This window comes from Hyperolius riggenbachi, chromosome 6 (assembly GCF_040937935.1).
Source record: "Hyperolius riggenbachi isolate aHypRig1 chromosome 6, aHypRig1.pri, whole genome shotgun sequence".
In the NCBI taxonomy this organism is placed as follows: Eukaryota; Metazoa; Chordata; class Amphibia; order Anura; family Hyperoliidae; genus Hyperolius; species Hyperolius riggenbachi.
In genome coordinates, this window is record NC_090651.1 from 160,408,716 (window position 1) to 160,552,894 (window position 144,179).

General features: G+C 44.6%; 1 protein-coding gene across 2 annotated transcripts; it reads right to left on the reverse strand.

The window, feature by feature from the left end:
- Positions 1-24,790: 24,790 nt before the first annotated feature.
- On the reverse strand, positions 24,791-100,900 carry RNF2 (ring finger protein 2). Of its 2 annotated transcripts, XM_068242662.1 has the most exons (8): positions 100,471-100,900; positions 89,074-89,135; positions 87,389-87,480; positions 86,902-87,062; positions 77,304-77,519; positions 45,540-45,812; positions 28,508-28,679; positions 24,791-26,240 (listed from the first exon to the last, which is right to left on the reverse strand). In XM_068242662.1, exons 3-8 carry the CDS (start codon positions 87,473-87,475, stop codon positions 26,139-26,141), a joined length of 1,011 nt encoding a protein of 336 aa, XP_068098763.1. In that variant the 5' UTR covers positions 87,476-87,480; positions 89,074-89,135; positions 100,471-100,900; the 3' UTR covers positions 24,791-26,138. The 2 variants fall into 2 exon arrangements, with proteins under 2 accessions (XP_068098763.1, XP_068098764.1); XM_068242663.1 differs by lacking the exon at positions 89,074-89,135.
- Positions 100,901-144,179: the final 43,279 nt, after the last annotated feature.

Below are 144,179 nucleotides of genomic sequence, written 5' to 3' on the forward strand. Positions count from 1 at the left end.
CACAGGGAGACCAGCGGCAGCAGCACCTTCCAGCCGAAGGGGCAACTTCACCTCCCCAAAATGGAATTTTTTCACCCTTCCATATTTGGAGTGCAAGTATGCCACCTGCAACCAGTGCCGCAAGCAGCTCAGCAGAGGGAAGGAGCCCTCTGCGTTTGGCACCACCTCTCTGGTCAACCACCTTGCAGGGAAACACTTTCACGAGCATGAGGAGTTCGTGAAGTTGAAGGAAGCTGGCAGAGGCAGTGGCAGACCCGCCACCACTGCGAAGCCGTCGGCAGCAGGAGTGCATCAGCAACGCACTGCTCCTCCTCCCTCTGCAACTCCTGTCGCCGACACTGAGGCCTGTTCTGGCAGCCAGTCCTCAGTGGCCTCCTCTGCTCCCTCCACTGCTTTCTGTGCCAGCAAAAGACCTCGCCAGACCCTGCTCAGCGACACCTTCCAGGGGGTGGTCAGGGTTCTGCCTCCCAGCAGCCGTTGCGTGCGCCAGCTGAACGGCTTGCTGGCACGGACCATGTGCTCCCAACTCCTGCCTTATTCCCTTGTGCAGGAGGGGAGCGACATGCGTGCGCTCCTGATGTGTGCAGCCCCCGATTGGCCAATCCCCAGCCGACATTATTTCGCACGCACAGCCATCCTTGCACTTCACCGCTCTGTGATGGCCAATGTCGGGAGATGGCTGGAGCACGCGGTGGGTCAACGGGTCCACGTCACCATGGACTCGTGGAGCAGCCGGTTTGGGACAGGCCGCTATCTGTCCTTCACCGTGCATTGGGTCAGCTTGGTGGAAGGGGGTGAGGAGGGGGGAGAAGCATCGGGCACTGTGAGAGCAGCAGTAGCACCAACAACGCAGTGGGTGGTGCCACCATGCAGGGTCAGCGGAACAGCAGCAGGTTCCTCTGATCCGCCTCCATCCTCCGCCACACCAGCCCAAACCCCTCGCCTCAGCAGCAGCGTGAATCCCCGCCACTGCCAAGCGCTGCTGGAATTGGTCAGCCTGGGGAAGACCAAACTGACGGCGAACCACGTCCTGGCCAAACTCCTGAGAGCAGGAGAGGAATTGGCTGACCCCCAGAGGCCTCAGAGTCGGAGAGGTGGTGTCCGACAATGGGGCAAACCTGGCTGCTGCCATCAGCAGGGGAGACCTGACCCACATCCCCTGCCTGGCGCACGTCCTGAACCTGGTAGTCCAAAAGTTCCTGCGGACCTACCAGGGGATGGACCGGCTCCTTGAGGCGGCAAGGAAGGTTGTGCGTCACTTCCGGCACTCGCCTGCAGCCGTGGCGAGCCTGGAAGAGGTGCAGAAGGAGCTGCACCTGCCACAGCACCGGCTCATGCTCGATGTTCCAACTCGCTGGAACTCCACCCTGGCGATGTTGGAGCGTCTGGTTGAACAGAGGCAGGCTGTCAGCCAGTACGTTGCACGAGCAACAGTTGCCTCCCTCACTGCAACTGGGCGTGCCGCCACCAACCTCCCGTCCATCATCTCCACGGAGGACTGGGGGCACATGCAGCGGGTGTGCTCAGTCCTGGCACCCTTCCTGCAGGCCACCAACATGGTGAGCAGGGACCATGCAATGGTGTGCGAGTGGGTCCCCTTGGTGTGTGTGCTGGACAGGGCCCTGTATGCACTGGTGGAAGAGGGAGCGGCAGCCTTGGACCAGCAGGAGCTGCAGGCAGCTTCACAGGCCACCTCTGAGGAGGAGGGCTCGGAGTTGGTGGAGGTCCCTGACCTTGCTGCTGATGAGGGGGAGCAGCAGAGCGCAGCTGGACTGGTGCGGGGGTGGAGAGAGGATGAGGTGGAGGAGGCAGAGGAGGACAGCAATGTCGGCTCTGGGGCTGCCGATGATGTGCCAACAGACGTGGCCAGACTGTTCCCAATGGCAGCGCACATGCTGAGGTGCCTGCGCAAGGACCCAAGGGTGATCCAGATGAAGCAGAGGGAGGACATCTGGATCTGCATGATGCTGGACCCACGTCTGAAGGGGAAGCTCAGCCAGTTCCTGCCTGCAGGAGGAGACCGTGCGCAACAAATGAGGGATTTCCAGCTGTCCCTTGTTGAGCGCTTGCAGGAAGCCTTCCCTGAGCCATCCACCCCCACTGTCCAGCCAGCACAGAGGCAGCAGCAGGTGCCTGCATCCACCAGCAGCAAGCGCTCGCGCACCACAGACCTGCTGTCTCTGACCCAAGAGCTCTACATGAGTGTAGAGCTGCCAAGGACTAGAGAGGAGGTGCCTGCAGCAGCATCCTTCTCCAGTCACAGGCAGCGCTTGACCCGCATGGTGGCTGACTACATGGGGTCCTTCAGCGGGCTTGACAGCGTGGCCCCTGTTGATCCCATGGAGTATTGGGTCAAGCACCTGCCGATCTGGAGCGAGCTTGCGCAGTACGCCCTGGAAGTGCTCTCCTGCCCCCCTTCCAGCATACTGTCAGAGCATTGCTTCAGTGCAGCCGGTGGAGTCGTCACTGAGAAGCGACCTCGTCTGTCTCACAAGTCTGTGGACAGACTGACGTTTCTCAAAATGGACCAGGCTTGGGTGGAAGGCGCATTCATGGCCCCTGTTGTCGGCGAGAGGGGTACATGAAGTGACGACTGGCACACACACATACACCTGCTGCTGCTGTTATATTTCATCCTGCTGTCTGTGTCTCCACTGCCAGGGAACACATTACAAGGTGCTGCTGCCCAAGCGCCACCAGCTATTACGCTCAACAATAGCTGCAATAATTTAAAAAAAAATAAAATTGTAATTATTTTAGAGGTGTCCGGGTTGAAAACTGTGCTGTCCCAATTGTGTATTGGACACAATGTGGGCTTCACGACCGCTGTCTGGAACCTCATGCTGTGTACTTCCGGCCCTGGAATCACCGCTAGGACCCAGGGCCTACTATGTCTCGCTGCCTGCCCTCCTGCCTGCTGCCAAATGCCAGTCTGCCACACACACTTATCCTCCTCAAGCTGCCTGCTGTTATATTACCTCCTGCTGTCTGTGTCTCCTCTCCACTGCCAGGGAACACATTGCAAGGTGCTGCTGCCCAAGCACCACCAGCTCTTACGCTGAACAATAGCTGCAATAATTAAAAAAAAAATAATTTGTAATTATTTTAGAGGTGTCCGGGTTGAAAACTGTGCTGTCCCAATTGTGTATTGGACACAATGTGGGCTTCACGACCGCTGTCTGGAACCTCATGCTGTGTATTTCCAGCCCTGGAACCACCGCTAGGACCCAGGGCCTGCTATGTCTCGCTGCCTGCCCTCCTGCCTGCTGCCAAATGCCAGTCTGCCACACACACTTATCCTCCTCAAGCTGCCTGCTGTTATATTTCCTCCTGCTGTCTGTGTCTACTCTCCACTGCCAGGGAACACATTACAAGGTGCTGCTGCCCAAGCGCCACCAGCTATTACGCTCAACAATAGCTGCAATAATTTAAAAACAAAACAAAACAAAAAAAATTGTAATTATTTTAGAGGTGTTCGGGTTGAAAACTGCGCTGTCCCAATTGTGTATTGGACACAATGTGGGCTTCACGACCGCTGTCTGGAACCTCATACTGTGTATTTACGGCCCTGGAACCACCGCTAGGACCCAGGGCCTACTATGTCTCGCTGCCTGCCCTCCTGCCTGCTGCCAAATGCCAGTCTGCCACACACACTTATCCTCCTCAAGCTGCCTGCTGTTATATTTCCTCCTGCTGTCTGTGTCTCCTCTCCACTGCCAGGGAACACATTACAAGGTGCTGCTGCCCAAGCGCCACCAGCTATTACGCTCAACAATAGCTGCAATAATTTAAAAAAAAAAAAAAAATTGTAATTATTTTAGAGGTGTCCGGGTTGAAAACTGTGCTGTCCCAATTGTGTATTGTGCACACAACCGAGAAAATATACCAGGGAAAAATAATCAAACACAGGGTCACTAATGACCAGCCCTTTGAGTATCAATATAGGAGTATTTGGCTCCACATTATTGGACCTAATGGTCAGTAAAAGAAACACAACTTTAATCGTGCCTAACAAGATTCACAAATTAATGTATAAAACCTCTAGTGTGGAGGTCTTGGCTTATCCCCCACAATAAGACATCTAATGTGGTGTAGCTATTCCACATAAAGGTTTAGAACCCTGCTGGTATAGGAGATGGTTGTAGCCACTAGCATTCAATCAGCTGTCATGTAGACTGCTAGCAGATGCTGCCTGTAGTCAGTACAGACCATCACCTACATATACATATCAGGAGGACATATAGAGGAGTGATAGTGCTATTTACACAGTGATTGTACAATGATCTTTAACATGTTTCACCCTACGGCTTTTTCAAAAAGTGCTATACATATATACAATGAGCATAGTGCACCCCCCACCAGCAAAATGTCCCCCAGCAAATAGCCCAAGTCAGAGCTGAGGCACTGTTTGCAGTGCAGGTTTAAATAGACTGAGACAGAGGACAAGCACACCCACAGGGCGTGGCTACATGCATTAACCATTTCTATTCAGGTACACATCAGGGTTCTGATGTGTGTGAAGTGATGCGTATCTATGCGCCCTGCAGCCGGCGAGCTTATAAGCTATGAATGTCGACTGCACCTGCGACACATCACAAAGTCAGCTGTAGAGACATACCAAAAGGAGGGGGGGGGGGTTACAACAACCCATGTTATTAGGCCTAGCGCTGTTAGTCCGTATAAGACTGTGCTTCAATCCATATGCAAAGTGACAAATAAACGCATGATATGTATCAAACGTATATTCGATTGCTCATCTGAGCACTGCAATGCTGGCATTGCATCCATGCATTACATGCACTTTGGAAATTCAGCATCAGAGCCTCCACATAGATAAGTAGCAGTAACAATTATACACTTGCACCTTGTATCTTAGGGTAGAAGTCACATTGTGACTGACATGACATAACACATCATCTCGAATGATGTCTATCGATTTCCAGGTGAGTATATAGAGTGTATCTAAAAGTCTCAACCACTGTGCATTATGTCATTCTGATAGGTGCATAAGGGGATTAGTATCTCAGCATATGCATACGATTGTATCTATCAATCTGCCTACCTTGTTCCCATAGACTGCCAATCTCCATCATTCGATCGGTTACATCCATGCACTATATATACTCTGGAAACTTGACATCAAAGCCTCAACATGAATAGATGGTATTTACATTTGTGCAATTGCACCATACACATTGGGATAGAGCTCCCATTGTGACTAACATGAAGAGGAAACACATCACCTCAAGTGGCGTATATCGATTGCCAGATGGGTATATGAGTAGTATCAAGGGTCTCAGCCTCTGTGCATTATGTCAGATAGGTGCATAAAAGGGATTAGCATCTCAGCAAGTGCACACAATTGTATCAATCAGTCTACCTCCCTTACTCCCATAGACAGCCAATCTCCATCTCTCGTTGATTACTCTATATATGGAGATCTCAGTTGCTCATGGATTGAATTTATACTTGCTCAATTGCCCGATTTATTACTGTTAGTAGATAAGTGTGAACCAGTCAGAGGAAACAAGCCAGATTGAAATCCTCATTCAGTCCGTTTGGAGCAATCGAGTCAAGACGAAAAATCCACCTCGACTCGATTTGGGTTAATTTTTTGTCGAGGTTACCCCCCCTAATGCTTCTTTTCCATTCCTGAATCCCCCAGAACATGATGTCGAACCTGGATTTTGGGTGTACCTGATTCATGTGTCGTGCAATCGGTGTGTCGTTCCTGTGTTTTATGTCGCCAATGTGTTCTAATACTCGCTCCTTGAGTGCTCTCGTGGTTTTACCCACATACAAAAGTTCACATTTGCACTTAGCCGCATATACGACCCCCTTTGTATTGCATGTGATAAATGAGCGAATGTCAAAAACCCTACCGTTTACTGGGGAGACAAATTGTTTGATTGTGGGCATATATTTGCATGCTTTGCACTTCCCACAATGGAACGATCCTTGTGGTTTAGTAGGTAACCAGGTGCTTTTGTGTTGTTCTGGATTCTTGGAAAACGCGCTGTGGACAAGAATGTCCCTCAGGTTGGATGCCCTTCTATATGTTATTGAGGGTCTTGAGGGTAAAATACTAGCTAGATCTTTATCTTTTTTTAATATTGGCCAGTAATGCTCGACAATTTGAAAGACTGAATGGGACTGTTCAGTGAACGTGCCCACCAATCGTGGTGGCATACGTTTAGATGTCTGTGTGTCATGATTGTTAGCCATATCTGTGACTTCAATCGGAGTATTAGCCAGTGTTTGTTGACGCGGGGTATGTTTAGCCCGCAGATATGCCTTTTGTATAACTTCATCTGGGAAGCCTCTGTATCTAAATCTGTCATTCAAAAGTTTACATTCTTTTTCGAACGATTCCTCACTCGAGCAATTTCTCCGCGCTCTGAGGAATTGTCCTATCGGTATGCTCCTGCGCAGCGATCTTGGGTGTGAGCTATCCCATTTTAGTAATGAGTTTGTTGCAGTAGGTTTGCGAAATATTTCTGTCTCTATTTCGCCCTGTTTCCCAATCTTGATTGTGAGATCAAGGAAATTGATGTGTGTATTGCTCACTTCATATGTGAATTTCATTCCAATCTCATTCATATTCAATATAGTTACAAAATCAACAAACAGTTCTTGTGTGCCCTCCCAAAGGATTACAATATCATCAATAAATCTCCCCCAATATGCGATGTGTGCTGTATAAAATTCCAGATCGTTGGAGAAGACGATAGTGTCCTCCCACCAGCCCAGGAACAGATTAGCGTATGAGGGGGCACAAGCCGTCCCCATAGCACTGCCCCTGAGCTGGTGGTACGTCCTCCCTCCAAACCAAAATATATTATGTGTCAAAATAAATCGTAATAGATGGAGGAGAGTGACATTGTGTTGTTCAAGGTGATTACCCCTTGTTGACAAAAAATATTGTACCGCTTTGAGTCCCAAATCATGTTGTATGTTGCTATACAGCGATTCCACGTCAATACTGGCCAGCAAGGTGTTTGGTGTTACTGTTATACCTTGTAGTCGCGTCAGAACATCCTTTGTATCTTTAAGATACGATGGGAGAGATTCAACAAAGGGGCGAAGAAATTTGTCCACATATTGGCTCACCTGATCGGTCAGGCTCTCACGTCCTGATACGATTGGTCGTCCTGGTGGCGGAAATTTCTCTTTGTGTATTTTAGGAAGGGCGTAAAATACCGCCATTACCGGGTGTTCCGTGGATTTTTTCAGGATCTCAAAATCCTCTGCATCTAGCCCCCCACTATCCAATCTGGACTTTAATAAGGTCTGCAGCTCTGTCTGATGTTCATATAAAGGGTTGCGAGGTAGTTTGCTATATTGTTGTTCATCCCCCAGCAGGCACATGCACATTTGTTCATACATGGTTCTGTCCATCAAAACTATATTTCCCCCCTTATCAGCGGGTTTAATCACAAGTTGTTCATTTTTTCTGAGGAGATCTAGGGCTTTTCTTTCCTTGCTACTAAGATTATCATGTAGCGGTCCTGCAAAGGTCTCTGACTCAAGTCTCCTCAGTGCCCTTGTCACCATCTCCACAAATGCACTGATCTGAGGATACTGAGTAAGAGAGGGACAGAACACACTTTTTTTCTTTTGTCCACTAGGTGGTGCTAAGTCTGTAGTGCCTTCAACATTCTCTCTCAGGAGGTCATGTAATGCCTCCAAGACTTCCCTTTCATTTTTTGAGCTTTTTTTCTCTTTTGCTTCCTTTGATTCATACATTTTCACCAATGCCAGTTTTCTCGCAAATAAATTGATGTCCTTCACCCATTCAAAGGCATCGTATCTAGCTGTAGGTACATACGATAGTCCCTTGGAGAGAAGTGATATTTGGACAGGGGATAGGGGAAATGCAGACAGATTAACAACACGCATAGCATTTGTAGTATCATTTGCGGGTAATGTGTCAGTTACCATTGGTGGTATGTCCTGCCTCTTTTTTGGCCCGTGTAACCCCATCTCTTTCGATCTCTTAGGCCTTGTTTCGTCTGTGGTTCTGAATTTGTTATGTCTACACATTGTGGATCTGGTGTCCTCAGAGATATGTCTAAAAAACCCCCCTGTGGATTTCCCCTATGGGGGTTTTTTTTAGGATGTTTGGGGGTATACCTTTTGTTTTTACTTTTCGGTCGAATTGGTCCTGCTACTATGCTGGACTCGCTTTCAGATTGTGTCCCGATATCTGAAGCACTCACATCCTGACTCGCCTGTCCACCTTCACCTTGTGCTTTTTCTGCCCAGGTGTATATCTTATTATTCTTAAAATCAAGGCTATCACGTAAAAACTTTTTTTGCATGCGGGTTTTAATCTCATCAGTATATGCGTGTACTTTTCTCTCCAATTTAGATTCAAATTTTTCGAATTCTGGATGACCAGACAGTTCGAGTAACGCTTTCTGTTCACTTTGCAGTTTCGCACGTAATTTCTCAGAATATTTTAATTCATAATCATGGAGATACTTCATTTGTTCAAGAGTTTGTCTAGTTTTTAATTCAACCCACCCTTTCATAAACTCAGTGTCCTGAGTGTGTGAGTGGGGTTTGGTGAGAATTCGTAGGCCTCGTACTGTGATTTGCTCTTTAAGGTACACGCTGAAACTAGCCACTTCCCATGTGGACCTGGTAAAGTCTTTGTAAGTTTTAAAAATATCTCTGAAGACAGGTTCTACATCAGTATTTGCACTGTAGGTGTCAGTGTCACATTCACTCTCAGTTTTATTAGTAAGGAAAGTATCCCTTGCTGCATGCGTGAGGGATTAAATGGTTGGGAGGTCCTCCGAGAGGTAGGCCATACCCCAAAAATGGTGCTCGGCACACCTGAGAAAAATATATATGATTATGCACACAACCGAGAAAATATACCAGGGAAAAATAATCAAACACAGGGTCACTAATGACCAGCCCTTTGAGTATCAATATAGGAGTATTTGGCTCCACATTATTGGACCTAATGGTCAGTAAAAGAAACACAACTTTAATCGTGCCTAACAAGATTCACAAATTAATGTATAAAACCTCTAGTGTGGAGGTCTTGGCTTATCCCCCACAATAAGACATCTAATGTGGTGTAGCTATTCCACATAAAGGTTTAGAACCCTGCTGGTATAGGAGATGGTTGTAGCCACTAGCATTCAATCAGCTGTCATGTAGACTGCTAGCAGATGCTGCCTGTAGTCAGTACAGACCATCACCTACATATACATATCAGGAGGACATATAGAGGAGTGATAGTGCTATTTACACAGTGATTGTACAATGATCTTTAACATGTTTCACCCTACGGCTTTTTCAAAAAGTGCTATACATATATACAATGAGCATAGTGCACCCCCCACCAGCAAAATGTCCCCCAGCAAATAGCCCAAGTCAGAGCTGAGGCACTGTTTGCAGTGCAGGTTTAAATAGACTGAGACAGAGGACAAGCACACCCACAGGGCGTGGCTACATGCATTAACCATTTCTATTCAGGTACACATCAGGGTTCTGATGTGTGTGAAGTGATGCGTATCTATGCGCCCTGCAGCCGGCGAGCTTATAAGCTATGAATGTCGACTGCACCTGCGACACATCACAAAGTCAGCTGTAGAGACATACCAAAAGGAGGAAGGGGGGGGGTTATAACAACCGATGTTATTAGGCCTAGCGCTGTTAGTCCGTATAAGACTGTGCTTCAATCCATATGCAAAGTGACAAATAAACGCATGATATGTATCAAACGTATATTCGATTGCTCATCTGAGCACTGCAATGCTGGCATTGCATCCATGCATTACATGCACTTTGGAAATTCAGCATCAGAGCCTCCACATAGATAAGTAGCAGTAACAATTATACACTTGCACCTTGTATCTTAGGGTAGAAGTCACATTGTGACTGACATGACATAACACATCATCTCGAATGATGTCTATCGATTTCCAGGTGAGTATATAGAGTGTATCTAAAAGTCTCAACCACTGTGCATTATGTCATTCTGATAGGTGCATAAGGGGATTAGTATCTCAGCATATGCATACGATTGTATCTATCAATCTGCCTACCTTGTTCCCATAGACTGCCAATCTCCATCATTCGATCGGTTACATCCATGCACTATATATACTCTGGAAACTTGACATCAAAGCCTCAACATGAATAGATGGTATTTACATTTGTGCAATTGCACCATACACATTGGGATAGAGCTCCCATTGTGACTAACATGAAGAGGAAACACATCACCTCAAGTGGCGTATATCGATTGCCAGATGGGTATATGAGTAGTATCAAGGGTCTCAGCCTCTGTGCATTATGTCAGATAGGTGCATAAAAGGGATTAGCATCTCAGCAAGTGCACACAATTGTATCAATCAGTCTACCTCCCTTACTCCCATAGACAGCCAATCTCCATCTCTCGTTGATTACTCTATATATGGAGATCTCAGTTGCTCATGGATTGAATTTATACTTGCTCAATTGCCCGATTTATTACTGTTAGTAGATAAGTGTGAACCAGTCAGAGGAAACAAGCCAGATTGAAATCCTCATTCAGTCCGTTTGGAGCACAATGTGGGCTTCACGACCGCTGTCTGGAACCTCATGCTGTGTATTTACGGCCCTAGAACCACCGCTAGGAACCAGGGCCTACTATGTCTCGCTGCCTGCCCTCCTGCTTGCTGCCAAATGCCAGTCTGCCACACACACTTATCCTGCCAGGGAAAACATTACAAGGTGCTGCTGCCCAAGCGCCACCAGCTATTACGCTCAACAATAGCTGCAATAATTTAAAAACAAAAAAGAAAATTGTAATTATTTTAGAGGTGTCCGGGTTGAAAACTGTGCTGTCCCAATTGTGTATTGGACACAATGTGGGCTTCACGACCGCTGTCTGGAACCTCATACTGTGTATTTACGGCCCTGGAACCACCGCTAGGACCCAGGGCCTACTATGTCTCGCTGCCTGCCCTCCTCCTGCTGCCAAATGCCAGTCTGCCACACACACTTATCCTTCTCAAGCTGCCTGCTGTTATATTTCCTCCTGCTGTCTGTGTCTCCTCTCCACTGCCAGGGAACACATTACAAGGTGCTGCTGCCCAAGCGCCACCAGCTATTACACTCAACAATAGCTGCAATAATTTAAAAAAAAAATTGTAATTATTTTAGAGGTGTCCGGGTTGAAAACTGTGCTGTCCCAATTGTGTATTGGACACAATGTGGGCTTCACGACCGCTGTCTGGAACCTCATGCTGTGTATTTATGGCCCTGGAACCACCGCTAGGACCCAGGGCCTGCTATGTCTCGCTGCCTGCCCTCCTGCCTGCTGCCAAATGCCAGTCTGCCACACACACTTATCCTCCTCAAGCTGCCTGCTGTTATATTACCTCCTGCTGTCTGTGTCTCCTCTCCACTGCCAGGGAACACATTACAAGGTGCTGCTGCCCAAGCGCCACCAGCTCTTACGCTGAACAATAGCTGCAATAATTTAAAAACAAAAATTGTAATTATTTTAGAGGTGTCCGGGTTGAAAACTGTGCTGTCCCAATTGTGTATTGGACACAATGTGGGCTTCACGACCGCTGTCTGGAACCTCATGCTGTGTATTTACGGCCCTAGAACCACTGCTAGGAACCAGGGCCTACTATGTCTCGCTGCCTGCCCTCCTGCCTGCTGCCAAATGCCAGTCTGCCACACACACTTATCCTCCTCAAGCTGCCTGCTGTTATATTTCCTCCTGCTGTCTGTGTCTACTTTCCACTGCCAGGGAACACATTACAAGGTGCTGCTGCCCAAGCGCCACCAGCTATTACGCTCATCAATAGCTGCAATAATTTAAAAACAAAAAAAAAATTGTAATTATTTTAGAGGTGTCCGGGTTGAAAACTGTGCTGTCCCAATTGTGTATTGGACACAATGTGGGCTTCACGACCGCTGTCTGGAACTTCATACTGTATATTTACGTCCCTAGAACCAACGCTAGGACCCAGGGCCTACTATGTCTCGCTGCCTGCCCTCCTCCTGCTGCCAAATGCCAGTCTGCCACACACACTTATCCTCCTCAAGCTGCCTGCTGTTATATTTCCTCCTGCTGTCTGTGTCTCCTCTCCACTGCCAGGGAACACATTACAAGGTGCTGCTGCCCAAGCGCCACCAGCTATTACACTTAACAATAGCTGCAATAATTTAAAAAAAAAATTGTAATTATTTTAGAGGTGTCCGGGTTGAAAACTGTGCTGTCCCAATTGTGTATTGGACACAATGTGGGCTTCACGACCGCTGTCTGGAACCTCATGCTGTGTATTTACGGCCCTGGAACCACCGCTAGGAACCAGGGCCTATTATGTCAGTCACATCACACTGCCTGACACACATTACTCCTCCTCCTGTAGCTGCATTGAGCTTCTGCTGTCTGTGTGCTGCTACCACTGCCAGGGAGAACAGAAGAAGAACTATTTTCTGCTGCCACCCACTCTCCTACCAGCTATTACCACCACACTACAATAGCTGCAACTACTTCCTCCTCCTGCTGATGTCTGTGTTTTACCAAGTTTAAAATAACACCGCCAGGGTACACAGAAAAAGGCGCTGTGGCTTGCAATGTGCCACTACCTACCTATTATGCCATCAACACAAATATAACTATGGTGTTATTAAAATATTTCCACAAATGAATTAAAAAAAATATTGCAAAAGAAAGGAAAACCAAGACACATAATATAATGATAGAGAAGCAGAGGAAGAAGAAGAAGAAGATGAAGAAGATATAGAAGAAGAAGATTTAGAAGAAGATGCAGAAGATGCAGAAGATGAAGAAGATATAGAAGAAGAAGATATAGAAGAAGAAGAAGAAGATATAGAAGAAGAAGAAGATATAGAAGAAGAAGAAGATATAGAAGAAGAAGAAGAAGAAGAAGAAGAAGATATAGAAGAAGAAAATATAGAAAAAGAAGATATAGAAGAAGAAGATATAGAAGAAGAAGATATAGAAGAAGAAGAAGAAGATATAGAAGAAGAAGAAGATATAGAAGAAGAAGAAGAAGAAGAAGAAGAAGAAGAAGATATAGAAGAAGAAGATATAGAAGAAGAAGAAAAAGAAGAAGATATAGAAGAAGAAGAAAAAGAAGAAGATATAGAAGAAGAAGAAGAAGAAGATATAGAAGAAGAAGAAGAAGAAGATATAGAAGAAGAAGATGAAGACGACGTAAATGAAGACTTCCAACACCCATTTTGGACACACCTTCTCATGCAAACACTTTTCATGAAGTTAATTTACTTTTTTTGAGACCTTTTTTATAACTACTATATCACCACATAATCACTTGATGTTTTTCTTCATAAAAAAGGTGGTTTCATGCATCATTGACCTCCAATACAAGTTTTACAAGCTATTTAAGGCCAGCTCGAATATTTTACTCGAATACAGACTCGGATAGTGACGTCGGATATTCGATTACATCGGATATTGAACTTCAAATGAATTCGGATAGTTTACTATCCAAATTCGACCAAACTCGAATAGGATAATGAAGTATCCGAGCAACAATGATCAAAACTACCATCAATTTCTAAAATGAAATCAGGTTTGCCATACCAACAGCAACTTACATTGTCAACCTAACTTTCTCGTTTCACAGTTTTGATACCCTGTTGGAGAAGTTAAGGGATGGACTTAAAAGAAAAGATACAAATTATCGAAGAGCTATTTCGCCAACTGAAAGACTCCTCATAACATTGAGGTAAAAAGTTTGAAATAACATTTTAACATAAAACATTCTTTATCCCATTCAGGTTCCGTCGTTTTCACGTGAGAAATGTTCACCTCCCATTCATTAGCCTATAACTTTATCACTACTTATCACAATGCACTGATCTATATCTTGTTTTTTCCGCCACCAATTAGGCTTTCTTTGGGGGGTACATTTTGCTAAGAGCCACTTTACTGTAAATGCATTTAAACAGGAAGAATAAGAAAAAAATGGAAAAATTCATTATTTCTCAGTTTTCAGCCATTATAGTTTTAAAATAATACATGCCTCCATAATTAAAACTCATGTATTGTATTTGCCCATATGTCCCGGTTATTACACCGTTAAAATTATGTCCCTATCACAATGTATGGCGACAATATTTTATTTGGAAATAAAGGTGCATTTTTTTAATTTAGCATCTATCACTATTTACAAGTTTAAAATAAAAAAAATATAGAAATATTTCATCTTTACATTGATATTTAAAACGTTTAGACCCTTAGGTAAATATTTAAATGTTTTTTTTTTATTGTAATGGATTTTTTTTTTATAGTAAACATTTTATTTGGGTACTTTTGGGAGGGTGGGAGGTAAACAATAGATTTATAATGTAAATGTGTGTTCATTCTTTTTTTTTTTTTTTTTTTCAGGTGTAGTATTACTTTTTGGCCACAAGATGGCGGCCATGAGTTTGTTTACATGACGTCACTCTCTAAGCACGCGCTTAGAGTGACACATCGGGAAGGGAACGGCCAGAAAAGGCGCAGCTTCCGAGAGAAGCTGTCGCTTTTTCAGCGGGGGAGAGGAATCAGTGATCGGGCTCCATAGCCCGATACATTGATTCCTTGGCTACCGAATCCGTGGCCGGGAGTGTGCGTGCACGCGCACGATCAGCCGCGGGAGCGCGCGGTAGCGCGCATGTTTCCTGGACGTAGAAACTACGTCCAGGAACCAAAATAGGTTAATCTCTAGCTGAATTTACTATTAATCCTGTTGGAACAGGAATTCGGTCATTGTATTATCAGCATTGAAAGATGGTGGCGTACTGTCAGAGCTGCTTTGTGAGGTGTTTTGATAGTTCAAGTCAGTGTACACAGGATTGTCATGAGACAATGATGAAGTATGATATGTATGAGGTGGCTCATTACGTGCAGGTGATGGCATAGGGAAATGACCATGGCGACCGTGTTGGATGTTTGGCATATGCATAGGTGGGTAAGTAGGTGGCTCATACATATGATGAGGATGGTAACATTGGTGTTGGTATTGAGGATAGTGATGTTGAGGGCCAGGGCCAGACATGTGTGGTTGAGGAAAGTAATTGTGACTACCTTCTGATGGCAGTCTGTCAGTTTGTAAAAAAAAACTGTCCAGTATATTTGAAATTGCAAGCCTGGCTGCCCATTGGTTGTCTTCTTGGACTCTTTGCAGAAAAGGCACTAAACTTAAAATATATTGTGTGCATGGATCTTTTAATTTGGCTACTTCATCCTCTCTTTTCTCCATGTGATCCACAGCCTTTTCTGTTGAAGTAATTAGCTTCTCATCATATTCAGCCCTGCTTATACCTCTCCCCATTCTCCTGCCTTGTGTAGATGCCCTGAACCCTCTCTGTGTCACATTGGTGCGTGGCCTGGTAGATGGGGACCTGTTTTGTGTGTGTTGTGGTGGAGTACATTCACTGTCATCCTGTGTTGGTGTCTCTTGGTCCTGGGAACAGACATCCTGTGTATCAACCTCACTGTCTGTTTGTGGTAACACTTCTGCTTCTTCCTCTGCTGGGTCTGGTGGTAGGTTATCTTCAGTTCTTCAATAAAACATTTAAAAATATATAATAAGCATATGTTTACTGATGGTATAGCAATAGGTTAACATTTGCGCTATACTTACGCCGGATAATCATTATGTGGTCTTAGGAATTCTAAGATTGATGTGAATTTGTATGTCACCCATTGTGAGCTGCCAGAACCACTTTTAGATTCCTGAAACTGTTATTCTAACTCTTTTCGATATCACGTACCGACTTACATCTTCTCCGAAGAACAGCAACTGAAAAAAAAAGTAACTTTTTTTTATTCACAGATTCTTGGCAACAGGACACTCCTATGCTGCACTGCATTATCAATATAGGATGGGAAGAAGTACTACTTGTTATCTGGTTTTGGACACCTGCACTTTACTTTGGAATGTGCTTCAGCCTGAGTTTATGCCCACACCTGATTCTGCTATGTGGGAGTCAAACTTTCAGATGTTTTGGGACAAACACCGTTTTCCTAACTGCCTAGGAGCAGTGGATGGCAAACATGTCAGAGTATATGTAAAAGAAAGAACCGAGAGCCCAGTATAGTGTAGTTAGTATATTCAGGCAATTGATATGATTGGAACAAGTAAAATAATACTCACCAACCAGGGTTACCTCCAGGCAACCACTGTATAGGCAGGTGAGGATATTATCCTGTCCTCACTCAGGAATGTCGCTCTCTGTAGACTCAAAGGAAAAAAAAGGTGTATCCCCCTCCACCAAGGGTGGATATTAGACGTATTGTAAGAAGGAACAGAGGCGCCAAAAGGATAAAAACAGTAATTAAAATGTTAAAAAGTTAAAAAGTGCTTGGGAGGGAGTGGTGGGCTTACCTCCTATAAGCAGACACAACAAACTGTGTATTCAAAACGAAGAAATATTTATTGGTACACCCCGAAGGGTATTGCAACGCGTTTCACGCCAGGTGTAATCCGGACGTACTGCTGTTGTGTACTCCTGTCATATTTTGCCTGATGAAGCGGGTATGAACCCGTGAAACGCGTTGCAATACCCTTCGGAGTGTACCAATAAATATTTCTTCGTTTTGAATACACAGTTTGTTGTGTCTGCTTATAGGAGGTAAGCCCACCACTGCCTCCCAAGCACTTTTTAACATTTTAATTACTGTTTTTATCCTTTTGGCGCCTCTGTTCCTTCTTACAAAACATCTCAGAGTGGTCATGCCTGCCGGCAGTGGCAGTCTTTATTACAATTACAAAAAATACTTCTCACTTGTGTTAATGGCTGTGGCGGATCCTGAATACAAGTTTATGGATGTGGGTGGTTATGGTAGTTCTCATGACTCAGCTATATTTCGCCATAGTCGGTTTGGAATTAAACTGCAAGCTGGCACTTTGAATATGCCTGCAGCACGACCCTGGCCTGGCACACAAGAACCAAATTACCCATGTGTGTTTGTGGCTGATGAGGCTTTTGCCCTTTCTGAGCATGTCATGCGCCCCTATGCTCAAAGAAATTTGTCTTATAAAAAAGTTGTATTCAACAACCACCTAACACAAGCAAGGCAGGTTGTTGAATGTTCCTTTGGGATTCTGACTAGTAAGTGGCACATTTTACACACAGCCATGAAAATATAGCCTAAATATGCTATCACTGTTGTTAAAGCCACCTGCATACCGCATAATTACGTCAGAACCTTAGATGGGGCACAGGTGGAAGAAGAAATCACACCAACTGTACTACCACCTGCTGCTGCTGCTACATTACATGGAACTTTTACAGCACTGAAAATGAGAGACAGCCTAGCCGATTACTTTGTGACCTAACTTTATGATTTTCCAAAAAAAAAAAAAAAAACCTGTACACTATGTGAATAAAAATCCACTTATCTAACACAAAATATGCCTGTAAAAACGGTGTTTATAATCAATAACATATATTACATGAATCCTGCATCATGTACATTTATGCACACACATCCACCTGCCCATTATAAGTGAACAAACATATAATCACAGATATAATGATGATATATTTGTTAATATTCATGTTGTGGAGGGGGCAGGGGTACATTACGTACAGTAATGCAAGTATTAAAAATGCCATTTAGATAAAATGCAATTTTATAAAAACACTAGCTGATTGCCCGGCGTTGCCCGGGTATGTATTTGGCTGGTGTTGGCTCCGCCCACTTTTCTAACCCTAACACACAATGACCCAATGACCTAGTATGTGAGCTCTGCATTGTTTGGCATCAATAATTTGCATTGAAATGAAACAAATCTGATTGGCTGTGGCTCCACCCTCTTTTCTGAATTTGAACCCCAGTCACCCAAAGACCAACTGTAGCAGGTTTTAAGCTTGTGTCATTAACAGTGCAAGAGTGGCAGCAAATTAATATTCCCCTTGAAAAGCAATAAATGAATTTGGATTGACTTTTGTAGGCTCCACCCTCTTTTATGAATATTAATCCCAGTCACCCAGTGACCAACTGTGCAAAGTTTGAGAACCCTGCCATTAACAGTGTAAGAATGGCTGCAGTTTACATTTTCCCAGTGAAATTTGTATTTGTCTCCGCCCACTGATGACCCAGCATTGCCTTGGTATGTATTTGGCTGGTGTTGGCTATGCCCACTTTTTGTAACAGTAACAGACAATTACTTCATTACTCAATGACCAAATTTGTGAGCTTTGCAGTCTTTGGCATCAATAATTTGCATTGAAATGAAACAAATCTGGTGGGCTATTTGTGTCTCCACCCCTTTTCTGAATTTGAACCCCAGTTACCCAATAAATAACTGTACCCAGTTTGGGGCTTGTGCCATTAACAGTACAAGAATGGCAGTAATGAAATATTTCCCTTGAAAATCAATAGATGAATTTTGATTGGCTTTTGGAGGCTCCATCCACTTTTATGAATAATAGCTGATGAATCGGCGTTGCCTGGGTATGTATTTGGCTGGTGTTAGCTCCGGCCACTTTTTCTAACCCTAACACACAAATATTCAATGACCAAGTTTGTGAGCTTTGGGGTCCTTGGCATCAATAATTTGTATATTCCCATAGAAATTAAACGAATCAGATTGGCTGTTTGTGGCTCTGCCCCTCTCCGGCATTTGAACCCCAGTGACCCAATGACCAATTGTAGCAGGTTTGAGGCATCTGTTATTAAAAGAGCAAAAATGGAAGCAAATTAAATATTCCCCTTGAAAATCAACAGGTGAATTTTGATTGGCTATTATAGGCTCCACCCACTTCCCATAATCTTAATCTCAGTCACCCAGTGACGATCTGTGCAAAGTTTGAGAACCCTTGCCATTAACAGTGTAAGAATGGCTGCAGTTTATCTTTTCCTAGTGAAATTTGATTTTGGCTCCACCCACTTTTTGTAACCTTGACACACAGTCACTCAATGACCAGCTTGTGAGCTCTGAGGTCCTTGGCATCAATAATTTGTAATTTACCAGTGAGATGAAACTAATCTGATTGGCTGTTTGTAGCTCCACCCCTTTTCTGAATTTGAACCTCATTGTCCCAATGACCAACTGTACCAGGTTTGAGGCTTTAACAGTGCAAGAATGGCAGAAATTTAAATATTCCCCTTGAAAATCAACAGGTGAATTTTGATTTTCTTTTTAGGCTCCACCCACTTTTCTGAATATTAATCCCAGTCACCCAGTGACCAAGTTTTAAGCTTTTGGGTTTCTACCATCAAAATTGTGTGAATGGAAGCAGTTTATCCAGTAAAGTAATTTGAACCCCAGCCACTTCATGACCGACTGTAGCTGGTTTGATGCTTCTGCCATTATTAGTGTAAGAGTGGCAGCAGTTTCAATATTTCCCTTAAAAATCAATAGGTGAATTTTGATTGGCTATTGTAGGTTCCACCCACTTTCCTGAATATTATTCCCAGCCATTCATTGACCAACTGTGTCACGCTTGAGAACCCTGCCCATATCAGAATGGCTGAAATCAATGTAACAAATTTGATTAGCTGTTTGTGGCTCTGCCCCCTTTAGTGAATTTGGACCCTAGTCACCTATCAGGTAAGAGGCCTCTGCCATTAACAGTGTAGGAATGGTAGCAATGTAAATATTCTTCTTGAAAATCAAAAGGTGAAATTTGATTGGCTGTTGTTGGCTCCACCCACATTTCTGAATATCAATCCCAGTCACCCAGTGGCCCACTGTGTCAAGTTTGGAAACCCTGCCATTTACAGTGTAAGAATGGCTGCAGTTTATATTTTCCCCTTGAATAAAATGTAGTTGTTGGCTCCGCCCACTTTTTCTAACCTTAACATACAGTCACTCAATGACCATGGTTATGAGCTTTGGGCTTTTGGTATCAATAATTTGTATATTCCCATTGAAATTAAACAAATCTGATTGGCTGTTTGTGGCTCCGCCTCCTTTCAGAATTTGAACCTCAGTCTCCCAGTGACTGACTACCAGGTTTGAAAGCATCTGTGTAATGAACTGCTCTGCTGTCTGCACAGGCAGGCAGCTTTTTGACCATTTTTCAGGTCTGTATGCTGCAGGTCCCTGGAAAGGAGACCTGTTTTCACTCTGCAAGTTTCAGACTTGCTGTTCTGGTGAGGGATTTGCATTCACTTATCTGGTTATTGATAGCTCTGCCTCTCTTGAAGGCTGGCAGTATAAATGCCATTTCCTCCCAGAATTCCCTGCTGGTCATAAAGGTTTGGTTCTGCTTACCTTGAGTTACAGCCCCTCTGCTATTGTTTGCTAAGTAGTGTCTTAGAGTAGTTATCCTTGGGAGTGCACTTAGCATTCCTTCTAGTGCAGTCAGGTTGTTTATTATCTGTATTGCTTAGTTCTGTCTTGTCTTATCTGTTGCGATTGCACTTTCTCCAACGGCAGCTGATAGTGAATCGCTCTGTGTGTTTAGATCGCATTCGCCCTAGCGGTAGAGGCGGTGGATCCTTCTGTACCCTGTCTTGGAGTGTAAGCCAGAGCAGCGGTTGCTACTGGTTGCTCCATCTGTCTGTCTGTCTGGATCGCATTCGCCCTAGCGGTAGAGGAGGTGGATCTTTCTGTGTTCAATAGGTAGTTAGGGTTGGTACGCTTTGTCGCTGTTGCGCTTAACGCGTGGTGACCGTGCATTGAACGCGCTTTGTCGCTATTGCGCTTAACGTGTGGTGACCGCGTTTAGCTAGTCCTGTCAGTTCCTTCGTGTTGGATTGCATTTGCTAATTGGTTCTGTCGTTATTCATTCTATGATCTGTCTTTACTCTGTCTTGTATCTCAGTTAGCAATCGCCATTCTTGCGATTGCTTTCTTACTTTGGTCTTCGCTTGTTGTATGTCAACCGTCGCCGGGTGGCGACTAGATTGGTGGACATACATACATTCTGTCTCTGTGCTCACTTTCTTTCGAGTGGCTATCTTGCCCTGTATTGCTTCACTTCGTGCAATCTCCATCTGGCATCTGTGGTTGTACAGAGACCGTGTTCCTTTGTACTCCACAGCTCCATCTGCTGGTTGGAATTCCTCTCTACAGGTGCATTTGCACCAAAGCTGGGTTCCCTTATCCAAGCACTTGTGGAGGGTTTCTGCAGGGTCAGCGTACATGTTGTGTGCTGACCACGGAGATAATTCCACAACCGTTACAATCTGCTATTAACAGTGTGAGAATGGCAGCAATGTAAATATTCCCTTTGAAAATCAACAGGTGAATTTTAATTGGCTGTTGTAGGCTCCACCCACTCTCTTGAATATTCATCCCATTCACCCAGTGACCAACTGTGCAAAGTTTGAGAACCCTGCCAGTAACAGTGTAAGAATGGCTGCAGTTTATATTTTCCTAGTGAACTTTATTTTTTGGCTCCGCCCACTTTTTGTAACCTTGACCACAGTCACTTAATGACCAAGTTTGTGAGCTTTCAGGTTCCTGGCATCAAAAATGTGTGAATGGAAGCAGTTTATCCACCAAGAAAGTCTGATTGGCTGTTTCTGGCCCCGCCCCTTTAGTGAATTTGGACCCCAGTCACCCAATGACCGACTGTAGCATGTTTGAAGCCTCTGCCATTAACAGTGTAAGAATGGCAGCAGTTTTAATATTCCCCTTGAAAATCAATAGGTGACTTTTGATTGGCTGTTGTAGGCTCCACCCACTTTCCTGAATATTAATCTCATTCACCCAGTGACCAAGTTTGCCAAGTTTGAAAACTCTGTGATTAACAGTGTAAGAATGGCTGCAGTTTACATTTTTCCATTTAAAACAAATGTCTGAAATTTAATTGGCTGTTTTATGCTCCTCCCACTTTTCCTGTATTTGTAACCTCGGTCACCAAGTGACCAACTGTACCAAGTGTGGGGACTCTGGCTCAATTACTGTGAGAATGGCAGCCTTTTCCATTTTTTCCATTCACTTGTATGGGTGGAATCTGATTGGCTGTTTGTAGCTCCGCCCAGGTGTGCAGGGGGGGATGCGAGACCCCCAGAACATATCATCCCAGGTAGTAAGGGATCTGTATACCAAGTTTCATTCAAATCGGTCAAGGCGTTTTCGCGTGATCGCGGCTAATACACAAATACACATACACATACACACACACATGCATCCGATTGTATATACCGTATATAGATACTGAAAACACATTGTTATATATGTACATAACATCAAAAACATTTAACTGCCAATAGACATCTGAGTGTAGCCAAAAATGTTTTCAGGATGCTGCCTCAAATCACGGTAGAGGGTCCAAAATTGCCCCTTCCTATGCCGCACTTGCAGCATAGGATGCACCCAGAATCTCCTGGCCCTTGGTCTGCCCCTCATATATGCTGCTACAGCAAATAGCAAAATCAGATCATCATACATTCTCTTCAAAACAAGCAATCGATTCTCCAAAAACCTCTCTCTATACTCCTCAACAAACCCACAAGCCTGTGAAGGACAACGCCCTTTTTATATTGTTCAATTGACCTTAATTACCAATGATTACTTAACTCAAAACACATACATCATCAATACAACACTTTTTAACCCTTCGTTTGAGCTATTTCAACCGCTTTAAATTCAAAAACGCAAACGCTAGCAAAAACGACACACTTATTTTGCTAGCGTTTTTACTAAAAAAGCAAGGAAAACCGCACCAAAAAACGCTAGCGTTTTGTGGATCTGCTAGCGGTTTTGGTGTGCACTGGGCCTTAGTCATCAGTCACCTCTTCAAAGAAAGACACATCAAGATCATTTGACATCTTCACCTCTGATCCACAAACACATAAGTCAATCAAATTTGCTAAAGATTAACCTTCATAGAGTCTGTAAAGAGCATTCCTGGACTGCTAAAACAGTGTTACATTGCAAAGTGGGGTTTACCAGAGAATGGTCATGTGAGTCTGAAAAGAGGAATTGTAGTGAATATAATGAATGGAATGAACAAAATTGCTAATTTGTTTTCCAATATTCATTTATAAACTATTTACTCAGTGTTTGCCTGTTGTAAAATCTTTACCTGATTTACATTTTTAAATTTATCACAGGTAGCAACATCTTTAGTACTGCCTGGTGATCTCTGCGGAATGTTTGTTTACTGAGAGTTCTATGCACAGATGGACACTTGGAGGGAGGCGGCACCTCAAAAAAAAAAAAGGCATATAAAAGAAATATAAAAAAATGGCTTACCTCTATAAAGAAGGGGATAGCCGCAAACGGTAAGGGCCCGTTTCCACTAGGAGCGGTGCGATGCGGCTACATAGCCGCATCGCACCACGTGTATGCTGAAACACATGCACACCAATGGAAGAGTTTCCACTGTGTGCATGTTGTGTGGAGCGGTGCGGAGCGATCCGAGAATCTGCAGCATGCTGCAGATTCCCGCATGGCCGCATCCGCCCGCAGCCGCGTCCCATCTCCTCCATTGATGCGGCCGATGCGGCGGGTGGCGGAAGTGATGCGATGCGGCTAGGTCGCCACATTCGCATCACTTTGTAATGGAAACCGGCTCTAACAACATTTATTAAATAGAAAACCAGACACGCAGTAGACAAGGCATTTCGTGGATCACAGTTCGGTTCATCAGATCAGTAAGTAAAGTGTCTTAACCACATAATGACCAGCTAACGCCGATAGGCTGGTCGTTTGTGGATTTCCATGGAAACGGCCGCTCGTCCGAGTGTCAGTTCACAGTGGGGGGCTCCGTGAACAGCCTGCGAGGCTCCGATCATGGCTCGCAGGCGAAATGTAAACACATGGCAGCAGCGCCGTAAAGGAGATCGGCGATCCCCGGCCTCTGATTGGCCGGGGATCGCCGCCGTCTGATAGGCTGAAGCCATACAAAGGAGGAGAGCAGGGAAAGGAGAGGGAGGGGGGAATAGCGCTGTGGAGGGGGGCTTTGAGGATCCCCCCGGCTACCCACAAACAGGCGGCGGCGATCAGACCCCCCCAGCAGGACATCCCCCTAGTGGGGAAAAAAGGGGGGAAGTCTAATTGCCCTGCCTGCCACACGATCTGTGCTGTGGGCTGAAGAGCCCACCCAGCACAGATCTGAGAAAAACCATGCCGTCCTTAAGGTCCTGTTTCCACTACACGCAGATTCTGGGTGCAGATAAAACTGACTCCAATGAATGCCTATGGGCCCGTTTCCACTAAACGCCATTTTTCTGATGCAGATTTCCCATAGGCATTCATTCATTCATTCATTCAGTCAGTTTTCTGTATCCAGAATCCGCATGTAGTGGAAATAGGCCCTAAGTGGTTAATATGAGCGTTTATCCTGCTAAGAGCGCATCTATGAGAGGGAGATTCTGTTTGCTTGGCAGTTGGAAACGGCTGTTATTTCCCACAATGCAATAAGGTTAAAATTAGGAAAACAGTCAGGGCCCTGATGTCACACTGTGGGAGGGGTTTCACAACATTCTCAGTCATGCATATGTCCCTGATGATCCATACAAGAAAAGGTAAAGATTTTGCTGTGGAAAGGGGGTACAAGCTTCTATAGCTCATATACTGTGTGCACCTAAAGCTTAATTTTGTAAAGGAACATAAAGCCATTAATATGGAGAGAAAGTGTATAGCTCCTTTTTGATACATAATACTCTACTCCCGCTTTACTTTAAGATTCTGCAGGACTGCACCATTAGCATCTGATTTCTGCTGATACCTCATCATTTATATATGTTTTATATTTGTATACATCCATTTCTCCTCATCTTTTGCTTTAATGCTACATTTATTTGCAAACATGTTCATACTCAGCAATTAAGACAACATGTTGAATAAATAACAAAAGCAATACTATGCAAAATTGCAATCCTCCTTAAACTTCTTCACAGATCCCCTCCATACAAGAAACTGTGAAGTGTGTATTTACAACCATAATGAACATTTTTTTGTTAATAAATTTACAGATATTATTTTACAAAGATGACACACAGAACTGAGGAAATAAAAAAATTGCTGAAAAAGCAGTTCACTCAGGTCACAGGTCTTAGACACACTCCTGTCTCTTTTTTATTCTTTATATTTATAATAAAAATGAACCTCTGCAGGCTCCAGTTCGGCACAAGTGGAATACGGAACAGCAATACCATAAGCAAAAGGGTGCAACACCTGTCATACTGATAGCGGTCAAAAAGTTCTGTGCTCAGCTGTCAAAATTCAGGGATCAAACAGGGTTTCTGAATAAAAAAAACACATTCTATGCAAGTCACGAAATGTGGGAGACCCCCTTTAACCTTTTTTCCCTGAAACTAGTAAATGTAAAGTACTTTTAGTACATTTAGGCGAAGTTTTTGTTGTTGTTGTTTTGTTTTTTACTACCGTTTGCATCATGCTTCGCCCTTTCCTTTGGTACTGGTGCTGCAGCAGAGCCAGATTTCCATAACCTCTATGTATGGTCAGTGAGATGCTAGTACTTCCAGGCTGACAACAATTTTATGCTAATGTGTAAATTTATGCAATTTGAAAATGGACCAATCAAATGCGTCAGCTGCTGCCTTTGATTGAACCATTACTGAGTGGCATACATTTGCATAACATTAGCATAAAAGTTGCAACAAATAGAAATTATCAGCATCTTATTGACATTTTCAGCCATGAAGCACCTGCCCAATGCTTGCATATCCTACAATGCTGTAGAATAAGCTAGCTTAAATCAGCATGACAGAGGTTGCAAACTCATTGATTATTTGCTATGTGTCTGGTACCATCCTCCAGGACTGTGTTCCTGGTACCATGGGGCAGTACTGAGTTCCTAATACTGTGGGTTGGTATTGAGTTCCTGGTATCATGAGCCAGTATTCAGTTCCTGGTACCATAGACAAGCACTGAGTTCCAGGTACCATGGAACAGCACATAGGTCCTGGTTCCATGGTCTGGTACTGAGTTCATGATATGATGGGCTGGTACTGAGTTCCTGGTACTATGGGTTGATATAGTTTATTGTGGTATATTCCGTTTTTCATTTATATCCAAGGCATAGGAAAATGATGTTGGCTGGTATATTATCTGAAGAGTTCAGGAAATATCTACATCCATATTGGGCCAGTCTATTTGTATCCCAAATCCAAAGGAAGTGTTCATCCATTTCTGATTACAGAAGTTACTTGATGATTAAGTGCAAAGTTCACAAGAGATTTCATTTTGAAGGGAGAAAAAAATTCAACATTATTTGTGCTCCTTGGTGGGTGCATAGTAAAGTTCCATTGGTTTGTTTACTTTCCAGTACTTTTCACTGACCAGCTCTAGAGAAAATGACCCATTTAAAACCTAGAAATAAAAAAACATACGATGTAAACACATTTCCTTTTATGATGCATAAAGCCCTCATTTTAAAATATGCATTTTTTGAATGATGAATTAAAAATTTTAATGAATTAAAAAAATAGCATTGCAGTGAGGGTGTTGGAAGGAGCAATGGCAGCCTAATACTGCTTTCTCAGAGATGGGGTGCACAAAGGCTGCCTAATACTGTTGCTCGGGGGGATAGGAGGCCCAAAGGCTGCATAATACTGCTGCCTTAAGGGATACTCTATCTGGGAGTGGGGAGCAAAAAGGCTTCCAAATACTGGTGTGTGTGTGTGTGTGTGTGTGTGTGTGTGTGTGTGTGTGTGTGTGTGTGTGTGTGTGCGTGCGTGCGTGCGTGCGTGCGTGTGCTAGAGAACGGGGTGACAAGACAAGGCTACCTAATACTGCTGTTATGGGAGTGTGAGCCACAGAAATTACCTAATACCAATATCTGATAGGCACAAAGGCCACCTAATGCTGGGAATACACAATGACATTTTTAGTAGATTTACTATCCAATCAATTTTACAATTGTTTTTCTTATCAATTTCCATTCACTTCCATGAGAAATCTATCAGAAAAAAGTTTAAGTTTGAAAATAAGATCGGACCTGTTGGTAATTATCTATCGAACCATCTATTTGCCAAAATATCTCATGGTGTATTTGCAGCATAATACTGACATTTACAGACACAAACGCTACCTATTTCAGGCGTCATCATTGGGAAGGGAGTGGGGTGTGCAGGGCCGGATTTGTACTTTCCAGCGCCCTAGGTCGGCTGTCACCAATTGCCCCCCCCCCTTCATTCTGTCCAACTCTGACTACTTTGAACAGGCTCCCGTCTGTTTTGCTGCTTTTCCCCCTGTTCAAGAAAGAAGCAGTACATGCTCTGTCCACTCCATGTAATTTTGCACTCCTGCCTGGATGTATAGCAGCCGGTAGCGTTTTGGGCATGCATACTTCAGAAGTGGTGCTCATGTATGAGCAGCACTTGGCAAGTACGCATACCCATAACACTCCCTAGACTCCTGTGCACATCCGTACAGGTGTGCAAAATTACAGGGAGCCCCAGTGGACAGTGCTGCTTCTTTGACCTCTGTGCGACTTACTGCCGTCAGAGCCACAAATAGGGGACAGTGTAGCGCAATGGAGAGATGCCCATCCAACACAGAGAACAGGTAAGTAGAAGGATTTCAAACTACACATACTGGCATAAATGTACTGTAATGCTAGGTACACATGATGCAATTTTCTGACAGATTTACTGTCCGATCGATTATTTCCATCATGTCTGATCTGATTTCCGATCAATTTTTCGATCAATTTGCTGTTCACTTCTATGAAAAATCATTCAGAAAATTGATTGGAAAGCAGATCGGACATGTTGGAAATAGTCAATCGGACAATAAATCTGTCAGAAAATTGCATAGTGTGTACCTATTTATTTATTGTATTTATAAAGTGCCAACATATTACGCAGTGCTACCTAGCATAAGCTCAGGTGTACTTCACACAGTGACAATTTAGCACTTAAGACAGATCTTAAAATCAGTTCTTATTGGCTAACCAAAACAAAAAGTGAGCCTTTGGCTAATGAGTCATATTCAGAGTTTATTCCTGTATACAAGATGTTAGGGCAAACTGCTATATATACAGTCAGCAGGAGATGCATTGCATCAGGGAGAGGGTAGAGCTGCTAATTCCTGCCTGTGAATGCGTGCTGCATGAAAAAACTAATCCGAACTCAAGAGTTCTGCTACTTGAGCCCATATGTCTTTCTTCTCACAGCAGATTGTTTGTCCCCTCTCATCATACACCTCAGGTGAGGTGACAGCAGATGCTGACTGTCATAACACACACTTTGCACAAGTGAGAGAGATGCTAAGAACTCTGGAATTCAGGCAGACCAGAGCAAAGCAGGAGAGATGATTTACTTTGACATGTTACCTCTTATCTCTCCAAGTCCTGCGCCCTGCTGATTTTTATCGACCTAGGCCATGGCCTTTGTGTCCTTCCCAGAAATCCGGCCCTGGGGGTGTGGAGAAGGGCACATAGACTACCGTAATTTATACTGATATGTGGGGGGAGGTGGCTTTCAGCGCAGATTGATTGGACAGCTGGGGTGTGCTGCCCTATACCCACGCTGAGTACCGAAATGCAAGTCTTCTGCGGCTGAAACTTGGCTATGGCACATGCTGAACTTACTTCAGAATATAATTGTTCAACATGCAGAGATATATTTACTCACTGTAAATTGTCCATTGGCTGTAGCAATGTATATTGTATACTGTTTTTCACTGGCTGCGTTAAGATTCATTTGGTTGGTATCTCCTTTACTTCGAAATTCTTCAAGTGCCAACCTGACAGCAAGGTACTTAGATAAGTGATCAACTGTAGCATTTCCAGATGTCTTTATGAACCTTCAAGATAAAAATGTTCAAATTAGTAAAATATGTATGTATATTAAATGGGAATGGATAATACATTTTACTCAGAATTTGTCATTAATAATTTTCTCAGCATGAAACAATGAAAGACACATGAGAACACAAATACATAGTATACAAAGGAACAGAGGCACTACCATAGGATAAAATGCATTAAAATCAGTTAAAAAGGAGCGGTGGACATACCTCCAAGAAGAAAGACTCTATAAGTCAAGATTAAAAAACAACTTTCATTTCACATTCTTAAAAAACTCCAATTACAATGTGTTTCACAAGGCAAAACCCGCTTCCTCAGGCAAATTAGTGAAGTATCTGGGAGGTAACAAATAGCATACTCTGAGCTAGTGCTGTTTATACAGCTTGATATGTTAAAGACATCATTACAATACATCTGATTACAACCATAAATATGATTCTATGAAATAACCCATACAGGGTTATGCTGTAAATGGTGCACAGTATCAATATTGTTGAACACATGTATCCTCTATTAGCTGGTGTGAGTATAATATGGGTTTGTGATGAAATTACAAGCTTCTCTCTGTTCTGAGAGGCCTGGCAGATGAATTTCAGGTTTGGAAAACCAGGTACCGGTAAGAAAAGGAGACAAAAAGAGCACCAGGAGCGCCAATAGTGTAGTATTCCTGGGAAATAGGAAATGTAAAGAAATAACAACTATTCACAAATCGGGGTTGCTATAGACAACCACAATTTCAGGCATGCGGAGAAAGACTGTCTCCACCTGGTTATGATGACTCAGTTGTGTGAACGTGAGTTGCGCTCCAGAAAAAACAAAGGACCACTGGATGTAGTCACAGAGGTGACCGCTGGGACAGGGGTGGGACAATGAAAGATGGGGGAAGGCGCCACAATTGTCATACAATATGTAGTTAGTAGAGGTAAGCAATAGGAACAGTCATACTGCGTACTCAGGTCAATGCGAGACAGTGTCTGAGCTATGTATCTCCGCTTCTTTGGCGTTCTGAAATGGAAATATATGGCTCAGACAGTCTCGTATTGACCTGAAGAAAGCGGGCAGGTCCCATGAAACATGTTTCTTTTATTGTTGTCTAACAATAAAAATCATAACCTCTTATCACGAGGTAAGTCTGTTCCTAATACTTATCTCCACTCACTACATATTGTATAACAACTGGGGTGCCTCCTCCCATCTTACATAAGCTTCTCTCTACTTCACTCAGTATTACCCTTAAGGAATAAATAAACCAGTGGAAACAAAGAACTAAAGTTGTAAAGAACGAAATGACATTTTACACTCAATCTAGTGGGTATTTCTATAGGGAAATATGAACAATATAGCAATACCCATTAGATTGAGTGTAAAATTTAATTTCCATTATTTACAACTTTATTTGTTTCCAAGTATTAACACACACAACTGGGATCCATAATTCCCAATTGCAGGTAGTGACTATCCCACACACACACTCTTTTACTTACCGACACACCACAACAACCCAGGTCAGCACATATCACTTAATACCTGATGACTTAGCGTCTGCCCTCCTCTGGCTGCATCACAACGTGCCCAGCTAATCTTTCCCACAAGCACACTCTTCTGCCCCGGATTGACTCAAATCCTCCCATGCTTCTCCCACATAACACGGCACACCACAATTGGCCACCCAGACCTGGAAATACTTTAAAACACAGCCACCTCAGCTTGGTTGCCACAGAGGTGCCAAGCTTGCTATTTTGGAACAACAGGTAACGTAGATCGTCTTATTTCTCACATGCTCACTATTTTTAATCCTACAAGTCTCTCATATATACTGTACAGACTTACTCTGGCACTTCTTATAGCCAATGCTACACAGTCATACAATGCTACCTATACATACACCCTCTCACTATGGGCTATTACTAACTTTGGTTACCTATTTGTTCATGGATGGTGTGACGGTTCCGAGACCACAGAGCCCAGAGACACAGTGTATAGCGGCAGATTAAACAAAACCCGACTGGCAGGGCCTTTATTGGTCACACAGTTCACACAAAAAGTTCACAATATTACTATATAATCCACAAGGGAGTGTCACAGATTCCCCCTACCAAGCAGTCACAATTCCCAGCTTCGCAGGCAAAGCAACATAAGTCCCAAAGTTCCAGTAACTCCACCAATAGAAGGTGTCCAAGAGGTGCACAACAGATCCCAACAGTCCCAATAGATGCAGTTCTCATCAGTCCCAATATCCAGTAGACATCCGACAAGTCTACATGACCAGATGCAGGTGAGATACACCAGTCCCCAGTTCAGGGCCTCAGGACACTAAGTTCAGCAAACCCTCTCTGGGTCCTAGCCGCATGGGGAATTCTCCTGGCTCACAACAGATCCAGTGAGCTGCTCTCCCTTTCCCAGACACAATCCAACTCCTTTCCATGAGGTACAAACATGAAACCAGCTCTGCTCTCAGGTGCCTAGCTGTCTGCCTCCTGTGGAGACTGGAGAGCCAACCACTCAGCAGCCTAAATAGTGAATGGCCTTAGGCTGATAAGGTGTATCTCTGATGTCTCCAGAGCTTGGGGGGAAGGTGAGTTTTCTATGGGACAACAAATACAGTACTGTACATTAGAGTCTGCAGTCCTAATCCAATCATCCATTGTCACAACTTCTCCCCCTCCCCTCTTAGGCATGTACCAGGGAAGACCTTCACAGGTCGCAGTGCTGGTACATGCCCCTGTGTGGGCTCTGACTTCTTGTAACTGTACCAACAAAGTAGCAACGGAGATCACCAACATCGTTTCCCAGAAGTACATCTGCAGGCAGGCCACTCATCACACCTACAATACAATTCTGGGGCCCAAAGCCATAGTCCAAAGTGACCCGAGCCCTTGGTATAGATTGTTGTGCGCCTCCAGCCAGTTGAATCACCAAGTTCTTCCCAGCCTGGATGGCCTCAGGCTGCACTAGTTTAGGATCCACAATTGTAAGAAATGCCCCAGAATCTCGAAAGCCAACAGCTCTATTACCATCCACAAAGACTTCCTGAAGGTACTTTTGGTGGACTTTAATGGAAGGAGAGACCAGGGGTTGCACCCCATAGAGGCCAGGGGTTGAATCCTGGAGCCATTCAGCTTGCAGAGGTGGCAGTCCCTCTGAGTTCTGAGGTACTTCCACATAATCACTAGTCCTTGGGGCCCCAGGTGATGCATTCCTCCTTCCCAGGTGACAGTAAGCCTGGTCATGCCCCAGTTGTCCACAGCCAAAGCAGGTTCGCCGTGGAGGGTGTCGGGGCAACTGAAGTCGTGGAGTACAGGGCAAAAGGGGTGTGGTAACTGCAGGATGGGTGGATGGACTTGGCCCTTGAGAAGACTGTGTTCTGTGATCTAAAGCTGCACCCTCATCTAGTATGACTGGATACCTATCTCGTTCCTCTGAGTTCTGTGGTACTTCCATATAATGAATAGCCCTTGGGACCCCAGGTTGTGCATTTTTCCTTCTCAGGGGACAGTTAGCCTGAAAGTGCCCCAGCTGTCCACAACCAAAGCAGTGACGCTGCCGAGGGTTTGGGGCAGATCGAGATTGTGGCATATAGGGCAAAGAAGGTGAGGTAACCACAGGATGGGTAGAGGGGGTTAGGGCTGAAGTCTGTGTTCGGCGATGTGGGGGGCAGTACAGTTGGGCTCCCTGGGGAGGTGTGTTACCTGTTCTGGGCGCCTCTGCTGACATCTTTCTCCAGTGTGGCTTGATAGTCAGTGCCTCATCTGCTAAGGCTGCAGCCTCATCCAGGGTACCTGGTTTCCTCTCTCGCACCCACTCACGGACTTCAGCTGGGCACTTGGAGAAGAATTGCTCCATTAGAAACACTTGGATTATCTGCTCTGCAGTAAAGGCTTGCTCTCCTTCCAGCCAATGGCGGCATGCTTGGGAGATCTTATGAGCAAAAACTTTAAAAGAGTTCTCCATGTTGCAGGGGGTGTGCCTAAATTGGCTCCTGTGAGCATCAGGTGTTATAGCATAATAGTCCAATACTGCCTGTTTGATAGCCCCATAATTGCGCTTGTCTCCTTGATCCAACATGCGGTATGCCTCTGCAGCACCCCCCTCCAGCAACCCCACAACATGACGGGGCCAGTCCATAACGGGGACATTCAGTAGCTCACATTGCAATTCAAAGTCCTGAAAAAACCCATCAACATCTCCTGATACCTCAACAAATGGCTTAAAGTCTTTGCGAGAGATTTTTGGGGTATCTCGGAGAGCTGGGGTGGACACAGTGGCTCGCTCATGGTTCCGAGTAGCCTCGAGCTCCTGTCTCTGTTGGGCCTTACGGATAGCAGCAGTTTTCATTTCTAGCGTTGCATCATCTCCTAGAATTGCCATCTCCTCCTCATACCATATGACCCACTGACTTTTTCCAGTCTGTGGAGGTGCCTCTGACCTGCTGATCGCTGGTGCTGCTAGGGATGTCTCTGTGGCCTCACATCTCTGCTGTTCAGCTTTCTCCAGACTGGCCATCAGCTGGCCCTTAGGGAGTCCTCTATAGCTCAGTCCCAGCTCTCTGGCTCGCTCTTGTAGACTGGCGACTGTCCAGTTTTGGTATTCAGATAAGCAATTATATTCCATGATTGTCAAGTCTTCTTCTGCCAACTACTGTGCTCTGACCCCACCACTGCCAACCAGTTGTGACGGTTCCGAGACCACAGAGCCCAGAGACACAGTGTATAGCGGCAGATTAAACAAAACCCGACTGGCAGGGCCTTTATTGGTCACACAGTTCACACAAAAAGTTCACAATATTACTATATAATCCACAAGGGAGTGTCACAGATTCCCCCTACCAAGCAGTCACAATTCCCAGCTTCGCAGGCAAAGCAACATAAGTCCCAAAGTTCCAGTAACTCCACCAATAGAAGGTGTCCAAGAGGTGCACAACAGATCCCAACAGTCCCAATAGATGCAGTTCTCATCAGTCCCAATATCCAGTAGACATCCGACAAGTCTACATGACCAGATGCAGGTGAGATACACCAGTCCCCAGTTCAGGGCCTCAGGACACTAAGTTCAGCAAACCCTCTCTGGGTCCTAGCCGCATGGGGAATTCTCCTGGCTCACAACAGATCCAGTGAGCTGCTCTCCCTTCCCCAGACACAATCCAACTCCTTTCCATGAGGTACAAACATGAAACCAGCTCTGCTCTCAGGTGCCTAGCTGTCTGCCTCCTGTGGAGACTGGAGAGCCAACCACTCAGCAGCCTAAATAGTGAATGGCCTTAGGCTGATAAGGTGTATCTCTGATGTCTCCAGAGCTTGGGAGGAAGGTGAGTTTTCTATGGGACAACAAATACAGTACTGTACATTAGAGTCTGCAGTCCTAATCCAATCATCCATTGTCACAGATGGATTATTGTATTAGGGTGATACCCCATAGCCACTGGTTTATTTATGCTCTAACGGTGATACTGAGCAAGGTAGAGAGAAGCTTGTAATTTCAGAAAAAGCCCATGTTATACTCACACCTTCTAACAGAGGATACATATGTTCAACAATACTGACGCTGTGCACAATTTATAGCATATGGAAGAATAGGAGGCACCCTTGTAGTTGATTGTATAATAGAGTTACATAAAAAAGTTACATTAAAAAATTCTTGCCTACCTTATATAGGAGACTTACACTTTTGTAAGGGATATAGATATTTTATTGTTAATAAGCACTTCAGACAATGCGTTTCATGGCTCAAACCGATTCCTCAGGTCAATTAGGGTGCTATAGTCTCATATGAAGAGCCTGGGTGCCAAGCTCTTCATATGAGACTATAGCACCCTAATTGACCTGAGGAAGCGGTTTGAGCCGCGAAATGCGTTGTCTGAAGTACTTATTAACAACAAAATATCTATATCCCTTACAAAAGTGGAAGTCTCCTTATATAAGGTAGGCAAGAATTTTGTTATGTAACTTTTTTATGTAACTATTATACAATCAACTACAAGGGCGCCTCCTATTCTTTCATATCCTGTCACACCACCCTATGAGGTGGGGTCTTCACAACACTTTTGGAGTGAAGTTTTTTTTCTGGCCTTGCCAGAAATCTGGCCCTGATTGGAGTTATTTACGAATGTGAAATAAAAGTTGTTTTTGAATCTTAACTTATCAAGTCTACCTTCTTGGAGGTAGGTCCACACATACAAACCTCATTTTAACCAAATTGTTTATTCATTTTATGCTATGTTGGCATCTCTTTTCCTTTGTATACTATGTATAGTGATATCTGCCCTCGATGGAGGGGTGATTCCCCTATTTTCAACACTACAGAGCAACTTCTAAAATTGTATGTGGTCGGATCAAAATTCCCCACCTGCTCATACAGGGGTTGCCTTGGTGATAACTCTTGTTTGTGAGTATTGTTTTTTCAAGTTTGTTCAGCGTCTACCATTTTTAACACCTATTACGCTATATTGGGCCCTTAGTTTCTTTTAACGTTTTGAGAGTTCACAAGTGATCAGGGACTGGATTTTAAGTAATGTCAGAACATAGTAAGGGTGCTGAAAGGTTAGTAGTGTAATTGTAGTAATTGCAGTTATAACTGCATTGTAACTGCAGTCATTGAAATGCACCCAAGGCATGGAAAAATCAATATCTGTGCTTGAGGATCAAGATAACAGGTCTAAAGCTGCCAAAGCAAAGTCCACAGATGAGACCTTTCAACGTAATCTTGCAAAAAGACTGCGGCGCTAATCTTCCACTACTTGGAAGGAGTGAGTTAGGAGTGAGAACTTATTGCTTATGCTGTGGGACCCATGTATACGCGTAGACCTTATAATCTGGGTCTTCCTTTTATTTGGTAAACGTGCACTGTGATAAGTGTTCATGGTAGTCAGATGAAATGATCTGCACTGGTTTTAAGGAGGGTGGGCAGGCCTTTCTGATTATCTTATCGCTAGTCAGTGTAAAATAGATTTCTACAATGAGCTCCTATGGACGAACACAGTAAATCCAGCGCTGGACACTTGGGCGCAGCAGCGCAGGAGACTTGGGCGCAGCCAGCGCCACCATAGGCCGTAATAGGAACTACGGCTATCGCAGGCACAGGGAGTAACTTCAGCGCCGTCAGAAGACGGATCTGAAGTTGCTTTTAAAACAACAATTCGGCTTCCAGCAATTGCTGGAAGCCAAATTATTTCATTCCCCCACTATCCATGTCGACCTGGAGGGGGAATAGTAATTAACACGGCCCGGACTTGTGCGGCAGCAGGATCAGCCATATACTGGCTGTGTCCTGCGCCCAAGTCTCCGGCGCCGTTCTCTCTCGTACGCCCTATGGAACCCTAATGGCTGGTTTACGCTGAATGATGAAAACCTGATATGTTTTAACTAATAGTTTTTTTTGCATCAGTGCATTGTGAAAAAGCTTTCAGTTTAAATGTTTAGATGTGAACTGACCCATGAGAAAAGAAGGACATGTCTTTACCTGAGTTGCACATCAGTTGTCCATTCAGTTAGAATTATTATTATTAAATCAGTTGCATTACAACATTAAGCACTTTTCTCCTGTCGGACTCAAGGAGCTTGAGAGCCGCAGCCACTAAGGGCGCTCTCAGTAGACCACCCTGCAGCGTTAGAAAGTCTTGCCCAAAGACTCCTTACTAAATAATTACTGGCTTACTGAATGGGAAGCGCTGAGATTACTACCCTGGTCTTCTATGTTAGAGGCAGTGGTACTCTTAACCAGTACACTGTCCAGCCACTGGATAAGATAAACCAGCCCTTACCAGTTCACCAAGTCATCCCCTAATTCTCCTAAAATTGTAAATTTACAGACTAGCATTTTAGTGGAAATTCCTTCTCTGCCATAATAGACATGATCTACACTTTAAATTCTCAACATAAAGTATGTGTACCCCAGAAAGGATTTCTGTTGGTGTTCGTTCGTAGGGACCATGAAATCTGTATAGTAGGGATTGTCATTGAGATGCAAATAATTCTGGATTGACGTGAGTTTGTATTTGAATGCAAATTTATGCAGTTTGAAAAGGACCAATCAACTGCAGCAGCAGCCGCATTTGATTGGTCTGTTTTAAAACAGGATATATTTGCATTAAATTAATATAAAAATCAGCAAAAACTTGAAATTCTTCACCTCTCACTGACCGTCTCTGTAGTATAGTACATTTTGAAATTTAAAAAATGCTAAGTCAAACTTTAATAATTATTTTAAATTAATTAAAAGCATTAAGAGATGTTTTGAAAGAATTTACATAAAATTAAAAAGTTCTCCCATTATATACTGGTATACAATATACATTTCAACATGTGAGAATGTTACCCACAACGGAAAGTATTTAACAAATATACCAATTCATAAAGGTGAACATACTGGAATAATGTTTCAAATAGCTGATATACAGTGTGTCATGCTCACATGTGCAAATAACAGTTCACTTAGTAACCTTGATTAAAGTTTACATCGGGGTCAAAGCTGCAAACACTGTCAAACTGTTAGGGGCAAATTAACGCTTTACAAATTCCAGGTAAAAAAAGTAGAATTATGTTATTTTTTTATAATAAAGAACTAATGCACATCCGAATGCTGATGATTTGCAAACTTGCATTAAACTAAATTGAAGTTTGTGTAGCAATAAGTAATCAGCCTTAATGACTGCAATAAAATAACAACTGCTAATACAACAAATATGTAGGTATCATCATAGACTGCCTCTAACATAAAAGATACATACAGTTATAGAGTATATAATAGAAATTGCTCATATTAATTCCGTAAAAATCAGTAAACACAGAGTATAGATACAGCCCCTAGAAATATATAGTCATTAGTAGTAAGCAGTTACACAAAATACAATAGCTGTGGTAGTATGGTATAAAGAGAGCAAGCCCTGGCAAGAGCAGCACTGGCCACTTAAACCACCAACATTTCAGAGTCTCACTGACCCTCTTATCAAGGCATACAAGAAATTAGTTTACCTTAAAGGCCCATACACACGTCCGATTTTTGCGAACGACGGGTCGTTTGAACGTCCCGTCGATCAGTCGTTCTCCCGCCAAATCGGGCGTGTGTACAGACTGTCGTTCATGTGATAAGACTGAGTTTGAGCGATCCGCGCGGCGGATCGCTCAAACTCAGTCTTATCACGCGAACGACAGTCTGTACACACGCCCGATTTGGCGGGCGAATGACTGAACGACGGGACGTTCAAACGACCCGTCGTTCGCAAAAATCAGACGTGTGTATGGGCCTTAAGGCTCATACACACGCTCAACAAACGTCTTTTAAATGCACGATTATCAAACAACTTGAAGAAGTTGGACAACTTTTGTCAAGTAAAATATCACTGATAAGAGGCAACCATGACTGATAAGACGCAGCTCAAGTCAATCCAACTGTTGGGTTGACTTGAGCTGCGTCCTATCAGTCGTTGGTCGCCTCTTATCAGTGATATTTTACTTGACAAAAGTTGTCCAACTTCTTCAAGTTGTTTGATAATCGTGCATTTAAAAGACTTTTGTTGAGCGTGTGTATGAGGCTTTAATGCTTGCTCTATATTTATTGAAAACGTTTGCTCAGTCATTGGTTTCAATAATACATCATCCCATAATGCCTTATGAGAGAGGGCAAGTCTTGTACTTACTCAAGAGTAGTCCATACTAGGAAATTCAGAAAACCAATTAGAAGTGGAGGTGGGCAGTCATATGAATGCTATTTAAATTCTAAACTTAAGATATTATTGATCTTTGTCATATTGAACAACTGGGAACTGCAAGAATGGAGGACAAAGGCTGGGCTGTAGAGAAATCTATGTTGCATATAATATTGCTTTAATTCGCTAGTTTCCCATTTTTTAATCACTTGATCACTACAGCTTGTGTTCCCCTTATGGACCAGAGCAATATTCCCATTTCAGTGCTCCTCCCATTCATTCAACTAAATGGTCTATATCTTGTTTTTTTCGCCGCAAATTAGGAATTTTATAGACAATATTATTTTTTAGTAATTACTTTATTTTCTATGCATTTTTAAGGGAAAACAAATAAGGAAAAAATGGAAAGAATACAATATTTCTTAATTTTCAACCCCTGTAGTTTTAAAATAAACAATGCTGGTGTGATAAAACCCACACATTTTATTTGCCTATTTGTCCTGGTTATCACAACATTGAAATTATGTTCCTACCCTCTTTCCCTGAAAATAAGACCTACCCTGAAAATAAGCCCTAGTTGGAATTTTGAGCATGCTTGAAATATAAGCCCTACCCTGAAAATAAGCCCTAGTGGAAGTTAGAGGAGGAAGAGGCAACCGGTAAGTGGGGACACAGTGGTGCAGTGCCATTCGAGGCACTGATCCTGTCATCCCAGCACACAGCAAGGTTATCAGCTGTGTGCAGGGAAAACAGGGCAGGTGCCTGATCAGTACAGTAGCATACTTTCAAATCCATGAACATCACAGTACAAAGGAACAGGAAATGTTCTGCTGAGAGACACTTCCTGATAGAAATACAGTATAAGACATCCCCTGAAAATAAGCCCTAGCACATCTTTTAGAGCAAAAATTAATATAAGACACTATCTTATTTTCGGGGAAAGACGGTAGCACAATTTATGATATTTTTTTGGTTCTCTTATTGTATTCTATAAATAACTACAATCCATAATTTGCTAAAATAACAATAATATACTCTCATAAGCTAAGTCCCTAATGTAATAATTTATGTTTTGCCTTTTATATTTCGTCACGTTGGCTCTTTTTTTTATTAGAGTAATTAAGGGGGCGGGGAAGACACAGAAGGGATTAATGGGCTTTTTCTTTATAGGTATAGTATTTTTTTTGTTATGCACTATAAATTTATCCTGTAAATGTCTCCTACCTAAGCTAAAAGTAAAGTGAACGTTTGTATGTTTTTACAGACTTTCAATGGCCACTGCTGTTGGTTACAGCAGTTACTGTATAATTTATGAATCAGGCACTTTGATTGGCTTTGGGAACACATTTCCATTCACCAAACAGTGCTCTAACTGCCGTGGACAGGGGTGTGTGTAGGAAGCAGAAGACGAATATCTATGCCCCAGGACTTTAGATGAAGATTCAGGGAGCATATGTATACTGCAGCTCAGCTGGTAAGTGGTTAAAGATATTTTCAATGGATTTTAAGCCTAAGTATGTAAAATTATGTTCATAGTACCCTGGCAGATTTTGTAAAATGTGTTCCATTCTTCAAGGAAAACATATGTAATGAGGCAAAACACATCTCATGTATCTTTAATTGGATTCAATTTAAACTGTGAAACATCTCAAAATAACACAGTAATTAAAGAAAATATTACGATTAAAGGGACTCCGAGCAGTGCAGAAACTATGGAAAGATGCATACCATTTTGAAGCTCTTTTTCTCCTCTTTCCAACGATATATAAACCGCTGCCCTATGCCTTTTAGTTTGCGCTATTTTCGCGATCGAAATCGTGACCACCGCTAAAACTAAAAGGCGTAGGGCGGCAGTTTATGTGTCGTTGGAAAGAGGAGAAAAAGAGCTTCAAAATGGTATTCATCTTTCCATAGTTGCTTGTATTACACAGGACGACTTTTCCCCAAAGTCGGCAGCTGAATGGAAATCTTGCTATGGAAAGATGCATACCATTTTGAAGCTCTCTTTCTCCTCTTTCTAACGACACATAAACTGCCGCCCTACGCCTTTTAGTTTTCTATATTTTTGAGATCAAAATCGCAGTGGTCGCGATTCTGATCACGAAAATAGCGTAAACTAAAAGGCATAGGGCGGCGGTTTATATATTGTTGGAAAGAGGAGAAAGAGAGCTTCAAAATGGTATGCATCTTTACATAGGTTCTGCACTGCTCGGAGTCCCTTTAAGAAAACATTGACATGGTCCCTGTTCAAAAGTTCATATACCCTTAGTTCTTAATACTGCGTATTTCCTCCTTTAGTATAAATGATTGCTTTGTAGTCTTTTGTGACAGTTGTGGATGAGGGACTTAATTTTCTCAGATAACAAAGCTGCTCAGTCTTCTTGGCAAAAAGCCTCCAGTTTCTGTAAATTTTTGGGATGTCTTGCATGAACTGCATGTTTGAGATCTCCCCAAAATGGGGTTTAGTGATATTGAAGTCAGGAAACTGTGACGACCTGTAAGGAACTTACCTGCTGTTTAATCCTGTGGCAAGTCTGTGTCCTCCTGGAGCTGGCCTGAGCAGCCAGCTTCTGGGTCAGGCCAGCACAACGTTCCCAGGAGCCGTGCATCTATGTCTGTGTGCAAGGCTCAAACTGGCTATAGACGATGGCATGCTTCTCTTCTCTCTTCTTTTTATCTCAGACAGCACTATTAGTAGCTAAAAATGGGCATTGCAGGCATATTGAATGCAATAGCATTCAGCAGCTAATTACATGCGTGGAGTTGTGGTTCCATGATGCTCTCTGCCTATTTAAGCCTGCTATGTTCATTGAGTGATTGCCCATGTTAGTGATAGCTATCTTGTGCTACTCTGCTGGGAGCGATATTTGTGAATTATTAATGTACAACCTTATTTTGCCTCTTGATCCTGTTATTTGGATTGCTGCCTTAGGTCATATGCAATTCACTTTTTCACCTGAGTTTTCTCCTAGGAGATACAGTGGCTTGCAAAAGTATTTGGCTCCCTTGAAGTTTTCCACATTTTGTCACATTACTGCCACAAACATGAATCAATTTTATTGGAATTCCAATACAAAGTGGTGTACACGTGAGAAGTGGAACGAAAATCATACATGATTCCAAACATTTTTTATAAACAATAAACTGCAAAGTGGGGTGTGCGTAATTATTCATCTTTTAGGGTATGTCTCTACCAGCTTTGCACATCTAGAGACTGAAATCCTTGCCCATTCTCCTTTGCAAAACAGCTCCAGCTCAGTCAGATTAGATGGACAGCATTTGTGAACAGCAGTTTTCAGATCTTGCCACAGATTCTCGATTGGATTTAGATCTGGACTTTGGCTGGGCCATTCTAACACATGAATATGTTTTGTTTTAAACCATTCCATTGTTGCCCTGGCTTTATGTTTAGGGTTGTTGTCCTGCTGGAAGGTGAACCTCTGCACCAGTCTCAAGTCTTTTGCAGACTCCAAGAGGTTTTCTTCCAAGATTGCCCTGTATTTGGCTCCATCCATCTTCCCATCAACTCTGACCAGCTTCCTTGTCCCTGCTGAAGTGAAGCACCCCCAGAGCATGATGCTGCCACCACCATATTTGACAGTGGGGATGGTGTGTTCAGTGTGATGTGCAGTGTTAGTTTTCCGCCACACATAGCGATTTGCATTTTGGCCAAAAAGTTCCATTTTGGTCTCATCTGACCAGAGAGCCTTCTTCCACATGTTTGCTGTGTCCCCCACATGGCTTGTGGCAAACTGCAAACGGGACTTCTTATGCTTTTCTGTTAACAATGGCTTTCTTCTTGTCACTCTTCCATAAAGGCCAACTTTGTTCAGTGCACGACTAATAGTTGTCCTATGGACAGATTCCCCCACCAGAGCTTTAGATCTCTGCAGTTCGTCCAGAGTCACCATGGGCCTCTTAACTGCATTTATGATCAGCGCTCTTCTTGTTCGGCTTGTGAGTTTAGGTGGACGGCCTTGTCTTGGTAGGTTTACAGTGCCATACTCCTTCCATTTCTGAATGATCGATTTAACAGTGCTCCGTGGGATGTTCAAGGCTTTGGAAATCGTTTTGTAGCTTAAGTCCGCTTTAAATTTCTCAATAACTTTATCCCTGACTTGTCTGGTGTCTTCTTTGGACTTCATGGTGTTGTAGCTCCCAATATTCTCTTAGACAACCTCTGAGGCCCTCACAGTATTTGTACTGACATTAGATTACACACAGGTGCACTCTATTTAGTCATTAGCACTCATCAGGCAATGTCTATGGGCAACTGAATGCACTCAGACCAAAGGAGGCTGAATAATTATGCACACCCCACTTTGCAGTTATTTATTTGTAAAAAATGTTTGGAATCATGTATGATTTTCGTTCCAGTTCTCACATGTACACCACTTTGTATTGGTCTTTCATGTGAAATTCCAATAAAATTGATTCATGTTTGTGGCAGTAATGTGACAAAATGTGAAAAACTTCAAGGGGGCCGAATACTTTTGCAAGCCACTGTATTTTCACAATTTGTAAATAAAATGCTTTTTAAACTGCCAGCAAGCAAGCAAATACTAAAAATAATTTTTACAGTATTGTTTCAACAACAACAAATAACATTTGTAAAGCGCTTTTCTCCCATGGGACTCAAAGCGCATAAGCATGGCTCCGACCATCGTGGTACCTACTTTTTGATACTTTTTCATTTGCAAAGTGCTAAAAAGTTATTTTAAATTGAAGATGAAAAATTATCTCCTAGGAGAAAACTCAGGAGCAAAAGTGAATAGCATATGGCTCCTGGACTGAGGTATTAGAACTGAACTTGATCTGATATTGCCTCATCCTTGGTGCTGTACGATTCTGATCTATTATGTATGACCCCTAGATTGTTACTGGATTTGCTAACGATTTATGATTTTGTACTGTGCGATTTGGATCACCTTGCTGACCTGGACTGTTTGATATTCCTGCCCGTATCTGTCTAGTGTGGTTCTGGTGGTACTATTGCCTTACAGCCTTCAGTCTCTATACCTTGCTCATTAAGGCCTGGGTGTAACCGAAGTCAGGCTGATACTACTTGTCTCCTGTTCAAGTGGAGATGCACCACACAAGGTGAAGATTGTGGAGGTTGATTGAGACATAGGCACTTATATAAGGTGGTGGATCTGCTGGGCCATTCTAGAACCTTTACTTTTTTTTTCTGCTGTGACCAATGATGGGTCTATTTGGCTTTGTATTTGGGATCATTGTCATGAAAGCCCAAGTGCGTCCCATGCACAGCTTCCAGGCTTATGAGTGCAAATTCCAAGATTCTCTTGATAAAATGTTGCTTTCATCTCACCATCAATAGAGATTAATCTCTATGTTTTACAGTAGAGATGGTGTACTTTTCATCACAGGCTTTATTGGCTCCTATCCAAACATAACATCTATGGTTGCGGCTAAGAAGTTCGGATTTAGTCTCATCACTCCACATTATTTTTTTCTCCCAGAAGTGTTGATGTTTGTCTAGACGCTGTTTTGCATATTTCAAGTGGACATTTTTGTGACATTGGCACAGTAATGCCTTTCTTGTGGCAACTTGACCATACTGCCCATTTCTCTTCAAGTGTCTACTTAATGTGCATCTTCAAAGATCCATACCACTTTTCTATAGAGAAGCCTGAATGTCAGCTAAAATTATTTGTGGATTTTTCTCTGCATCCTAAACAATTTTCCTGTCAGTTCTGGTTGAAATTTTTGTTGGCCTACCTAACCATGGCTTAGTGTCAACAGAACCACTTAGCTTAGTTTCCATCTCTTTATGAAAATTTGAACACTGCTGGTATTCTCAAATATGTGGATATATTTCTATATCCTTTTCCTGTTTCATATAGTTGAACAACCTTCTTTCTTATGTCCTTGAACAGCTCTTTTGCATTTCCCATGGCTGAAATGTGCAGGTAACTGTCAATAGTCCATCATCTTCCTGACTGTTTGTATACATTCTACTGTAACTATAAAGAAAACAAGTAATAGGTGTGGAGCCTTAATATCTGATTAACCTGTGAGTGTCAATTTCAATGATATGTAAATATTTCATCAAGGCCATTTGGGTACTTCCACATGTCATGAGATTAAGAAAAAAAAAAAATCTATGAATGAAAGAGAACATTTTGGGTACAGTTAATCATATTTTCTTTAAAAAAAAAAAGGCCAATATTTCACAAATTATGCTAACATATGTAAATGTATGAGCACAACTGTGGGAGTTTTACTTATTTCTTGGAAATTATTATAGTCTATTCTATTATTCTATAATCTGATGGCTTTTTTTAATCTTAGTTAATTGAAAAGTGCCAACCATCTGACTTCAATTGAATCCAGAGAGACTGTGATTTATAACCATGGACTATGAATCCTTCTATTGGAAAAAGGGTACCCAGGAAAGTTCTAAATAGGACTAGTCATAAGAATAGATAACACACACATAACACACACTTACTCTCTCTTTTGTTTATCTGATCAAGCTACATGTCACTTTATAAGATATTTCTGTAGAGAATATAACAATGATTTTACGCCCCAGGCGTTCAAATTTTGGCTACATTTTTGTACCAAGAGTGGTACAATTTTGTAAGGATTCCTTTATACTGTAAGCATTTTTGCACACCACATGCAAGTTGCGATCTTGCCTAGCTGTCTGCAAGAATGCATATAATACCAAAAAATAAGTGTATACAGTATATATATATATATATATATATATATATATGTATATATATATATATATATATATATATAGTACTTTAATGTTTGCTACTGTGGGCAGTAGTGCTGTGTCATCACATGTGATCACCGAGGGAGAGAAAGGGGCGATCTCGATTGAATGGGGATCACCCAAAAGACGCTTAGAGCTTGTTACTAAAAATAACAAAGAGCAGATTTGATGTTCAACATGATTAGAGATCTGATCAGTTCTGTGAACACAGTATATGAATATTCTGGCACTACTCACATGACCATTTTTTCTGCCATGTATGTGAGATATTTGTACCTAAGTAATTAAACAGTAGGCATTAGTGCAATAATAATCCATGCTGCTGTAAATATTCTTTCTGTAATTGTGACCCTAGGTTATGGTAGACCAGCTCTTTCGCACAATTTAGTTGACATGATTGATATGCTTGTAGTGGTAATAAAAATAAACTGCTATTATTAGTGTCACATAGAGGTAATCTCATTTTACCGTGTTTGTGCATTGTCATCCTTCTCCATTAGCGTTGGGTGGGGCCTAAAGACCAACTCTATCTCACTGGATCCATCCAGCACATGGTCCATTGTTACAGTCTCATTGTTTGTGTCCAGCTCCAAACCAGAGTCATCAGACGTTTTAGTCCTCTTGTTGCTGGGCCCAGCTTCTTGGTTGCTGTGTACAGAAGCATTACTGCAGTGGGAACTGTCCGCGTTATCTTCAGCTCCACTCCCATTTTCCACTTGCTGCTTCTTCCCTCTTTGTAACCTGCAAAACAATATTCACACTGTTACAAATATGATGAGCTCGGTCATTCATCAGTGTGCAACAAATAAAGTACAACGCTAAAGGCAGTTTGCATGTCAATAGCAGTGATGGAGATGACCTGTCATCATCAGACATTTTTTTTTCTATTCACAAATTCACAAATATATATTATATATATATATATATATATATATATATATATATATATATATATATATATATATATCTTTTCTGTTATGTTTACATTAAAAGCGAAAGGAAAAGGTTAAATTTTCCCTGATCCTGACAATTTGTTTAGACAACCTTGAATTTAAAAATCAAACCCTTAAATTAATTGTTAAGGCATATCTATTTTCAAATCTCATGCTCCTACTCATTCTCATATTCAGACCTATACAATTACTCATACTCAGATCCATACTACTATTTAGTTCCTGCTTAAACTAATGCTGCTAATCTCAGCCATCCTCAGACCTATACTCTTACTGATACAGAACTTCAGTTATCCAGCAACCTTGCTAAATCAGACAAATAGTCAAATTGCTACCTTTCTAGCAGAAAACTGAAGTGGTTGATCATGTGATCAGTACTGAGGTAACATCATATGGTTTCTGCTTAAAGTGTACGTTCAGCTTCCTACGGAATAGAGTGAAGAAGGGTTGGAGCCTCCATTATGTTTTATTGCTGTCTGTGCCTCCATTGGAGAGATTTCGCCTCATTTCCTGTCCTTGGTGACCCTTCGACAGGGATAATATGTGAAATATCAACAACTTATCTATACTGCTAAAAGCTGTTTGCATTCTGCTTCCACAGTGGAGATATTTTACTTTATTAGATGTAAAAAAATCTCAAAGTGCCAAAGTGCTGGTCATATGACCAAACTGTGACAAAAGTCAATAGAGCTTAAATAGATGGCACTGCAGTGTATTAGTTCCAATGTGCTTTCAATCCAGAAAGTCTGGCACGATGTCCAAGCCAGTCGTACTGGAGACATACCGTGAGACGTGGTCAGGTGGATGCCCAGTGAAAAACGGAGCAGCTAACAGCTATTTTACGTCAGCAGGATGCTTGAGCACAACCACACCAACCAGCTGTACCTGGTTTGTCTCCAGGGCAATTGACTTGAACATCACGCCACCCTTTCTGGATTCAAAGCACGCTAGACCCAATATGCAGTGCAGCCTGTTTCTTTTCCTCCATTTGTCTTCACATAGCTGTCGGCAGGACACAGAGTTGAAGGACCCAGTTTGTGCAGGTGGTATGATCCACTGGTCTCTTTACTCTGTGTAAGTGTGCCCACTTTCTCGCTCTACATATTGGAACTTTATTTACTGTGGTCTAATTAAGGCAAACAGAATAACTGACTGTTAACATTGCGTATAGGACTATCTGAACAATTACTGAACTTAAAAAAACTAAATATTTAGCAATATAAAGTGATGTCTTATACCTGAATATTTTTTTTTTTGTTATGTTTTTTTTTTAGGAGTACCCTGCAGACCAGAAACTCTCATACACAAATCCTGACCTCCTCTCTGTGCTGAGGATCCTCCCGGACCAACAGTGTGCCTTCACGTATGGGAAATAGCAAGTTTTTCTGAGAAATGCTGGTATTTGTATATGTTACGGCCAGAACCCGAAGTGTGGCCACTTCGCGTTCTGGCCGGTCAATGTGCGAAGTGGCCGCTGCGCTGCGGCCAATGTTAGAATGGAATGTTTAATGTTAAGATTAATGTATTTTCTGGCCATCTCTGGCCAAATGTAGCAAATGTTAGTTAATGTAATGAAATGAAGCCGGCGGCAATATAACGGATGAAGCCGCCGGCTTCAGCTCTCTCTCTCCTCCCCCTGCCTCTCTCTCTCTCTCTCCTATGGGCAGCCGGGGGACACGCGTGTCCCTGAGAGTCGTTCGTGGCTGCAGGAAAGCAGAGCGGGGAGGCTGCAGACATTGCTTCTGCCAGCACCCGCTCTGCAGGAACGAACAGCATGATTGCCTTCCTCGATGAACGACTCTGGGGGGACACGCATGTCCCCCCCCCCGGCTGCCAGAATTGGGGACGAGAAGAGGCAGGGGGAGGAGAGAGAACGGAAGCCGGCGGCTTCATCTGTTACATTGCTGCCGGCTTCATTTCATTAAATTAACATTTGCTACATTTGGCCAGAGACGACCAGAAAATACATTAATCTTAACAGGAACCATTCCATTTCTAACATTGGCCGCAGCGCAGCGGCCACTTTGCACATTGACCGGCCAGAACCCGAAGTGACCGTCCAGAACGCGAAGTGGCCACACTTCGGGTTCTGGCCGTAACATATATAACAGATCTGAGCCCAGGGGTGCTTCTAGCCATTTTGTCACTCCAGGCAAGAAAACCTGTGGCGCCCCCCCCCCCAAAAAAAAGAATCGTAATGCGGCAGAGTCACCAGAAAATACACGTATTGCGGAAGCGTTTCACTAGAAAATAATCGTATTGCAGCAGCGTTTCACCCAAAAATAATCATATTGCAGCAGCGGTTCACCCGAAAATAATCATAATGCGGCAATGTTTCACCAGAAAATAATCATAATGCGGCAGTGTTTCACCAGAAATTATACAATGCGGGCAGTGTTTCACCAGAAAATACACATAGGCAGGGCTCCACTTTCATGAGGCACAAAGGGGGACAGAAAGAGGCACAGGGGGACTGAATATGGCACACAGGGCGACATAGGGAGGCACAGGGGAGAAGGAGGAGATATGAGGGTCAGAAGAAGTCACAAAGGAGGACATAAGGAGGCACATGGGCAACAAAAGGAGGCACAAAGGAGGACAGAATGAGACACAAAGGAGGACAGGAGGAGGCACAGGAGGACAGAAAGAGGTACACAGGGGGACAGAAGAAGGTATGAGGGCCAGAAGGAGGCACAGGGGGAGTGAAGGAGGCACACGGGGACAGAAGGAGGCACAAAGGGGGACAGATTAAGGCACAAAGGGAGAAAAAAGGAGGCACAGGAGGAAATAAGGAGGCACAAAAAGCAGCAGAATGAGGCATGGTGAGGGACAGAAAAAAAACACAAAGGGGGCAAAGGGAGGCACAGGGAGACAGTAGGAGGCACAAAGGGGAACAGAAGGAAGCACAAAGGGGAACAGAAGGAGGCACAAAGGGGGACAGAAGGAGGCACAAAAGGGTGACAGAAAAAGGCAGAGGGGGGTGTATGGGGGCACAGGGAGGCAAAAGAAGGCAGAGGGGGACAGACAAAGCCACAGGGAGACAGAAGAAGGCACACAGGGGCACAGAAGGACAGAGGAAGGCGCAGGGGGCAGAGGTAGCACATGGGGACTGAAGAGGCACATGGAGACAGAATTAGGCACAAAGGGAGACAGGAGGAGGCACATGAGGACAGAAGGAGGCAGAGTGGGACTGAAGGAGGAACAGGGGGGCAGAGGTAGCACAGGGGGACAAAAAAAGGCACAAGGGGACATAAAGAGGCACAGGGGGACAGAAAAAGGCAGAGGTGGCACAGGGGGACTGAATGAGGCACATAAAGACAGAAGGAGGAACAAAGGGAGACAGGAGGCATAAAAGGAGACAGAAGGACAAACAGGGGGTCAGGCATGGCACAAGGGACTGAAGGAGGCACAAGGAGACAGAAGAAGGAGACACAAAGGACAGAAGGAGGCACAAAGGGGGGGGGCACAAAGTGGGAGGGGGGAGGATGTACAAGGCACAGAAGGACAGTGGCAGCTGCCTGCAACATGCGCTAAGCAGAACACCCATGGGGTGGGGCTTAGTTGGGGCGGGGCTTCTGTCGGGGGGGGGGTGGCTTAATCCTGCAACATGGCGTCCTCAGGCCCAATGGCACTCCAGGCAATGGTCTGTACTGCCTATGCCTAGAGGTCTGAGCCTCTTGGGTCACCCTGGAATAAAGTGAAACATATGCAGGCACCTGTAGATGTCTGTACTACAACTATTAAATCATGTCACACTTCTGAAAGACTGACACAATTTCCTTTTGCAATGCAATTATAAAGAAGCAATGTGTTCAATTGTTACATAATGGTCGAATTGCTTGTTAACATATCAGTGTTGGTCTGTATCCTTACATGAATGATAAGTGCCCAGACAAGTCTTTAAATCAATGAAGATTACATTTTAAATGACTACTTTGTTTTCAAAAAAAGAGAAAATTCTAAATTGTCTTACCATTATGTTCTTCTCCTGCGCTTTTGTTTATTTTCCAGAAGAAGAAACTGGTAAGCAGATTAGAATGTTCTCCTTTCCCTGTACACAGCACAAAACAGAAGATACCTACAATAATTACCTATTCATTGACTCTTAACTAGAATATATACAATTCAATTTGTCCAAAAATGTAATTTATTTATTTATGATGTTTAAAAATCAACAGACAATATAATTGATATGGCGCATTGTACAAACTGAAAAAAACGTACTGGCAAATTCTGAACTCTTGCACACAAACCAGGCTGTGGTGAACAAGCTTACCGTAAAACAGGACCAATCAGAACGGATTTTGCACTAAAAGTTTAACCAATTTTTACATAAAGTGCAAAGTGGTTGCATGGATGAAATCGCTCCGACTGTGTTGCCTATTTCGCCATTAGGAGGAATCCCCTTATTTCCTATCTCTGGCAACTCCACAGAAAGTAAGGGATATGTTTAATGGAGACGCAGACAGCAATTAAATTTGTTGAGCTTCAAATCCTCCACACTGTTTTTATTTTGGAAAAGCTTTTTGAATGCTGTTTAATTGTGACCATTTCCTTTTATGTGGTATTTATGCTTAGCCATTACTGTTTCATTAAACTTGCTGACTTTACTCTGGGGGTGTAGAGATGAGCGTAATGGAGTAATTACGATTTCGCGAAATTTTGCGTAATTAGTGTAATTACGTTTATGGCCGTAAGTACATAATCGTAATGAAGAAGGATTTCGCGAAATTTCGCGTAAGCGTAATTTTCGCATTGCAACGGCTATTACGAAATTAATGCGTATGGTCATGCTCCCGAAGCGGAAAAGTTGACGCATGTATCAATGTTAGGTAGCCGCCGACTTTAAGGGTTAATAGCAAAGCCCCCTTAAATGTACACAGAAACATTGCACTCATGCCCCCTGTGTGTGCCAGAGCAAGTAGATACAAAACAAAAAGGGGATGAATTCAGCTCATAAACAAGGCACCACACATGATTGATGAAAAATGTATAAATCACACTTTAATAGAATATATTTCTTCCAACTTCATCATAAAAACATTAAAAAAAGGCGCACACCACCAAACAATCCATCTATGAAAGAAATCAATTATCATAATAGTTGCATAATCATGAGCAATTAAATAATCTAAATTCAGATGTGGGTGCTCAATACAAAGCACCCCAACATCTATAAGAACCCGGGTTCAGTACCTCCTATACAAATAACAAAGTGCAAAGTGCTGACAATCTAAACATTATACATATTAACATGACACAGTGATATTAATAATAAGGACACCTGTATGAGAAGTGTCAAGGATAGACTAACAAAGTGAGGGATAGGAGTGTTTGAGAGAGACAGTCCATAAAGGCAAGCATGTGTTGTGGACAAGGAGGAGGAATACTTAGCCGGGTGCCGCAGATCCAAGGGTGGATGGTGGTGGCAAAGGAGACCCTCGGTGGACACTTCCACCGGTTCCGCGGCCGTCACGCCGCTTCTTCAAGAAGTACGAGGGGATCTCTGGCTTGTAACAGCGAAGACCGCTGTTTAAATGTCGGAGGAACGCCTGTCACGCACGTACGCCGGCTACAGCTGTCCCCGCAGCTCCCGCTGCCCTCCCCGCCTCTCCCACGTCACCCACATGTCACTCACATGTGGGTGACATGTGGGTGACAGATGTGGGCGGGGTGGACAGCGGGAGCTGCGGGGACTTAGCGTCCTGCACGGACCCGACAGAGCTCTGAGCTATATAGCTCAGAGCTCTGAGAAGCATCTTTGTATTTGGGCTCCAAGGAGCCCCATTGGTCCTCAGCAGACCAATGGGGTTCCTTTTGATTTGAAGGAACCCCATTGGTCTGCTAAGGACCAATGGGGCTCCTTGGAGCCAAAATACAAAGATGCTTCTCAGAGCTCTGAGCTATATAGCTCAGAGCTCTGTCGGGAATGTGTGCAGCGCAGACGCGTATGCGGCGGCGGCGAGTGACGTCGGGTGCGGCGTAGTTACAATGTAACAAAGTTGTTACATTGTAATAACTTTGTTACATTGTAACTGATAGAACATTTCCGAGGCTATTTCGAGGGATCATTTATTTAAAGGGACAGGTAAGTATTAATGGTTAATTAAGAATATTAAAGGACTTTTTTCGTGGTTATGTTTTTTGTTCAGTTAAAATAGTTTTTCTAAGTGTTTATGTGTTTATTTACTTTTAACTCTTAAAGGAAATGGGTAAGGGGTACAAGTACCTCTATACTCATTTCTCCTGGGAGGGGGGGGGGTGGGCATCTGGGGGACCCCTTTTTAAAGGGGACTCCCAGATTCCACCATGAACCTCCCCCCCAGGAAATCGCGGCCTCCACCTCCACCGCCCATCGGAGGTGGAGAAGAGCCCCTTGTCCTTGGATTGGACAAGGGCTCGGAGGGGGAGGGGAAAGCTTGGCTGCCCCTCCCCTTCCGAGACCCCCCAATCCATGGACCATGCGGGCTGGTATAGTCAGGGTGCGGAGCCCCACGCGGCCGGTGCTCCGCATTCTGGCTATCCCAGCCTGCATGGGGGACAAGGGGTTAAAGAGGTCTGTGAGGGGGGACCCCACGTCGTTTTTTTTTTATATTTCCCACACTCAGAACGAAGTAAGTAAAACTCTTCCCACTTGGGGGAATCTATGAAAATAATACACTATTGTTACCTGTGCAAAAAAACCTGACATTTTCTGCATTTAAAAGACATTTTCGCCCTTGAAACTTAAAAATCGATTTTCTCAAAAACTATAAGGTCTTTTTGAAAAAAAATTTTTTCCTCTTATTCCCACTGTTCCCCTTAATATACCCTGGGAATTTGGTGTTTCTAAACTTTAAGCAGGCTTTGCTATTAACCGTTAAAGTCGGCGGGTTTTTAAATGTTTACATTTTTCCTTTGAAACTTTAACATCGATTTTCTCAAAAACTATAAGGTCTTTTTGAAAAAAAAATTTTTCCTCTTATTCCTCCTGATCTCCTTAATATATTCTCCAAATTTGAGGCTCTTAGCATTTAAGGGGGCTTTGCTATTAACCCTTAAAGTCATCAGCTTTTTTATATTATACGGAGCGTTACGGTTTAACGCGAAATTACGGTAGCGTTTAATGCGAAATTACGGCATGAACGAAACGCGAAATTACGCGTTGAAAATTACGCTTACGGTATTTTCAATTACGATTTTAATGGCAATTACGCTACTGTAATTTCGCATCGTAATCGCAAATTTCGCATGCGTAATTTTAGTAATGCGAAATTACGAAAATTTCAGCTCAACTCTATGGGGGTGTGTATATGGGAGATTCTCAATAATCATATTTTTTGCCATTTATGTGCAGTATAGAAAGCACAATTTGGTTTTCCACTGATTACTGTGGTTATTTAGAAGTAAAATCACACTCATTTCCACATAATGGGCAATTCACTTTTTCTCTTAAGTTTTCTCCTAGTGGACAATTTTTTTCTTCTCTTTATATAACTTTTCAGCATTCTGCAATTGAAAAGTACCAAAAAGTAGGTGAAAACAATTGTCAACATTTTCTTGCTTGCTGGTGGTTTAAAATGCATTTTCTTGAGCCTATGGCAAATACTATAATTGCCCCCCCCCCCCCCCCTTCCCGTCCCCTAAAAACAGCATCCTGATTCACATACATGTGTTATGGTTGCCTGTGCTTTACGGCTCAGGGTATTATTGAAGTTCCTTTTTTTGGAAATATCTTTTCTTATTCCTTTTTTTTGTCCTCTTTTCTAACACAAGGCCAAGTGCGTCCCACGTACTTATGTTTAGTAGCCATGTTCCCCAGACAACAGAATGAATCTAATGTGAGTGATGGGGAAGCACGGGGCAGGCATTGTGGCACATCACAGGGGTAGGTATTTGGGCGCACTACAGGGGCAGGCATGGCGGAGCAGCGCAGGAGCAGGCATGGCACCCATGGTGCTATGGCACCCATGGCACGCGCCATAGCTGCACCCCTCTAGATACGACTCTGGTTGTGAACATATCACCAAGGAGAAAACTCAGGAGAAAAGGTTAATTGCATATGGGCCAGGGAGTGCATCTCTCTATGCTCACCTTTGTTCCTTTGCAACTTATATAATGGTTAGCATTAACTAAACAGAAAACAGTAAATAAGGTACGATAATAAAGAGCAGCAAAATAAATGTATCATTTGTGGACAGCTGACCTGAACAGAGTAAACTCAACAGATCAATAAAGCTTCCAGCAGGGCCGCGCCTGGGCGGGTGCATTGCACCCAGGCGCCTGTCACCGACAGGCGCCACCCGGCCGCCGCTCCCCCCCTCTGGCCACCGCTCCCTCCCTCCCTCTCTCTCTCTCTCCCTCCCTCTAGCCGACGCCGCCTCCTCAGACCTCGATCAGATGGCGACCAATAGTGCGGGCGCTAGGACCTGCACACTGCACTGATATGCGGAAGTGACATCACTTCCGCATATAGAGCGCGGCGCCCGCTCTTACTGGTCGTGGTTGGGTCGCCGCTGATCCTGAGGTCTGACGCTGGGCTTCTGGCTGCAAGGTGAGGGGGGAGCGGTGGCTAGAGGGGAGTCCCTGTCACTCACTACTTGAAGGGCTCCCTGTCACTCACTGCCTAAACGGGGTTCCCTGTCACTCACTAGCTATATGGGGGTCCCTGTCACTCACTGCCTAAACGGGGTTCCCTGTCACTCACTAGCTATACGGGGTTCCCTGTAACTCACTAGCTATACGGGGGTCCCTGTCACTCACTACCTGAAGGGTTCCCTGTCACTCACTGCCTAAACGGGAGTCCCTGTCACTCACTAGCTATACGGGGGTCCGTCACTCACTGCCTAAACGGGGGTCCCTGTCACTCACTAGCTATACAGGGGTTTCTGTCACTCAATGCCTAAAGGGCTCCCTGTCACTCACTAGCTATACGGGAGTCTCTGTCACTCACTAGCTATACGGGGGTCCCTGTCACTCACTAGCTATACGGGGGTCCCTGTCACTCACTAGCTATACGGGGGTCCCTGTCACTCACTAGCTATACGGGGGTCCCTGTCACTTACTAGCTATACGGGAGTCCCTGTCATTTACTGCCTAAACAGGAGTCCCTGTCACTCACTAGCTATACAGGGGTCCTTGTCACTCACTAGCTATACGGGGGTCCCTGTCACTCACTACATGAAGGGCTCCCTGTCGCTCACTGCCTAAATGGGGTTCCCTTTCACTCACTAGATATACGGGGGTCCCTGTCACTCACTGCCTAAACGGGTGTCCCTGTCACTCACTAGCTATACGGGGGTCCCTGTCACTCACTAGCTATACGGGGGTCCCTGTCACTTACTGCCTAAACGGGGGTCCCTGTCACTCACTAGCTATATGGGGGTCCCTGTCACTCACTAGCTATACGGGGGTCCCTGTCACTCACTAGCTATACGGGAGTCCCTGTCATTCACTGCCTAAACAGGGGTCCCTGTCACTCACTAGCTATACAGGGGTCCTTGTCACTCACTAGCTATACGGGGGTCCCTGTCACTCACTACATGAAGGGCTCCCTGTCACTCACTGCCTAAATGGGGTTCCCTTTCACTCACTAGCTATACGGGGGTCCCTGTCACTCACTGCCTAAACGGGTGTCCCTGTCACTCACTAGCTATACGGGGGTCCCTGTCACTCACTAGCTATATGGGGGTCCCTGTCACTTACTGCCTAAACGGGGGTCCCTGTCACTCACTAGCTATAGGGGGGGTCCCTGTCACTCACTAGCTATACGGGGTCCCTGTCACTCACTAGCTATACGGGGGTCCCTTTCACTCACTAGCTATACGGGGGTCCCTGTCACTCACTAGCTATACGGGGGTCCCTGTCACTCACTGCCTAAAGGGCTCCCCGTCACTCACTGCCTAAACGGGGGTCCCTGTCACTCACTAGCTATACGGGGGTCTCTGTCACTCACTGCCTAAAGGGCTCCCTGTCACTCACTGCCTAAACAGGGGTCCCTGTCACTCACTAGCTATACGGGGGTCCTTGTCACTCACTGCCTAAAGGGCTCCCTGTCACTCACTGCCTAAGGGACTCCCTGTCACTCACTGCCTAAAGGGGTCCCTGTCACTCATTGCCTAAAGGGCTCCCTGTCACTCACTGCCTAAAGGGCTCCCTGTCACTCACTGCCTAAAGGGCTCGCTGTTACTCACTGCCTAAAGGGCTCCCTGTCGCTCACTACCTAAAGGGGGTCCAGGCTGGCTACACATACTGGGGACACTGGCTGTTTGTCATTATGTGCATTTACTGGTGAAAAGCTGTCTTTTATTATGTGCATTTACTGGTGAAACTAGTTATACGGGGGTCCCTGTCACTCACTAGCTATACGGGGGTCCCTGTCACTCACTAGCTGGACGGGGTCCCTGTCACTCACTGCCTAAATGGGGTTCCCTGCCACTCACTAGCTATACGGGGGTCCCTGTCACTCACTAGCTATATGGGGGTCCCTGCCACTCACTGCCTCAAGGGCTCCCTGTCACTCACTGCCTAAACGGGGTTTCATGTCACTCAGTAGCTATACGGGGTTCCCTGTCACTCACTAGCTATACGGGGGTCCCTGTCACTCACTGCCTAAACGGGGGTCCCTGTCACTCACTAGCTATACGGGGTTCCTGTCACTCACTGCCTAAACGGGGGTCCCTGTCACTCACTAGCTATACGGGGGTCCCTGTCACTCACTAGCTATACAGGGGTTCCTGTCACTCACTAGCTATACGGGGGTCCCTGTCATTCACTGCCTAAACGGGGGTCCCTGTCACTCACTAGCTATCCAGGTGTCCCTGTCACTCACTAGCTATACAGGGGTCCCTGATATTCACTGCCTAAACGGGGGTCCCTGTCACTCACTAGCTATCCGGGGGTCCCTGTCACTCACTAGCTATACGGGGGTCCCTGTCACTCACTAGCTATACAGGGGGTTCCTGTCACTCACTGCCTAAAGGGCTCCCTGTCACTCACTGCCTAAACGGGGGTCCCTGTCACTCACTAGCTATACGGGGGTCTCTGTCAATTACTGCCTAAAGGGCTCCCTGTCACTAACTGCCTAAACGGGGGTCCCTGTCACTCACTAGCTATACGGGGTCCCTGTCACTCACTGCCTAAAGGGCTCCCTGTCACTCACTGCCTAAAGGGCTCCATGTCACTCACTGCCTAAAGGGCTCCCTGTCACTCACTGCCTAAAGGGCTCCCTGTCACTCACTGTCTAAAGGGCTCCCTGTCACTCACTGCCTAAAGGGCTCCCTGTCACTCACTGCCTAAAGGGCTCCCTGTCATTCATTCACTGCCTAAAGGGCTCTCTGTCGCTCACTACCTAAAGGGGGTCCAGGCTGGCTACATATACTGGGGACACTGGCTGTTTGTCATTATGTGCATTTACTGGTGAAAAGCTGTCTCTTATTATGTGCATTTACTGGTGAAAAGCTGTCTCTTATTATGTGCATTTGCTGGTGAAATGCTGTCTCTTATTATGTGCATTTACTGGTGAAAAGCGGTTTCTTATTATGTGCATTTACTGGTGAAAAGCAGTTTCTTGTTATGTGCATTTAGGCCTGGTGCACACCAAAACCGCTAGCAGATCCGCAAAATGCTAGCAGATTTTGAAACGCTTTTTCTTATTTTTCTGTAGCGTTTCACCTAGCATTTTGCGGTTTTGTGAAGCATTTTTGGTGTAGTAGATTTCAGATATTGTTACAGTAAAGCTGTTACTGAACGCCTGCAAAACCACTCTGAACTGCCATTTTTCAGAGCAGTTTGCGGTTTTCCTATACTTTACATTGGAGGCAGAAACGCCACCGCAATCCAAAAAATGCCTCACCCCGGGAGTATGCGTTTCAGCAAATGCCTCCCGCTCTGGTGTGAACCACCCCATTGAGATACATTAACCAAGCGTATCCTCAGCCGCAAGCGGCTGCAAAAACGCTGAAAAACCTGCTCGGTGTGCACCAGCCCTGACTGGTGAAAAGCTGTTTCTTATTATGTGCATTTACTGGTGAAAAGCTGTCTCTTATTATGTGCATTTGCTGGTGAAAAGCTGTCTCTTATGTGCATTTACTGGTGAAAAGCGGTTTCTTATTATGTGCATTTACTGGTGAAAAGCGGTCTCTTATTATGTGCATTTACTGGTGAAAAACGGTCTCTTATTATGTGCATTTACTGGGGAAAAGCTGTCTTATTATGTGCATTTGCTGGTGAAAAGCTGTCTCTTATGTGCATTTACTGGTGAAAAGCGGTTTCTTATTATGTGCATTTACTGGTGAAAAGCGGTCGCTTAATATGTGCATTTACTGGTGAAAAGCGGTCTCTTATTATGTGCATTTACTGGGGAAAAGCGGTCTCTTATTATGTGCATTTACTGGGGAAAAGCTGTCTCTTATTATGTGCATTTACTGGGGAAAAGCTGTCGCTTATTATGTGCATTTACTGGGGAAAAGCTGTCTCTCATTATGTGCATTTACTGGGGAAAAGCTGTCTGTTATTACGTGCATTTACTGGTGAAACGCTGTCCCTTATGTGCATTTAGTGGGGAAATTTTGTCAGTAAAAATCTTTTGTCAGTAAATTTTTAGGTATTTGTCAGTAAAAAATAACGTGAAAGTTTGGCAACACTGGCAGGCTGAGCTGTGCAACGGGAAAGATACAGGTAGCCCACCTCATGCTTGGGCTTGGCGGGGGGAGGAGCCGACGACAGCGAGCTAAATAAGCAGTGTGTGATTGCGTCGCACTCGCAGAGCCTCTCAGCCTGAGTCAGTCCAGAGACTAGCAGACTCACAGGCAGCCAAAGCCAGCCAAGAGCAAGCCAATGGAAGAGGGGTAGGAATGGGGTATCACATGCATGCGTAAAGAGGTGGAAGGTGTGCGTGTGATTAGGCAGGACATGGGTGTGGTTATGTGGTTGGGCGCGGTTAATTTAACCACTCCCATAGGCGCCAGAGAAAGTCTTGCACCCAGGTGCCAGGCACCCCCGGTACTGTGATATTTCTGCTTACCCGTGTATGACCCTGGACTGTTGCTGGACTTTGTTATTCTGTATCCTTGTTTGACCTGGAAGTTTATTTGCTCATCCTGCATTCAGCTCCAATACTTTGCACACTAAAGGCCTGGGTGTAACCGAAGTCGGGCAGGTGTTGTCTCTCCACCTACCGTTCAAGCGGGGATGCGCCACATAGGGTGAAGCGTGTGGAGTTAGATTCGGGCACTGGAGGTGATTCATGAGTAGATATCCCTACAGGCCTGACCAGGCCCGCCATCAGGGGGGGACATCCGTGACTCCCGTTACGGGCCCCGGCCCTGCAGGGGGGCCCCATCCCTGGCGGGTGCCGCTCGGCCGCCGCTCAACCCCCCCTGACCGCTGCTCCCTCCCTCCCTCCATCCCTCTAGCCGCCGCCGCCGCCTCCGCCTAGTCAGACCCCGATCAGGCGGCGACAATAGTGCGGGCGCTAGGACCCAGCGCCCGCACTGATATGCGGAAGTGACGTCACTTCCGCATATAGAGCGGGTGCGTCCAGCGCCCGCTCTGGTCGGGTCGCCGCTGATCTTGAGGTCTGACGCTGGGCAGCACTCACTGGCAAGGTAGGGGAGGCAGCGGCGGCGGCGGCGACGACGACGGCGGCGGCGGCTGGGGGGGGCGGCTCCCTGTCACTTGCTCACTAGCTAAAGGGCCTCCCTGTCACTCACTCACTACCTAAAGGGCCTCCCTGTCACTCACTCACTATTAAAAGGGCCTCACTGTCACTCACTCCCTAAAGGGCCTCCCTGTCACTCACTCACTAGCTAAAGGGCCTCCCTGTCACTCACTCACTACTTAAAGGGCCTCCCTGTCACTCACTCACTACCTAAAGGGCCTCCCTGTCACTCACTCACTACTTAAAGGGCCTCCCTGTCACTCACTCCCTAAAGGGCCTCCGTGTCACTCACTCACTAGCTAAAGGGCCTCCCTGTCACTCACTCACTACTTAAAGGGCCTCCCTGTCACTCACTCACTACTTAAAGGGCCTCCCTGTCACTCACTCACTACCTAAAGGGCCTCCCTGTCACTCACTCCCTAAAGGGCCTCCCTGTCACTCACTCACTACTTAAAGGGCCTCCCTGTCACTCACTCACTATTAAAAGGGCCTCCCTGTCACTCACTCCCTAAAGGGCCTCCCTGTCACTCACTCACTAGCTAAAGGGCCTCCCCTGTCACTCACTCACTAGCTAAAGGGCCTCCCTGTCACTCACTCACTACTTAAAGGGCCTCCCTGTCACTCACTCACTACTTAAAGGGCCTCCCTGTCACTCACTCACTACTTAAAGGGCCTCCCTGTCACTCACTCACTACTTAAAGGGCCTCCCTGTCACTCACTCCCTAAAGGGCCTCCCTGTCACTCACTCACTAGCTAAAGGGCCTTCATGTCACTCACTCACTACTTAAAGGGCCTCCCTGTCACTCACTCACTACTTAAAGGGCCTCCCTGTCACTCACTCACTACCTAAAGGGCCTCCCTGTCACTCACTCCCTAAAGGACCTCCCTGTCACTCACTCACTACCTAAAGGGCCTCCTTGTCACTCACTCACTAGCTAAAGGGCCTCCCTGTCACTCACTCACTAGCTAAAGGGCCTCCCTGTCACTCACTCACTAGTTAAAGGGCCTCCCTGTCACTCACTCACTAGCTAAAGGGGCTCCCTGTCACTCACTCACTACCTAAAGGGGCTCCCTGTCACTCACTCACTACCTAAAAGGGCTCCCTGTCACTCACTGCCTAAAGTGCTCCATGTCACTCACTACCTAACCTGGGGGTCCCTGTCAGAATCCAGGTGAGAGGTGTCTACCATAATAAGGGGGCATTCTGCCTATTTATGTGAAATGCTGTCTATTTATGTGCCTCATGACTGCTGAATTTGTCTTGTTTGGGGCCTAATGATTGCATTTTTACTTGTTGGGGGCCTCATGATTTGTTGGGAGCCTCAAGATTGCTGAATTTGTCTTGTTGGGGGCCTCATGATTTGTTGGGGGTCTCACGATTGCTGAATTTGTCTTGTTGGGGGCCTCATGATTGCTGAATTTGTCTTGTTGGGGGCTTCATGATTGCTGAATTTGTCTTGTTGGGGGCCTCATGATTGCTGAATTTGTCTTGTTGGGGGCCTCATGGTTTGTTGGGGGCCTCATGATTGCTAACTGCGAGACTATGGGAAAAGCTGAATCATTACCATATGAGACAATAGCATTAAACCTACTTTTTTAGCTTTTTTAAACAGAAAATAAAACTGGGAGGTTCTAAAAAAATGATGGAGCACTTCCTCCTTCCGGCTTGAAGGAGGAAGTGCTCGATATCGAGGCTTGCAACGCGTCCATTCGGACACTTGCACCTCGTTGAAACGCTGGGTGGAGAACGGTGTTCTGGGTAATTAACCCCGCCGCATCTAGCCGCTCAGCTGTGGCAATTAGAGCTAACTTGAATCACGAGTATCCACCGTGGTTATTCGTGATTAATTTGTGGACAGCAAGCCTCCAACTAGCTCTGCCAACATGTAATGGCTACGCACATTTCTCAGTTTGTGGGGGGGGGGGGGGGGGGGGCCCGGACTGATGATTTGTGAGGGGCCCCAAAATTTCTGATGGCGGCCCTGGGCCTGACAGATTAATATCTAGGTCATTTGTCTGTGTTAAGTGGTGAGCAAAGTGAGAAGGAGAGTTGATGCAATAGCATCAATGGAAGTGCAAAATGTTGACCTTGCACCTCCACTTGGTTCCCTCAGCCTCTACTGAAAACACACTATTTCCTTATGCACTGAATAACAGCTTCTTAAAGAGAACCCGAGGTGTGTTTAAAGAATGTTATCTGCATACAGAGGCTGGATCTGCCTATACAGCCCAGCCTCTGTTGCTATCCCAAACCCCACTAAGGTCCCCCTGCACTCTGCAATCCCTCATAAATCACAGCCATGCTGTGAGGCTGTGTTTACATCTGTAGTGTCAGTCTCAGCTGCTCCCCCGCCTCCTGCATAGCTCCGGTCCCTGCCCCCCTCCCTTCCCTCCAATCAGCAGGGAGGGAAGGGATGCAGGCGGGGACTGGAGTTCTGCAGGAGGCGGGGAGAGCAGCAGACTGACACTATAGAGATAAACACAGCCAGCTCTGACAAGCTGTTTGTCAGCAGCGTGGCTGTGATTTATGAGGGATTGCAGAGTGCAGGGGGACCTTAGGGGGTTTGGGATAGCAACATAGGCTGGGCTGTATAGGCAGATCCAGCCTCTGTATGCAGATAATATTCTTCAAACCCACCTCGGGTTCTCTTTAAAAGAGAAAATACAAATAACTGGATCATTGTTGGAAAATGTGTATGCTGCTATGGCAAAGGAAAGAGTGAGAGTTCTTAGAAGACACACGCTTACTCCCAACTGTCCCTCTTTGGGAGCCCTGTCCCTCTGTCCCTCTTTCCACCTCATTTGTCCAGGACTTTGTCCCTCTTCCTATGTGAATATATATTTCTGTACTAAAAAATGTGTGTTTGATTGACTCTAAACTTTATTCCCATCCTTTAAATTGATTTATTACTAATTTTAAAATGTTAATATGAAGGAAAATGAACCAAGATAGAAAGGACCAGTGTGGATTGAATTATAAAACAACATATTTTTCTTATGAAATCTTTATAGTATCCATGTCTAGGGGTGTGATGGGGCGTGATCAGGGGTGTGGCAGGGGCATGGCTTAAGTGTCCCTCTTTCTCATCTCAAAAAGTTGGGAGGTATGTTACTGTGAACTAGTAATCTGTTTCAAATGGTGAGCTGCCACATGACAGCTGAATCAGCGGCTGCAGCCGCTGATTCAGCTGTCATGTGGCAGCTGAGCTTCCTCCTATGGGTAAGGACCCAGTTTCATTTCACAGTGATCATGAACTGCATAATGAAAACAAGGCTATGGTCCTTAAAGTGAACTCAAGTTAAGCGTGATCTGGAGGTTGCCAAATGTATTTCCTTTTATACAATACCAGTTGCCTGGCAGCCCTGCTGATCTACATGGCTGCAGCAGTGTCTGAATAACACCAGAAACAAGCATGCAGCTAATCTTGTCAGTTCTCAAAATATTGTCAGAAATTCCTGATCTGCATATGCTTGTTCAGGGTCTATGGCTGAAAGTATTAGAGGCAGAGGATCAGCAGGATAGCCAGGCAGTTGGTACTGCCTAAAAGTAAATAAATATGGCAGAATCCATATCCCTCTCACCTCAGGTTCACTTTAAAGGGAAACTTAAGTGAGAGGGATATGGATGTTTCTTTTAAACAATACCACTTGCTTGTCAGCATGGCCGGATTTGTGGAAAGGCCCCCAAGGCCGGTTCCTAGGGTGCCTGATTGCCACAGGGCGGCTGTAGGTTAAGAGCCATACACACCATTCCGCCCTGATAGTGATCTATAGGTGGGCTTGATCCATCTGCAGCCGCCCGCTTCGCCGTGCACACTGTAGCCTGTGCGTACGTGCAGGCAGTGCAGCGGGCAGCTAAACAGGAGCTGGCCAATAGCGGAACAGAGAGGGAGCTGTTAGGACCAGCAGGCAGCGGACGCACGCTCAATTCAGTCAGTCTAGTAGCCTGCTGTAACAGCTTGTTTACAGCTCCGAGCTCCTGTGCACACGTCTGTCTCCCGATCAGAAAGTTTCTGAAGCCACCTGAGCGGCTAGCACAAGCAGTAAAGTATGGAATCCCTATGAGTGCTGGTCTGCTGCTGATCGTCAGCCTTCCCCTCTCCACAAGGTACACAGTGACAGCCTGTAAAAATCTGCAGCCTCCGTAAGTTGTGCTGCAGATCTCTCCCGTCTCTAGTGTGCTTTTTAGCAAACACAGCAGCCTGTTTAAAGATAAAGATCAGCCAATATTGTGATGGGGTCAGAGGTCTGGTGGCTGCTGAGACAATCTGATGGGGCTGACACTGATCGAGGCAGCATGGGGGAAGGAGAGACCTCAGCTGTTGGCAAGATAAAGAGACTCTTACACACCAAATCCAAATCCAAATCCAAAAAAGCTTTATTGGCAGGACCAAATACATTTAGCATTGCCAAAGCAAAGTAGAACATTAATGTGGGGGGGGGGGGGGATTGTGGGAATAAGGGAAGGACATGGGTATACAGTCCATAGGAGGATGTACGGGATGGTATGGGGGGGATGGGGTATATAGTCCATAGGGGAGGGGGGTATAGGCATACAGTCCATAGGGGAGGGGAGTATGGGGTTATACAGTCCATGTGTTATCATGTTCCTCTCAGTTGGTGGCAGGCCGTGACATATCGGGCAGCTATTTGCACAGTTTCTTCCTCTTCCCCCAGTATGATGTAGAGTTTCCTCTCCTCATCTGTGGAGGTGAAATCTGCAATGTGGGCGGAGAGTCTTTGGAAATGGGCGGTCCTCAACGGTGTATATTTGCTGCAGTGTAGCAGGAAGTGGGCCTCATCCTCCAGGACCCCCTGGTCACATTGCCTGCACAGTCTCTCCTCCCGGGGCTTCCATGTCTGTCTGTGTCGTCCTGTCTCTATCTCCAGGTTGTGGGCACTCAGACGGTACAGGCTCAAGGCCTGTCTATCTTTGTGGTGGTGTAGCCTCTCCAGATATGGGGCCATTGTGTACTCCCTCTGTAGTGATTGGTAGATAGTGAGTTTCTGGGAGTTCTTTATGTCACTTCTCCATTCCTCTATGTATCGGTCCTTGCAGCTTTCTATCATTCCTTTTATTTGGGCTTTTGTCAGCCTGTGTTGGTGGTCTTGGCTGGGCTGGCTCTTGACGTTTTGTTTCAGAGAGCGTGGTATGGCCTCCCCACCCTGGCTCAGTGAGGCTTTATGGTGGTAAGTGCTGGGGTTGCTGCTCTGTATATGCGCCCAATATGAGAGCGCCCTCTGCTGGATAGTCAGCCATAGTGGGAATCTGCCTAGCTCTGCCCGGCAAGCTGAGTTCGAAGTGCTGCGATGGACTTGGAGAAGATACTTGCAGAACTCTAGATGGAAGATTTCTGTTGGGCTGGAGTCCCATTTTGATTGGTCAGGGTAGGCGACCGGGCCCCATACCTCACTGCTATAGAGCAGGATTGGGGTGATGATGCTGTTGAATATCTTTACCCAGACTCTCACCGGTGGTTTTAGGTGGTAAAGTTGCCTTCTGATGGCATAAAACGTTCTGCAGGCTTTTTCCTTCAGGGCCTCTACTGCTGGTTTAAAGCTCCCAGTTTGGTTAATTTCCAGCCCCAGGTAGGTGTAACTGTTTGTGGTCTCCAGTGGGCAGCCATTTAATATAAATGAGGAGGTGGGCATTTTTAGATTTTTTCTCTGGAACACCATCACTTTTGTCTTCTTTGGGTTGATGGGCAGTGCCCATGTGGTGCAGAAACTCTCCAGTACTGCCAGGCTGTCCTGTAGGCCCCTTTCTGTTGGGGAGAGCAGCAGGAGATCATCTGCATACAGCAGGAACTTCACCTCGTGGTCATGCAAGAGGAGGCCTGGTGCTGGGGAGGATTCCAGGGCTACAGCCAGTTGGTTAATAAATATGTTAAAGAGCGTTGGGCTCAAACTGCAGCCCTGCCTGACTCCTCGACCCTGCTTGAAGAACGCGCTTCTCTTCCCGTCCACTTTCACACTGCATTGGTTCCCAGTATATGAACTCTTGATGACATCATAGATTCTACCTCCTATTCCGCTCTCTAGGAGTTTTAGGAAAAGGCCTGGGTGCCACACCGAGTCAAACGCCTTCTTAAAATCCACAAAGCAAGCGTGTATTTTGCCACGTGAGCTGTGGACATGAGTCTTGATAAGGCTGTGCAGTGTGTAGATGTGGTCGGTTGTGCGGTGGTTTGGCATGAACCCAGCTTGGCTTTTGCTGAGTACGTCCTGCTGTGTGAGGAAGGAGAGGATCCTTTTATTGATGATGCTGTTAAACAGTTTCCCCAGTGTACTGCTGACACAGATTCCTCTGTAGTTTGCTGGATCATATCTGTCCCCATTCTTGTAGATGGGTGTTATGAGGCCTTCACTCCAGGCCTGAGGAAAGGAGCCCGCACTCAGGATAAGGTTGAAAAGTCTTGCGAGTGCCTCATGTATGTCCGGGGGGCTGTATTTGATCATCTCTGGCAGGATGCCATCGGTACCGCTAGCCTTCTTACATTTTATCAGCTTTGTTCTTTCTCTTATTTCCTCCATCGTGATTGGTGTATCCAGGGGGTTTTGAAAGTCCTTGATTGTCTCCTCCATGTCCTTCAGCTTTGCGGCTATTTGTTTCTGTTCCGGGGTTTGGGCATTTTCTGGGATGTCTTTGTAGAGGTCCCTGAAGTAGTGGAGCCAGATGTGGCCATTTTGGATGTGGAGAGGGCTTTTCTTGGGCTTTGTCCCAATGTGGTTCCAGGTCTCCCAGAATGAGTTGTCTTGGAGGGAGTCCTCCAGCTGTTGGAGTTTGTGGGAGATGTGGCTCTGTTTTTTCCGCCTGAGGGTGTCTTTGTATTGTCTCTGTAGGTGGTCATGGGCTTCCCTTAGGTCCTGGTTGTTGGGGTCTCTGTGCTTTTGGTTAGAGGCTGCCCTTAGAGAATTACGTAGAGCCTTGCACTCACTGTCAAACCATTTTTGGGACTGTTTATTTGTGGATCTCTTAAAGTTGGTCTGCTTGAGGCCGGCGAGTACTGCCATGTTATATAAGATGTTGCTGAAGTCCTTCACTGCATGGTTGACACCTTGTTTGTTCAGTTCATATAGGTTGGTATGAAAGTTTGTCAGCAGTTCTTGGATTTTGGCAGTGTTGGTCATGTTGGTGAATTTGATGGCAGACTCTTTGGGCCATTTGAAGGATGGTGGCAGCTTGTAGAGACCGTTCTGGTGAGGTTGCTGTGTGGTTGGTTTATCGGTGGATTTCAGGTACAGCAGGATTTGGTTGTGGTCTGACAGGTGTGTTTCAGGGGTGACTATGAGGGCATTGATGTTTATGGGGTCTGTGTCTGTGACAGCATAATCTACCACACTGCTGCCTACATGTGAGTTCATAGTAAATCTCCCAAGAGAGTCACCCCTGGTTCGCCCATTCATTATGTATAGGCCGAGGCTCCGGCACAGGTTCAACAGGGATTTCCCACTTTTGTTTACTGTCTTGTCATAGCTGTTTCTTGCTGTCTGCATTGGTTCCTGGTAGTAGCTCTCTCCTCCAAGTATGTATGTGTTTCCCTCAGAGGTCAGATAGTCCTTCTCTGTGCCTGTTCTAGCGTTGAGGTCTCCATAGATGAGCACTCTGCCCTGAGACTGGAAGTGGCTGGCTTCTCTTTGTAGGACCTCATAGATGTCAGGTTTGTAGTAAGGGGACTCTGTTGGGGGGATGTATGCTGCACACAGGTACATGTCAGACTGAGAGGTGAGGATGGAGCTGTTTATTTTGATCCAGATGTGGCTGTCTCCTCGTTTGATTGCTTTGATGTGCTCTGTGAGCTCCTCCTTATACCAGATTAGTATGCCTCCTGAACGGCGGCCCTGTTTAATGTTCCTGTTTTTCTGGGCAGATATGGAGAATTCCCGGTACCCCATGGGTACGAAAGATTCATCCTCTGCCCGGGTCCATGTCTCCAGGAGGATTTGGATATCAATGTTTTCAAGTCTCTTTTTAAAGTCTGGATCATTTGTTTTGGATCCAAAAGCTGAGGCGTTCAGCCCTTGGATGTTCCAGCTACTGATGATAAGGGATGTCATTTTGAGTCGGTTTACCTTGTAATGAGCAGAAATTTTCATAGGACTCAGTATTTTCAGGGGGAGGGTGGACACTGTTGTGGGTGTCACCTCAATCTGCTTTGTATATTGATAAGCAAAGTTCTGATTTCCGCCATGATGCTACCCTCTGTCGCTTTGTGTTGCCATTGTGGGGCAGGCGGTTTCCTACATGTTTTCCATGCTTGTGGGCTCTCTCTCTGGTGTTGGGACATTGTGGTTTGCTGTCTGATTGTTGAGTTGGGGCTTTCTTGGAGTCTCTGGGGTCTACTTAGCACCATGTCCTTTAGTTCCTTTGCTAGGCGGCTGACTCCTTGTTTGTCAAGGTGCTTGTTGTTGTACAGATGGTCGGTTGTGATTGTGGTGTGCTGTGCCAGTTGTATGTCTGGTGAGGATCTGAGACTGGAGGCCAGCTCTGCATTGATCTGTGTAATTGTCTGGTGAGGAATGTCTCTTCTTGGGAGCAGGGAAGAGAGGATAATCTTTGTGCTGGGGAATTTCTGCTGTGCCCTTTTAACCAGTTGTGACAGTTTGTATGTGATGGTTTCTTGGTCTGTGGTGTTTTCTTGTATAATGTCATTGGTGCCGGTGTGCAGGATGAGATGTTTTGGGTCGGTGAAATAAGGCTCATTAATGACCTGTGTTACTTGTTCAATAGTTGAAGTGATGATTTTGATGGCATGCATCCCTGGAAAGAGTCTTCTTATGTCCAGGTATTTTCCATTAGAGTCTATAACCAGCACAATGTCAGGACTGCGATGTTTATAGGAGCGATTTGCTTGGTGTTTAGGCTTGGGCTGTGGGTTGTTGGATGAGGCTGTGTTGGCAGTATTTGGAGAGGGGGCTGGATGGCTGTGATTGTCACTAGTCTCTTGGGTGATTATTGTATCCTGTGTGATGTGCGGAGCACTGTCTTTGGTCGGCATAGGTTTTGTGGGGGCCTTTGTGCTTTTTGTTGTCTCCTCTAACTTTTGTGGCTGTTTTAATATTTTTAATTTCCTGATCTCCTCTTTAAGTTGTGAGTTTTCCTCCTGTAGTTTTTGTAGGGAAATGTTGATATCATGCAAGGCTGCAGTGTGCTCAGCTTTCATCCTGGCTATTTCTTCTCTCAGTTGATCATTTGCATTTTTCACACCTTGGCTGCTTTTCCTTTCTTCCCTGAAAAGGGTGAAGTCCCTTTCTAATTGGGACAGACTTTCTCTGAGAGTCTCCAGGGAGGGGTGTGAGAAGCCTGGTGTCTGGTCTCTGGAGAGGGGCTGTTGTTTTGGAGATTGGTCTTCAGCCTTCTCTCTAGGAGCAGTCCTTGCAGATGATTTACGACCATTGTTTGTGTTGACAGAGTTTGTCTGGTTTTCTTTAAAGTTAATTGCAAGTCTTTCAATATCAGGATAACTCTTTTCGAAAATATTTAAGTAACGTTCTGCCCCCTGGATCAAGACACTGCCATTGTGGTATACAGTTACTGTAAGTGTAGTAACCTCTGGGTCCTCCTTGTCTTTTATTCTGATTTGTCTCTCTCTCTCTTACACTCACACACTCTCCCTTACATACACACACACACTCTCTCTTACACACACACACTCTCCCTTACATACACACACTCTCTCTCTTACACACACTCACACAAATCCAAATCCAAATCCAAAAAAGCTTTATTGGCAGGACCAAATACATTTAGCATTGCCAAAGCAAAATAGAACATGCCCTCTCTCTCTCTTACACACACACTCACACTCACACACTCTACCTTACATACACACACTCACACTCTCTCTTACACACACTCACACTCTCTCTTACACACACACACACACACACTCCCTTACACCCACTCACTCACACTCTCCCTTACACACACTCACACTCTCTCTCTTACAAACTCACACTCTCTTACAGACACACTCACACTCTCTCTCTCTTACACTCACACACACACACACACACACACACACACACACACACACACACACACACACACACACACACACTCACTCTCTTACACACACACTCACACGCTCTCTCTTACACACTCTCTCTCTCTTTCACACACACACACTCACACACACACACACACACACACACACACACACACACACACACACACACACACACTCTCACTCTCACACACTCACACTCTCTCACACTCTCTCTTACAGACACACTCACACTCTCTTACACTCACTCTCTCACACACACTCACTCTCTCTCTTACACACACACTCACTCTCTTACACACACACTCACACGCTCTCTCTTACACTCTCTCTCTCTTTCTCACACACTCTCTCTCTCTCTAACACACACACACACACTCTCTCTCTCTCTCTCTAACACACACACACACACTCTCTCTCTCTCTAACACACACACACACACACTCACTCACTCACTCTCTCACTCACTCACTCACTCACTCACTCACTCTCACTCACTCACTCACTCACTCACTCACTCACTCACTCACACTCTCTCTCTCTCTCTCACTCACTCACTCACTCTTTCTCTCTCTCACACACACTCACTCTTTCTTACACACACTCACACTCTCTCTTACACACACACTCACACTCTCTCTCTCTTACACACACTCTCACACACACACACTCTCCCTTACATACACACACTCACACTCTCTCTCTCTCACACACACACACACACACACACACACACACACACACACACACACACACACACACACACACACACACACACACACACACACACACTCTCTCTCCCTTACACACAAACACTCACACTCTCTCTTACACACACACACTCATTCTCTCTCACACACACACTCTCTCATACACACACTCACACTCTCTCACACACTCACACTCTCCCTTACACACACTTACACTCTCTCTTACAAACTCACACTCTCTCTTACAAACTCACACTCTCTCTTACACTCACTCTCTCACACACACTCGCGCACTCTCTCTTACACACACACACACACACACACACACACACACACACACACACACACACACACACACACACACACACACACACACACACACACACACACACACACACACACACTCTCTCTCTCTCTCTCTCTCTCTCTCTCTCTCTCTCTCTCTCTCTCTCTCTCTCTCTCTAACACACACACACACTCTCTCTCTCACACACACTCACTCTCCCTTACACACACTCACACTCTCTCACACACTCACTCACACGCTCTCTCTTACACACACACTCACTCACACACTCTCTCTCTCTCTAACACACACACTCTCATACATTCTCTCTTTCTCTCTCACACACACTCACTCTCTCTCACACACACACTCTCTCTCTGACTGTCTCACAGACTCACTCACACCTCTCCCCCCACCCTCCCAAAGCAATCATGGAGCAAATAAAAATACATTATTTATAGATACCTCATTAGTGGGATACTACTGGATAGTACTGAGATTTTCCACATCTTTTTACACCCCACCATTACAGCACACAGTCCCTCTCTGGACGAATTAGCTTCGTTGGTAAGTAAGTGCGACCCTGCCCAAGCATTTTCCATAGTGAACATGCGCGATTATGGACCATGCATGCTTGGTAAACGTGCTTTCATCCTACTGGGCATGCAGGGACCTTACTTGTGCATGCCCAATATGGACACCCTTGTCCATGGCAGCACTTATTTGTTAATCATAACATTTTAATTCCTAATTCACTTTTTGGAGAATATGTTCTCCCACAGTAAAACAGAATGCCCCTGAGAAACTGTGGAAGTAACATTCTAATGTGGGCAGTATGGTGACTGAGTGGTTACCACTCTCACCTTGCAGCACCAGGTTCATAGCTCAAATACAAGCCAGGGCACTATTTGCATGGGGTTTGTACAATCTCCCCTTGTCTGGGTGGGTTTCCTCTGGGCATTCTGGTTTCCCCCCACATTCTAAAAGCATACAGATAACTTGTTTTCCCCTTAAAAAATGGAAGTCATTGGAATGAACCAACTTTACTTGTGCAGCCTCCCTGGGGGCATTACATTTAATTCAGAAAATGACTGGTTTTATTGTGGGAGAATGTTTGCGTTTGGAGTGAGTAGTTGATAAAGATTTTGTTATTTTTATGGGGGGGGGGGGGGGGGGGAAGGTTGGTGACATTGGGCCTTGGGTGGAGAATACTACAAATCCGGCCCTGCTTGTCAGTCCTGCTGATCTCTTTGGCTGCAGTAGTGGCTGAATCACACACCTGAAACAAGCATGCAGCTAAACCAGTCTGACTTAAGTCAGAGCACCTGATCTGCATGCTTGTTGGGGCGGCTGTGGCTTAAAGTATTAAAAATACAGGATCAGCAGGAGAGTCAGGCAACTGGTATTATTTTAAAAGAAAAAAAAATATCCTTCTCAGTTTAGGTTCCCTTTAATGAGCCAGAGCCATACCATCCAATATGGGTTAAAAAAGGTACTAAAGCCCAGGCTAACCCCTGTAAGAAAGCATGGAAACCTGTAGTCTTATTATTAAAACATTCAGGCTAATATTGCCCTCTAGTGGATAGAGAAGATGAAAGCTTTACAGTGCCAATTTAGGAATATGAAGTAGATTTCATTGCAAACAGTGGGCAATTTATGATAACCAACCCACAGAGTTAGATTCCTCCACCATCTCTATAACTGGTAACCATAGGCCTATGTTGAGGTCTTGAAGACTTATCCTTCATACATTTCTTTATGAATTGTTAGTTGATGCCAGATCAGCAACATAGGGTGATTTGAGAAAACTGTGATTTGTAAAGTTCACCTGACCTGAGAGGGATATGGTGGCTGCCATATTTATTTCTTTATAAACAATACCTGTTGCCTGGCAGTCCTTCTGATCTCTTTAGCTGCCGTAGTGTTTGAATTACACATCTGAAAACAAGCACGTGGCTAATCTAGTCAGACTTCAAAATCCAGTCAGAAACACCTGACTGGCATGATTGTTCAGGGACTATGACTAAGATTATTAGAGACAGAGGGAGGCCTCCATATCCCTCTCAATTCAGGTTTGCATTAATGATTAAAGAACTTACCTAGAACAACTGCTCAAAAAAATGAACTAGAAATTTGTTAGTGTTAGGCGTTGGCTAGGTGACTTAGATGAAAACATTTGATAGATGTGATAGATGTCGCCCATTGGGGATTGGTAGCCGATCCCTTTGGGCGAAATCACTTGGCCGGGCTGTACTGAGGCAAACTCAGCTGTGTAGCTGACAACATGTTCTGGTGCTATGAGGGGGAAGGGGGGACAGAAGGACAATGAAGCAGCATGTGCGTGATGTAATGCGGCTGGAAGGGGTGCGGCGTGATGTGAAAGTAATCAGCCGTTGTTCAGGTGACTTGATCCACCAAGCAGATGGCTTGCAGGAGCGGCAGTCAGGGGCTGCCATACACATGCTTGATTTTCAGTTGAGGCGGTACGGCCCGCCTCAGCCGACTTTAGTCAAGCGTGTGTATGAGCCTTTAGACATTTTAACAGGTAAAGTGCTAAGTAGTGTACTTAAGAAAAGAAGGGTTTCTGCTCAGTAGGATTCCCAGGTTTAAGTCTGGGAATCCTCTGGGGGTTTTGTTAATAAGGTAGGTTGGGATGCTAGGGTGAGGAGCAGGTGAACCTACAGTAGTCATACAAATGGCATAGTTGAAACCACAGGACTATTCTGACAGATTGAAATTAAATTATATTGTTTCAGACGATATTGCAGTACCAAAATCGAATAGCACCCAAATTAACTGCCTGCTGATCGCATCACGCTGATGGGCGTGGCCGCGGCGGCCGCGGCGGCCGCCCCAGGACCGCCTAACGCCGATCGTTATAAAGTACTGGGGCTTCAGTTTGCAGGAGATCGCGCACGGGCTGCATGCGCATCTCCTGCTTGGTAGGCGGAGCAGCGATCCCCACTCGGAGACTGTTAGACGCGAAACCGCCATCTAAATACCATGTACAGCGCTGCGATGTGTGACACCACCGTCCCCTCCTGAGTCTCGGCAGTGATCAGCTGTCCTAGGCTAAAGCCTAGGACAGCTGATCACGGGGATTGCCTGGCGAGGGGAGGGAGGGGGGAGGACATAAAATATAAAAAAAGACACATTTTTATTAAAAAATAAAGAAATAAATATTTAAAAAAAAAAAACATTGGGGGAGCGATCAGACCCCACCAGCAGAGAGCTCTGTTGGTGGGGTGAAAAGGGGGGGAGAATCGCGTGTGTGCTGTGTTGTGCGGCCCTGCAGCTTGGCCTCAAGCCTGGCACCCAAGACCCATCAGCATCCATAAATGCGTGTCTAGTGGATTTACAAAATTGGATGAACACCAGCTGGCTGAGGCTGAACTCTGACAAAACAGAGGTGTTGGTGGTAGGTGGTCCACACATGATGGATAAAGTTCAAAACGCTCACCATCTCAAACTAGCAATTGGGGGAGATACTGGACAGTATAAAGACTCTGTGCGAAACCTTGGGGTGATCCTGGATGGAAATCTAAAACTCAAACAGCAGATATCAGCTGTCGTCAAGTCTTCCTTCTTCCATCTAAGAAATATAGCGAAAATCAAACACCTTATCCCAGCTGAAGACCTACCTGCCCTGGTTCATGCATTTGTATCCTCCCGCCTAGACTACTGCAACGCCCTGTTCATCGGATCTACAGAAAAGGTTCTGCGCCCCTTACAGCTAGTACAGAATGCTGCAGCCAGACTCCTAGCCAATGCCCCCCGCAGCTCACACATCACCCCAGTACTGCAAACTCTTCACTGGTTGCCAGTAAAATGGAGAATCAATTTTAAGATCTGCCTGCTGACATTCAAGGCTCTACACCACATGGGACCCAAATACATAGCGGATCTATTGGAACTTTATGCCCCTCCACGCACCCTCCGCTCTGCCAACAAGATGAAGCTGATTATTCCCAGGATACACTTAACATTTGGTGCTCGGGCCTTTTCCTACACAGCCCCTACTCTATGGAACTCACTTCCACAATCAGTACGAGAGGCTCCCTCTCTGGACAGCTTTAAAAAAAGGCTAAAAACTCAGTTGCACAACTCACGTGTTATAATGACTGTGAACTGCAATGGAGACTGGCCATAGACTTTAATACAAAGCCTGCATGCAACAAGTTAGAATAACGCGATCTGTTACTGTGAACAGGGCCATAGAAGTGTATGGGCAGTGAGTTGACATGCAGAAATATTCTGCAATGTAACTGATCACTGTGAACAGGGTTCAAACAGTAAATATGAGTATAGTATGGTAACTGTGTTAACAAGTTAATAACTAACGATTAAAATGTGTCAAAAAAGTAAAACACAATATTGCTACTGCAAGTTTATAAGAAAAGTGGTAAATGTCATATGGATTGCGGATAGCAAATCAAACTGCACAAAACGCAGTTACTGAATAAAATCTGCTATTACATACATAGGCTTCAATTCACTAAGCATGTGGTAAAGCAGAAAACAGCTGATTTTACCAAACGTTTTGTGAAATGTCAATTCACTAGGGCCTGGTTCACATTAGCGTTCGCTGTCCGGATTCGCCTGATCCGGACCGTATACTGTACAACCGGAACGTACGTTCCGCATAGCAATGCAAAGTCTATGCGCATGTTCACATGCGTCTGTTCCGTACAGAACGGAGCCGGATCGGATCCGGACTTCGGACACTTTTCTAATATGCGCTATTTTTCGGGTCCGGATCATCCGGCCCACGCACCCGGACCGGAGCCTGACTGCACCATCCGGAAATATAAACCAATGGGAAACGGAAAGCACAGAACACACTGGCTACAAACACCACTTCCTATGCGTATTCTAGCGGCCATTTTGGATGGGGACACATGGGCCAAGCATTTCTGGAGTGGAGCAGCAGTGACTAACGTGCTGGAGCTGTTTGGCAGTATGTCAGAGGTGGAGATGAGGCCTAAACAGCGGAGGACCTGATTCTACAGGTACACCTTCTGCTGACCTCCCAGACCCCAACAATTATATAGTTTTATTTACAACTTTTAAGAAACGGATCCGGATCGCAGCTGTATACATACCTGATGCAACCGGACCGAATCCAGATCGGATCCGGTCCGGTCATCCGGTCCGTTTGGCACAGAAACGCAAGTGTGAACGGGGCCTAAGGCTGTTAGAAAATTATCGACTAGTAAGGTAAGTAGGGTATGTGGTAAACCATTTGAAATGTTCAGTATTTTAGCTCCAGCCCGGAGCTGTCAGTAATTAACAGCCATTCGGTTATAGAAGAGATAAAAAAGAGTAGAGAAAAGGTGAAAACTAATTAAACTATTCAAAAAATAAGAAAGTTAAGAATAAAAACATTTTCCCCTAATTTCACAATATTATTATTATGTAGTAATTAAAAATAGTTAATAAGATACTAATGGTTTGAGCTGATACAAAATTGTAAAAAATCGTAGTTGCTTGTCATGCAATTTTTTGGGTAAATTACCAAATGTGTGAAAATTACCACATGTGTGAAAATCTTAGCGAATTTGGAAAAGAAAAGTCTAAAACACTGAATGCAGTATTTTACAGAACTTTTTTTTTTTTTACCAAGCGTGTCTTAGGGCCCCGACACACTGAAAAACGTCTTGAGGGTCATTTTCATTTAAAAAATAAAAACGCTTCCATTAACTTCAATTAAAATGATGGTAACATAGCAGCAACATAGCTGCAATTGCAATTTAAAAAAAAAATCCTGATCCTGGCTATTTTGCTGCAATTTGTATGCGATTTTAATGTAGGTCAATGGAAGCAGTTTTTAAAAAACGAAAATGACTTGCAAAACGGTTTTCGTTGTGTGTCAGGACCCTTAGTGATTTGAAGCCATTTAGTGGAAATAGCTGCTCGAGGAAGAAGCTCTATGTTCCTTATGTACAGAAATCAGCTGCGCTGAGACCTCTGCAACCAAACACATTGCCATGTATCTCGTGTCGTAAACTCCAGGACTAGTTCTTTAGTATTTATCCATGAGTCCATTCATTATCAGTGTGGCTCACCCTGCTCCTGCACAAACACCAGGTCCGTACTGATTACTATTCCCCATACAAATTGTAGCAACTCAGGGGGGACAAGTAATTCGGGCACCTGCTATTGCCAGCTCTGTTTTGTTTACCAGTACTTATTTGTGCAGTGCCTGGCTGAAACTCTGGGTGCCCAAATCTGGAACGCAGCAATGGCACCCGAAAAGATCGCCAAAATCAGCTGGCTCACTTACCCACTGCTTGTTCCCCTATTGCAGAAACCAATGTCTTTTTCTGGCTAGGTGAACCGCTTTTTACTATGACTTTACACATGGCAGTAATTCTGTGGTCTGGTTTACTTTAATTTATTTTACAACATTCCTACAAATCTTGGCTATATACCAGCTCAAATAAATTTGATGATTGAATTCTGAGATAAATATTATTTACCTTTAGCTAGTTATGATAAAGAATACCTTCCAAAAATTCCTACCATCCAGAGCACGACAGCCTCCGATGTCTTCTCTGTTTTGCCTCCTCTGTGAGATTCTTCTGAATGTGGGTTAAACAGTCATTGGTTTATCCTTCTTATATTAGTAACAATTTACCTGTTCATTGCCTGTATCTTTAGTCCCTCCTCAATACTGTGGCTCAGGGCTTGCTGATTGTTGTGTTTGCTGATCCTAGCCAACACTCTTTCTTGGTGAGCCTCATATTCATCTCGGCTTGGGTAGATTTTACTTATAAGGGCATCAAAGTTTGGGTCTGGGCGTAGTGATCTCTTGGAGACCAATTTTTTACGACATGTGGGACATTCTTTATTCCTGTAGAAAAATGGATATAAAATATAACTCATAAGCCAAGCTTTATTTCGTTATGACTGTTGTGATACTTTCTCTATAGGTTCACTGACCTGTTAGGAATGTCTGTAGATTTCACCATCATCATAGGTTTACTAAGCATAAAATTCAGAGATCCCACATCCCAGGGCATCAAAAATCAATTGTATAAAACAAAAGTTAACTCCTCATAATGTTTAATTGTATAAACCTTATTCTGAAATCACAACAAGAACACTTGCAACTTTACTGCACCTACCATGTAAAACACAAAGGGCAATTGGTGAACAAACTTTTGGAATTCAGGGTTATGCTGAAGGAAAAAAAAAACATATTGGGGGAAAAGGTGGAGGGGTACCAATGCAGAATCTATGTAAAACAAATAAAGCAAAGTATTGGGCAACTGATAACTAATCTGATCACTTAAATAGGGCCAACTAAATCCAGTATTGAATAACATATATTCTTTGAAAAAAAATTTTTTTTATTGAATTTTGCACATGAATAAACAGGTTTTCAATAGCTAAACACGGATATTTGTATAGAAGGCTTATACGGTATTATAACAATTTTCTTAACAGCTTTTATAACAAGGATTTGAACATATTGAAAATAGAATATTGAATGTACTGCTGTCCTAAACAGTAGGACATACTGAGACAAGGAACAATGTATAGTATACCGATGATGTAAGGAACACCTCTCATGGGAGAGGTAAGGGTTTCCCTATACAATGATCAGAGACAAGGAGGATAAGGAAGCTCGTAGTGGGTATAAATGAAGTGTAAGGGTTCTAGATATCCAACCTAAAGAACTGATCATGAGTATCAAAAATGTAGGATCTTTATTTGAGTAGGAGGGTATTTATTAGAGATTTTGTATTTAGGTTACAGAGGACCTAGACTGCACTAGTTATTAGTGACCAGGACTTGTAACTCCTAGGGTGGTCAGGCAGAATGGTGGAATGGGAGGGGGGGGGGGGGAGATTGGAGGAGGAGGGGAGAATTAGATATATTCTAATAGCAATGAAGATTCAATTGAAATTTACAATATATACTCGCAGATATTTCCATCTGTGAATAAGCTAGTCATCCAATGTTTGCCTTGGTAAGCCAGGCAAAAAGGTATAAACCATTAATAAGCACATCACCATGCAAATTACGTGTGTATGTGCAGCAGACTATGCATAAGGAGCATGCCCGCAAATATAGTTACCACCCTGGCAGCAGACCTCTGTTACATCTCCTCTTTGAACTCTTTATGTCCTCTGGTGCTTCACTGCAGTCATGTGATAGTGAACCCTGGATCTCTCACAGAGTTCAAAGCTGCAGGGGAGATATGAGGACTGCTGCCAGAGACAGAAGAGGTAGCTATAGTTAAGGGCATGCTTCCAATGAGTATTCTGCAGCAGGGGAAAACATCCCCCCCCCCCCGGCCCCCAAGCAGTGGCGTAGCTAGAGATGATGGGGCCCCATAGCAAAACTTTCATGGGGCCCTCTTGAGCAATGCCACCCGCCCCTTCCCTATGGATATCAGTTAATTGGACAATTTACATTCTCATGCTATCTTCACTGCATATAGTCCATAGGCACTGAGACAAAGTGACAGTGAAGAGGAACAAAAGAAAGTTAATAGTGAGTAGATCAAGTACCACCTGAGCTCCCTCTGCTCCAGGGCCCCATAGCAGCTGCTTTGGCTGCTATGGCTACTGCTACGCCCCTGCACCCAAGCAAAATTATCTTGGAGCCCCCTGAACATGCTGTGGCCAGTCAAACAACAAACTCCCATCACCACTCAGCAGGGAGGAGAACAGGGAGAGGTGAAATATTTATCAGTTCCCACTGCATCGGGTCTCCTCTGTCATGTGATCAGGAGCCAGTAGATGGCAGCATAGAGTGCTACATAGAGTGGCACACCAAAACACACTTCAAGGGTACAGATCGGAACAGTTATTTAGATTTTAATAGTCCACACCATCGCCCCTGGCTTAGAAATGTGCCCTTGGGGTAATTTAAGTGTATTAGACAAAAACTACATTAAAGATAAATATTTTAATGACCAGGCTCAACAGACTGAGAAAATTGAGGCAAAAAGAATGCCTCTTAAAAAAAACCCTGAAAAAGAGAGTGACAATAATAGAAGCAAATGTTCTTTTATTACCTCCTTTTCCAGGCATCACCATGAATATAAAAATATTTTAGGTAAATATTGGATTTACCGCAAGATCTGGTATTGAAACCAATACTATCCTGCCAACCATCCATTATATACAGACGGGCAAAATCACTAAGAAACAAAATAGCTCCAAGCAGACTAAAAGCAGCAGAATATCCAATTCAATTATATGCTATCAATGGAAAGAGACTGAAAGGCTAAGATCATCATTACTAATGAGAGATGTTTATGTTGTACAAATATGTTGGATGGTTGCACTCAATTTAAATCTCATGTTAATGGGAAAACATGTCCAATCGAGAAATTTTTAAATTGTGGGAGCACCTATGTCATCTGCCCGAGCGACCTCCAATATGTTAGCTGCACCACACAACAATTTAGGAAAGTCCTTAACCACTTAAGGACCAGGGTATTTTCTTCTGATCGGTGCTGCGTGGACTCTCCAGCCCGCAGCACCGATCAGGAAATAGCCAGGGCGATCAGACTTCCCCCCTTTTTTCCCCACTGGGGGACGTCCTGCTGGGGGGGTCTGATCGCCGCGGGCTACCCGCACTTTCCGGGGTGGGCTCTTCAAATCCCCCCTCCGGAGCGCTTTCCGCCCTCCCCGGCTTTCCCTCCCTCTCCCTTACCCTGTGAGCGGCGCAGGATGGAGTTCCGTCCTGCGCCTGATAGGATAGGCTTCTGCCTATCAGATGCCGGCGATCCCCGGCCAATCAGAGGCCGGGGATCGCCGTTCTACGTCACGGCGCTGCTGCGCAGCAGCGCCGTGTGATGTAAACAGCGGGGATTTCTTCCCCGGATGTTTACATTATGCGTGCGAGCCGCGATCGGCGGCTCGCACACTGTTCACGGAGACAGTCTCCGTGAACTGGCATGGAAAGGCCGCTCGATCGAGCGGCCGTTTCCATGCTATACCACTAACGACCCGCCGACGCCTATCGGCGTTAGGCGGTCGTTAAGTGGCCTCCACAGGTTCAATGTAAAAAAGGGCGAACACCACCATAGGGTTTTCAAGCATTTTGCTGATAACCACAACAGAGAATTCTGCTTTATAAAAATCACATTGAGGCCTGGAACCCACTTCAAGTCACAAATCGATATCTCAGTTTTTAATTAGCGTTTTGTAAGCTATTTCATGAGCGTTTCCGGCGATTTTGGTAGCGATTTTAAAAAGTGTAAGCTTTATGCCAGCGATTGTAATTGTGATTTGCGAGCAGGCATGGGCTCACAAATTCGTGATTTAAATGAGACATAATTTTCTCCGGTGTGCGGCTGGGAGAGAGGGGGTTGCTTACCCATAAGTCCGCTGTCTTCTATGCGTTTCAAACATCTTGCACGCGTCCTATTGGATGCGTTGCAAGGCTCACTACCGCACACTTCCTCCTTCCGGCTTGAAGGAGGACGTGCGGTAGTGGGTCTTGCAACGCGTCCAATAGGACGCGTGCAAGACATTTGAAACGAATAGAATACAACAGACTTATGGGTAAGCAACCCCCTCTCTCCCAGCCGCACACCTGACACAATAAATTTTCATTTAAATCAGGAATTTGAGTCCTTACGGACTTGTGAGCCCACCACAGTTTGCGACTAGAAATTTTAATTTGGATTGGTTGTTTCAAATTATTATTTTTTTTTACAGTTTGCAGTCATTTAAAATCACACACAAATCGCTATCTGTATCGATTCATGAGCGATTTGCCAGCGCTTCACTTCTTTACATTGAAGCGCAAATGCTCTCAAAATGCTGCATGTCCTGCACTTGCGATTTTGTTAATTGCAATGACTACTGTGGAATTTGTTACATTTATTTACATTGGCAGAGTGTTTAGGGAAATCGCTAGAGAATTAATGCGATCCCCAAAAGCTAAAAAAAAAGTGCTCTAGTGGGTTCCAGCCCTAATTGTGATTTATTAGAACATCTATGAAAGATTTTGATTTTTGTGTCACAGAGAAACCTTCTGGATTCTCCAGCTGGGCACACTGTTTCCCGATGGTTTGAATGCCAGCCTGGTAGATATGAGAAATTAATGTAAATATTTCTTATTTCATATTTGTGTATTTATATTTTTATATTTGTTTATTCAAATAATGGCAATATTTGCTGCAGGTTTGTACAGATAGTTTTCCACCCTGCACTTTTATGTATCTCATTGGTCTCTTCCATGGATCATTACATTTACCACCATTTTTTGTTTATAATATCAGATTAGGGTGATTTTCCTACACACCAAAATTTCCTAATTAGGACAACTCCTTTAATCACAGATTTTTAATATATGTTTTTGCTGATTGACTCTTACTCATGTACCGATTATTAATTCACAAGAGATTGCTGGGTACTGCTTATTTGCATAGACCAAACCCCACTGCTAACTTGCATAGACAAAACTTCTGTACCTCCCCATTTCTTCCTCTTCCCCCTGCCCCCAGGAAGTTAATTAATGTTAATTAATTAATTATCTCTATATAAATGTACTCCTTGTATGTTTTATTCTATCACCTGAAGAAGTGTGGGATAGTTCTCTCATGAAACTGGTTGTGAAATAAACTTTTATTACTTTTTTAACCAACATTCGCACTCTCAATACTTGTAACCTAGCTGGGCCACCCAACATCCCAGCCCAACATTGCATACAGTAGGTACAGTGAAACATACAGACAATGAAAAGTATTCTTCCCTGTATCTGTTAACCTGTATGTTTAGAGGTAATGCACTGCAGTTGTGCATTACCATAACCCAACATTTACAACGCAATGCTAACGTCGTCCTTAGAACGTCGCATAGCTTTAACATTGCAGTGGAGGTAAACAGCATTATATTGCCTTATAATGCAGGACCATAACATTCCACTTTGAACCTAGCCTAAGTTAAAATAAAATGATGAGATCAACAATTGTATCTATCCTCCTACTCTTAAAAATAACTTTTAGATATCCAACAGTTGTATGTTACGGCATATTTACAAACTAAAAAAAATTCAGATTTATTGTTTTGTCTCAGCTTAATGACAAAATCTGTCCCGTGTTTCAGACAGCTAAAATGTATGAAATAATAACCTTTTTATCTATCTCTCAGAAGCCCAGTTCCCTGCCAAGAACGTGTTTTATGGCTGTAATTCCTTATCAGCGAGAGACACTATAGTCCAACTGGGTCCTGACTGGAGAGAAACTGTCAGATACATAGCTGAATATTAACTCTTTCAGGCAGAGAAAGAGGAAAAGGAGCACAGCATATGTATTTGTATGCTTACCACTGTACATACGCATGTCTATCTCATCATGCCACATGTCACTTTAGGTTCCCTTTAAATGATTTTATGTAAGAAAAAAAATGAGAGTAGACAAGCAATTAATTATATCTAGCGATTTAGGTCTATTCACTGAAGGCTAGTACAACAGAATACCTCAGCCGCTCAGGGTGACCCGAAACCACTAGGAAAATATAGGGGACTAAAAGAGACCGAGGTCAAATTTACATGCACTGTAGTTTGCGTAAAGCACATTATAAACACATCATGTACAATGCTCGTGCTATGTGTGCTGTGCGAATAACAAATACTACTACTATTAAGTGAATATACTCCATAATTACACTATCTGTCAGTTTAGTGAGCACAGCTCAGAATATTACTCCTTGTCAAATCAAGTTTTTGCTGCTAAAAACTGTTCTACAAATTTGGCCATATAAACTGCATTGTTTACAGGAACAGTGCTTCTTGTTTCTGTGCTGTATGCCATTACTTTTATCACTTATATTAGGGTATTGTATTTTAGAGCAGTACATAATTGCACTTAACCAGATATACTGTTTTTATACTGACATTTTATTTATACAACACACATTCTTATATCAGCATAGTTATTACCCTTCCGTATCTTTTTGGTTGTAGATTTAGGGAAATGGGTTTTGATCATTTAGGAAACTTTATTAACCACTTGCCGACCGCGCACTCATAACGCGCGTCGGCAAAGTGGCAGCTGCAGGACCAGCGACGCAGTATTGCGTCGCCGGCTGCAGGCTAATTAATCAGGAAGCAGCCGCTCGCGCGAGCGGCTGCTTCCTGTCAATTCACGGCAGGGGGCTCCGTGAATAGCCTGCGGGCCGCCGATCGCGGCTCGCAGGCTAAATGTAAACACAAGCAGAAATAATCCGCTTTGTGTACATTGTACGGCGCTGCTGCGCAGCAGCGCCGTAAGGCAGATCGGCGATCCCCGGCCAATCAGCGGCCGGGGATCGCCACCATGTAACATGGGACAGCCTGTCACTGGCTGCACAGGACGGATAGCGTCCTGTGCAGCCCCGATCACCGGAGGGGTAGCAGGTAGGAGAGAGAGGGGGGAATCCTGCGGTGGAGGGGGCTTTGAAGTGCCCCCTCCCGCAACGCCCACAGCATGCAGAAGCGATCAGACCCCCCCCAGCACATCATCCCCCTAGGGGGGAAAAAAGGGGGGGCGATCTGATCGCTCTGCATGCCAGCTGATCTGTGCTGGGGGCTGTAGAGCCCACCCAGCACAGATCTGAAAATACAGCGCTGGTCTTTAAAGGGGAACTGAAGAGAGAGGTATATGGAGGCTGTCATGTTTATTTCCTTTTAATCAATACCAGTTGCCTGGCAGCCCTGCTGGTCTATTTCTCTGCAGTAGTATCTGATTAAAACCAGAAACAAGCATGCAGCTAGTCTTGTCAGATCAGACTTATAAGTCTGAACCACTGAAACACCTGATCTGCTGCATGCTTGTTCAGGGGCTATGGCTAATAGTATTAGAGGCAGAGGATCAGCAGGGCTGCCAGGCAACTGGTATTGTCTAAAAGGAAATAAACATGACAGCCTCCATATACCTCTCTCTTCAGTTCCCCTTTAAGGGGGGCAAAGGCTAGGTCCTCAAGTGGTTAACCACTTAAGCCTATCTGGACGACTATGTTCGTCCAGATAGGCTGTGCTGTTTGTAGTGTGCGGTGCGTCTGCCGTTAGCCCCCCGATCAGTGTATGGGAATATAATTCCCATTCACCGATCTAAGTTCCCCGCAGAAAAAACGACGCTCTCTTAACAGAGACCGAGGTCTTTCTGCAAAAAAAAAAGTTCCCCGTCTCCATTCTAGTTCCTGGAAGCGTCATCGTACGCTTCCAGGACTTTTTTGACAGTGGCCATCTTGTGGCCAAATAGTAAACTACACACACATACATTTTTTAATAAATAAATACATTCAAATACATTTAAAAATTAGCTGTTTACTTCCCCACACCAAAAATTACCCAAATAATTTTTTAATTAAAAAAAAATGACAATTAAAAAACAAACAAACACATAAATAGTTACCTAAGGGTCTGAACTTTTTAAATATGCATGTCAAAGGAGTTTATTAATATAATTTTTTTAATTATGGGCTTATAAATAGTGATGGACGCAAATTGAAAAAATGCACCTTTATTTCCAAATAAAATATCAGCGCCATACATTGTGATAGGGACATAATTTGAATGGTGTTATAAGCAGGACAAATAGGCAAATAAAATACATGGGTTTTAATTACGGTAACATGTATTCATTTCAAACTATGATGGCCAAAAGCTGAGAAATAAGGATTTTTTTCCATTTCTTTCTTAATATTCCTGTTAAAATGGATTTAGAATAAATTAATTCTTAGCAAAATGTATCACCCAGAGAAAGCCTAATTGGTGGCGGAAAAAGCAAGATATAGATCAATTCATTGTGATGAGTAGTAATAAAATTATTGGCTAATGAATGGGAGGTGAAAGATGCTCAGATGCAAAAAATTTACAACACTGTGGGCTTAAGTGGTTAAAGTGGTGTGAAAGTAAACAAGGAGCTCTCTGTGAAGCTCTCTGTGCTTCAAGCACACAAACAGCACAGAACAGCTACCGTATATGCTCGGCTATAAGTCAAGAAATTTAGGACTGACTCACTGTATAAAAGTGGGGGGGTCGCCTTATACACGAGTAGTCCTAAAGTTCTCCACTTATAGCTGGTGTGGGGGGGGGGGGGGGGGTTATTGACTACAATACTTTATGCAGTGCAGCCATTAACCCATCCTGATCCCCAAGTACAGCCATTAAATTTGCTGGGTAGACTTGTACATGAATAATTGGAAAATTCCAGCTTTTGAGGGTCAAATATTAGGGTCGACTTATACACGGGGTCGACTTGTATCCGAGTATATACGGTAATTAGAAGATGTTAATAATAATCTGATAATAATACTCTGAACATTTGTATAGCGCTTTTCTCCTGTCGGACTCAAAGCACTCAAGAGCTGCAGCCACTGGGACGCGCTCAAGAGGCCACCCTGCAGTGTTAGGGAGTCTTGCCTTGAACTACTTACTGAATAGGTACTTGACCTAGCCAGGATTCGAACCCTGGTCTCCCATGTCAAAGGCAGAGCCCTTAACCAGTACACTATCCAATAAAAAGCAGTTTGAATAGAATGCAATGGTAGGTTTCAGGGCAAGATAAACTACACTTTGGAAACTTGTAATTTGTAGACAGACAATATTGCTTGTGCACAAAAGCAAATATGATAACTGTATGAGTAATAAAAAGTAGGAAAACACATTTTTGTTAAATGTTATGTCAGAGTTTCAGACCCCTTTAATCGATATACTGTATACATGATATATGTACTTTGAGCCTGTCACATGTTTTTATTGTTTTTATTTTTTCAATCTGAGGGGGGGTCTCCAATACGACCAAATACTTTTATTTATTTTTTTTCATTTCTACTAGCTTTTGGTGCAGCCCTTTTAGCTTACTTTCTATTTTAGTTTCTGCTTGCTTTGCTTCTACATGATGCCAACTGGAGTGCAAAGGGGACAGGGAGGGATCGAGAGAGAGTATGACTGCAGTTTATAGCTATGGGCATCTGTAGTGCAGGAAGTAAAGGGACTGCTAAAAATGGATGATTAGCTGAATTGTGGCAATACACCCACGGTTTAATTGTGTGCACACTAATGAACATTTGTGAGAACACAGCATTGTCTTGTCAGGAAATGTAGCTAAAATTAATTTTACATCTCTGCTTATCCACTTTCTCAAAATACAGTATTTTTTGCTAAAATGTGTTTTTTGCTCATCCCTACTTCTAAACAGGTTCTTGAAACGTTATTTGACAGTTGTCCAGTACACCCTCTGTCATCAGCCTTGGACAGCCAGCTATAGACACATATTTACTTACCCACTTCTGAGAGCAGTTATAATGCAGTCAGCACAAAACCTGTGCAAACATTCTTTAGTTGTCATTGTGTTCTTCAGCATGTCAAGGCAAATAGGACACATCAATTCACTGTGCAAACTTCTAGGCGATACTACAATTTCTAACCCATCTGTAATCGCTTCCTGTCAAAACATTAGTTAAAGATGTAAAACAAAGAGATCAGTTACACAAACATGTCTTAAGCCCAATCTACTTGATACAATTCTTTGTACGATTCGATTACGATTCAATTTACGATTCGATTAAATCCAACATGTCCGATCGGGATTCGAATCAATTCGATTTGCCATTGTTTTGCAATGGCAAATCGAACTGAATCGAATTGAATCCCGATCGGACATGTCGGATTTAATCGAATTGTAAATAGAATCGTAATCGAATCGTACAAAGAATCGTATCGTGTAGATTGGGCTTTACACTGTAACAAATAATAAAACCTGGAGTGTACCTGTGGTGTTCTCTGTAATTCATATAGGCTCAGTTCCCAAGTTTTGCTCAGTGGCTGAGCGCCATTGGTTTGTACTGTCTGAGACATTGTGCCTGGAAGACAAATACAATCATGAGCTTAATGGTCTTCACATCCATAAATACATTTTAAATCAAAATTTCAAGCAAAGAATACTGTATGCTAGTGTGAAGACAACTTGCCATTAAAGAACACCTGAAGTGTGCAGACATTTTTAAAATGATTGTTACTTTTTTAAGAAGAATAGTAGCAGAAATTAAAAAAAAGTATAGTGGGAAGCATTCAAGTACACTCACCTAAAGGATTATTAGGAACAGCTGTTCAATTTCTCATTAATGCAGTTATCTAATCAACCAATCACATGGCAGTTGCTTCAATGCATTTAGGGGTGTGGTCCTGCTCAAGACAATCTCCTGAACTCCAAACTGAATGTCAGAAGGGGAAAGAAATTTGATTTAAGCAATTTTGAGCGTGGCATGGTTGTTGGTGGCAGAGGGGCCGGTCTGAGTATTTCACAATCTGCTGAGTTACTGGGATTTTCACTCGCAACCATTTCTAGGGTTTACAAAGAATGGTGTGAAAGGGGAAAAACATCCAGTAGGCAGAAGTCCTGTGGGTGAAAATGCCTTGTTGTTGCTTGAGGTCAGAGGAGAATGAGCCGACTGCTTCAAGCTGACAGAAGAGCAACGTTGACTGAAATAACCACTCATTACAACTGAGGTATGCAGCAAAGCATTTGTGAAGCCACAACATGCACAACCTTGAGGCGGATGGGCTACAACAGCAGAAGACCCCACCGGGTACCACTCATCTCCACTACAAATAGGAAAAAGAGGCTACAATTTGCACAAGCTCACTAAAATTGGACAGTTGAAGTCTGGAAAAATGTTGCCTGGTCTGATAAGTCTCGATAGAGTCATAATTTGGCGTAAACAGAATGAGAACATGGATCCATCATGCCTTGTTACCACTGTGCAGGCTGGTGGTGGTGGTGTAATGGCGTGGGCGATGTTTTCTTGGCACAATTTAGGCCCCTTAGTGCCAATTGGGCATTGTTTAAATGCCACGGGCTACCTGAGCATCGTTTCTGACCATGTCCATCCCTTCATGACCACCATGTACCCATCCTCTGATGGCTACTTCCAGCAGGATAATGCACCATGTCACAAAGCTCGATTCATTTCAAATTGGTTTCTTGAACATGACAATGAGTTCACTGTACTAAAATGAACCCCACCAGATCTCAACCCAATAGTGCATCTTTGGGATGTGATGGAACGGGAGCTTCGTGCCCTGGATGTGCATTCCACAAATCTCCATCAACTGCAAGATGATATCCTATCAATATGGGCCAACATTTCTAAAGAAAGCTTTCAGCACCTTGTTGAATAAATACCATGTAGAATTAAGGCAGTTCAGAAGGCTTACAACTGTATTAGTATGGTGTTTCTAATAACCCTTTAGGTGAGTGTACATTTACTCCTGAACATTCTCTAATTGCTTGCTGTCTTCGGGGTTTCCCCCATTCCCAGTTTCGAAGCCTATTCCCTCACAGCCTTCCAGATATATATATATATATATATATATATATTTATTTTTGGCAGGGGGGTGGGGGGAGTTTCAATTAGCTGCATGGCTGCAGAAAACATTTATAATATATGCTGTACCTTCTAAACACTGGGGTTTCTGACACACTTTTTGATGAGTAGATTCTCAATTCTGGGTGAAACTGAAATGAAACCAATACATCAGCTAGTGAGAAACAAAAACACATAGAAACTATACAAATAAAATTAGTACATGGTGCCCAAATTACCTGCTTCAAAATATGTTAGTGGGATTGGGTGCAAAGTTGTCCAAGTAGGACAGATAACTAGGGTCATTGGTGGTATATACTGTATACAGAATGGTTATCTGGGTGAGAGGAACAAGGAAAGATGACAGTGTTGTTTGGGAGAAAACATGAATGTTAGGTAGATTAGTGGTTTGGTATTTAAGGTATGTAAGGGGAAAATTAACTGGAGACCTGGGTTCAAATCTCGGCTCATCCTATTCAGTAAGCCAGCATTTAATCAGTAAGGAGTTCTTTGGGCGAGACTCCCTAACACTGCAACTGCCTACTGAGTGCGCTCTATTGGCTGCCTCGCAAGCGCTTTGAGTCTGACAGGAGAAAATCACTATACAAATATAGGAGTTATTATTAACATAGGTTGTAGAATAGGTACCGTGTTTCAATGAAAATAAAACACTGTCTTATCATAATTTACCCTTCAAAAAAAGTGCTGGGGCTTATTTTCAAGACGGTCTTATATTTTGTGGGGGTAGCCATTATCTTTAGTGTATATAGCCAGATTTCCCCTCTGTTCCCTTCAAAATAAGCCCTAGGGGCTGTCAGACCTGCAGATCCCCCTAAAAGAAGCTCTAAGCAACAGACCTGCTCCACTCCGCCCGTCCACTTTACCTCTGCTGCTCCTGCTTCCCTGCTGCACAAAGCCCGGAACCCCCTAAAACCAGGGTCCCCTAACGTTTTCGGTCGAGGGCTGGAGTATACATAAAATGATGTAGAAGTCTTTGCGGGTCAGACAGTGAAGCATACCCAGGTGACAACCTGCAGTCCAATTGGACAGCAGTGTAACCTGATGTGGAATTGGAAACCAGCAAATTACTGCTTTCTGGCTTCCATGTGGATGGGTGGTGCCAGCACTTCTATGCTATATGCAGACCACCAATATTTAAAGATGTAGCTTAGCACATCTATAAGTAATACAGTTTGTGTGGGGTGGGGGGCGGTAAAAAACCCAGGGGGCCACATTCGGCCCACGGGCCTTAGTATGAGGACCACTGCCCTAAAAGAAGTCCTGAGAGGCAGACCTACTCCCCCCCAACCCCCGTCGCCTGCCCGCTTTACCTCTCTGCTGCTCCCACTCCTGGCCCCCTCCTGTAGAAAGTCCAGATCCCCCTGTTTATTTGCAGCATAATTCACACTGAAGATTAGCGGCAAAGGTAAGTGAAGCCAATGTATCCAGTGAGAGCGCTGCCCTATTGGGATTTTATAGTGTATATACTGGCAATTAGGAAGGGAGCACATCGTTGGTGTATCTGGCATTTATGGTCGGGTTGAAATGTAATGTATAAGAATGTGGGGGTGGCACTTCATATATAGTCCATTTTTTAAGTACGGTATGTAGTCTGGTTGAGATGGCTATGTATATGGGATCGTCCTGTTCAAGTATTGATGGGGATATAATTAGATAGTGTATGGAGTCTACGGGAGCAGTATTGACTTGCCTTTTTTATGCTTTTATAGCAATGTTTAAGGAATTTAATGCAGATTTTAAATGTTTAAATCTAGTGCAGCATGAGGAAGTAATTTGCATATATAAGTAGCTATAGCATCTCGCTGCCATGCTGTGGACAAGCCCCTGATGAGTCAGCATTGACAAACCCGGTAGGGCGGAGCTTCAGGCATGGCAGCAAGGAGAAACTCAGTACATGCAGCGATGTAGACGTCCTTCTGGTTTTTAGGATATGCGCATGTGAATTTAGGAAATGTCAGCGCACTACTGTTTTTTTTTTACAATTTTAATAAAACATTATTACCTTATTGGAGTGTTAATAGTTTAAGGTGTTGAAGTTTATGAACGGACGAGTGCCTGGGAGTAAGAAGTGTCGCCTGGGAAGACACAACGTGGATAGTAAGCGAGGGGAGCTGGTCTGTAATCGGTCATCAGCCGAATCTGGTGAGCCTGTATTTCATATATATGCAGGTGGAGGCACTTTGTTGCAGTGAAGCACATTTGCACAGGGGAATACGGTGGAGAAAAAGATTGTGAAGCAGGTTCACGCTGTGTGCCTTATCCTCTTTTTTTCCCTGAGATTATATACCTCCAGATGTCATTGGATTGGGAGAAGGATTGCTGTATAAGTTTGTTTGCTGATCTGTCGTTTATTCAGCCAAAGTGGAGTAGAATGGTGGAGCAATAGCATAGGGGGTGCATGTAAATTATCCCGGTAGTTTTACACTATGTTGTGTTTATTTGCTTTCTTTGGAGGATTATTCATTTAAATAAGAGGGTCATCATCTTTCTTTCCCTGGTTGTGGAAAAGGAATTGTACTTTACTTCTAGGAGTTGGTGTCTGTATAAGCACTACTAACTTTGTATATTACATACACTGTGTGTGCACACAGTGTGTGTGCTGTATGTTTCTGTTCCTTTATATGTATGTGCAGGGTGTGTATGATGTGTACAGCATATGTGTGTGTAGCTTGTGGGTCTTTGCGCCCCAGAAATCAGATCAGATGGAGTTGGTGCACCTCCACGCACAGCATGTCGGCCATTCGATAGATCACAGAGTAATATTGGGGTCATAAGGCACAAAGCTCTTCATTTGGGTGCCAGCCATTGGCAAATAGCACCTGGGTTCAGCTATTATTAGATATCAGCACTGGTGAATGGCCAATGGAACCAGGGATCTGCTATTATTAGCCAAGCTCCAGATATCGAAGCTAGGCTTTTACTATGTATATCCAAGTTTGTATGAGCTTAAAAATTGCATGGCAATATTACCAGATGTTTTAGTGCATTAACCGCATTGTATCCAATTATATCAATTGGGGGTCATGGGTTACTGCACATGTTTTTTGTTAAGCTTTGCTATTGAATTAATTTACCTAATCCTGTAGACCAGAGCAATTTCTAGGCTATTGAGCTCTCCTCTTTCCCTGGTAGACCACTCGGGCACATTAATGCGATGTGGTAGTCAGAGGTGCCCCCAGTATTAGGTAGCCCCCAATATAGCTAGCCAGAGGTGACCCCAATATTAGCTAGACAGAAGTACCCCCACACACACACCCTGTATAGGTAGCCAGAGGAGCCCCCAGTATTAATTAGCCAGATGTAGCTACAGGGGCCAGGCAGATGAAGCCCCCATATAAGATACCCCCTCAATATAGGTAGCCAGGGAGCCTATCATGTAGGTAGCCAGGGAGCCCCCATGTAAGTAGCCAGATTGCACCTGTGTAGGTAGACAGAGAGCCCCCCATGTAGCCTGAGCCCCTGTATAACCAGGGAGCCCCCCATGTAGCCAAAAAGCCCCATATGCAGCAAGAGAGCTTTCCATGTAGCCAGAGAGACCCTCATGTAGCCATAGAGCCCCTCCATGTACCCAGCAAGCCCCTATTGTAGCCAGAGAGCCCACCATGTATCCAGAGAGCCCCCCATGTAGCTAGAGAGCCCTGAAAGTTGCCAAAGAGCTTCCCATGTAGCTAGAGAGGTCCCCATGTAGCAATGGAGCCCCTCTATGTTGCCAGAGAGCCCCCTATGTAGCCAGAAAGCCTTACTATGTAGCCAGAGGGCCCCCATGTACCTAGAGAACCCACCCATGTAGCCAGAAAGCCACCATGTAGCCAGAGAGCCCCCCATTTAGGTAGCCTAACATCATTACCAGGGCCCTGTTACTAGTGAGACAGGAAAGGAGATGGGGTGTGTGTGGATCCCAGAGAGGTGAGTTAACTTAACCACTTCTGCTTTGCACTCTGCAAGCACCCCCGCCCCCCACCACTGCCCCTGATCTCAGCTGCTGCACCCCGGGCAATGCCCCAGCTGCTCCAAGAAATAAGCTTGTTGTAGACTGTAATAATACATATTATCTATGTATTATGTGGGAAGTTAAACCTTATGAATGTGCTGCTTATATGGAATTACTAATTTGCAGGCATAGCCAGGAGTGAAGAAATTTTAAAAAAGTGTTTTTCTGCATTGATTGAAATACATTGAGACTGCAAGATAGGTGACTCTACTATGGCCATATTTGTGTTTTCTCCCTTCAGTGCAGTATGGGTAACTTACCTCCTTATACAAATGTAACAAACTAGCCAGACACTATTTATTTTTGTTTTCTTTGTAAAGATTTAATGCTCGCTTGCTTAGGAGCCACAAAGGGTGTGCTTGGTAAAACAAGATGTAAATACTGTGACCACACCCACAGTTTACTCAAAAAGCATACTGCTGATTCACCTGGGTGTCCACATTTTTTGGGGTTATTGTTTATAAAAAAAAATTAGTTTGGCAACCTTGGATGGCTCACTGGACAAAGGCTGGACAGAAAAGTAGGAATAGCTTCTGCCAGGAGCTGGACAGGAACTATCTGTAAATAAACAGGTACATCTCCTTGTAGCGAATTAAATAACTGCAGCAATTATCTGATTCTGTAGGAACTGAGCATGCTTATTGACTGTATTTTATTCATCTAGCTGTGTACACACATGCTGGATGAAACTCGGCCAAGGTGGCCAATAATGACCACCTCTGCTGAGAATCCAGCAGGCCCAGACCCCCTCGGCCACTCAGCCAGTAATCACTTCAGCCGAACAACAACTGAGAACAGTGTTCTCCCTACTTACCCGACTCGTGTGTGTGATGCCCTCTGCCCCCTGCATAACAACAGAAAAGTCACTAGCCTACAGGCTTGCAAAAAGATCTGTACAGCCTCAGCCCTGCACTGTTACCCAAGGGATAAGGTCCCGATCCTCCCCAGGTGAAATGCCTTGTGTTTGTGTAAGAGGCTTTATTCTTTATTGATGACTTTTTACATAGTCCTTGTTAACTCACATAGATCAATAATTGACACAATTTACCTAGAGTTTTACCATTTTTCCCCCCACAAATCTGTATTGAATCGCAGGAGCTGGACATGAATACAGGACCAGGAGGTGACCAAAAATTCAGAAATACCCACTGAAGGGACTCCCTCACAATAATCAGAAACAAACACTCACTTTTAGACAAGGCAAAGAGGCAACTTATCTACGACTATCCCACCTCTTTCCTTAGAAAAGTATCAATATGCCCTATGTCACCAGGTCACTTTATGCTTACAACTTATGGTGTAATTGTCTAATGCGGGATAGGCTCCAAATTTTAACATGGAAGAGGCAGGACCTCCAGAAATGTTCTGGATGCTGGGAGTGAATAAATGTGAGATCAAGGCAGGGGTTTAAAGGAACAGGGCGGATGGAAGTGTTCTTGATAACAATAGAGATGTTGGAGAGAGGGCTCATCTACTATATGCAACAAAACAAGCAATAATCCACAGTTAGGGTTCTACAGATACTGCTTATAGTAATATACAAATGGAAATTATATATAATAAAAAAACAACCTCTCCAATTAACTCCTGATCGTAGACAACCTTTAAGCCTTAGGAAGCACAATTACGTCTATGTGTGCATTCCTATATCCCAAACATAAAGACAGGGTCCTCCTTCATAACTGATGTTTGTAAGCATCTTTTCTTAATATTGTGATGGCTTATTTCTAGATTATACACTGCTTCAATTCTATTTTTATTAATTTAGTGTATCACAGTGAGGCTTAAATATATTCAAAAAGAAACACTGCAAGTGAACAGGATATCAACCAGAGGCTATAAAATATATATAGCGCTCGTCTCACCTCATAGAATACTCACATAAGAACCAAACATTGAAGAGGGAGCACAGAGCTAATATTAAGGCTTGTTTATTAGAAAATTCTAGTTGCAAAAAGACACAGACTGATAAACCTAAAATAACCCCCTTTAAAACCAAATTGATCAATTGGGCTTATAGTAAGCATGTGTCCCTAAATAGGAGTGCACTTCCTATATGTCCAGGATTCAAAACATGCATGCAAAAATTATTTTCGGGCCCAGTTTGATCAAAACAACATGACATCCAGTGCAAAGTTAGGATCCATATGATCTTCAGTGCAGACCCCCGTGTGCTGCTAAGCACGCCTCTATGGATTAGCACGCAACCATTACTGACATATATCAGTTCGTATGTCAAACCTCAACCGGCTACTCTGTGTGCCTGTGATTGCTAAGCTTTGCCACTCACGTGTACCCTCACAGGCGGACTGGGGCTCACCACTCGCTTCCTCACTACGCAGACAGGCTGGTGTGGTGTGGGAGTTCCTCTATTGCACTCCTATTTAGGGACACATGCTTACTATAAGCCCAATTGATCAATTTGGTTTTAAAGGGGGTTATTTTAGGTTTATCAGTCTGTGTCTTTTTGCAACTAGAATTTTCTAATAAACAAGCCTTAACCAGCTGAGCGGTCTGGACGAGCTCAGCTCGTCCATCACCGCCGGAGGCTGCCGCTCAGGCCCTGCTGGGCCGATTTTCATCAAATAAAAAGCAGCACACGCAGCCGGCACTTTGCCAGCCGCGTGTGCTGCCTGATCGCCGCCGCAGCGCGGCGATCCGCCGCATGCAGCGGCGAAAGAGGGTCCCCCCAGCCGCCTGAGCCCAGCGTAGCCGGAACAAAAAGTTCCGGCCAGCGCTAAGGGCTGGATCGGAGGCGGCTGACGTCAGGACGTCGGCTGACGTCCATGACGTCACTCCGCTCGTTGCCATGGCGACGAGGTAAGCGAAACACGGAAGGCTGCTCATTGCGGCCTTCCGTGTTACTTCTGGCCGCCGGAGGCGATCAAAAGAACGCATCCGGAGCGCCCTCTAGTGGGCTTTCATGCAGCCAACTTTCAGTTGGCTGCATGAAATAGTTGTTTTTTTTATTGAAAAAAAACCCTCCCGCAGCCGCCCTGGCGATCTTAATAGAACGCCAGGGTGGTTAATATTAGCTCTGTGCTCCCTCTTCAATGTTTGAGGCTTAAATATATGTTTAGCATGGCGTGCTATGTACCTGATACAGAATCAAAGTAGTCCTGACATTCTGTCAGGCAAAATTTCCTGTAAGATCCATCTATCATAAAATTCACCCTGCAGTTGAATAAAAGGGTATCTATCTACAATTTCGCTCCACTAAGCCTCAACAGGTAGTTTTCTCTATGGAGACTTTTATTTTTCCATTCCCAGTTAGTACTTAGTTAATTGAAGCCCAGATCCCTAATCCTCCATTATGGCCCCCAGTTGGGCACCATTTTGTGTTTGTTCACTTCCACTCTGTTAAAAACTACTCTGCAGGGCCATCTATATGCCTGGCTTTATTATAATTCACGTTGAATTATTAAAAAGGTTGCTTTCCTAAGGTTTGAATTTCCTTATATTTGCAGATAGCACACTGATATTATCTCCTACATCTTGGCTTGTTCACACTTGTTTTAAAAACGTGCCCGTGGGATTTGTTTTTATAGCTCTGCAGAAAAGCTGGAAGTGGATCCTATGTTAAAAATAGGACCCGCTCCCATTTGTGTAGAAACATGGATTGCACATTAATATCCATGTTACATGGAATTAAAATGTTGCGGAGAGTCCGGATTTGACACTTTTTCCCAGACTGGACGGGAAATCGTGTCCAATGCAAGCCTATGAGAACAGACAGTGTCCGTTCTCACTAGGCTAGTCGCCGTATCCGCGTCGCCCATTTCGGCCACATCCTGTCGCCGCCGTGATGTCATACTCATGCGTCCCGCTGTCCATCACTGCCGCTCGGCCCATTCTGAATAGCCCAGATGCCGACAGAAGCATGGGGATTCTTTATTGGGCTGCAATAGACCAATGGGATTCATCAGCAACAGAAAAAATTCTTATTGGATCATGTTGAACCAATGAAAATTCTCCCTGTTGCTAGGCAGAATTGGACCGTTGCAACCTATGGAGAGCCACGCTTCTGCTGGCCTCCAGGCTGTGGAAGGGACCGACCGGTGGCGGGACAAGCGGCAGGACGAGCGATGGCGGCAAGACAGGTGAGCGGCGATGCGTAAGTACAGAAGCGATCCACATGCAGACGCAGAACGTGCCCTACCATCCAGATCAGATCCGTGTCAAACATATCATTTTTTTTTAGAAAACTGGATCCATTTGACATGGATCTGATTTGGAACCTGACAAGTATGGACAAGCCCTAATTTGATGTACGTTTATTTGCATAGCTACTGTCTGTCAGTTTGTCTACTTAGAAAAATTTGCAATAAAAATTAAGTTCTATAAAAAAAAGAAAAAGAGACTGAAGAAACATAATTACAATAAAAAAGAAAAAAAATTAGATTGAAAGGATATGAACTAGAAAGGTTAGAAGGTGGAAGGTGTAATCCTTCAGATAAAGGAGTTGGGAATTAGGTTTTAGTTCCCTTTATAACAATTGCAATAAGGATGTTAAAGGAACACAATCGATTAACATATGTTTTTTCAATTGAGATGAAAATAGTTTGGGAAATGCTGCTAAGTACTGGTGTATACATTTGAATACTTATCTCTTTGTTTAATGTTATCAAATTCCTTTCACACTTCACTGATGCCAAATCTGACCCAGTGAACCATGCGGGGAGGAGGGACACCCTCACACTACATCTGTTAACCCTGTATGTGAAATAACTGCAGCTGCCTGTGTCTCTCTGACTGAGCTGTCTGCATGGAGAGCAAAGGAGAAATGTATCTTGTTTGTAATTGTGTGTGAAACCTGACACCAGAGGCTTTTCATATAACTCTGTAGTCTCACAAAGAACAGCACTGGCTATTAAAGCAAAGACACTACCCCTTCACCAATGAATTGTTACAAATGCAGCTACAACCTATACACAATGCATTACAGCTTTTGCTTCTGATATTTAACATGAAAAGTAGGAAAATGTTTACCCAGCTACTTAGACATTATTTGTACATTGTCATTATAGAACACTTGATTACCTTTGAGAACTATTGGCCTTATATCGTACACCAAATTTTGGAACCAAAGCCAAGACTGTAGGGTCTCCATTACACTAGTTAGACTAGTGAAAAGGCAAAGTAGGGATCGTCCACCACTAAGGCCTCTTGCACACTACATGCGATTCCGCTTTTGGATTACGATTAAAAAACGTACTGCATGCTGCTAAGATTTTTAATCGGGAATCCAAAATCGGACGTATAAAAAATTGGAATCGCATGTAGTGTGCAAGAGGCCTATGAGCCTTTTTTAATCTAGATAGCCAGATAGGCCTTGCACAATTCAGAAATTATGCTACATACTAAAATACTTTTGACGCTAGAAAATTAATTTCCACCATCAGATCTAATCGTGCGTAGTTCTTAAAATGTAAGTTGTCACAGTGGATAGCACTCTCGCCTTACAGTACTGGGTTCTCAGCTAGGGCACTATCTGCATGGAGTATTTATGTTTTCCCCATGTTTATGTGGGTTTCCCCCACATCCCAAAAACCTACAGATAAGTTAATTGGATCCCCTCCCCCCTAAATTGGCCCTTGACTATGATGCGTATTTGCTTTGTGTAGTACGTTATGCGTGTTTTCCACACATAAATGTGAACCTTCCATTAAGGTTGATTCAAATAAATTTGGTTTTAACTGATATATAATCTCATGTCTGGATGATAATTCTTGCATATTAGATTTTATGGTTTAGGTTTGTGAATTCCAAGATGCAGGTTAAAATACTTTCACACACAGTAAAATTGTATCCCTTACAATAAATCATTAATGCCCTGATCATTAATGATTTATTGTAAGGGATACAATTTTACTGTGTGTGAAAGATATGTATGCACTATTGCTTGTGCAGTACTCTATGCAATGCCATATAGGATGTAAGCACGATATACATAAAAAATAACCATAACATCATGATAAAGTGTTGGTTATTTTTACAAACACTTCATACAATGTTGCACAGATACTAGTACATAATCATTATCCATCCCATCATTATCCCATTATCATTTATGTAGATAGAAAATTGGTGAAGCCTTCTTTTGTCCTTACATGGTTTTCATTCATTTTCCCCATCAGCCAGAGAGGCTTATCATCAGGAGGGAATAATGGCAAATATCCTGACATCTTGCAGTGCTCTGACATTTTGTCTTTCCAGTGTGTGGACTGGAATAATTGAGACTAAATTATTTCTTTGCCACAGTAGGCACCATGTATTGTTGCCTACAGAGCTGCCAAAGCTCATGCAGATAACGCAAAACAATGTCATATTACTGTCAGTAGATTCTAAAACATCTATGTATCTCATAGCAACCTTTCAGAATTAGCCTTTCATCCCCCAATGCAATATGTGAGAGAGAAGAGTTTTTTGTTATGTTTTGTTGCCATTGACAAATGAATTATCCTTTACGCTTCATATAAGATTAACAAAAATCAATATTTAATATAAAGAAATGAGACTGAAGATGGTTTCCGTGTTCACATCTATTCACCAGATCACATCACAACATCTCTGAAGCAAACTCAATTATCTGCAGCTGAAACCAGGCATATAATTATTTGTTTACAGATAAGAGCCTTGTATTGAGGTGAGTGACACATCTGTGAGCCACAGAGATTCTGTGCCATAGAGCCTGATGGAGTAAGTATAATGGGCTCACATGGACAACACAAATACTGTACCCTGAACTCACACTCCCTGGTTTTAGCCAGCATACAAGGTTTCATATATTGTGCATGAAGCCCACATTGTGCAATCTGTGATGCTGATTATTGAGATGTAATTGATATAAAGAGCAAGCTGCATCCTTCCTCAATAGAATTAGAAAGGATACTGCACTGGGTGATGGGAGGTGATCTTCAGGAACAGAAAATAAGAGACAAGAAAACACAGAAAACTGGAGAACAAAAAAAAGCAATATAATAGAAAGGGGGGCTGTGGTAGATCTCATAATTATTAATATTATTAACATGGTTTGGCGTTTTAAAGGAAAAATGAATTGTATACAGCAAGAGGAAAACTGAGGTTTCATAGCTACAATACACTGAAAGGGCTGTGAAGATACAAATCTAGCAAATCAATGGATCTTTGTGTGTTTTCTGTTATATAAAATGTATAGAAAAACAAAAGGAAACAATGTATGAATTATGATACAATTAATAGCAACACTGATGCATAAGATCAACATTTTAAAAAAATAAACTGATAAATGAATGATGTTTCTTAATTTGCATGCTTGGGGTAACTCATTATTGTACCCAAAGAGAACAAAATGCATATAAACAAATTATTTATAAAAAGAAAAAAATTACGTGCAAATATCAATGGATATACAACGAAATTCTCTAATCAACTCTGGTTAATTATTCTGAACAAGGAACAATCCCCCATAAAACCATAAGCATGCCCGTACTCACTGTGATGTTAGCTAGCAGGCGATGATGATGATGATGGATCCGGTATTGTTGTATTGTGCTGCTCCCCTGCAGGGCTGTACACCACTCTGTGTATTGTGATGCCTGCTAATAAGTCCTTGCTATGAGGATGTGCAGTATGGCTCAGATCCCGCAGCATCTGCAGTGGACTTGGAGAAGATACTGCACGGTGCGAGGGGAGGAGAAACCCAGCTAGAGACAAAAGAATAAGCAAAAGAGGAGAGAAAACACGAAAAAGCAGGAACGTGGTAGCAGAATCGCAATCCACAAACAGTGCAGAGACAAGGCCTGTGACTGAGAAAGAATAAAGGTGGGGGACCTCTGTCTGCACAGTCTCCAGAAGACGTGCTTATCCTGTGGGGGATGAGTGTACGAGGGATCTGGACTACAGTCCCCTGGGCACCAGCAAAATTACAGCTCTGGCTTTAAAAGAGGGAGGGGAAGGGGTAATACACTGCTAGGTAGTAGGAGGCAGAGCTGCAGGGCAGGACTTACACAGTTAAATTTGGGAACATGTGGAGAGGATTTTGGATTAACCTTTGTTTTCTCGACAGCCAATGACATCGTTCCCAATGTAAATCTTGCATTACCGAGGTACAGAAACTGCACTTACTGTAAACACAATTTTATGAATGAGGAAAAATGCTTGCACTTATTACAAAAACATAAATAAATATGGTTATGTATTTGTTTCTTATTCTTAAACATTATAATTTAAAGCTACACGTACTGTGATTAGGATGAATAATATTATATTAATTTGTGCTAAATATCTCTTTGGACAATTCTAAATATATCATCTGATAGCTTATGATTCAGATCATACATATGTTACTCTTTTTGTGTTGGAAATGGTATCTACAGCTAGACTTTTGTCTTAAAAACTTGGCCATATCAGCTGCAGCAGCCAAGTTGAAAGAGTTAATTTAAATCAGGTCTGAATAGGGGGCCATAAAATTAAAGGAAACCTGAGAGGGGGAAAAAAGGGTTTATACATACCTGGGGCTTCCTCCAGCCCCCTTCAGGCCATCAGCATCCTAACCGCCCTTCCGAGCCGCCTCGAACTTCCACTAGTGGTGGCTGGATAGTGTAATGGTTAAGGGCTCTGCCTCTGACACACAAGACCTGAGTTCAAATCTCGGCTCTGCCTGTTCAGTAAGCCAGCATCTATTCAGTAGGAGACCTTGGGCAAGTCGCCCTAACACTGCTACTGCCTATAGAGTGCGTCCTAGTGGCTGCAGCTCTGGTGCTTTTAGTCCGCCAGGAGAAAAGCGTGATATAAATGTTCTGTATTTGTTAGCCAACAAGGTTGTAATGATTGGTGTCAGCAACACAGATTTTTCTGATTATTGGTGATCTGCAGTATCACCAATAATACAGATACTATACCTGATTATGTGGTGATCTGCAGAATCACCAATAATGCTAGTATAGCTAGACACGGGACAACCAATGTGGGATAGTGTTTTGGTGCAACAGTATGGAGAAGAGGAGATCTCCCGAGGAGCAGGAGATTCAGACAATACTGCAGCCAAGGATCCCCTGAGGAGCAGGGGATTCAGACTGTACTGCAGCCAGTGGACACCTGAGGAGCAGGGACCACTGACTGTGCTGCAAGGATGATCACCTGAGGAGCAGGTGATTAAGACTACACTACAGCCAAGAATCTCCTGAGGAGCACGAGATTCAGACTGTACTGCAGCCAGTAGACACCTGAGGATCAGGGACCACTGACTGTGCTGCAAGGATGATCACCTGAGGAGCAGGTGTTATAGACAGTGCTGCAAGGGCTGATCACCTGAGGAGCAGGTGTTCCAGACAGTGCTGCAAGGGCTGATAACCCAAGGAGTAGGTGACAGCTCTTAGAGATTCCTCACTAATGGCTAGGCCCACTAGTGAGGACAGGAAGGTCAGACAAGCAGGGTAGGCAACGTACGGACAGATAAAGTACAAAGACGGAAGGCTGATTCGATGTTTAGGTTCAGGCAGTGTCGGCAACAATAAATAGATAGGCAGAGGTACCGAATCAGCAAAAAGGTGAGTGGTCAAGGAAGCAGAAGGTCATAACAGATAAACAATAGCAATGTAGCAATATCCTAATCTAGGTGTGAAGTCCTTGGTTTCAACACCTGGGATCTAGACTAAGTACACAGATAACACAATGCAATTAGTACTTTAAGCTATCAATGGAAACTGACTAAGTGTGGATCCCCAGCTCCAGCTGGTTCTAGCACACTGTAGGATCTGACTAAGGGTCTGAGCGCTAACACGTTAGCATTTGCAACAGCAGACAACCAGCAACTGACAGGCAGGTCCTATATATACTCAGAGCGCTCCACAGCACCGCCCCAGTCACTCAGCCAATCCGGAGCACTACTGGAGTCAGCTGACCGGCTGATCAGCTGACTCCTCTTTTGCTTGCATAAAGGTCCTGTCGCCTGGCGCGCGTGGGCGTAGCTTTCAATCTATGTGCACTAGAAGGACCAGGCAAAACAGCAGCATGTAACTGCGCGGCAGAGGCCGCCGGCTGATACGCGGAGATAGCCGCCATGCCGCTTGGCCATGCGGCGGTATCTCCTCAATCCTTTACACAGGTATAGTTTCCAATCGCTGACTGTCGCCAATTTTGGGCCGTGCATAGACAGTACGTGGCTGACTGGCGGCAACTGGAAGATTTAGCTGGACAGCTAGCAGAGGACTAAGGCAGCCCTGGAGGATGACGAGGGAAGCAACAGCCTGAAGGGCACTAGAGGAAGCCCCAGGTAGGTATGTTTTCTTTTTTCCCTCTCTGGTACACTTTAAAGGACAACTGAAGCAAGAGGGATATGGAGGCTGCCATATTTATATCATTTTAAGCAATAGCAGTTGCCAGGCTATCTGTAACACCATGTACTCACCAAGCCCCGAGTCCAGCGGCATCCCCTGCTTACTGGCGTGTGCAAGGTATTTAAACTCTGAGCTCTCGTCATTCAGGGCTGTTGCATCGCCACACAGCTGCGGCGTGCGTACACATTGCCCCTTTCTGCTTAGGCCAGTTTTCCCTGCCTGTCTGACCTGTTTTGTGGCAGCTGAGCCTGCCTGTCAGTTTTGCCTGCCTTGTTAGTCTAAACCTCTCACTACCTGGCTGCCCTGTCGGTCAGTCTGGGCTCTGTCAGTACAGCCCCATCAGTGCAGCCCTGTCAGTACAATCTGTCATTATGCCCCGTCAGAAAAGTCTTGTCAGTACAACCCTTTCAGTACAGTACAATCTGTCCCTTCCAGGCTGCACACCACAGTACTTAAGTACTTATCCAGCATCCCCTGCCCAGTGCTCTGGTACTTCTTCAGCTAGTTCCCTATTCAGCCTGTTCCTTCCTGCCTGTCCTAGCCAGTTAGCCCCATCCAGCCCATCCTGTTCAGTCCTTCAAGTTCTGCCACTCCAGTCCGTCCTTTCCAGTCCGTCCTCTCCAGTCCTTTGCGTCCAGCCTGTGTCGTCCATTCCGTGCCATCCTAACTGACCTGTCTAGTTAGTTTGTCTAGTCGAATTGGTTTCGTTTGTCAGACCTGTTCTGTAATCCTTCCCAAATCAGCAAGGTACCCCTTCTGTTCTTCTCATCACTGGTGCGGTAGTCCCGGAGGTCATCATCTTGCGAGCACCAGGCAGCAAAGTAGCCTGCCACCCATTAGGGGTGACAGCTCATTATCCTTTGTGGGATGGGCCAGTGAGGACCCGTTTGCCCACTTCTTTTCAGATAAAGTCTCCTCCATATGATCTGCCATACAATTCACAGCCCAGAAAACCTATGCAGAGCCATATAATGGATGTAAAAATAGCTTACCACCATGGTCTGATTTCAAGGTTATCACTAAAAAAGACATCTTGGATATCCTCTCAAACCTTTGCCAGACCAACTGCGATCTGGTCCCTGGCCCCACTAAGTTCATGTTGAAATGCCCTGAGCTATTTACACCGGCATACCACAAAATAGTCAACAGCTCCTGACAAGAAGGGTGGTTTCCCTCTTGTCTAAAAGAAGCAATCGTCAGGCCACTACTCAAGAAAACATCCTTAGACCCAGATGCTCTAAATAGCTACAGACCTAACTCAAACCTCCCCTTTTTGGGGAAAATTATTGAAAAGGCTGTCTACCTCCAGCTTGAAGCCAGGCTCTCCAGAAGCAGCATCCTTGACCCTCTTCAATCTGGCTTCAAGAAATATCACAGCTGTGAAACAGCCCTCACCCAGATTTGCAATTATCTGCTCATGGCAAAAAGAGCATATATATAAAATAGGCAAGGGTTTTGAGCAGCATAGTGTCTCTAGGCACTTCTCTTCCCACCACGGCCGCTGTTCTGATAGTCTAAAGATGTGTGGGGTACAGAAGGTCCGAAACCAGTGGAGGGGGCTCAATCGAACACGAGAAGTGTCTAAACTGGAGACCCAATGGATCCACAAAATGGGGGTTCTTGAACCTGGGGGTCTTAATATTGATATTGACCTAAACTGTTATATCAGCAATAATTAGCAGAATGTTAGAGTGTAGGCAGTGGGAAAGGGGAGATAGTTATTATTTTTCTTACATTTTATCGATTTTTAATTGTTTTTTGCCTGGCCTATGGGTATTGCAATTTTGGATAGTAATTGTCTGTGTATGGCCTATATGCATTTAGAATTAATTCATCCTATATATGCTGCCATCATGTGGTTGTTTTAAATATTGTTGTATAATTGTGACATATGAAGAGCTATTATTGATTCCTCAATATGATTTTTAAATATTAATTGTCAAGTAACACATTGTATTTATCTATTTATGTGTATGAAATTAAACTGTGTTTTAATCAAGTTTGCTGTGAAGCAGCGGCGCTGAGTGGACGATTCAGCAGCTCTATGTGCGCATGCCAGCCTTTATAAACTCGTCGCTCTATGTGCTCCGTAGCCCCTGAGAAGTTGTCATAGCAACGAAACGCGTAGGGCGGAGCTACGGAGCGGCGCTAACGTCTGACGTCACTGGACGCAGTGACTGGTCGGCGTTTCTGTAGTGTTAGCGGCGGCGCGTCTGTTACTTTGCGCTGGGGTAGTGTGGTGGCCGCTGGCCTGGCCTTTATCATACAGCTGCCTGACTCTCCCAGCTGGTCGTGGCTGTTTACCTAACCGCTTGTACTAAAGTTTTAAAAAAAACCTTTTAACATTAAAAACGGGAGTCCTACTCTTTTACGCTATGTGAAGCGTCTTTTTTGATTGGAGGTGACAGCTAGAGACTACCCACGGAGGGACCAGGAGTGGAACCTATTCCTTTGCGGAGGTTGCCTAGGAGGCTGAGGGGTGGCTTATACCCCTAAGGCGCAATCGGGCCCATTCTGGCCGCACCATCTGGTGAGTCTCTCTATGTTGGGGGGCGGGCTGTCACTGCCTGAAGCACTGTCAACTGTTTTGCCTCTTGTGAATATTGGTGCATAGACTGTCTTTTAAACGCTTACCCAACTTCTTGTTTTAAACCCATTAGCTATTCACTGATAGCCAGGGAGCGCTCCACCGTTTGGGACTGGTGTTGTCAGTTTCTGTGCATTTAAATTTAAGTTAATTGTGCTTTTTCCTGTGAGCGCTTGTATGCATTCTTTCTATATGCTCATGGCAAGAGACAAAGGCCAATGTTCCATCCTGATTTTCTTGATCTCTCAGCGGCTTTTCACACAGTTGATCATGAAATCTTGCTTAACAGGCTTCAAGAGTACCCTGGCATAGATGGCATTGTACTCCAGTGGTTCAACTCCTTCCTGGCTGGCAGAACACAAAGGGTAGCCTTAGGGCCCTTCTTTTCTAACCCTGTACCACTAAAATATGGTGTACCACAGGGTGCGATATTATCACCTTTACTGTTTACCATATACATGCTGCCACTAGGAAAAATCATACAAAAACATGGCCTGACATATCATTGCTACGCTGATGACACCTAGTGTTGGGCGAACACCTGGATGTTCGGGTTCGGGTCCGTTCGGCCGAACATGGGCCAGATGTTCGGCATGTTCGGCCCGAACCCCGAACTCAATGGAAGTCAATGGGACCCCCGAACATGCCGCTTTTGGGGGCCCTATGGGGTCGCAGGCATAAGGGGGGAGCATGCCCCGATCGTGGTGGGGGGTCGGAAATTCCACCCACCCCCTCCGCTAGCGCTCCCCCCTCTGCCCGCTTCCCCATAAAAAAAGTTTGCGGAAAGTTAATAGTACCTACTACCTACTAGTGGTGGCTGGCTGGCTGTGGTGAGATCATGAGTGAGGAGGAGTCCGACTAGTCTAGGAGACGCGTTGAGGCCGGGCAGCGGGCGGTTCAGCGGTAGTACCCTTGTGGTACTTCCGCCCTTTCTCTGACCTCATGTCCTCTACGTGATGACGCATACGAGGGTACGCATGGCGCGTACCCTCGTATGCGTCTACTAGTAGGTACTATTAACTTTCCGCAAACTTTTTTTATGGGGAAGCGGGCAGAGGGGGGAGCGCTAGCGGAGGGGGTGGGGGGAATTTCTGACCCCCCCCCCCGCGATCGGGGCATGCTCGCCCCTTATGCCTGCGACCCCATAGGGGGGCCGTACTCGGGCGAACATTGAGTAGTTCGGGCGAACCCGAACTAAAAGGCCGAACACCATCAGGTGTTCGGCCGAACTCGAACATCACCCGAACAGGGTGATGTTCTGCAGAACCCGAACAGTGGCGAACACTGTTCGCCCAACACTAATGACACCGAGCTATATTTGTCATTCAAAACTGGCGTCGCAAATCCTACTCCACAAATAAACGCATGTTTAGCTGAGCTTCAAGAGTGGATGAATAATAACTGGCTAAGACTTAATGCTGACAAAACTGAGGTTCTTGTTATCGAAGGTCAGGGCTCGACAGCAAAGCTGCCCCAGTATCAACCAACACCGCTAAGGATAGGGAGCTCAGACCTGAACAACTCAGACTGTGTGCGCAGGGAGTACTGATTGATGGGAAATTAAGCTTCAGGATTCAAATCTCAGCTGTTGTGAAACATTCCTTCTTTTATCTAAGGAATATTGCAAGGATTAAACACCTCATTCCTTCAGAGGATCTTCCAACCCTAGTTCATGCCTTCATCACATCAAGGTTGGACTACTGCAATGTTCTCTACATAGGCCTCCATAAGAAAGACCTACACCATCTGCAATTAGTACAGAATGCCGCCGCAAGGCTGTTAACGAGCCAACCCCGCCATTGCCACGTAACAACAACCCTGAGCTCACTCCACTGGCTACCGATAAAATTGAGAATTTTGTTTAAGATTGACTTACTGGCATTCAAAACCCTGCACAATCTGGGCCCTGGATACCTGAAGGACTTGCTGCAACTGCATCACACCCCCCACATTCTTAGATCAAAAGAATGTAGCACCTTGGTCACCCCCAGAGTCCACCTCAAAACCTTTGGAGACAGAGCCTTCTGTCATGCTGCCCCTACACTTTGGAATTCCCTGCCACACGCAATCAGGATAGAACCATCCCTAGAAGCATTTAAAGTGGACCCAAATTAAGAATACAAGATTTCAGAAATAAAATCTATTTTCTAAATTATAATAATAAATAGCAGCCTTTTTTTCAGCTGCATGATGACAAATATAAAATATTTTACATTTATTGGAGGAACCCCTCCCTTCCTTTCAAATTGCCGGCATTTTTCCGGCAAACTGGTGGAGTAGATAGTGTCCGGCAATGGAGGAATTGCTAATGGCTGCCCCCAGTATAACCCTAGCTATGAAAAGAGAAGGGTGAAAAGCATGCACTGAAATGCTCATAGGTTTGAAGGAGTGTTTACTTATTTTTGTATGTGTCAGAGTGGTGCAACTAAATATTTTTAATTAAAAAAATGTTTGGTTTGGGTCCGTGTTAAGTCTAAACTGAAAAAACCCACCTCTTCAGTCTGGCATTTATAAACACCTGACTATATCCTCTGTAACACAGTCCAGCCTGCAACCCTGTATTGATCTGAGACACAACTATGTGCTTTGAGTCCTATGGGAGAAAAGCGCTTTACAAATGGTATAGTATTATTATTGTTATTGAATTGTACTCGCTTAGACTCTACGCCTCTGCCTCTAATACTTTTAACCATAGACCTTGAACAAGCATATACAGATCAGATGTTTCAGATATTATTGTCATATCTGACAAGATTAGCTGCATGCTTGTTTCTAGTGTTATTCAGACACTACTGCAGCCAAATAGCTCAGCAAGGCTTTCAGGCAATTGGCATTGTTTGAAAGGAAATAAATATGGCAGCCTCCATATTCTTCTCACTTCAGTCCTTAAAGACTGCAGTCCAGGAAGTATTAATATACAGTTTCATAGTTTGGTTGAAAAAAAGACATCCATCACATTTAACAAGAAAAAAATTGGTACAACCCTGTCCTGCACCCTCACATATCACTGCTAAACATCCTTACTAGTCTTGGTGTAATTAGCTTTGAAAGGGGGGAAAAAAACCTTCCCGACTTTAAATGGCAGTCGGACAAAATCTCTGTATCAACACCTCCAGGAATTACCGTATTTGTTGCCGTATAAGACGCACTTTTTCTCCTTTTTCTCTTTTTTTGGAGACTTCCTTCACAGCCGCGCATCACAGCCGTCATTATCACATGCCGTTCACTAGAGCGAGATGCGCGGCTGTGAAGAAAGTCTCCAATCCTCGCAGGCATGGCGGAGAGGTAAGCCCACTGCAGATTAACACCCGGGGGACCAGCAACCACATGGGGGAGGGAGATAAGGCACACGGGAGGAGCGGGCATAGTATACACTCGCGGGGGACACGCAGTCAAAAACTTAACAGGCATCGGGAGAGGGCAGAGGCACACGTCACTTGCAGCCACAGTTGACACGCACACGGGGACACAGGCACATAGGGCAGGCATGAGGGACACGAAGCATTTATAGGTGACACAGAGGACACAAGGGGACACAGGCACATCGGGCAGGCATGAGGGACACATAGAGGACACAGGGCATGGGGGCAGGCATGAGGGACACAGAGGACACATGGGGGACACAGGCACATGGGGGCAGGCATGAGGGACATACAAAGGACACATGGGGTATGCAGGGTTGCCACATAGGACACATGGGGCAGGTATGGGGGACACATAGGACACATAGTGCATGCATGAAGGACACATAGGGCAGGCACAGGTGACACATGGGGTATGTATGAGGGACACAGAGGACACATGGGGCAGGTATTGGGGACACAGAGGACACATGGGGAGACAATGTGACACAGGAGGACACTTAGGGCAGACATGGGAAACAATGTTGGAGACATGAGGACACCATTTGAGGGATAACATGTACAAGACGCTCCTGGAATATGGACGCACCAGGTTTAGTATATATTTTTTTCTCTGGTTTTTGCCCTCTAAACCTGGGTGCGTCTTATATTCTGGAGCGTCTTATACGGCGCGAAATACGGGTATGTAGCAATTATAGCCTTCAATGTAATAATGTCCTTCAATGTAAAGAAGGCATACAAGCCCAAAGAATTTGCATAACTAGTTCCTGTGGTAAGATCAGGGGCATAATTAGACTGATTTGGGCCCCCTGCAAGAAAGAATGCATGGGGCCTTCTTGGTTTATAGTCCCCAAACCCTCCTCCCACCACTAAAAGTACAGCCAAATGAGTAAGAAAATATCTGTTTATATGTTTCAAAAAAGCTCCCTGTTCCCCTTACAAAAGCTGTCCCCGCCACCTCCTTCCACCCTGCAGAGCAGCGCATGGAGTGGGTGTGTAGTTACCTACTTCCTGGCGAAGCGGGACTCCTCCGTACTTCACAGCCAAACATCTTCTATGGCCATTCACCAGCTCCCGATCACATGACTCACATTGGTCACATGACTGGGAGCCAGCTAATGGCTGCAGAAAGTGTTCTGCTGTGAAAGAAGGAGAAGATCTGCTGCGCCTAGAAGTGTATATATATATATATATATATATATATATATATATATATATATACATATACACAGTGGGATGCCAAAGTTTGGGCAACCTTGTTAATCGCCATGATTTTCCTGTATAAATTGTTGGTTGTTATGATACAAAATGTCAGTTAAATATATCATATAGGTGACACACACAGTGGTATTTAAGAAGTGAAATGAAGTTTATTGGATTTACAGAAAGTGTGCAATAATTGTTTTAATAAAATTGGGCAGGTGCATAAATTTGGGCACTTGTCATTTTATTGATTCCAAAAACTTTAGAACTAATTATGGGAACTCAAATTGGCTTGGCAAGCTCAGTGACCCCTGACCTACATACACAGGTGAATCCAGTTATGAGAAAAAGTATTTAAGGGGGTCAATTGTAAGTTTCCCTCTCTGAAGAGTAGCAACACGAGGGTCTCAAAACAACTCTCAAATTACCTGAAGACAAAAATTGTTCAACATCAGGGATTTCAGCTGTCTGTTTCCACAGTTAGGAACATATTGAGGAAATGGAAGACCACAGGCTCAGTTCAAGTTAAGGCTCGAAGTGGCAGACCAAGAAAAATCTCAGATAGACAGAAGCGACGAATGGTGAGAACAGTCAGAGCTAACCCACAGACCAGCACCAAAGACCTACAACATCATCTTGCTGTAAATGGAGTCACTGTGCATCGTTCAACCATTCAGCGCACTTTACACAAGGAGATGCTGTATGAGAGAGTGATGCAGAGGAAGCCTTTTCTCCACCCACAGCACAAACAGAGCCACTTGAGGTATGCTAAAGCACATTTGGACAAGCCAGCTTAATTCTGGAATAAGGTGCTGTGGACTGATGAAACTAAACTTGAGTTATTTGGGCATAACAAGAGGCGTTATGCATAGAGGAAAAAGAACAGAGCATTCCAAAAAAAACACCTGCAACCTACATTAAAATATGGTGGTGGTTCCATCCAGGGCCGGACCATCAACCGGGCACCTCAAGCACCTGACTGGGGCCCTATTCGTTGTCTAAAGGGCCCCCCTCTGAGCTGTGGCTGCCGACCTGCCACGCTGTATGTGGATCCGATTAGTGGCTCCCTCACCAGCATGATGAGCTGAGTGACGGTCAGTCAGTGTACTGTGTACAAAATTATCCATGCCCGCTCCCGGCGCTCCACTCTGCCTACATAAGAAACACTGAGGCAGGCTGGCTGAGCGTCGCCGTTGCCATGGCAAACAGACGCTCTCCAGTCCAGTCCTCAGCGAGAGAGAGCCAATCAGTGTGCGCCGGCGTCCCCTGTTCCGCCTCGTCATCACGTCAGCTGCTACTGACGTCATTGGCCCTCGCTCTCCCCCTCCCTCCTCGTTCAGTAGTGAGAGCGCGCACAGGGCAGGCTGAGGCAGGTGACAGGTCAGTGAAGTGTGCAGAGGAGCCTGGAGACATTGCCATTCAGCAATATGAATGTTCGTCAATTCATTGATGTGAAATATGATATGTATAGATATGTATATATATATATATATATATATATAAACACATGTGTATATGTATATGTATATATATATATACACACACACACACACATATGTGTATATATATACACGTGTTTATATATATATATATATATATATATATATATATATGTACTAGCTGGTCGCCCGGCGTTGCCCGTGTATGTGATTGGCTAGTGTTAGCTCTGTCCACTTTTTCTAATCCTAACACACAATTACTCAATGATGACCTAGTTTGTGAGCTTTGCGGTCTTTGGCATCAATAATTGGCTGTGGCTCCACTCCTTTGAAAATCAATAGGTGAATTTTGATTAGCTTTTGTAGGCTCCACCTACTTTTCTGAATATTAATCCCAGTCACCCACTGTGCAAAGTTTAAGAACCCTGCCATTGACAGACAGTGTAAGAATGGCTGCAGTTTACATTCTGGCAGTTAAATTTGTATTTTTCTCCACCCACTGATGTCCTGATGTTTCCCGGGTATGTATTTGGCTGCTGTTGGCTGTGGCCACTTTTTCTAACCCTAATACACAATTGTCAATAGTCAATGACCAAGTTTGTGAGATTTGTGGTCTTTGACATGAATAATTTTCATTGAAATGAAACACATCTGATTCGCTGTTTGTGGCCCCACCCCTTTTCTAAATATTTAACCCCAGTCACCCAATGATCAACTGTACCAGGTTTGAGGCTTGTACCATTAACAGTGCAAAAATGGCAGCAATTAAATATTTGCCTTGAAAATCAATAGGTGAATTGTGATTGTTTTTTGTAGGCTCCACCCACTTTTCTGAATATTAATCCCAGTCACCCAGTGACCAACTGTGCAAAGTTTTAGAACCCTACAATTAATAGTGTAAGAATGGCTGCAGTTTACATTTTCCCAGTGAAATTTGTGTTTGTCTCCGCCCACTGACGACTCGGCATTGCCCAGGTATGTATTTGGCTGGTGCTGGCTCCGCCCGCTTTTTCTAACCCTAACACAAAATTACTTAATGACCAAGTTTGTGAGCTTTGTAGTCTTTGGCATCAATAATTTGCATTGAAATAAAATAAATCTGATTGGCTGTGGCTCCACCCCTTTTCTGAATGTGAACCCCAATCACCCAATGGCCAACTGTACCAGGTACAGGTGATTAACAGTGCAAGAGGCTTGTGCCATTAACAGTGCAAGAATGGCATCAATTAAATATTCCCCTTAAAGATTAATAGGTGGATTTTGATTGGCTTTTGTAGGCTCCACCCACTTTTCTGAATATTAATCTCAGTCACCCAGTGACCAACTGTGCAAATTTTGAGAACCTTACCTTTAATAGTGTAAGAATTGCTTCAGTTTACATTTTCTCAGTGAAATTTGTATTTGTCTCCGCCTACTGATGACCCAGCATTGCCCAATTATGTATTTGGCTGGTGTTGGCTGCGCCCACTTTTCCTAACCCTAACACACAATTACTCAATGACCAAGTTTGTGAGCTTTGCGGTCTTTGGCATCAATAACCTGCATTAAAATGAAACAAATCAGATTGGCTGTTTGGGGCTCCACCCCCTTATATAAATTTAAACCCCAGTCATGCAATGATCAACTGTACCAGGTTTGAGGCTTGTGCCATTAACAGTGCATGAATGGCAGCAATGAAATATTCCCCTGAAAAATCAATAGGTAATTTTTGATTGTTTTTTGTAGGCTCCACCCACTTTTCTGAATATTAACCCCAGTCACCCAGTAACCAACTGTGCAAAGTTTGAGAACCCTACCATTAACAGTGTAAGAATGACTGCTGTTTACATTTTCCCAGTAAAATTTGTATTTGTCTCCGCCCACTTATGACCCTGCATTGCCCGCTTATGTATTTGGCTGGTGTTGGCTGTGCCCACTTTCCTAACCCTAACACACAATTAATTAATCACTCAATTACCAAGTTTGTGAGCTTTGCGGTTTTTGGCAACAATAATTTGCATTGGAATGAAACAAATCTGATTGGCTATATGTGGCTCCACCCCCTTTCTGAAATTGAACCCCAGTCACCCAATGATCAACTATACCAGGTTTGAGGCTTGTGCCATTAACAGTGCAAGAATGGCAGAAATGTAAATACTCCCCTTGAAAATCAATAGGTGAATTTTGATTGGCTTTTATAGGCTCCAACCACTTTTCTGAATAATAATCCCAGTCACCCAACGACCAACTGTGCAAAGTTTGAAAACCCTACCATTAACAGTGTAAGAAAAACAAAAGTTTGCTTTCTTAAAACAAAAAGAATTTGCAATAATTCAGGTTGGAGTGAGCTTGAGATGTCTCCCAGTGCATCATTGCTGAAAATATGCAAATTAACCATTGTTACCCTTAGAAGCTAAACACATCTCCAGAACCGCTGGAATGCAATGATGTGTCAGCTTGTTAAATTGTACAGAGCCATAATAATACAACATGCATACAGACTGTTTTGGATTGTTTGATCCTTATCAGTGCATGGCATAGATTAATTTGGCTCTATGCAGTAGGGCTTGTAACACCGAGAGGTACAGACTACCCAGCAAGCTCATGGTGACCCAGAACTCATTGGAGTGTGTAAGGGACTACAATGGTCTTAAAAGCCCCCTTACTAAGATGTTAAGAAAAACAAACGTTTGCTTTCTTAAAACAGAAAGAATTTGCGATAATTCAGGTTGGAGTGAGCTTGAGATGTCTCCCAGTGCATCACTGCTGAATATATGCAAATTAACCATTGTACCCTTAGAAGCTAAACACACCTCCAGTGTAACAGTGTATGGCTGCAGTTTACATTTTCCAGTGAAATTTGTATTTCTCTCTTCTTGGTTATGGGAATAAAAAGTATCCTATACTTTATTCCAGGTAATGTACTATGTGTGTGCCAAATTTCATTCAAATCCGTTCAGCCGTTTTTGCGTGATCGAGTAACAAACATCCAAACATCCGAATTTTCCCATTTATTATATTAGTAGGATATGTATGTAAGTATGTACGTATGTATGTATGTATATATATGTTAGGCTGACCAGGCGTCCTCTTTTGCCTGGACAGGTCCACTTTTTCAGACCTGCCTGGGCCGTCCTCCCGGGTTTTTGAAATGGCCGGGGTTAACCACATTTTTTCCCCCTCACCCCCGGGGCCCGACTCCGATCCCCCCCTCCCTCACCTCAGGGGCCCCCCTCCTATTATGAGCTGCGGGAGAGCGACATATACAGCAGGCTCCGGTGGAGTAATCAGACACTAGATGTCCAGCTGCCTCCCGGGCTACGCTGTCTCCTCTGTATGCTGCTCGCACTGCTTCCTGGTTTATTGCGAGCGGCATACAGAGAAGACACCGTAGCCCGGGAGGGAGCTGGACATCCAGCGTCTGATTACCCCGCCGGAGCCTGCTGTATATGCCGCTCTCCCGCCGCTCATAAAAGGAGGGGGGACCCCCAGGTGAGGCAGGGAGGCAGGGGACCCCCAGGTGAGGCAGGTCAGTCGGGCCCCTACCCCACTAAACTACCCGTCTACCTACCCTTCCACCCGGGTACCTAACTGCCTACCCTCCCACCCGGCTACCTAACTGCCTACCCGGCTACCTAACTGCCCACCCTCCAACCCAGCTACCTAACTGCCCACCCAGCTACCTAACTGCCCACCCAACTACCTAACTGCCTACCCTACCACCCAGCTAACTAACTGCCTACCCTCCCACCCAGCTACCTAACTGACCCTCCCACCCATCTACCTATCTGCCTACCCTGCCACCCAGCTACCTAACTGCCTAACCTGCCACCCAGCTACCTATCTGCCTACCCTGCCACCCAGCTACCTATCTGCCTACCCTGCTACCTAACTGCCTACCCGTCTACCTATCTGCCTACCCTGGCACCCTGCTACCTATCTACCTACCCTGCTACCTAACTGCCTACCTATCTGCCTACCCTCCCACCCATCTACCTATCTGCCTACCCTGCCACCCAGCTACCTAACTGCCCACCTGGCTACCTATCTGCCTACCCTCCCACCCGTCTACCTATCTGCCTACCCTGCCACCCAGCTACCTAACTGCCCACCCGTCTACCTATCTGCCTGGCGACAATCTGATTGCATTTTGTGGGGAAATCTGCTGACAATCTAATTGCATTTTGTAGGGAAATCTGCTGCCAATAAGATTGCATTTGTGGGGAAATGTGCTGCCAATAAGATTGCATTTGTGGGGAAATGTGCTGCCAATCTCATTGCATTTGTGGGGAAATGTGCTGCCAATCTCATTGCATTTGTGGGGAAATGTGCTGCCAATCTCATTGCATTTGTGGGGAAATTAGCTGCCAATCTCATTGCATTTGTGGGGAAATGTGCTGCCAACCTCATTGCATTTGTGGGGAAATTTGCTGCCAATCTCATTGCATTTGTGGGGAAATCTGCTGCCAATCTCATTGCATTTGTGGGGAAATCTGCTGCCAATCTCATTGCATTTGTGGGGAAATCTGCTGCCAATCTCATTGCATTTGTGGGGAAATATGCTGCCAATCTGATTGCATTTGTGGGGAAATATGTTGCCAATCTCATTGCATTTGTAGAGAAATATGCTGTCAATCTGATTCCATTTGTGGGGAAATCTGTTGCCAATCCTATTGCATTTTGTGGGGAAATCTTCTGCGAATCTGATTGCATTTTGTTGTCGGCCGGCCCTCCACCATGTGGTCTGGAAAAAAAAACAGCCCTCCATGTCCGCGAAGTTGGACAGCAACTGCTAAGGTCTTGTATATTTGGCCCCACCCATGACCACGCCCACATGCTGTTGTGATCGTCCTCCTTTCTGGAAATCAAAATGTGGTCACCCTAATATATATATATATATCAGCCTCCATATCCCTTTCACTTCAGTTGTCCTTTATTGTGTCTGAATCGATGCATAGAAAGTGCAATGGGTGCCAGAAGCCCAAAAGTACCCTCAGTTTTATGTTGATATTATGTATGTGTGTGTGTGTGTGTCTGTGTGTGTGGGAGGAGGGTGCGGGAAGGGTTGAGAGAGGGGGGCCCAAATCTGCCACTTTGCTTAGGGCCCCATTTGGCCTTAATCCGGCTCTGGTTCCATCATACTGTGGGGCTGTGTGGCCAGTGCAGGGACTGGGAATCTTGCCAAAGTTGAGGGACACATGGATTCCACTCAATATCAGCAGATTCTGGAGACCAATGTCCAGGAATCAGTCACAAATCTGAAGCTGCGCTGGGGCTGGATCTTTCAACAAGACAACTACCCTAAACACTGTGACGCCAGGAAACGCCCAGTTGTCCAAAACGCATAAAAATCGCAGATCCAGCAGTCGTTTCTGATCACCGCATTCGATCTCACATCTATTGCAGGGCTCAGAATGACAAAACTTTGGTTTTAAGATAATCAGTTCTGGGAAAGGTAGTTAATTGCGTTTAGCACATAGCTGTAACAAGCTGGTTCCCCGGCCCCCTGGAAAGCTAATGGCCCCTCTCAGAGTATATGCCAGCTGTTTCACTCTGATAAGGAGGCCTAGATTCAGCCAGGCAGGCTACAAATCCCCAGGAGGTCTTGACACCTTGCTCCCTGTGAAGGATCAAAGGGAAGGCAGCTGCCAGCACACACCCTGAATTATGAGGCTCATAGCATAATCCATAACTCCCCAGATCTGTCATATTTCTGGGGTTCCTGAGATGGCAGCTTCGCCAAATGTGGGGAAAGTGTAGCATGAGTCCCGGTGCTGGTTCTGTGAAATTCCCAGAACTCTGTCCCCTAAACTCTCATAGCAATATGGGTTTGAAGAGATGGGGGGGTAAATTCTCATGATAGATGTAATGATCTGCTCAGCTGTCTGCACAGGCAGACAGCTGTTTGACCATTCCTTAAGTCTGAGGGCTGCAGGTCTCTGGAAAAGAGACCTGTCTTTACTTTGCAAGTTTCAGACTTGCTCTGCCACTGAGGAATTTGCATACACTTGTCATGCAAATTGCCTGGCTGCCTCCTTTGAAGGCTTGCAGTATAAATACCATGTTCTCCCAAGATCCTTTGCTGGTCATGATGGTTTGTTCCTGCTAAACACTCCTGGAGTGTCAGCCTTGCTATTGTTTGCTAAAGATTATCTTAGAGAATTCCTTGGGACTGCACTAGGCATCCCTTCTAGTGCAGTCAGGTTGTATTACTTGTATTGCCTTGTTCTGTTTCTCTGCCTCGATTGTCTTGTCGCCAGCGGCGGTCGACAGGAAATCGTTCTGTCTGTCTGGGAGTGTAGGCCAGAGCTGCGGTTGCTGCTGGCTGCTCCATCTGTCTGGATTGCATTCGCCCTAGTGGTAGTGGCAGTGCTTCCTTCTGTATTCTGCCTTAGGGGTGCTAACCAGAGCAGCGGTTGCTACTGGTTGCCCCATCTGTTTGTCTGTCTGGATCGCATCCGCTCTAGCGGTAGCAGCGGTGGTTCCTTCTATATTCTGCCTTAGGGGTGCTAGCCAGAGCAGCGGTTGCTACTGGTAGCCCCATCTCTCTGCCTGTCTTATCTGGTACGAACGCTTGCTGTAGGCTCGGTGAGGTATCCGTTTAGCAAGCGTTCGCGTTCTCTATTTCGTGTTTGTGTACTTTGGTTAGTTAGGGTGGCACGCTTATCACTGGGTGCCTAATGCGCGGTGATCGTGCTTAAACGCGTTCGCTGTTGCGAATGAGTGCGGTGTTCGCGTTTAGCTAGCGTTTGTTATTTTCCTTGATGTTCTTATTATTGTTGCTTGCTGTGCCTTTTGCTACTCTCGTGCTCTGTCCTGCTCAGTCTTGTGTCTGTTGGCAATCGCCAGTCTGGCGATTGCATTCATACTTTGTTTCTGCTGATGCGTGTTCACCGTCGCTGGTTGGCGACTAGATTGGTGGACACACATACATTCTATCTCTGTGCTTATTCAGTCTTGTTTCCCTGTTGGCAATCGTTATCTCTTGCGATTGCGTTCTCACTTGGTTTCTGCTGTTGTGTGTTCTCCGTCGCTGGGTGGCGACTAGATTGGTGGACATACATACATTCCTTCTCTGTGCTTACTCAGTCTTGTTTCACTGTTAGCAATCGTCATCTCTATCGATTGCGTTCTCACTTGGTCTTCACTGTTGTGTGTTCATCGTCGCTGGGTGGCGACTAGATTGGTGGACACACATACATCCTGTCTCTGTGCTCTCTCTCTTTAAGGGCTATCTTTCCCTGCATTGCTTCCCCTCGTACAATTCCTATATGGCATCTGTGGCAGTACAGAGGGGTTGTTCCTCTTTTCTCCACAGCTCCATCTGCCGGCAGGAATTCCCCTCTTCAGGTGCATGGCACCATTGCTGGGTTTTCTCCAATTATACGCTTGTGGAGGATTTCCGCAGTGTCAGCGCGCATCCTGTGCGCTGACCACGGAAATAATTACACAATCGTTACCATAAACCTGTCATATTTCATGTCCTAGGATTCGTAAAATCATGCTGAGTGTGAATATGCGGTATAGGTTTTAACTGCCCCCACGTGCACCCCAAGACGGGACGAACTAGAATTCTGCTAGTCTGAGGGTCTGTAAGGATGGGACAGCCCCTGCTCCATCCTCCCGAGGCTGGAGTTGTGCCTGTCATAGCCACTCCTCGCAATGATGGGTGATAAAACTATTGACAGGCTGAAACGCAGGTGTCCTCCACCTTGAAACACCATCTTGATCACATCTGTGCCAGCTTGAGGATATGCTGGCATCCACCTGGTCTGAACTCTGAACTTTGAACTGAAACAAAAGGAACTCTACAAGTTTTTCCCACAAAAGGACATCTTTCCACAAATCTAAGTATTTTTTATCCCTTTTAGTTTCTTTTATACTGTGTTATCATTTGTCTCTATAATTGTTGATTTTAACAATTTTCTGTATATATTAATTATTTATATTGCACGTAAAAGGCATTTCGCGTTCCTGCCACCAGGGCTCCTGTGAAAAACACTGCTCAAAATCCACTAAGACATTCATGAAGAGGAACAAATACAACATTCTGGAATGGCCATCTCAGTCCCCAGACCTGAATATAATTGAAAATCTGTGGTGTGAGTTAAAGAGAGCTGCCCATGCTTGGAAGCCATCAAAGCTGGATGAACTAGAGATGTTTTGTAAAGAGGAATGGTCCAAAATACCTTCAACCAGAATCCAGACTCTCATTGGAACCTACAGGAAGCATTTAGAGGCTGTAATTTCTGCAAAAGGAGGATCTAGTAAATATTGATTTCATTTATTTTTTGTGGTGCACAAATTTATGCACCTGCCTAATTTTGTTTAAACAATTATTGCACACTTTCTGTAAATCCAATAAACTTCATATCACTTCTCAAATATCACTGTGCGTGTCTCCTTAATGATATATTTAACCACTTCCCGACCGCCGTATATACAATTGGCGGCCGGGAAGTGGACGCCGCAAGGACCGCCGTATTGACAATTGGCGGCGGTCCTTGTATGGGCATGGGCGGAGCGATCGCGTCATCCGTGACGCGATCCTCCGCCTCCGCCTGGCGCCGCTCACCCGCCGCAACATCCCGCCGGCCATACGGAAGCGCCGGCGGGATGTTAACCCGACGATCGCCGCATACAAAGTGTATAATACACTTTGTAATGTTTACAAAGTGTATTATACAGGCTGCCTCCTGCCCTGGTGGTCCCAATGTCCGAGGGACCACCAGGGCAGGCTGCAGCCACCCTAGTCTGCACCAAGCACACTGATTTTCCCCCCCCCCCTGCCCCAGATCGCCCACAGCACCCATCAGACCCCCCCCCTGCCCACCCCCCAGACCCCTGTTTGCACCCAATCACCCCCCTAATCACCCATCAATCACTCCCTGTCACTATCTGTCAACACTATTTTTTTTTTTTATCCCCCCCTGCCCCCCGCTCCCTCCTGATCACCCCCCCACCCTCCAGATTCTCCCCAGACCACCCCCCCCAGACCCCCCCCCCATGTACTGTATGCATCTATCCCCCCTGATCACCTGTCAATCACCTGTCCATCACCTGTCAATCACCCGTCAATCACCCCCTGTCACTGCCACCCATCAATCAGCCCCTAACCTGCCCCTTGCGGGCAATCTGATCACCCCCTCACACCAATAGATCGCCCGCAGATCCGACATCAGATCACCTCCAAAATCCATTGTTTACATCTATTCTCTCCTCTAAACACCCACTAATTACCCATCAATCACCCATCAATCACCCCCTATCACCACCTGTCACTTTTACCTATCAGATCAGACCCTAATCTGCCCCTTGCGGGCACCCAATCACCCGCCCACACGCTCAGATTGCCCTCTGACCCCCCCTTATCAATTCACCAGTGCATTAATTACATCTGTTCTTCCCTGTAATAACCCACTGATCACCTGTCAATCACCTGCCAATCACCTATCACCCATCAATCACCCCCTGTCACCCCCTGTCACTGCCACCCATCAATCAGCCCCTAACCTGCCCCTTGCGGGCAATATGATCACCCACCCACACCATTAGATCGCCCGCAAACCCGCCGTCAGATTACCTCCCAAATGTATTGTTTACATCTGTTATCTTCTCTAAACACCCACTAATTACCCATCAATCACCCCCTATCACCAACCGTCACTGTTACCTATCAGATCAGACCCTAATCTGCCCCTTGCGGGCACCCAATCACCCGCCCACACGCTCAGATTGCCCTCAGACACCCCCCCCCCCTTATAAATTCGCCAGTGCATTAATTACATCTGGCCTTCCCTGTAATAACCCACTGATCACCTGTCATTCACCTGCCAATCACCTATCACCCATCAATCACCCCCTGTCACTGCCACCCAACAATCAGCCCCTAACCTGCCCCTTGCGGGCAAACTGATCACCCACCCACACCAATAGATCGCCCGCAGATCCGACATCAGATCACCACCCAAGCGCAGTGTTTCCATCTATTCTCTCCTCTAAACACCCACTAATTACCCATCAATCACCCATCAATCACCCCATATCACCACCTGTCACTGTTACCCATCAGATCAGACCCTAATCTGCCCCTTGCGGGCACCCAATCGCCCGCCTACACGCTCAGATTGCCCTCAGACCCCCCCTTATCAATTCGCCAGTGCAATATTTACATCTGTTCTCCCCTGTAATAACCCACTGATTACCTGTCAATCACCTATCAATCACCCATCAATCACCCCCTGTCACTGCCACCCATCAATCACCCCCTGTCACTGCCGCCCATCAATCACCCGCTGTCACTGCCACCCATCAATAAGCCCCTAACCTGCCCCTTGCGGGCAATCTGATCACCCACCCACACCAATAGATCGCCCGCAGATCCGACGTCCGATCACCTCCCAAGTGCAGTGTTTACATCTGTTCTCTACCCTAAACACCCACTAATTACCCATCAATCACCCCCTGTCACTGCTACCTATCAGATTAGACCCCTATCTGCCCCTGTTAAGCTTGGGGGTGTAATCTCCACAGTCAGCATACAACACATAAGCTGACGTGAAGGAGGTACACACACCAGCACAAGGGATCAGGATATCCCCAGTTTAGTGGAGGAGAGGACTGACTCCAATAGGAGATCGTGGTGCACAGAGCCGGTGCAGATCTGAACAGCCACAAACACTTTCGTAATAACGTCTCAGCGCAAAGTAGCGCTGAGCGCATAAACCAGGACTGAGGAGATCAGGACAGGTAGACAGAATGAACGCTTGCTAGCTAGCGATTACTTAGCGACAGCAAGCGTCCAAAACCAGACAGACTGGAATGAGGCAGCCAATGCGTTGCGGCGATGGCGTGCCTCACAAAGACAGGACAGGAGAGACAGGAAATAGCAGGATCGAGATAGATGAACGTAACACAGATAAATATACAATAAGTATGTTTTCCTAGCGTATTACAATTACAGCTATCAATGAAACTATTTGTAAGGTCTGACTAACATATGTATATATCGGCAATGAACCGATATATGACATAAGCAGGAACGCTGACTAGGACTGGAGTAATACAGGGAACAGGACTCAGAAGGATTCGCTATCTCTTCGCAGAGATGAACGCAATCCACAAACAGTAACAGAACAGGATTCAGAAGGATTCGTTATCTCTTCGCAGAGATGAACGCAATCCACAAACAGGACCAGGAACAGGATAACTAGCTCAGCACGGGTGTTCACGATACGCGCAAACTACCAAAACGTGCTGGAAAACTGACTAACTGAACACAGGAAACAAACAGTTCGTGTACGTATATATCAGCAACACTGATATATCAACGTAACACGGATACAAGGAAAATAACAAAATGCGCAAGTATGCGTATATATTGGCGATGAACCAATATATGACACAAGACAAGCAAGTAACAACTTCTAGAACAAGAGCAGAACTAGGAGGACTCGCTGACCCCTTCGCAGGAGTCAGCGCAGTCCACACGGACCAGGAACGAGGTGGGGCACGAGCAGAGTAACAGATAGAGTCTGAGACTATGGTAGCCCATGAGACATTGCAGGAAGCAGTTCTTTATACTGAGGTCATCCAATGGGAGCAGACCTGCAGATTCCCACACAAGTGAATGGTAATTAATCACAGGCTGATAGCAGGAAAAGGCAGACAATGATATGCAGCCTGCAGGAAAGGGACTGCCCCTCCACTGCAGCAGACAATGTTTGTTTACACAAGAGCATGTCAAACTGTCATTAATTTCAGAGTGACTGCAGATGGAATCAGCAACTAGTTCAAGTGCAAACCAAACTATGCAAGAAAATGCATGTAATGACATCAGAACTGCTTGGGTTACAATACCACTGCAGCCAGCAATAAACGCTGCAGACATGATCATAACATTACCCCCCCCCCCCTTAAAAGCGGATACCAGACGCTTTTTGACACTGAAATTCCCAACAAAACAATCTGACTGATAATTCATGATGACCGGGACAGCCCGGCAAGACCAAATTCCAGAATCAGTCCCCACAAGACTGGACCCATCAGAACCAGAACCTACAGAACCATGCCCGTCAGCACCACAAGCCTCAGTGTGATACCCATCAGAACCACGACTTCCAGAGAAAAGCCCCCAGAAACTCTCTGAGCGATACCCACCGCCTTCTCGGGACTGTCCAAAAACGCCAAAGCCTTTGCAATGCCCACCGGAACTGTCCCCACCAACACAAAACCCACCGTTGAACCAGTCCAAGGTACCAGGACAAGTTTCCTCAGAGATCTCCCAGAACACTTGGAAGCTCCAAAGAGATCCCCACAGGTCAGAACGCCCCTTAGGTTCACATGGAGAACCATCAAGAACCCCTATGGAACCCAGGGCAACTCTAGAGTCAGGGTCACAAGGACAAACATCAAGATCAGGGTTTTTAGGGACCAGAACCATCTCCGGGCATGCAGGCCAACCGGCAACATCAGAACATGTCTCCACTAGGGAAGCGTGTGAGCACGCCAACACAGACACACTTGGGCACTCTGGCATACGAAGCACATCTGGGCACACTGGCACAAGAGAGACTTCTGGGCATGTCAAGGAACTGCAAACCTCAAAGTCAGTCAAGGTAGGACCGAAACCAGGACTGGGCAAAAAAAAATCATCATGACTAGACTTCACAGTTACTGGATTGTCACTAAAAAATGCAGGATTAGACTTAGATGTCTCTGATTCCAGCAAAGTTATTAACAAATCATGTTCAGGGGCATTTACAAGACAGGACAAATCTTCTGATGTATGCACCGAACTAGACAGGGTTCCCATAACTTCTTCTGGACTAGACAGAGACTCATCAAATACACTGGATTGGAGCTCATGAAGGGCTGCAAAACAAGTCAGTAGTGCAGCAATCCCCACTGAACTAGGCAAAACTGAGTAACTCACTGGACAGGAAGGGGACTCAGGAACTTCTGCCACACCGGCCAGAGAACCAGAATTTTCCAGGATACAGGGCTGGGTTTCAGAAACACTCATTAACCCGGACTGAAATTCTGAGATTTCTATTATTTTTTCCAGCGAGTCAGAATTATCCATGTTACAGGGCAAGACTTTTGAAACATTCAGAGGACAGGGCTGGAGTTCCTCGGCTGTTACAACACTGGAGAGGGACTCAACAACATTGGTTAAATCAGACTGTGTACAGGGCAAGGTATCTAACACACTTGCTGACGAGGACAATTTTTCAATGGCTTCTGCTTCGCTGGGCAGAAATTCATCAAGTTTTATTAGAGCAGACTGTAGTTCCAAAACAGCTGCTAGACAAGTGAATATTACTGCAACACCAACTGAGGTAAGCAGTGCCTCAGACTGTTCTGCTAGAGGGTTTGAAGTATCCAAAGTACTAGGTGAAGCATAAGACTCTGTGACCACAGCTTCACTGGACAGGATCACCGAACAGTCCACACTGCAGGGCAAAACCATGGAAGCACCTGCTGGACAGCATAATGATTCTGTGACCTGAGTTTCATTGGAGAGATCTACTGCACAATTCATGGTACAGGGCAAGTTCACTGGAACATTTTCTGAACACGGTAATAATTCTGCGATTTCGGACTCACATAGCAGACGCTCTGAGTTATTCATGAAACTAGAGTGAGGTGTAGAAACAGGAAGATCAAAACACAATGTTTGCGCATCTAAATCACCATTCAATTGTGAAATTGGAAAATTCAGATGCTGGGGTTCTGAGATTTCTGGACAGGATTGCTGGGACTCAGAAACTGATGTAGTGCATCTATTGGCATCTGCTGGATCAGACAGGAGTTGAACTTTATTAACACAGGTAATTTCTGCAGAAGTGTTTGCAGAGACAGGCAAGATTTTTCTGGTGTCTGTTTCACTGAACAAAGACTCATGAGTACTGGCTAGGCTGGACTCAGAAGTCAGCAGGACCTCTGGGTCCTCTGCTGAGAAATTTGTGCAGGGCAAGATTAAGGAAGTATTAGTAATTTCTGTCTTACTGGGAAGTAACACTGAGTTATCCATGATACAGGGTGGAATTACAGGAACTTCAATTTCACACAAAAGGAGCTCTGAATCACTCGCTGAATCAGCCAAAGGTGCTGAAGCAGGCGAGTCCTCAGGAACTGAGGAAGTGGAACAATCTCCACTTGACAGTGTGTCTTCCCTGGTATCAACTGATTGAATCGCATAAAATTCGTCCAGAATCATTCTCCACACATCGATCAATGGAGCCACAAAGTCATACCCACACACACCAGTTTTTATTAGGTTATAGGCAGACTTAATGCATGCATTCAATACTAATTCACTTTTTGCACTGTAAAACTGACAAAATGAACTTGCATCTTTCTTCCATTCATAGACCAGGGCTTCCATCTCTCCCTTCTCAAATGGAGGATCCCATGCATATTTAACAGCTGAGCATTCCGGCTGATCATAGTTTGCAAATGTGTTAGTGGCAGAAACATACATTGGGTTATTTAGCAGGTGATTGGCCGATTTCTTATTCCTAAGGATCTCCAATACCTGTAGCAAGTGTTGAACTGTAGTGTATGCAAATTTCCCTTGCTGCACGAATAAATTGATCTGTTCAATACTCTGTAATATATCTTCATAATCATATTCAGATAATTCATTTAAACAAGAACTTTTATTTTCCCTGGCTAGCAATGAAAGTTCATTAGTAGTTTCATAGGTCCATTTGACTCCCCTGAATGGTGACTGAATTTCATTATCTGCTACTGGCGGAGTCTCATTACAGATCTGATGCGCAGTCGCCAAGGGCAACGACTCCGCTGATTGTAACGCTTTTCTTTTGGAGCGTTTACGTTTGGCTTTAGACCCTGCTGCCTTAGCAGAAGAAAAGTTATCAGAACAATTATCTGCTTGCTGATTATTTTTGTAGGCAGTAGAAGGAGCAGCTGATTGACAAGCTGCCAGGAGCTTATCAAAAGGGCTAGGCAAATCGGTTTTGCGCAGCCAGTTATGGATCACAAACGCTAGAAATTCCAGTGGTCTTTCTTTTAAATTGGTATGATCCAAGACATCGTAGGCCCACTGAAACAATCTTCCCTTAAATAAAACATAAACTAGCTGGGGGGCCCACGTTGAAACAGGAGTAGCCTGGAGCTCAGGATTGGCCAGGAACCTGGCACATTCAGAAAAAAACTCATTTTCTGTTTCAGAATTGAGCTTCTCAAATTTCTTAAAGGAACAGGAACCATAACAAACAGTGTCATTTTTGCTGGGAACCCCCCCCCCCCACAATGGGGATTGGTAATGGGGCTACCATAATGTTAAGCTTGGGGGTGTAATCTCCACAGTCAGCATACAACACATAAGCTGACGTGAAGGAGGTACACACACCAGCACAAGGGATCAGGATATCCCCAGTTTAGTGGAGGAGAGGACTGACTCCAATAGGAGATTGTGGTGCACAGAGCCGGTGCAGATCTGAACAGCCACAAACACTTTCGTAATAACGTCTCAGCGCAAAGTAGCGCTGAGCGCATAAACCAGGACTGAGGAGATCAGGACAGGTAGACAGAATGAACGCTTGCTAGCTAGCGATTACTTAGCGACAGCAAGCGTCCAAAACCAGACAGACTGGAATGAGGCAGCCAATGCGTTGCGGCGATGGCGTGCCTCACAAAGACAGGACAGGAGAGACAGGAAATAGCAGGATCGAGATAGATGAACGTAACACAGATAAATATACAATAAGTATGTTTTCCTAGCGTATTACAATTACAGCTATCAATGAAACTATTTGTAAGGTCTGACTAACATATGTATATATCGGCAATGAACCGATATATGACATAAGCAGGAACGCTGACTAGGACTGGAGTAATACAGGGAACAGGACTCAGAAGGATTCGCTATCTCTTCGCAGAGATGAACGCAATCCACAAACAGTAACAGAACAGGATTCAGAAGGATTCGTTATCTCTTCGCAGAGATGAACGCAATCCACAAACAGGACCAGGAACAGGATAACTAGCTCAGCACGGGTGTTCACGATACGCGCAAACTACCAAAACGTGCTGGAAAACTGACTAACTGAACACAGGAAACAAACAGTTCGTGTACGTATATATCAGCAACACTGATATATCAACGTAACACGGATACAAGGAAAATAACAAAATGCGCAAGTATGCGTATATATTGGCGATGAACCAATATATGACACAAGACAAGCAAGTAACAACTTCTAGAACAAGAGCAGAACTAGGAGGACTCGCTGACCCCTTCGCAGGAGTCAGCGCAGTCCACACGGACCAGGAACGAGGTGGGGCACGAGCAGAGTAACAGATAGAGTCTGAGACTATGGTAGCCCATGAGACATTGCAGGAAGCAGTTCTTTATACTGAGGTCATCCAATGGGAGCAGACCTGCAGATTCCCACACAAGTGAATGGTAATTAATCACAGGCTGATAGCAGGAAAAGGCAGACAATGATATGCAGCCTGCAGGAAAGGGACTGCCCCTCCACTGCAGCAGACAATGTTTGTTTACACAAGAGCATGTCAAACTGTCATTAATTTCAGAGTGACTGCAGATGGAATCAGCAACTAGTTCAAGTGCAAACCAAACTATGCAAGAAAATGCATGTAATGACATCAGAACTGCTTGGGTTACAATACCACTGCAGCCAGCAATAAACGCTGCAGACATGATCATAACAGCCCCTAGGGCACTCAATCACCCGCCCAAACCCTCAGAACGCCCTCAGACCCCAGCCCTGATCACCTCACCAGTGCATTGCTTGCATCTATTCCCCCCCTCTAATCACACCTTGAGACACCCATCAATCACCTCCTGTCACCACCTGTCACCCCCTAGCACACCTACCCATCAGATCAGGCCCCAATTTGCCCCGTGTGGGCTCCTGATCACTCGGCCAAACCCTCAGATCCCCCTCAGACCCCCTTCCGATCACCTCCCCAGTGCATTGATTGCATCTATTTTCCCCTCTAACCACCCCCTGAGACACCCATCAATCACCTCCTGTCACCCCCCTAGCACTCCTATCCATCAGATCAGGCCCAATACAACCTGTCATCTAAAAGGCCACCCTGCTTATGACCGGTTCCACAAAATTCGCCCCCTCATAGACCACCTGTCATCAAAATTTGCAGATGCTTATACCCCTGAACAGTCATTTTGAGACATTTGGTTTCCAGACTACTCACGGTTTTGGGCCTGTAAAATGCCAGGGCGGTATAGGAACCCCACAAGTGACCCCATTTTAGAAAAAAAGACACCCCAAGGTATTCTGTTAGGTGTATGACGAGTTCATAGAAGATTTTATTTTTTGTCAAAAGTTAGCGGAAATTGATTTTTATTGGTATTTTTTCACAAAGTGTCATTTTTCACTAACTTGTGACAAAAAATAAAATCTTCTATGAACTCGCCATACACCTAACGGAATACCTTGGGGTGTCTTCTTTCTAAAATGGGGTCACTTGTGGGGTTCCTATACTGCCCTTGCATTTTAGGGGCCCTAAACCGCGAGGAGTAGTCTTGAAACGTTAGGTTCAGATTCGTTAGGTTCTTGGCTGCTTAGCTTGCTCCTGACTGATTATTATTGCTTTTATAGCACCCCTCAACAGCTCTTTTCAGAGCTCATCCTGTACTTTTTTCTTTTTTTTTCTGTGTGTCAAACTGACACTTTTGTTGCATGCACAGCCTTGCTAATTCATAGTGTGAGTGCCACTGCCAGCAGCCCAGCACATTCAGTGACTACCTGTGTGTGTGACAGGGAGCTGCACATTGTACTACCCAGTACTGCATATACCCAGTACCTGTTGTGTTTACTTAACCCACCTCACTGCATATACCTAGCTTTGTGTTGAGTGAACCCATCTCACTGCATCTAACTACCTGTTGTGTTCAGTGAACCCACCTCACTGCATATACCTAGCTGTTGTGTTGAGTGAACCCACCTCACTGCATCTAACTACCTGTTGTGTTGAGTGAACCCAGCTCACTGCATCTAACTACCTGTTGTGTTGAGTGAACCCACCTCACTGCATATAACTACCTTTACTGTTGAGTGAACCCACCTCACTGCATCTAACTACCTGTTGTGTTCAGTGAACCCAGCTCACTGCATCTAACTACCTTTACTGTTCAGTGAACCCACCTCACTGCATCTAACTACCTGTTGTGTTCAGTGAACCCAGCTCACTGCATCTAACTACCTTTACTGTTCAGTGAACCCACCTCACTGCATCTAACTACCTGTTGTGTTGAGTGAACCCACCTCACTGTTTACCTTTACTGTTGAGTGAACCCACCTCACTGCATCTAACTACCTGTTGTGTTCAGTGAATCCAGCTCACTGCATCTAACTACCTGTTGTGTTCAGTGAACCCACCTCACTGCATATACCTAGCTGTTGTGTTTAGTGAACCCACCTCACTGCATATAACTACCTTTACTGTTGAGTGAACTCACCTCGCTGCATCTAACTACCTGTTGTGTTGAGTGAACCCACCTCACTGCATATAACTACCTTTACTGTTGAGTGAACCCACCTCACTGCATCTAACTACCTGTTGTGTTCAGTGAATCCAGCTCACTGCATCTAACTACCTGTTGTGTTCAGTAAACCCACCTCACTGCATATACTTAGCTGTTGTGTTGAGTGAACCCATCTCACTGCATATAACTACCTTTACTGTTGAGTGAACCCACCTCACTGCATCTATAGTGGGTTGCAAAAGTATTCGGCCCCCTTGACGTTTTCCACATTTTGTCACATTACTGCCACAAACATGCATCAATTTTATTGGAAGTCCACGTGAAAGACCAATACAAAGTGGTGTACATGTGAGAAGTGGATCGAAAATCATACATCATTCCAAACATTTTTTACAAATAAATAACTGCAAAGTGGGGTGTGCGTAATTATTCGGCCCCCTGAGTCAATACTTTGTAGAACCACCTTTTGCTGCAATTACAGCTGCCAGTCTTTTAGGGTATGTCTCTACCAGCTTTGCACATCTAGAGACTGAAATCCTTGCCCATTCTTCTCTGCAAAACAGCTCCAGCTCAGTCAGATTAGATGGACAGCATTTGTGAACAGCAGTTTTCAGATCTTGCCACAGATTCTCGATTGGATTTAGATCTGGACTTTGACTGGGCCATTCTAACACATAGATATGTTTTGTTTTAAACCATTCCATTGTTGCCCTGGCTTTATGTTTAGGGTCTTTGTCTTGCTGGAAGGTGAACCTCCGTCCCAGTCTCAAGTCTTTTGCAGTCTCCAAGAGCTTTTCTGTTTGCCCTGTATTTGGCTCCATCCATCTTCCCATCAACTCTGACCAGCTTCCGTGTCCCTGCTGAAGAGATGCACCCCCCGAGCATGATGCTGCCACCACCATATTTGACAGTGGGGATGGTGTGTTCAGAGTGATGTGCAGTGTTAGTTTTCTGCCACACATAGCGTTTTGCATTTTGGCCAAAAAGTTCCATTTTGGTCTCATTTGACCAGAGCACCTTCTTCCACATGGTTGCTGTGTCCCCCACATGGCTTGTGGCAAACTGCAAATGGGACTTCTTATGCTTTCTGTTAACAATGCCTTTCTTCTTGCTACTCTTCCATAAAGGCCAACTTTGTACAGTGCATGACTAATAGTTGTCCTATGGACAGAGTCTCCCACCTGAGCTGTAGATCTCTGGAGCTCGTCCAGAGTCACCATGGGCCTCTTGACTGCATTTCTGATCAGCGTTCTCCTTGTTCGGCCTGTGAGTTTAGGTGGATGGCCTTGTCTTGGTAGGTGTACAGTTGTGCCATACTCCTTCCATTTCTGAATGATCGCTTGAACAGTGCTCCGTGGGATGTTCAAGGCTTTGGAAATCTTTTTGTAGCCTAAGCCTGCTTTAAATTTCTCAATAACTTGATCCCTGACCTGTCTTGTGTGTTCTTTGGACTTCACGGTGTTGTTGCTCCCAATATTCTCTTAGACAACCTCTGAGGCCCTCACAGAGCAGCTGTATTTGTACTGACATTATATTACACACAGGTGCACTCTATTTAGTCATTAGCACTCATCAGGCAATGTCTATAGGCAACTGACTGCACTCAGGTCAAAGGGGGCCGAATAATTATGCACATACCACTTTGCAGTTATTTATTTGTAAAAAAAGTTTGGAATCATGTATGGTTTTCATTCCACTTCTCATGTGTACACCACTTTGTGTTGGTCTTTCATGTGGAATTCCAATAAAATTGATTCATGTTTGTGGCAGTAATATGACAAAATGTGGAAAACTTCAAGGGGGCCGAATACTTTTGCAACCCACTGTAACTACCTGTTGTGTTCAGTGAACCCAGCTCACTGCATCTAAGTACCTTTACTGTTCAGTGAACCCACCTCACTGCATCTAACTACCTTTACTGTTCAGTGAACCCACCTCACTGCATCTAACTACCTGTTGTGTTCAGTGAACCCAGCTCACTGCATTTAACTACCTTTACTGTTCAGTGAACCCACCTCACAGCATCTAACTACCTGTTGTGTTGAGTAAACCCACCTGACTGCATATAACTACCTTTACTGTTCAGTGAACCCACCTCACTGCATCTAACTACCTGTTGTGTTGAGTGAACCCACCTCACTGCATATAACTACCTTTACTGTTCAGTGAACTCACCTCACTGCATACAACTACCTTTGTGTTGAGTGAACTCACCTGACTAATTTTTCTGGTGCGTGTACATGCCTGCCTAATTTTTCTGGCTGCACTGCGGGTGGCTGCAACAAAAAAACAAAAGGCATGTACATGTGCCCATCCCCCTTCATGATCATTACCTTGCCGCGGTGAAGGGGCTTGCGTATCACAGTGAAGCAATTACCGCTGGCTATTTGAGTGTCTCGGGTGGGGGTGGGACACAAAAGATAATAAGGTCGTTGCTTCATTGTGGTCAGACCAAATTTGATCAGCTGGACAGTCACTGTTGTTCTATCATTGAGCTACCACAGCCCGGCGACCATATGGGCTTGAAAACCGCCACGGCCTACACTCTCACCACGGTGCGCACCAGTCCAGCACGGCCGTCACTACGCAAACAGCTGTTTGCGGTGTGTTACACAGTGAGTTTGGTGTGTCAGTGTGAAGCAGAACTCTAATTACACTCCCTGATTGATGTATACACATGCAAGATGTTTTAAAGCACTTTAGGCCTGCAATTTAGCATTCAATGTGATTTCTGCCCTTAAAACGCTGCTTTGCGTCACATCCAGATTTTCCCCCGGGACTTTGGGCATGTATCCCACTCCACCATGCCCCCCTCCAGGTGTTAGACCCCTTGAAACATCTTTTCCATCACTTTTGTGGCCAGCATAATTTTTTCTATTTTTAAAAGTTCGCATCCCCATTGAAGTCTATTGCGGTTCGCGAACTTTTCCGCGAACCAACCCTTTCGCGAAGGTTCATGAACGGGGTTCGCGAACCTAAAATCGGAGGTTCAGCCCATCTCTATATCAGACTGACAGCCTGCATCTAATCAAGGTTTCCCCTGCAGGAAACCCAGCCCATCTCATTACTGAATGCGTGCAGCAAAACCTGAGCTGCATCAAGGGAACAGGGATGCAAAAAACCTGAACCTGGGTGAGACATAAACCCCTTCCTGGACTTTCCCAACCAAATCCTCCTGATATCTGTCACATACCTCCCCCCCTTGTTTCAACCCTGGGGTTGGAACACAAGTGGCCCAGAAAGAGTGGTGCATCTACATTGGACATTTTTGACCCAGGTCGATGTCTCACTGTAAAACAGTAATCTTGAAGGGTAAGAAACCATCGGTTCACTCTTCTATTGGTCTCTTTCTTTTGAGCCATCCAATTTAATGGAGCATGATCAGTAATCAAATCAAATTTTGGGCCTAGCAAATAATATCAGAGGGAATCCAAAGCCCATTTAATTGCCAAACACTCTTTCTCAACCACTGCATAGTTCCTTTCATGGTCATTAGGTTTCCTGTTCAAATACAACACCGGGTGCTCCTCTCCATCCTGTACCTGAGATAGCACAGCTCCTAGTCCTCCTTCGGACGCATCAGTCTGTACTACAAAGGGTTTTGAGAAGTCTGGAGAATAAAGTACCAGCTGGGAGCATAGTGCTTTTTTTAGAGTCACAAAAGACTGTTCTGCCTCTGGTGACCATTGAATCATTACAAAATTTTTTCCCTTTTGTAAGATCTGTCAACGGATTAGCTACTGTGGCAAAATGAGGTATGAATCATCGGTAATATCCAGTAATACTGAGGAATGCACGGACTTGTTTTTTATTAATGGGGTGGGGACAGTCCTGAATAGCTTCTGTTTCATATACCTATGGTTTAATTATCCCCCTTCCAATGGTGTAACCTAAATATTTTGCTTCCTCTAGTCCAATGGCAATTTTTTTTTGGATTGGCCGTAAATCCTGCTTCTTGCAGCAAATTTAACACTGCCTGAACTTTTTGTAAATGTGATGCCCAGTCAGAACTGTGGATAATGGAATCATCCAAATAGGCGGCTGCATACTTTTGATGAGGTCTGAGAATTTTATCCATTGCTCTCTGGAAAGTAGCAGGTGCGTTTTGTAACCCAAAATGCATAATTTTGTAATGAAACAATCCATATGGGGTTACAAAGGCGTTTTTTTTCTTTAGCAGAATCTGCTGATATCTGCCAGTAGCCTTTTGTAAGATCAAGGGTTGTCATGTATCAGGCTGTACCCAAACGATCTATAAGTTTATCAATTCTCAGCATGGGGTAATTATCAAACTTTGTTTTAGCATTACGTTTTCAGAAATTATTATTATTATTATTAGTGATTTATAAAGCGCCAACTTATTCCGTGGCGCTGTACAAAGTAAGAAACAAACATGGGGTACATAATACAGACAATGGTGTACACTAATATACAAGATACATAATTGACAAAATACAAAAAATGATACAGCATACAGATACAAAATACAGAAGTGGTAATGACACTGATAAAAGTAACATGATGAATAAAATGTATAATGATTTCCAAGACACAAAAGGGGGAGAGAGCCCTGCCCTTGCGAGCTTACAATCTAAAGGGAATGGGGGGAAACAAGAGGAGGGTGTTAGAAACCATATGTTTCTCTTGGCAACACACCTTTATTCCGGCACCAGCAACTCATTAGTAAGAGCTGCAAACTCGACTCATCACAGCAAACAGCATCAGGCGTCTTCAGAGTTAGGAGTTTATTCAGTAAACAGATATACAGATACAGTTCATTACACCTTAGCAAAGCAGATTCTTCTGTTTTAAGTCCGTTGCATTACAAGCTCTTGGTCCCATTCCTGGTGGATGGTGACCAGTTGTTATCTTCTGTCTATACTACGTTACATCTAGCTATCACATCTAACTAGGCCCTGAGACCTATCTAATATATACAGCATACATTATATCAGATTACATAAATAAAGGAAAGTAATTAGGGTTCCAGTCAGTAGATAGAGAGCATGAAAGTAAGAGTGCCCTCCATTGGCCCATCATGAACCTTAATACTGACCAGGAAAGAGTTAACGGTGTCATCATCTGAACCATCTATAATTGGTTCAGATCCCTTGTGATGTTATGATACACACCTACTCAATTAATATTCTATGAGCCCCCTTGTCCCAGTTGCAGGAATGTTATGTTTTTTAAATATGGCCTATGTTGATTGTTCCCGTAGTCCATTTGTCTGGGGCAGTGTAGACCTGTGGCCTTCCTTCAGGAACACGTTCAGGACATATTCCTGGTAACTGCCTGCAGCCTCGATTCTGCGAGAACCGCTTCTTAAAGGTATACTCTGCGAACAAGCCTTTTACCTAAAACTCAGTCCAAATAACTGAGGCCTACTTAAATTATAACAAGGGGCATGGAGACACGTAGAAGTTAGATATTTCCCAGGGAGTGATTTGCAAGAGCGGATCAGGGGGAGTATCTGGACCTGGTTACTTATGGGATTATTCCTTTAAGTGAGGCACCTTATAGTGCGGTGCAGCATGTGTTCCCAATAGAGATAGGGGGGACAGTGCATAGTTGGAGAGGGGGAAAGGAGAAGAGAGAAAGAAAGGAGTTGACCAATCCAGGTGTACGTCGCTGCGACTGCAGAAGGTTTTTTTCGTGGGGGGGGGGGGGGTTGTGTCAGGGACAGGACCAGAGATTGACAAAGAGGTAATTGCTGGGCTGTTAGCGTGTTTTTCCTCGCCCACTGATTGGTCAAATATATAAATATATATATATATATATTTTTTTCTTTCTCTTCTTTTCTCGAGCTCTGATCCAGTTTAGCACAGCAAACGACCTCTAGCAGAGCTGGTAGTGCTCAATGAAGTGCTAGGTAAGTCAATGCGACAATGAGTAAGAGCATTGCAGGCTCACCTGCAAAGCAGCAACAGGTGTGTGGCATCCATAATCTGTGCATACTACGGCCAAGTATGTACAGAAGGGGGGATGTGGGGAGAGTTTGCAATGAGGTGAGAGCTTCCAAAGGTGAAGTCCGCGGGAGCATATTTTAATCAGGTAACTACTTAGGATAGTACTTAGGTAGGGGAGAGGAGTTTAGGTCCAGTCTACCAAAAAGAGCAAACAGAGTTCATGAGAACCACAAAGCAACGAGATCAATTACGGTATAGATTGATCAATTTAGAGTGTACAGAGAACAAGCTGCAGGGTGAATCCCAAATCATTAATAAGAATTGATTTGTTTGTATTTCGATTTCAGGAGTTTGGCAATATGGAAGCAAGAAAGCTGAGGTGCTGGCAGCTGAGACAGAGATGTCAGTCGGATAAGCAAAAGGTTCCAGATGCCAATCCGAGTTTGGAGAACAGCGAAATTTCTGAGATTGGAAAGAGACTAAAAAACGAGATTTCTGAGATCGGAAAGAGACTAAAAAAAACGACTGAGCAAAGCATAATGCAAATTGCTAATGTTTTTCTTTCCCAAGGAGGTGCTTTTATAATGAAGAGTACCGTGCTGATGGTGATCCTAGGCTGCCATTTCGTCCTAGGAGACCAAGGAGAGGACATTCTCATGAACAATAAGGGGTTAATGAGAACACAAGGCCAAAGCATGTTAATGTTTGGAGAAAAAGGTACTGATCCTTTTCCACTTCTCTCTGATTGGCACCGATGGACAAAGCAGGGAAGGAGGGGGAAAAGATCACTTGTGCCAGGTGGAAACAAATTTCATGGCGCAATGTTGGTGAGAGGTATCGAGGGTCAAGTGTGCTGGAAGTGTGAGGTTAGCAGCAGCTTAAATCTGCTGTGGAATGTCACACTCCCAGAACCAAGGTACCGATTCAAAGTTTTGTTAAAAGGTGCATTGCAGTACAATGCAGTACAATGGGTACATGCAAAAGGTGGAGTGTGTGGTTCAGGATTACCTTATCTTGGTTATCCAGAGTGAGATGGTTCCAGATTGGAGAGGAATGAGCAGGAAGCGTCACTTCTCCTGCAGGAGAGACACAGGGGACAACATCACACTCTGGAACTACCAACAGAGAGTTTCTCTGAAACAAACAACTATACACACATAAAGGCTGGAAAGCCGAGGGGTTTTGGTTCTCGAAAGTTAAAATCGAGATCCAGCCACATTTCCGGGTGACAAGGAGGGTAGGGAGAGCGATCCCGAGGGAAGGAAAGCCAACACAGGGAACCCCATTCTCACTACACGGGTCACAACAGGGGTCAATATTTCACAGTCCATATGCAGCCACTTATCCTCATGCTAGATGGGTAAGTGAAGAGGTACTCTTAATTGAAAGATTGCAGAGAGTACAGTCTTCCCGACCTCAGGTACGCATTTTGCCTCAGGACATAAGGGGGGAAGAGGTCCAATCAGGACAGTTGGGGACATATTTTGTCATGGAGAAGGATCTTTTGCATGGAAGCACCGAGGGAGAAACCCAGGTAGGTTTCCCAGTAGTATCCCTGGGCACCCCTGTTTCCTCAACACATGTCTTACACCATGACCTGAGAGGTCAACATTTTTGGGTGTTAGACGGGGGGGGGGGGGGGGGGGGGTGAAACAAGTAGAGTTGTCATCATGCTGGCAATTCTCACAGAGGTACCTGTGTTTGCCGGGGCAAGTCAGATTTAGTGAAGAAGCCTGCTGGCTCAATAACACAGAATGCGAAGCTACCATTCAAAAGATCCGCCCTGAAGCCAAACCGATAGTTCCGGTGGCTGAAGGAAAGGTTTGTTTTTTTAACATAATGTCAAATGACACAAATGACACATTCACGGTACATTTTCATAATTGTTCCGATCAGATGGATCTTTCAAGGGGAACATATTGTGTGAGCGGAGATCCCATATGGATCAAGTTTGATGACGTTATTCCTCAAATTGTTAAGAGAACTCTAAAGTTCAAAGCTTCATGGGAAGTTCCCCTCCTGAAATATAGCACGACATGGGACAAATGGGAACAGGTTTTGACCCAAAATGACCACACTTTGTTAAACAAACAGAACACTAAGTTAGAGGTAAGATTTCACCATGATCCAGGTGATCTTAACGAGGTAGAACCCAAATATAAACAGGTGAGTTCCAGTCTGACCTAGTGGAAAAGGTTTCCGGCGATGTTCCAGGGACACTCGGACTGGGCCTCTTCAGTTCAAAATTTCTTTCTACACCCACTGGTCGTCGTGATGGGGATGACAACTTTGGGCATCATTATACAGGTGAGGTTTGTGTGTGAAATAAAATTACGCAAACAATTTAACACTGTTAAGAGATTGGTGTCTCATAAACAATCTCATGAACCAATATTTCCAAATTAAGGGATATACAGGGTTACGGGTATAAGTTGTAGCAGTACCTATGATGGAACTGATTGTATAAAGGCGTTCTTTTAGAAGACACCTGGCACTGCTCCGATGCTTAACAGACAAACAAGTTTCACTTTTCTGTGATCATGCAAGTTTGTAAGTGATACGCAAGTGACGTAAATGCTGAGAATGCGGTGTAGAGGGACTTAGAAGTAGGGTACCCCCAGAGAGCCTGGTTACAGGAAGACCAAGAGGTCTTGCCTTCTCTCCCAGGGATAACCACCTAGAGCAGAGAAAGTGTGTGAGCACGAGCATCAAAAAGTGAAACATAAAGAAAAGAAACCAGGTACGGTTGGGTTCAGAAGCAGGGATCTGCGGATCAAGCCATTTTAGGGGGGATTGTTATAATTTAAGTAGGCCTCAGTTATTTGGACTGGGTTTTAGGTAAAAGGCTTGTTCGCAGAGTATACCTTTAAGAAGCGGTTCTCGCAGAATCGAGGCTGCAGGCAGTTACCAGGAATATGTCCTGAACATGTTCCTGAAGGAAGGCCACAGGCCTACACTGCCCCAGACAAATGGACTACGGGAACAATCAACATAGGTCATATTTAAAAAACATAACATTTCTGCAACTGGGACAAGGGGGCTCATATAATATTAATTGAGTAGGTGTGTATCATGACATCACAAGGGATCTGAACCAATTATAGATGGTTCAGATGATGACACAGTTAACTCTTTCCTGGTCAGTATTAAGGTTCATGATGGGCCAACGGAGGGCACTCTTACTTTCATGCTCTCTATCTACTGACTGGAACCCTAATTACTTTCCTTTATTTATGTAATCTGATATAATGTATGCTGTATATATTAGATAGGCCTCAGGGCCTAGTTAGATGTGATAGCTAGATGTAACGTAGTATAGACAGAAGATAACAACTGGTCACCATCCACCAGGAATGGGACCAAGTGCTTGTAATGCAACGGACTTAAAACAGAAGAATCTGCTTTGCTAAGGTGTAACGAACTGTATCTGTATATCTGTTTACTGAATAAACTCCTAACTCTGAAGACGCCTGATGCTGTTTGCTGTGATGAGTCGAGTTTGCAGCTCCTACTAATGAGTTGCTGGTGCCGGAATAAAGGTGTGTTGCCAAGAGAAACATACAGTTTCTAACAGAGGGGTAGTAAACGATAAAATATATAAAGGCAGTGTGTTTTAGGATACCTAGTAGGAGTGCAATTTGGTCTTAGGACAAAGGGAAGTGGCTTAAGGTAGCGCATATGCTTGTCGGAACAAATGAGTTTTTTAGAGAGCGTTTAAAAGTAACAAAGGTTGGCGAGTGACGGACTTGTTGTGGGCGGGCATTCTAGAGATGGGGTGAAGCGCGTGCAAAATATTGTAAGCGTGAATGTGAGGAGGTGATTCTAGAGGAGGACAACAGAAGATCGTTTGCAGATCTGAGATTGCGATTGGGTTTGTATCTGGAAATCAGTGAGGATATGTACCGTGGAGAGAGATTGTGGAGAGCTTTGTAGGCCAGGGTAAGGAGGTTGAACTAGATCCTCTGGTTAATTGGCAGCCAGTGAAGAGCTTGACAGAGAGGGTCAGCAGAGGAAGATAGAGAAGAAAGATGAATGAGATGAGCAGCTGAGTTCAGTACCGACTGGACCAGTTTGTTAGAAGGTAGTCCACAAAGTAGTATGTTGCAGTAGTCCAGACGAGAAATTATAAGAGCATGTATTAACATTTTGGTTGTGTCTTGAGTAAGAAAGGGACGGATGCGAGATACATTTTTGAGTTGGAGATGGCAGGAGCTGGTTATGGAGTTAAGATGATGAATAAAAGAGAGAGAAGAGTCGAATATTACCCCCATGCACCGTGCTTTGGGAACTGAAGTTATGGGAGGGTTATTAACATTTGTAGTTACTTCAGGCAGAGAGGTGGCCAGAGACGGTAGAAAAATTATTAGTTCTGTTTTACTCATATTAAGTTTTAGGAAGGAAATCATTACAAAATCTCAAACTTCCATCTGGATTGGGTACCAGCACAATAGGACTAGAGCAATCACTAGTAGACTCTTCAATTACACCCAATGCTAACATTTTCTTTATTTCTTCCTTGATGGCCTCTCTCCTGGCTTCAGGGATTCTATAAGGTTTTAACCTCACTCGTTCCCCTGGCTCTGTGACAATATCGTGTTGGGTAATGGCGATCTGCCCCGGTAACTCTGAAAATATTTCTTTATTTTTTAACAGTAGTTCACAGATTTCTTGTTTTTGGACACTGACTAGACAAGGTTTCTGCTATTTTTACCTCCGGTACTATGGGGACCATTTCTGGAGCTATAGGGACAGTTTCTGCTGTCAGGGCCTCTCTTTCTTTCCATGGTTTAAGTAGATTCACATGGTAAATTTGCTCTACCTTCTATCTTCCAGGCTAATTTTATAATTCACCTCCCCAATTCTCTCTAGGACCTCATACGGACCATGCCATTTAGCTAGAAATTTGCTTTCAACCGTAGGGACCAGGACCAAAACCCTGTCACCAGGAGCAAAGGTCCGTACTCGGGCCCCATGGTTGTAAATTCTTTGCTGTGCCAACTGCGCCTGCGCCAAATGCTCTCTTACCATAGGCATCACCAAGGCAATTCTATCCTGCATCTGAGCCACATGCTCGATAACACTTCTGTGTGGAGTTTTCTCACTCTCCCAAGTTTCTTTTGCAATATCCAACAATCCTCTGGGCTGTCTCCCATAAAGCAACTCAAAGGGAGAAAACCCAGTGGAAGACTGAGGAACTTCTCGAATAGCAAACATTAAATAAGGAATCAGGTAGTCCCAATTTTTCCCATCTTTATCTACAACCTTTCTTAACATTTGTTTCAGCATTTTGTTAAATCTCTCCACCAACCCATCCGTCTGTGGGTGGTAGACAGAGGTTCGCAGATGCGAAATTTTCTGTAATTTACATAATTCTTTAGTAACACGTGACATGAAGGGTGTTCCCTGGTCTGTCAGAATTTCTTTGGGAATCCCCACTCTACTAAACACCTGGAACAGCTCTTTTGCGATTGTCTTTGGGGGTATTACGTAAAGGGATCGCTTCTGGATATCTGGTTTCGTAGTCCATAATAACTAAAATATGTTGATGGCCTCGGGCAGATTTTAACAGAGGACCTACCAGATCCATGGCGATCCTTTCAAATGGCACCTCTATGATGGGTAATGGAACCAAGGGGCTGCGAAAATGTGGCAAAGGAGCAGATAGCTGACAAACCGGATAAGATGCACAGTAATTCTCAACCTCTTTTGCAATACCAGGCCAGTAAAACCTCTGCAATAGCAGGCCAGTAAAACCTCTGCACTATTCTCTCCATAGTTTTCTCCGCCCCTAAATGACCACACACAGTGGCGTAGCTAAGGAGCTGAGGGCCCCGATGCAAGTTTTACAATGGGGCCCCCTAAGCACTTTATACATAACAATTGATACGGCGCACCAAAACCTGCCAATGGCAACTACAGTGTCAGAGGTGCAAGAAGGGGATGGGGAACAGCTAGTTAATGATTACCACTATTCAAAGTATCTATAGAAGTGATTATTATGAGCACAGGACCAATAGAGAGCTAATACTGCAGTTGAAGGAAGGCCTCTCAGGGCCCCTCTGGCCCAAGGACCCCGATGCGGTCGCAACCTCTGCACCCCCTATTGCTACGCCCCTGACCACACAACAAGTGCCCATGTGTTAGCTCCAATACTTTTTTACGGTAAGGCTTTGGTACCACCAATTGTTCAATTGCTTCATTCGATTTCCGAACCACTCTGTACAACAAATCTCGATTTGTTACAAAATAAGAGAAGGATAACCTGTTCCCTGGGTTCACCAGTTCCCCATCTATCATCATTACATTCTCACGGGCCTTCAACAGAGTAATGTCCTTCAATTGCTCAGTACAAACGTTTTCACAGTGTATGTTTAAATCTGAAAATTCCACAGGACCCTCAATTCCAGTGGCACTGTCACCATTTCTGGTGGATGCAGATGACTGTCCAGACACCACCAATTCTCCTGCCAACACAGCAAGTGGGAACTCAAGAGTGTCCGAGGTGTCTAGTGGAGTACCACCATCCCCAGGAGTAGAAGTAATCGACAAGGTAGGATGATACAAAAGTTCCCAAAACTGTGAAAAATCTCTTCCCACCATTGCGTTGTACATTAAATGGGGAACCACTCCCACTACATGCAGAAGTACCCCAGGACAGTTCCAAAGTCCATGGTTGCCGTGGGATACTCCTGAGTATCTCTATGAACACAAACCACCACAATCTTTTCAGACCAGAAATTTATAGGAGGCACCACACTTTCGTTAACCAGTGTGACCAAGCTCCCTGAGTCCAGCAACACATCAACCAGACTTCCATTCAACGTCATTGTACACATTTGTTTTTCTTTTCCTGGTAAAGCTCTGTACGCCATGGTAGCAAATAAAGATTGGCAATTTTCCTTAAAAGAAAAGTCACATTGCATGGGTTCACTTGTCAGTGGACAGTTTGCAGCAATATGTCCTTCATCGTGACAGCGATAGCATACAATCTTTTTAACCCTTTAAGAGGGGTTAACCCTCTTAGGCCTCGTACGCCAGTCTGTCTTTAAAGGCATAGTACTACTAGGTTCCCCTTTTTTACTCTTTTCACCCACATTTCCTGAAGCAGTCTTACCAGTTAACCATGGTGACCGTGGGTTAGAGTGAACTGTCCTGGGGCCTGTAGGAGGAGTAACCAGACTCTTGGTTGCATAGTAACGATCAACAAAGTCAACAAGTTGATCTGCAGAGCTTAGATCTCCATGACTCACCCATTTCTGAAGAGCGATAGGAAGAGACCTCAGATAGCGATCCATTACGACCCGCTCCACAATCTGAGTATCCAGTTAGGGATACTGGCTGCAACCATTTCCTTACCAGATGGATTAGATCATACATCTGCGATCTAGGTGGTTTCCCAGTCTGGTAAGACCAGCAGTTAACGCGTTGTACTCGAAGTGCAAAAGTCACACCCAATCGAGCCAAGATTTCCTTTTTCAATTTTTCATAATCTTTGGCCACTTCCGGCTCCAAATCAAAGTAAGCCTTTTGAGATTATCCTATTAACAGTGGGGCTGCCAATCCTGCCCACTTGTCCTTAGGCCAGCCTTCCCTTTTGGCAGTCCGTTCAAAGGTTGTCAGATAGGCCTCTGCATCATCCTCTGTGGACATTTTATGCAACAAGCGGCTGGATGGATGGGATCACAGCAGCCCCTGTAGCTGAGCTCTGAGGATTTTGTCCCATTTGCTGCATTAATCTGGCCAATAACTCAGTCTGTTTCTGTATAGCCTGCTCCTGCTGCTCTGCCAGCTGTAACATTTGTGCATTTTGCTGTTGCTGCTGTTCTGCCAGCTGTGCATTTAGTTCATTTTGCTGTGCATTTGGCTTTTGCAGTTCTGCAT

Coding starts and splice junctions, on each gene's coding strand:
- RNF2 (XM_068242663.1), bottom strand. CDS start 87,475: ATGTCTCAGACAGTACAAACCAATGGCGCTCAGCCACTGAGCAAAACT. Junction 45,813..77,303: donor AAGATACAGGCAATGAACAG/GTAAATTGTTAC, acceptor ATTGTTTTGCAG/GTTACAAAGAGGGAAGAAGC. Junction 26,241..28,507: donor CAGCCAATGGACAATTTACA/GTGAGTAAATAT, acceptor TTTTATTTCTAG/GTTTTAAATGGGTCATTTTC.